This window comes from Lampetra fluviatilis, chromosome 35, assembly GCF_964198595.1.
Source record: "Lampetra fluviatilis chromosome 35, kcLamFluv1.1, whole genome shotgun sequence".
Classification (NCBI taxonomy): Eukaryota; Metazoa; Chordata; class Hyperoartia; order Petromyzontiformes; family Petromyzontidae; genus Lampetra; species Lampetra fluviatilis.
In genome coordinates, this window is record NC_136309.1 from 3,057,523 (window position 1) to 3,201,701 (window position 144,179).

The following is a 144,179-nucleotide window of genomic DNA, read 5'->3' on the forward strand; positions in this document are numbered from 1 at the left end:
GGTGGTGATGGTGGGTGGTGATGGTGGGTGGTGATGGTGGGTGGGTGTTGGTGGTGAGTGGTGATGGTGGGTGGTGATGGTGGGTGGTGATGGTGGGTGGGTGGTGGTGGTGGGTGGTGAAGGTGGGTGGTGAAGGTGGGTGGGTGGTGGTGGTGGGTGTTGGTGGTGGGTGGTGATGGTGGGTGGTGATGGTGGGTGGTGATGGTGGGTGGTGATGGTGGGTGGTGATAGTGGGTGGTGATGGTGGGTGGTGATGGTGGGTGGTGATGGTGGGTGGTGATGGTGGGTGGTGATGGTGGGTGGTGATGGTGGGTGGTGATGGTGGGTGGGTGTTGGTGGTGAGTGGTGATGGTGGGTGGTGAAGGTGGGTGGGTGGTGGTGGTGGGTGGTGATGGTGGGTGGTGATGGTGGGTGGTGATGGTGGGTGGTGATGGTGGGTGGTGATGGTGGGTGGGTGGTGGTGGTGGGTGGTGAAGGTGTGTGGTGAAGGTGGGTGGGTGGTGATGGTGGGTGGTGATGGTGGGTGGTGATGGTGGGTGGTGATGGTGGGTGGGTGGTGGTGGTGGGTGGTGATGGTGGGTGGTGATGGTGGGTGGGTGGTGGTGGTGGGTGTTGGTGGTGGGTGGTGATGGTGGGTGGTGATGGTGGTGGGTGGTGATGGTGGGTGGTGATGGTGGGTGGTGATGGTGGGTGGTGATGGTGGGTGGTGATGGTGGGTGGGTGATTGGGGTGGTGCTGCGGGTGGTGGTGTTCACGCGCTTCGAGGCAGCTCGCTAATTGCCTGTAACGATGATTGGAGGAACGCCGGTGATTGCTGCTCGGTAGCCATGGAAACCGGGTCACTCAGTCATCCCTCCTCCTACTCGAAGCGGCTTCCATCATCCGAGCCGTGAGGGTGGCAGCATTGAACAACAACAACAACGACAGCAGCCAGAGCAATAATAACAACAACAAACACAGCCAACAACAACGGCAGCGACAACAACAATAATGTGAACGGTGACAACGGCGATAGTGACAACAAGCAAAGCGATAGCACCAACAGCAGTAACCACGACAACAGCTACACAGTAACCATGGCAACAACAACGGCGATACAGCAACACGCATAACAGCAGCAGCAACAACAGAAATAACAACAACTCCACCACCAACAACAGCAGCAGCTACACCAGCACCAGCAATAACAAGTGGCACAACAACAGCAGGCGCAACAACCACCACCACTACCACCACGACCACCACCACCACCACGACCACCACCACGACCACCACCACCACCACTACCACCACCACTACGACCACCACCACCACAATCACCACCACCACCACCACGACCACCACCACGACCTCCCCCACGACCACCACCACAACCACCATCACCACCACCACGACCACCACCACCACGACCACCACCGCTACGACCACCACCACCACGACCACCACGACCACCACCACCACCACTACCACCACTACCACGGTCACCACCACGACCACCACCACTACCACCACGATCACCACCACGACCACCACCACCACTACCACGATCACCAACACGACCACCACCACCACCACCACTACCACCACTACCACCACCACGACCACCACCACCACCACTACCACCACCACCACCACGACCACCACTACCACCACGACCACCACCAGCACGACCACCACCACGACGACCACCACCACCACTACCACCATCAGCACCATCACCACTACCACCACCACCACCACCACGACCACCACCACCACGACCACCACTACCACGATCTCACCGAGTCAAGAGCAGAAGCGTCATCACACACCAACACCAATGGCCCAGTGATCCTCAGCACGACGTGCATGTCAGGGTGACAAAGATCCCCGTGTAGCCTGTAACAGACTGTAGGTGCCGAGTGCTGGGGCACGAAACAAAGGGAGGACCCAGCCATGGCAGTCACAGAGATGAGGATCTACACTATGGGAACCTCATTTGCCAGTATAAATATGATAATTGGTTTTTTACCCTTATGGTCCAACCCATGTGAGACTAGGCTATAAGGAAAGCTGTCTCGGGTGTGGACCAATCAACTTCAAGGACAGTGCACATTATCAGAGTTATGTCTTTTGTTTGTATTATGACTGCAGGTATTGCGGTCTATGCAAACATGACTCCTTGTAAAAAGGTGTCAGTTTTGTTGCCAATTATCATAGATGAGGATGTTGCGGGGGATGTTGGGCTTGACAAGGAAGGACACAGGCGGTGAGAAAGACTCGAGGTGGTAGAGGTCACAGAGGAGATGAGAGAGAGAGAGAAAAGGCTCTGGCGTGGTTCGGTCATGCTGAGAGACGACATGAACATTACGTGAGGCAGAAGAAAAGTGGAAGGAGAGAGATCAAGAGGAAGGCAGAAGAAGAGGTGGGAGGGAGGGGGGCGATGTGGTGTGAAAGAGAGATGGGACAGGGCAGCGTGGAGAAGGTTGTGTTGGTGGATGGGCGATTGGGTGGGTGGATGGGTGGGTGGGTGGATGGGTGGGTGAGTGCGTGAGCGGGTGAATAGGCGAGTGAATGAGTGAGTGGGTAATTGGGTGAGTGAGTGGGTGGCTGAGCGATTGATTTGGTGCGTGAGTGGCTGGGTTAGTGAGTGATTGGGTGAGTGTGAGTACTGAGTAGTGTGGTGCGTGAGACAGTTTGTGGAGTTTGAGACAGCTTAGATTATTTGGATCGTGAGACAGTTTGGATAGTTTGAGGCAGCTCGGATTGTTTAGATAATGAGACAGTTTTGGGAACAGTTTGGACATTGGACAGTTTGCTTGTGACTCGAACAGAAAATGACAAGAACGTCTCAAACACCATCTCGACATTTTGAGATTCAACAACTTGGATGAAAGATTCATGCCGCAACTCAGGGGGCAATGCCGGGAGAGAGGAGGCACGGGGAGAGAGAGGGAGATGGAGGACAGAGAAAGAGGGAGAGAGAGCGGTGGGGGGTGGGGGGTGGGGAGATAACGGAGTGAATTGCAAACGCCTGTTCGCGTCACTGAGTTGTCCGAATTATGAGATGCAACCAGAGAATGAGACGTACTTCCAATCTTGTGCCCGGTGTCAATAAAGTTTAAACAAATCTAGTCACACACGCAAATAATATAAAGATCCCCCGTGTAGCCTTAGCAGACTTTTTCGGGCAAGTGCTCTTAGTTAGCAGCACCTACGAAGGCCGGCACGGTACACGAGGGGGTGGGTAGCCGGCACCACGCCCGGCCGCCTTTGTCTTCCCAGTGGCAAAGTTTACACACCGCAACGGATACTCATTTGAGGCTGAGTCGATCTAGGGGAGGCCCAGGATCGGTTCAGATAATCGTCACTGGCGTTGGTTGGCCGTGAGCGGGAATCGAACATGGGTCACCGGGTTAAAAGTGCAGCGCGCTAATCGCTGCGCCACCGCTCCCGACACGTCACACGCACACGCTCTGCTACACATACCGGATGATTGTTTTTATTCATACTTTGAGATTGTTCGTTGCCCGCTTGTTTAGCCACGCAACATCCTCACTAAGTCTCGAGACTGCTTTTTGCAGGAAGGTGCTGCCCGGTTTATCGCAGTCAGAGTTGGGGTGACGACGATGATGACGACGACGATGATTAAACATTGTCATTTAACCTGTATCGTGCACGGTATTTGCCAGCTATTGTAGAGAGAGAGGGAGGGGAGAGGGGAGGAGGCAGCAGCTGCGGCCACGCCACGTCGCCCAAGCTCTGCGCTCCTCGATATATGAAGGCGTGATCGGTCAATTAATCCGTGTTTACGTGTGGGAGAAATCCGTAGCGTGCGAGGGGGAAACGCTCTATCCCATAATGGCCGAACAGGTGGAGTCCACATTGTTTGCTGTGTCGCCTTCTGTTAAACACGTCGGCTTTCTCGTGGTGAAGCCAAGGGCACGGCTCCTCTTCGACGTTCACGGGAAGGGAGTTTCGCAAGATCTGTGTGTGACCCACCAACCCCTCTCTGCTGCTGCTGTCGCCTCCACACGCAGTGCTGGATTGCAGGCAGCCACGTGCAGTATCAGCCACCGCTGCGCGTGTAATCCCAATTATTGTAATCCCAATAATCCACTCACGCACCTACCCACCCGCTCGCTCGCTCGCTCACTCACTCACTCATCCACTCACCCACCCACCCGCTCGCTCGCTCACTCACCCACTCATCAACTCACCCACCCACCCAACCGCTCGCTCGCTCACTCACCCACTCACCAACTCACCAACCCACCCGCTCGCTGACTCACCCACTCACTAACTCACCCACCCACCCGCTCGCTCGCTCACTTACCCACTCACCAACTCACCCACCCACCCGCTCGCTCGCTCACTCACCCACTCACCAACTCACCCACCCACCCGCTCGCTCACTTACCCACTCACCAACTCACCCACCCACCCGCTCGCTCGCTCACTCACCCACTCACCAACTCACCAACCCACCCGCTCGCTCACTCACCCACTCACCAACTCACCCACCCACCCGCTCGCTCGCTCACTTACCCACTCACCAACTCACCCACCCACCCGCTCGCTCGCTCACTCACCCACTCACCAACTCACCAACCCACCCGCTCGGTGACTCACCCACTCACCAACTCACCCACCCACCCGCTCGCTCGCTCACTTACCCACTCATCAACTCACCCACCCAACCGCTCGCTCGCTCGCTCACTCACCCACTCACCAACTCACCAACCCACCCGCTCGCTGACTCACCCACTCACCAACTCACCCACCCACCCGCTCGCTCGCTCACTCACCCACTCACCAACTCACCCACCCACCCGCTCGCTCGCTCACTTACCCACTCATCAACTCACCCACCCACCCGCCCGCTCGCTCGCTCACTCACCCACTCATCAACTCACTCACCCACCCAACCGCTCGCTCGCTCACTCACCCACTCACCAACTCACCAACCCACCCGCTCGCTGACTCACCCACTCACCAACTCACGCACCCACCCGCTCGCTCACTCACCCACCCACTCATTTTCTCACTCACTCACCCACACACCGACTCGCTCACTCATCCACCCCAACCACTCACTGACCCATACGAAAGAAGAAGAAGACCCACTCACCAACTCACCAACTCACCCACTCACCAACTCACCCACTCACCAACTCACCCACTCACCAACTCACTCACCCACTCGCTCCGAACCAGGGTCAAAAGCCGGAACTAGGCGGGAGGTAAGGGTCAGTTGAAAGAGGCGAGATTTCAAGACGGACTTAAATATAGCTCACAACTTTTATTGGCTTATTAGCAGAGCGTTAAACGTCGCTCGGGAGCTGCACTGTCAAAAGCCCGATCACTGACCCAATCGCTCACTCAATCACCTACTCACCCACAAGACAGACTTGGATAAGCTCTAACGATGCTCATTGCCTCATTAGCAAAGGCAACGCGTTGCTAAAGCTTGCGAGCTGCACAGTGGCCAACGCGCGCGCACAGAATAATCCCTACAATCGCCTATCACTCGCAGCGCACGCTGTAGTGAGGCTCTTACTCTGTGTGTGCGCGAGAAGTGATAACTGGGAGCTTTGACAGAGCCCCCCCCCTCCCCTTACAAACATTCTCAACACCCCCCCCCAACTACTACGACCAAACCGTGAACAAACAAGTGACTAAGTGCTTCGGAGGTTCATAATGACCGTGTCGCCACAGCTTAGAACAGCAGCAGCCACAACAACAAATGTCACATTCCTAACGGCTGCCCGTAGCGTAGCACGCACGCACGCGCACGCACGCACACACATGCACACACACGCACACACACACACACACTCACACGCACACACACGCACGCACACACGCACACACACGCACACACAAACACACACGCACACACGCACACACATGCACACGCACACACGCACACACACGCACACACACACACGCGCACACACACACGCACACACGCACACACACACACACGCGCACACACACGCACACACACGCACACACACGCACGCTCACACACGCACGCTCACACACGCGCACACACGCACACACACACGCGTACACACACACGCACACACACACGCACACACACATACGCACACACACACGCGCACACACGTCTGAGCGCAAACCTGTGGTTAAAATCCCGAGTGTGGCTTTCCAGTAAAATAAAAAACGTTGAGCTAACGTTGATCCAACGTTGGCCCAACGTTAATCTAACATCGGCCTAACGGGCATAATGAGGAGTTACCCAACAGGAGCAACTAAGTTTACAGATACAATCTTCAAAAATGATTACCATTTCGCAAGCAATTTTCTTACGGAATTTTCACGATAAAACATTGTCGGCACATTGCATGGTGTGCGCGCAGGTTTGTTATTGCCGAGACGAAGGCGCAAATACACCCGGCGATGCAATTCCTCGGGCGTAGTCAACGTCTCTGTGAAATTAATTTCACTCCCAAGAAGAAGAAGTAGTAGAATAATCATAATAATTAAACTCGGTTTTCCATGTGGCGATCCGCGCAAGGGACGTTTGTGATTAAGAGCTTTGTAGCTCATCGGATTGCACCGATGCAAATGAATATTCCGATTCTGACAGGGTCTCAAGCAAACTTGTTAAGTTATGGAGATGCCCGTTGTATAAAAAATTAACCCGTAAAAACAAAGTTTTTCACTATAAATCCTTTATATGCGTGGCATCGGTTTTATTTTATTATTCATTTCTGTTTTTCTTGAGTAAGAGTTTCATTTTTATCACATTGGTATTTTAAATGAAATATGAAATTTTTTTCTCCTAAAAGAGGAAAATTTTCGAAAAATTTTTCACGAAAATAAATTGTCACGCACAACGAGTCTGTGTGCAAAATGTCAGCTCGATTGGATCACGGGAAGTGGGTTAAAAAACGACCGAAAGATTTGCACGGTCGTAAGCGCGCAAGCAAGCAATTGAACTTAATATAAAGGATTTAAAAAATAAGAAAACTGGTGACTTTTAAGACGCGATTTAATGAAAGTGGAACCGACTCAGATTCACGAATGGACCTGGTGAACAGGAATTCACAATCGCAGAGCCTGCCGTCAACAAAAGCTCCATCTCGCATGGCCCAACACAGTCCGGCTCTTAGTGGAATCGTAATTAGAAGTAGACCCGAAACGGCGGCTCGAAGTTTGCAAAGCGGAGTATAAAACTTGACTTGGGCAGATGGGTGGCGATGACATTCAGGAGCCAACTCGTTCAAGGCCCTTTGCGCGTGAGAAGACGGCGACTCGTCATGTCGATTCTGGAACTGCCCTTACATTAGCCGCGCGGGACAGACAGGCAGACAGACAGACAGGCAGACATACAGACAGACAGGCAGGCGGGCAGACAGGCAGACAGACATACATACAGACAGGCAGACAAACATACAAACAGACACACAGGCAGACAGACAAACAGACAGCCAGGCAGACAGACAGGCAGACAGACAGACAGCCAGGCAGACAGACAGGCAGACAGACACACAGACAGACAGATAGACACACAGGCAGACAAACAGACAGACAGCCAGGCAGACAGACAGGCAGACAGACACACAGACAGACAGGCAGACAGACACACAGACAGACAGATAGACACACAGGCATACAGACAAACAGACAGACAGCCAGGCAGACAGACAGGCAGACAGACAGGCAGACAGACAGACAGGCAGGCAGGCAGACAGACAGACGCTTGACAAATAACTCATTCGCGAAACAGGTTGTTGGCATAGACCCCCGGGGTCGGTGAACTCAGGCCTCATGAGCCACGCGCGTCTCTTCAAGGGGACTGCTTCGGTGACGTTAAATTCTTGTTTTTAATTAAGGACCCACAGCGGTCTCGTTTCCACCATCGCCACGCGCTGCGCTGCGGCCTCTTGAAACATTGGGAGGGATTTGTAAAAAAGGTGTCAGTTTTGTTGCCAGATAAAAGGGTAAAAACACAATTATCATATTTTTTCTTCTGGCAAATGAGGTTCCAATGGTGTAAATGCTTACCCGAGCTCTCATACTCTGATGGTGCGTTGTCTTTGAGTTGTGCGCCTTTTGGCGTCATCTGGTCCAACACCATGTGAGACTAGGCTCTAAGAAAAGCTGTCTCGGGTGTGGACCAATCAACTTCAAGGACAGTGCATATCATTATCAGAGTTGTGTTTTTTTGTTTGCATTATGACTGCAGGTATTGTGCTCAATGCAAACATGACTCTTTGTAACAAAAGGTGTCAGTTTTGTTGCCAGACAAAAGGGTAAACAACCAATTATTATTTGTGTTGTTGTTGTTGTTATTCAAAGCGAATTCGAACAAAAGTGGTTGTTTCTTCTCGTTAGTTCACTTGCCGAACCCCCCCTCCTCCTGTTACAGACACGTACTTTTTTGGGGCCAAGTGCTGTTCGCGAGGAACGCCTATCGAGGCCTGCACGGCACACGAGAGAGAGGGGGGGGGGGCAACACCGTGCCGCCGTTCTCTGCCTTCGAAGCCCGCGCTGCCAATCATCGTCGGAGTATTGCTGCCGTGTGCGGAGGGCGCTAATCCAGCAGTGGATTGGCACAGCACGTGTGCTGCGGCTGGCTACGTACGCGTACTCACTCGCTGACTACCCGCGCCGATTTTAACACTCCGGTACAGCGGAGGCAGTTGCGAGGGATTGGTGGATCACGCGCAGATGGGTGTGAAACTGCCTCACCCGTGGGTAGGCGGTCGATGAGGGGCCGTACTCCCTGGCTCTGCACTGGAAACATACGGGTGTCGCACCTGTTCCGTCTGTACGGGATAGAGCGTTTCACCCTCGCACGCGTGGGTTTTTTTTTCTACAGGATTGTGGCATAAACAACGCAACCAAATTGGCCGATGCCATCTTAATATACAGAGGACAGGCAAAGCTTAGGGGGGTGGGGTGGGGGGAATGTGGCGCTGATATTCTTACAGCTTTCGCTTAACAGGCCTGGCTCGGCTGATGAGACAGAGACGGTCGAATCAGTCAACAGGAGGCCTATTTGTAATGCTGCTATGATGACGATGATGACGACGATTGTGACGATGACAGTGATAGCGACGACGACAATGGTGATTGTGACGATGACGATTGTGACGATGGTGAGTGTGACGATGGCAGTGATTTTGACAATGACGATTATTGTGACGATGATTGTGACGACAGTGATTGTGACGATGATTGTGATAACGACGATGGTGATTGTGACGATGACGAAGATGAATGTGACGACGATGGTGATTGTGACGATGACGACGATTGTGACGATGATGGTGATCCTGACAAGCACAGTGATTGTGACGATGATTGTGACGGTGATGGTGATTCTGATGACAACGGTGATTGCGACGATGATGACGACGTTGATCGTGACGACGGCGATGACGACGGGGATTGCGACGATCGCGACGAGGCGACGGGCCGTGCCGCCGCGTTCCCACCACCACCATCACCACCACCACCATCACCGCCACCACCGCCACCACCACCACCGCCACCACCACCACCACCACCACCATCACCACCACCACCATCACCACCACCACCGCCACCGCCGCCACCACCACCGCCACCACCACCACCACCACCGCCACCACCGCCATCACCACCGCCACCACCACCACTGCCGCCACCACCACCACCACCGCCACCACCACCACCACCGCCACCACCACCACCACCGCCACCACCACCACCGCCGGCGGCGGCGGCGATGGAAATCGGAGAATCAAAATGAAAAAACACGAAAAAAATTTCGATCACCGTTATTTTTCCCTCGAGCGAAATTCGTGCCCCCCCCCGCCCCCCCGCAGAAGGCTTTCATAAATCAGAGTCCCGCCTATTAAACCGTCCACGGCTCAAAACGCCTCCACAAGGCGGGCGTAATGAGGACGATCACTCACGGCCTCGTCCGCACGTTCGTCCACCGTTCGTCCACCGCCCGCGAGCGCCGTGATCATCGCGAGCCGTGCCGGGGACCCTCGCCCATGGAGAGAGGCCGCGTGTGTGCGGAGAGGCACGGGGGTGGTGGGGGTGGTGAGGGTGGTGAGGAGATGATGGCGAGTTGCCTTCTCTCTCTCGTCCGTTACGCGGGACGCATCCGTAGCAGTTACACACAGACACGCACACACACACACAGACACGGACACACAGACACACACACACAGACACACACACGTACACACAGACACACACACACAGACACACACACACACAGACACACACACAGACACACACACACACAAACACGCACACACACACACAGACACGCACACACACACAGACACGGACACATACGCAGGCGCACATACACACATGCACACACAGACACACACACACATACACACAGACACACACACACAGAAACACAGACACACACACAGATACACACACAAACACACAGACACACACACACACATAGACACACACATACACAGACACACACAGACACACACACACAGACACACACACAGATACACACACACAGACACACACACAGACACACACACGTACACACAGACACACACAGACAGACAGACACACACACAGACACACATAGATAGCTCGAGGGCACTAAACGACCGCTTACCCAATAGCTGCCATCTCTCTCTCTCTCGCACACAAAGATAAACATTCCCCCCCCTCTCCCCCTTGCTATAGCCTCAAGAGACTGTAGGGGCAAGTGCTGTTAGTGAGCACCTATGAAGGCCGACGCAGTACACGAGGGGGGGGGGGGGGGGGGTGGCCAGCACCACGTGGCCACATCAACCCGAATCCCTTTGTGAGTAATGGAGAAGGGTCATTACCTGAAATGTCGTCTAATAAATTGATTTTTTCCCTCTCTTTAAAGGCCCCACAAACGTTTGGTTAGACATGGCAGGGTATGAAGGGTTGACGATTTGAAGTGATCTTGCCAATGACCTGAACAACAATCATAATAATAAAGTCGACTTGTTAAGCACCGTATCTATTCCTCGCTCTCGTAGACAGAGAGAGAGGACCACTCCGAGAGAGACAGAGGATGACTTAGAGAGATGGGCCGAATCAGACAGAGAGAGGGGACGAATTAGAGAGAGAGAGGGCGACTCAGTGAGAGAGAAAGAGGACGACTCAGAGAGAGAGGACGACACAGAGAGAGACAGAGAATGACTTAGAGAGATGGGACGAATCAGAGAGAGAGGATGAATTAGAGAGATAGAGGACGACACAGAGAGACAGAGAGGATGACTTAGTGAGATGGGACGAATCAGAGAGAGAGGATGAATTAGAGAGAGAGAGGACGACTCAGAGAGATAGAGGACGACACAGGGGCGCGAGGAGGAACTACAGGTTGGGTACGTGCGGTGCGAAAGAAGTTCAGCAAACATACTTACGAAGCCAGCAGCGGCCATGCAGGCAATAAGCCGGTGCCAAATGCCTTCCCGAGCTCTGCTGCTTCTCTGTGTATTAAGGTGTTTCGCGGCCAATACTAAATGAGTGCGGGAGAAAACCGGAGAATCCGGAGATAAAAACCCACGAGACCACGGCTGGCACCGGCGCGCTTACAACACCATAGGGTACACGTCGAATCGGAGCGATCGCCCCGGGCCCCGCGCTTGGGGGGGGGGGAGAAGGGCGAGCTTCGAGGTCACGGTGTCAGATGTAATAGTTCCGGTTTAGTTTGACGGTGTCAGGGGGTCCACGCGGTGGGGTTTGTCTCGGGCCCCGCACCCCCCTGCTCCACCCCCAACGTGTACCAGAGGTCGCAAACGGGTTTTGATTCCTTACTGTTACCCGTACCCGGCCGCACCAGGGTCGCAAACGGGTACCCGTACCCTACCCGTACCCGGCGTAGGGTACAGGTACCCGATTGCGACCTCTGGGATGAAGCCATGTTGCATGCGCGGGTGGGTTGATTCTAGGAACTTGAATTGTGAGAAGAGACAAAACGTTGGGAAATGAGTGACAAACGGTGACTCACCAGTGACTCACGGTCTACCCGTACCCGTACCCCGGCCGCACCAGGGTCGCAAACGAGTACCCGTACCCGGCCGGGTACGGGTAGCCGGGTATCGGGTAGGGTACGGGTATCGGGTACCCGATTGCGACCTCTGACGTGTACGACAGTTCAAACTTGATTTGAAGCTTTCGTGACTGCGTGAATTACTCTTTGGTTCTTTCGGTAAAGTCACGTAGAAAGAAAATAAATTAAATAATAATAGAGTACAACGTTTCTATTGCAACACAAACAACCGTCATCAGGTAGAACTAAATTTGAGAGAGAGACGAAACACAGACACGGAGACACACAGACAGACACACAAGCAGAGAGAGACACACACAACATAGACACACAGTGACCCAATGCCTTTGTGTCGACGGCCATTCGATCTTCTTTCCCTCGATGCGGTGATGCGGCGGCTCTAACCTCGGCTATTAGTCCCGCCAGCTCACTGCGTGTTGCGTAGCAGTGCATTGTATCCAGCTACAGCCGCTATCTCTACATTATTTACGGGGGGGGAAATGTTTTTCGCTGGACGCGTTTTCCGCTTGGCGCCGCCACTTTTCAGGAACGCATCTACCGCGTTAAACGAGGACCTGCTGCGTACGCACCCACGATCATCGTCACTTTCACCTCCTGTTGAGACGCACGCGATTTTGTTTACCTTTGTTTACGGAGTGGAGGCGCGGGAGTTGTGTTTGTGTCTTCAACACTGGCTGCCGTGTTAGGTTTTGAGTCAAGGTCTCTCTCTCTCTCAATCTGTCAAGAGCCGTGTCTGCGTTTTCCCTCCTGCGATGCATTGCTCCGTTGGTTGTTCAACGGGATTGTTTGCCTGCGGTTGTTTTACTTGTCGAGAGCTTTTCTCGCTGCCGTTCTGTTCATTCTCGCGAGATTTTCAGGTTTGATTCTCGGTGTTTTCGGCACGTTTCCATCCCCCGAGCGGCGATGTAAATCTGTGTATTTTGTCAAGCGCTGTTCATTAAATACGCCACTGGGCAGTTGGGGAGGCAGACGCCCTCCAACAACAACAACAACAAACAACGGAGGGGGGAGGAGCGACGCTCACAACAACGAGCGGAGGCGCCGGGCGGTTAAAGCGCATCGAAGTTGATGTACAGCTGGTGCATCGGCCGGTCATCTCGACCAGTCAACCCGTGGCACCTGGTTCTGTCCCGTGACCCGTCAGGAGCGAGCCTTCCACACTTCACGTAGATGCAAAGTGCACCTAGCCTGGCACGAGCGCCGCTGTGAACCGGCACTTAGTGGCGATTGACGCCTGCTGTTGTGTACGCATGTCTATAATACCCGTACACATTGCGTATGCGTTACCGTGTGTACATACACTTCGATTGTGTTTATTTACAAAATATGAATCCCACTCAGAGCCTTCAATAGACTCTTGGGACAGGTGCTGTCAGCGAGCAGTGTATGTGAGTCTGTGTCTGTGTGTGTCTCTCTGCATATGTATAGGTGTGTGTGTGTGTCTGTGTGTGTGTCTGTGTGTCTCTCTGCGTGTGACTACGCCTAGCTTACATAACAAAAGTGTGAAAAAAGAAAAAACTAAACCTGGTAAAACAAAACGGGCTGTCTATCAATAACCTGTAATAGTTGTCTGTCAAATAAGATGGTCCAAATAAGTGTAGTTAAATGTTTTTTGCATGGTTAATCACATTTTTCCAATGATTACTCAGTTTGTAACCATCATCACGGTTGAAATTATGTCTGTGTTTGTATATTTGTATGGCTTCCATGTTTCTGTGTGTCTCAGTGTATGTGTTTCTGCATGTGTCTCTGTATGTGTCTCTGCAAGGTGCACATAACCTGGCACAAGCGTCGTGGTGACGTCTGCATGTGTCTCTGTCTCTCTCTCTGTAGATATATCAGTGTGTGTGTGTCTTCCATGTCCCTGTGTGTCTCCGTGTATGTGTCTCTGCATGTGTCTCTGTATGTGTCTCTGCAAGGTGCACAAAACCTGGCACAAGCGTCGTGGTGACGTCTGCATGTGTCTCTGTGTCTCTCTCTCTGTAGATATATCAGTGTGTGTGTGTCTTCCATGTCGCTGTGTGTCTCCGTGTATGGCACACGAGGGGGTGGGTGGCCGGAACAACGTCCGTCCGCCTTTGTCTCCCCAGTGTCGATGTTTACACCCCGAAGCAGATACTAATTTAAGGCTGCATCGACCTAGGAGGCGCCCAGTACCGGTTCAGATATTTTCGTCACCGATTCATAATATTTTGGGTCAGATCGCGTTATTCATAAATGTGTCGTGACCCTCCACCACCCGACACGGCCAAACAGTAAAAAATGTGTCACGTTTTCAAAGTGACACATTAATTGACTTCTTTAGCCCACCGGTGTGCTGAAGAGAGAAGCAACAGCATTTTATTTGAGTAGTACGACGTTTCGCTGATAATTACAATGAGCTTCATCGACCCGTGTCGGGTGGTGGAGGGTTACGACACATTTATAAAAAAACGCGATCTGACCCAAAAACCTATATTATGAATAATATTGGTCACCCATGTTGGCAGTGAGCAGGAATTGAACTCAAGTCGTGGGGTTCGTAGAGCAGTGCGCTCACCAATGCGCCACCGCTCATCAGATCTATTACGTAAGCACGCACGGGGCGGGGGGTGGTGCGGGGGGGGGGGTCGTTGTCTTTCCTGTGCACGGCCACTGGCGACTGTTGTAGTTAATTTCGAAGTCGCATTCCCACCGCGTGCTGGTGCGTGGGCGGGTGGCGGATCGTGTGCGCGGCTACATTATCGGCCCACAGGCCGTGCCTCCCCCCCACACACTACCACCTCCCCCCACCACCACCACGAGCCCCCCCACCACCACCACCACCACCACCCTCCACGCCTTCATCTTCACCAACCCCCCACCCAGCCACCAACCCCCCACCCACCCAGCCACCAACCCCCCACCCACCCACCCACACACCAACTCCCCACCCACCCACCCACCAACTCCACACCCACCCACCAACCAACCCCCCACCCACCCACCCACCCACCAACCCCCCACCCACCCACCCACCAACTCCCCACCCAGCCACCCACCAATCCCCCACCCAGCCACCAATCCCCCACCCACCCACCAACGCCCCACCCACCCACCAACCCCCTACCTACCCAACCAACCCCCCATCCACCCACCCACCCACCCACCAACCCCCCATCCACCCCCCCACCCACCAACCCCCCACCCACCAACCCCCCTCCCATAACCTCAGCCAACATCAGCACAGCGGAGCGACGCGTTTGAAGCCCAGATCTGGGAACACAAGGACGCATTTGCAGCTCGCACCGCGTTTCCCTCGATGCTGCATGCGACGCACCGCGTGTTCTGTGCAAGCTCGACGCCAATTTGCCGTGTGCTTATTTAGACACGTAAACTTAAAAGCTGTAGCTGCGTGTGTGGTGTGGGTGTGTGTGTGTGTTTTTCTCTTTCTTCTAAATCTGTGATTTTGTCTGCCGGCCGAGTCACTCTTGACAAAGAGCTTCTTAGAGCGAAATGGGCTTTAGTCAGTGGGGAAATAAACTCCAGATTATGACTGCCTTAGATCTGTCCGTCTCTCTGTAACGTGGGGGGGGGGGGGTGGTTGTGTCACGACGCCTTATCACACAGATGGCGTTTGTTTTGGCACCGATTTTAGTTTTGCTCGCTGTGCTGTTACTTATCGTGGTAGAAAACCGGCGACGTTCATCACAGGGTGGAACGCTAAAATGGAAACCCCTTTTTCGGCCAGGGTCGTAACGTTACACGCTACGCGCGGATTAGGCATCTCAACAGCGAAACACCGTGACAGCACGCGGGAAATCTCGCGTGCAACACATTGCAATGGAATAGAGTTAACGTAACAGGAATCGTCATAACGGGTGATCGGTGTTGCCCAATGCGAGCATTCCACGATTCACCACGGAACGATAAAAGAAGAAACGGCAAAATCGTCATCACAGCCAGTGACCATCGCTCAAACGCGAAACCGAACGAAAACGCGGAGTAGGAACTCAAATTTTAATCACAAATGAACGAAAAGAGAGATGAAACTACAACGGCAGCGAATAACGAGAATCCAAAGGGAACGTGAGAAAGAAAAAAAACACCCCACCAATGTGTTTAAAGACAATAATTACACAGCGTGAGAAACAATTGTAAGCTTTGACTGAGATCGCCAATTAGGAGTCAATTACTGCCGTGCAGGTAGCTGAGCAGTGGTGGTGGTGGTTGTGGTTGATGTGCACGTGGCCTGTGAAGCCAGCACTGTCGTCTCCGCGGTGGCGAGATGTTAACTGTCTCGCCTGGTGCGCAGGAGGTCGTGGGTCCGATCCCGACCCTGATGCCTGCTGCTGTATATTTGGAGTTTGCGTGTCTCTCTCTATCATCATCACGTTGGCTAGGAGATGTTAACTCCCTCGCCTGGTGCGCAGGAGGGCCTGTGTTCGATGCCGAGGCCTGGCGCCTGCTGCATATTTAGAGTTTGCGTGTTCTCCCCGTGGTCGCGTGGATTTTTCTCCGGGTCCTCCGGTTTTTTCACTCCACATTTAGAAAAAAACAACAACACGCGTTTAGAGAGTATTTGGCTGCTATAAATGTCCACGCGATAAGCCACTTCGTTGAGCTATCATTTGTGATAACCAGGTCGCTTCTGGGGAAAAAATACACCTAGATAGCTCAGTGGGCCTTAGCTGGTAAAATAAACCATTGTTTAGTTGAGTGTGGAGGCAGCGAGGGTTGGCGGATCACGCGCACGTGTCAATGCGAAACTCCCTCATCACCGTGGGTGTCGAGAAGGTGCCAAAGCCTTGCCTTGCTCTGCAAGGCACGGACTGTTCTCCATCTGTTCCAACTCGCTCCCCGCGGTTTGCCATGAGTAAAATTATTTATATTACATATACAGGTACCTCTCGCGTTATGCAAGTTCTGGTTTTTGCGATTTCGCGTTTATGCGGCGAACCTATTTCTACACAAAATTCGCGATATGCGGTTTGAATTCACTCAACATGCTGCTATGCGGTCGGACGGGGAACAACATCGTTTGTGTACTGTGCGTGTACTGGGAGATACATACAAAGATACATACACAAAGATACATACGCAGATATACATACACACAGGTACGTGTACAGAGATGCACACAGGGGTACAACACTGTGGGTGTACTGTGTGTGCGGACTGTGTGCGCTACTCGGCAGGCAGCTGTTTCGCGAGGTATCGATGTGTGCGCCCTTTTTCTGGAACGCATCTACCGCAAAAAGACAGGGGTGGGGAACGTCCGGCCCGCGGGCCGTATAAGGCCCACGACATCATTTGGGTCTGGCCCTGCCAAGGCAACCGCAGGCGGGACTCGAAATTCAATAAATCTAGGAGCAAACCTGGAAAAGCAGTTGCGAGTAGCAACATCATCAACACCAGCTAACATCACACGCCTCACCGAAGAGAAGCAGTTCCAGCCATCGCATTAGGGGTGCGTTAATTAAATGTTTGTCCAAATATAACGGGCTAATTTTTTAAGTTGATAATTTTGTATGGCCCGCGAATGATGTTATATAAATATCCAAATGGCCCTTGGCAGAAAAAAAGGTTGCCCACTTCTGGCATAAGGCGAGGTAAACCTGGGCAGGATGTGGATATGATTTCAGTGCCATGGACAGCAGCATCGTGGGCTGGCAGTACCGTGGACAACGCCAATGTTTGCGCTGCCAAAAATCATGAACTCAGAGGAGGTCAGAAAATATTACGATTTTACTTTTAATGCAAATCGTTGTTGATTTTAGTTTAAGGGTTCGGCAGTTACTCAATATCTGCTCGTAGGTAACTATTCAAATGCCAATGTAATTTTGAAAAAATATTAAAATGCAATTCTCATCAGGCCCCGTGGTGTGAAGTGCATTTTCTAACGTTTGCGAACCACTCTATCCCTCTGTACTATGTGTATGTTAAGGTTACGGTATTTTTGGCAAATGTATTGCAGTGTTGTTGTTGCTGATTTTGCTTGAGCACCACCAACCACAGGGGCATCAACAAATTAATTCTACTCGATGTGAGTTGTTCGAAGACATAAATGGACAACTGTTCTCATAATCGAATACCGGGTTGCACAAGTCAGGAATCGATAATGAATCGAGCTCAGTGCAACGTCGGCAATGAACGGACCCATTTGGTATGCGCGAGTCCACAAACGGCACAGCGGCCCAAGCCGCCCGCCACGTGGGAGATTTGCCCTTGTTTCTCACTTTAAATGAAACAACAAAATTACGTTCAAGTGTTTATTTGCCATCGGCAACGATGCATGCCGCAAACCACGAACCGGTTTTTTTTACCGGTTGTTTTTCGTCATCTCGACGAAAATCTTGATCGAAAGCGAATTTCTTTAGAACTGCTTTTTTTTGTGTTTAGTGTGTTGTCTTTCCCCGCACCACCGGTTAGCGCAGTTGGCTACGTACGGTGCGAAAGAAATTCGACATAATACGTCATGCGATGAACAGCAATGCAAAAAAACCCACGAAACTCATCCATATCAGTAACCGGTGATGTAACTTGCGAACAGCATCAGTGGCAAACGGTCACGGTATCTATTCTGAGCTCCCCGACCCTTAATAGGTGCTCGCTAACAGCACATTGCCATTACGGGCCTGTGAGACGATATATATAGAGAGAGAGGCACATACACACAGGAGTGCAGGCGTAGTCTAGAGAAGCAGTGGGATGTGGGATGAGCGAGATTCAAGCGAACAGAATTCCCAAGGAGCTCCCAGCTACGCGGATAACCGTGGTGGTAATTGGGTGTCTGCGGCCTGGCACGGACTTCCCTACAGGTCGACTGGGCCTAAAATAATGCAAGTAGTACATCAGCACCCGGCCTAGCAGATTGGCCAAAGCTGCCCCAGCCGGAATCTCGGGAGCAAAGTGCTCGCTAATTGCGCTTGACGGAGGAGCGGTGGCGCAGCGGTTAGCGCACTGCGGGATGAACGGCGGCAAAGACGCTTCGATTCCCGGCCAAGGGTCAACCGGCACCGGTTTCCGAGCAATATCTGAGCACAGACCGGGCACCCCTCCCGCCTACCCTCTGCCCAGATTCGGCACGAATATAGGGAGACAAAGACGGACCGAAGGCTCGTCAAGCCTTAGGGGGCTGTGACGGCCCTAATAGGTGCTCACTAACCCAACTTTCCCTAACAACATGTCTAGGGTGAGCGGGATTCATAGTTGGAGCGTGTTTGTGCGTGTGTGTGTGTGAATGTATGTATGTATAGTCTGGCAGTGTAGCGGTTAGCGCGCTGCGCTATGAACCTGGCGACCCGGGTTCGATTCCCGCTCACGGCCAACACCGGTGACGATTATCTGAACCGGTCCTGGGCCTCCCCTAGGTCGACTCAGCCTGGTGTGGTGTGTAAATATCAGCACTTGGGAGACAAAGGCGGCCGGGCGTGGTGCTGGTCACCCACCCACTCCTGTGTCGCCTTCACAGGAGCACGCTAACAGCACTTGCCCCAACAGTCTGTTCAGTCTATATGGGGGGTCTTTGTCTATGTTATAGTCTCGACAGCGGGGAGCGGAAGTGCAGCGGTGAGCGCGATGCGCTACGAATCCCGCGAACCGGGTTCGACCCCCCCCCCCCCCCACGGCCAACGACACCTGTGACGATTCCCTCTGCACCGGTCCTGAGCATCTCCCCTCGGCCGACTCAGCCTTAAATGAGCGTCCTGCCCTGTGCGGCGTGTGAACATTCAACGGCCGAGCAAACACTCCGTTGTCGCTCTCTGTAGGTGCGATTCGCAAACAACACTTGCCCCGACAGTCTTTGAGAGGCTATACGGGCGATCTTTGTCTTCGTCTGCCAAATAACTCCCCCCCCCCCCCCAACCCCCGCCGCCACCCCCCTCGTGGATGCTGTCAGATGCTGCAACCACTGCGCGTGTTGTGCGCAAATGCCATTGCGGGCAATGCTGTTGGGCTGACAGGCTGATGCTAATTAGCTCTTACCCTCGTGGCTAAGGCGATGGGGCTGGTAACCCTCCTCCACCTCTAAAATAATAACCTAGAGAACAAAAGACAAAGACAAAGATCCCCCGTGTAGCCTGTAACAGACTGTTGGGGCAAGTGCTGTTAGCTAGCACCTATGAAGGCCGGCACGGCTCACGAGAGGGTGGGTGGTCAACACCACGCCCGGCCGCCTTTGTCTGTCTCCCCAGTGGCGATGTTTACACATCGCACCAGGTACTCATTTGAGGCTGAGTCGACCTAGGGGAGGTCCGGTACCGGTTCAGATAATCGTCACCGGTGTTGGCCGTGATCGGGAATCGAACTCGGGTGGCCAGGTTCGTAGCGCAGCGCGCTAACCGCTTCACCACCGCTCCCCAAAAAACACACGAAGAAAATGTCAAATGAAGCCCTGCGCCATAGCGTCTTCTGCACAACAAGCCCTGTTCGGTGTTTATTTTGCCGTCCTTTCTTCCCCACCACCGATGAGCACGGTTGGCTACGTACGGTGCAAAAAAAGTTCAACGTACATGAGACTGACCATTCCACCAGCCCCTCCCCGACCCCACCTGGCCTCCCTCCCTCCCTTCGGCGTTCCTCCAGAAACAAGAGGCACCGTGGAATATCAGAACGCACGTGAGTTGTAGAAGAAAGGCTGCCAGCCATTCCTCTCTCTGACCTCTGTGGAATACAGGAGGTCAGTTGGAATGTCTCTGGCTCCAGGGCAGGACTCTGTCAAACGTCTGGGGTCGTGGAGATGAGGATTAGGAAGATGTGAGTCCCAGGCGACTCTGGGTTCACCTCCCCACGTCTGCTGCTGGTGGTGGCGGCTTACGCCCCTGCCGAAGGTGAACATCGTTCCGCAACCTCCTGTCCTAGGTGCTGGCTACAGGGGCCCCTCCTGATAGAGTCATCCTGCTGGGTGGCTTTAATGCCCGAATGGGTCATGGCGTGAACACTTGGGTAAATGCAATTGGAAGGCATGGGCCAGATCAGTTAAAAAAAACAACGGCAGGAGGCTTCTAGACGGCTGTGCAGCAACATTAGCTTGTAACCACGAACACGGTGTTCCTGCATCGGTGCATCCAACGCGGCATCGATGCACGGCATTGTCCGAGCAAGACCATCTGCTGAACTACGTTGTGACGAGACAGAGAACTTGGGCACATGCCATTGACATTGGGAACCTGCCGCGGAGCTGATCTGCTAAAAAACGATTTTATTTTTTATTTTACCAGGTAAAGCCCACTGAGCTATGTAGCTCTTTTTCAGAAGCGACCTGGCCACAAACGATTGCTCAACGAAGGGGCTTATCACGTGGACATTTATGGCAGTCAAATACTCTACAGCGCGTGGTGATGTTGTTTCTCGATGTGGAGGGAGAAGAACCCGGAGGAGCCGGAGAAAAATCCACGCGACCACAGGGAGAGAGAGAGAGAGAGACACGCAAACTCCAAATAATACAGCAACAGCAGGCGTCAGGGGTCGGGATCGAACCTACGATCTCCTGCACACCAGGCGAGGGAGTTAACATCTCATAACCACCGTGATGATGATGATGATGAGAGAGAGACACGCAAACTCCAAATAATACAGCAGCAGGCGTCAGGGGTCGGGATTGAACCCACGACCTCCTGTATACCAGGCGAGGTAGTTAACATCTCATAGCCACCGTGATGATGATGAGAGAAGGACACACAAACTCCAAATATACAGCAGCAGGCGTCAGGGGTCGGGATCGAACCCACGACCTCCTGCACACCAGGCGAGGGAGTTAACATCTCCTAGCCACCCGTGGGGTGATGGTGGTGGGCACACCACGTCCCGGAGCTCACCGCTTCGATTCGATCGCCCGGCGTGGCAGCTGAAACGATGGGCGCGAGTTTCATAAAATAAAATAAAAAAAACTCGGCGCGTTCGTTCCAAAAATTGCCACTGCGAACTGTTACCGGTCCTCGGCTTGCCGCGAACCGAAAACGGTCAACCGGGTTTAACCGGTAACCGATAAACAAACATTTTTGGCGGTGTGTTTGCTTTGGTGCGCTGCATAACTTTGGCGTCTTGTTCAGCGGGATCCCCCCCCCGCCTCCCCCCCCCCTCGCCCCCCTCGCCCCCCCCCCGGTCAGGGCTGACACCGGCGGGTTCCGACTGATCATCGAATCAATCCGTGGGGGGGCCTCGCTTCGGTCGACTCAGGCCCCCCTTTAAATGAGCCCCCCTGGCGCGTCGCGTGCACGTCAACGCCGCAGAGACAAAGGCGGACAGACGTGGGTTTCTGTGGCCACCACCACCACAACCACCAACCAACCACCACCACCAACCACCAACCAACCACCACCACCCTTCATTTTCCGCCTGGCCTCTAGCTGTATAATGCTCGCGGACAGCATTTGACCGCCCTCCTGCAACCGTACGTGCAGGCTATACGGGGGGGAGCTTTGTGTTTTGCAGCTGAACTCTTTATGTATGCATACGGTGCTGCTGTGGTCATCGGTCAGCGGAGTTTTAAAATAAATATTTAGACTGCAGGAGGAATCCGATGAGCTACAAAGATATTCTTCTTCTTTTCACGGAGGGCCAGGAGGGGCGCCGTCACGCGTGCTGTATTGCAGCAGCAGCAGCGGCACCAGCGGCACCCACCCACTCACCCACACACACACCCACTCACCCACCCACACACCCACTCACCCACTCACTCACCCACTCACCCACCCACTCACTCACCCACTCAGCTACCCGCTCACCCACCCACCTACCCACTCACTCACCCACCCACCCACTCACCCACCCACTCACCCATCCACTCACCCACTCACCCACCCACTCACCCACCCACTCACCCACCCACACACCCACTCACCCACTCACTCACCCACTCACTCACCCACTCACTCACTCACCCACTCACCCACCCACTCACTCACCCACTCAGCGACCCGCTCACCCACCCACCTACCCACTCACTCACCCACCCACCCACTCACCCACCCACTCACCCATCCACTCACCCACTCACTCACCCACTCACTCACCCACTCACCAAATCACCCAATCACCCACCCACCCACTCACTCACCCATCCACCCACTCACTCACTCACTCACCCACTCACTCACTCACCCACTCACCCACCCACTCATTCACCCACTCACCCACTCACCCACCCACTCACTCACTTACCCACTCACCCACCCACCCACTCACCCACCCACCCACTCACTCACCCATTCACCCACCCACTCACCCACCCACCTACTCACCCACTCGCCCACTCACTCACCCACTCACCCACCCACCCACCCACTCACCCATCCACTCACCCACCCACCTACTCACCCACCCACCCACTCACCCACCCACTCACCCACCCACTCACCCACTCACTCACTCACCCACCCACCCACTCACCCACTCACCCACTCACTCACTCACTCACTCACCCACCCACTCACTCACTCACTCACCCATCCACCCACTCACCCACCCACTCACCCACTCACTCACTCACCCACTCACCCACCCACCCACCCACTCACCCATCCACTCACCCACCCACCTACTCACCCACCCACCCACTCACCCACCCACTCACCCACCCACTCACCCACTCACTCACTCACTCACCCACCCACCCACTCACCCACTCACTCACTCACTCACCCACCCACTCACTCACTCACCCATCCACCCTCGCTCTATCTCTCGTTCTCTGTGTGTGTGTGGCTGAAGTGTCTCTGTGAGCCCCAGGGTAGGTAAGGAGTGGGAGGTGGGGGGCATGGAGAGGATAAGGGGTGCGGGGGGGGTGCAGAGGGGGGGTGGAGGGTGTGCCCCCCCCCCCCCATCCTCAGGACCCATCTGTTTTGCTGGGCCCCTCCCTAGGCGCCTTCTTAACTCGTTCGGGCGGAGAAAGGCAACCCAAGTAGCCCCCCCCAAACCCCACCCTGCCCACAACCCTACAAATACAAAGATCCCCCGTATAGCCTGTACACAGACTGTTGGGGCAAGTGTTGTTAGCGAGTGGCACCTATGAAGGCCGGTACAGCCACACGAAGGGGGGTGGGTGGCCAGCACCACGCCCGGCCGCCTTTGTCTCCGCAGTGGCGATATTTACACACCGCACCAGGTACTCATCCTAACCACTCCCCCATCCTCACCACCCCCCCCCCCACCCCCCCCCCCATCCTCACCTCTCCCCCATCCTCACCACTCTCCCATCCTCACCACTCCCCCATCCTCACCACTCCCCCATCCTCACCACTCCCCCATCCTCACCACCCCCCCCCCATCCTCACCTCTCCCCCATCCTCACCCCCCCCCCCATCCTCACCTCTCCCCCATCCTCACCACTCCCCCATCCTCACCACCCCCCCCCCATCCTCACCTCTCCCCCATCCTCACCACCCCCCCCCCCATCCTCACCTCTCCCCCATCCTCACCACCCCCCCCCCCCATCCTCACCTCTCCCCCATCCTCACCACTCTCCCATCCTCACCACTCCCCCATCCTCACCACCCCCCCCATCCTCACCACTCTCCCATCCTCACCACCCCCCCCCCCCCATCTTCACCACTCCCCCATCCTCACCACCCCCCCCCCCCATCTTCACCACTCCCCCATCCTCACCACCCCCCCCCCCATCCTCACCTCTCCCCCATCCTCACCACTCTCCCATCCTCACCACCCCCCCCCCCCCATCTTCACCACTCCCCCATCCTCACCACTCTCCCATCCTCACCACTCCCCCATCTTCACCACTCCTCCATCCTCACCACCCCCCCATCCTCACCACGCCCCCACCCTCACCACTCCCCCATCCTCACCACTCACCCATCCTCACCACCCCCCCCATCCTCACCACTCCCCCATCCTCACCACTCACCCATCCTCACCACTCCCCCATCCTCACCACTCACCCATCCTCACCACTCTCCCATCCTCACCACTCCCCCATCCTCACCACTCCCCCATCCTCACCACTCCCCCATCCTCACCACTCCCCCATCCTCACCACTACTTCATCCTCACCACCCCCCCCCCCATCCTCACCACTCCCCCATCCTCACAACTCATCCATCCTCACCACTCCCCCATCCTCACCACTCCCCCATCCTCACCACTCCCCCACCCTCACAACTCCCCCATCCTCACCACCCCCCCCCCATCCTCACCACTCCCCCATCCTCACCACTCCCCCATCCTCACCACTCCTCCATCCTCACCACTCCCCCATCCTCACCACTCCCCCACCCTCACCACTCCCCCACCCTCACCACTCCCCCATCCTCACCACCCCCCCATCCTCACCACTCCCCCATCCTCACCACTCCCCCACCCTCACCACTCACCCATCCTCACCACTCACCCATCCTCACCACCCCCCCATCCTCACCACTCACCCATCCTCACCACCCTCCCATCCTCACCTCTCCCCCATCCTCACCCCCCCCCCCATCCTCACCACTCCCCGATCCTCACCACTCCCCCATCCTCACCACTCCCCCATCCTCACCACTCACCCATCCTCACCACTCCCCCATCCTCACCACTCCCCCATCCACCCCACTCACCCATCCTCACCACTCCACCATCCTCACCACTCCCCCATCCTCACCACTCCCCCATCCTCACCACTCCCCCATCCTCACCACTCCCCCATCCTCACCACTCACCCATCCTCACCACTCCCCCATCCTCACCACTCCCCCATCCTCACCACGCCCCCACCCTCACCACTCCCCCATCCTCACCACTCACCCATCCTCACCACCCCCCCCCCCATCCTCACCCATCCTCACCACTCCCCCATCCTCACCACTCACCCATCCTCACCACTCTCCCATCCTCACCACTCCCCCATCCTCACCACTCCCCCATCCTCACCACTCCCCCATCCTCACCACTCCCCCATCCTCACCACTACTTCATCCTCACCACCCCCCCCCCCCATCCTCACCACTCCCCCATCCTCACCACTCACCCATCCTCACCACTCCCCCATCCTCACCACTCCCCCATCCTCACCACTCCCCCACCCTCACCACTCCCCCATCCTCACCACCCCCCCCCCCCATCCTCACCACTCCCCCATCCTCACCACTCCCCCATCCTCACCTCTCCCCCATCCTCACCACTCCCCCATCCTCACCACTCCCCCATCCTCACCACTCCCCCATCCTCACCACTCCCCCACCCTCACCACTCCCCCACCCTCACCACTCCCCCATCCTCACCACCCCCCATCCTCACCACTCCCCCATCCTCACCACTCCCCCACCCTCACCACTCACCCATCCTCACCACTCCCCCATCCTCACCACTCCCCCATCCTCACCACTCCCCCATCATCACCACTCACCCATCCTCACCACTCCCCCATCCTCACCACTACCCCATCCTCACCACTACCCTATCTTCACCACTCCCCCGTCCTCACCACTCTCCCATCCTCACCACTCTCCCATCCTCACCACTCCCCCATCCTCACCACTCCCCCATCCTCACCACTCACCCATCCTCACCACTCCCCCATCCTCACCACTCCCCCATCCTCACCACTCCCCCATCCTCACCACTCACCCATCCTCACCACTACCCTATCCTCACCGTTCTCCAATTCACGCCGTCCCCTCTATCCCTAATGTTCCCCCTCTCCCCACCAATCACCTCCCTCCCTCCCTCTCCCCCCATCCCTCTCCGTTATTCCCCTCTCCCCTCTCCCCCCTCTCCCCCCTCTCCCCCTCTCCCCTCTCTCTCCCCTCTCCCCCCTCTCCCCCCTCCCCCCTCTCTCCCCCCTCTCTCTCCCCCTTCTCCCCCCGCTCCCTCCCCCTGCTGTTCTCTCTCCCTCTCTGCTCTCCTCTCTCCCCCCTCTCCCCTCTCCCCCTTTTCTCTCTCCTCTCCCCCCCTCTCCCCCTCCCCCCTCTCCCCCTGCTGTTCTCTCTCCCTCTCTGCCCTCCTCTCTGGCCATTGCCGCTCCACTCTTCCACATTCGTCACCGAGAGACAATCGCGACTGCGGAGACGTGAGACGGGAGCGGCGCACGTGAGTGGGAACACACCCTGAGACACCCACACACACACACGGAGATATAGACCCACACACACACCCTGATACATACACACACACTGACACACACACACACCCTGAGACACACACACCCTGAGACACACACACACGGAGATATAGACACACACACACACCCTGATACATACACACACACACTGACACACACACACACCCTGAGACACACACACCCTGAGACACACACACACACGGAGATATAGACACACACACACACCCTGATACATACACACACACACTGACACACACACCCTGAGACACACACACCCTGATACACACACACACACGGAGATATAGACACACACACACACACACCCTGATACATACACACACACACTGACACACACACACACCCTGAGACACACACACCCTGAGACACACACACACGGAGATATAGACACACACACCCTGACGCACACACCATGAGACACACACACACTGACACACACACACACTAAGACACACACACTGAAACACACACTGACACACACACACTGACACACACACACTGACACACACACACACCCTGAGACACACACACACACTGAGACACACACTGACACACCCTGACACACGCACACACCCTGAGACACACACCCTGACACACACACACACTGAGACACACACACACTGAGACACACACACACACACTGAGACACACACACACTGACACACACACACTGACACACACACACCATGATACACACACTGACACACACACACACACACTGACACACACACACTGACACACACACACACGGAGATATAGACATACACACACACACTGACACACACACACACACCCTGAGACACACACACCATGATACACACACTGACACACATACAGACACACACACACCCTAACACACACACACACTGACACACATACACTGACACACACACACTGACACACACACCATGATACACACACACACACGGAGATATAGACACACACACAAACACTGACACACACACACACACACTGAGACACACACACCCTGATACACACACCCTGACACACACACACACTGGCACACACACACACACTGAGACACACACACCCTGAGACACACCCTGACACACACACACCCTAACACACACACACCCTGAGACACACACACTGACACACACACACACACTGAGACACACACCCTGAGACACACACACTGAGACACACACACACACCCTGACACACACACACACACTGACACACACACTGAGACACACACCCTGACACACACACACCCACACACCCTGACACACACACACTGACACGCACACACCCTGACACACACACACACCCTGAGACACACACACACCCTGAGACACACACACACTGAAACACACACACACATCCTGACACACACGGACACACACACTGAGACACAAACACACGGAGGTATAGACACACACACACCCTGATACATACACACACACGGACACACACACGGACACACACACACCCTGATACATACACACACATGGAGATATAGACACACACACTGAGACACACAAACACCCTGAGACATACACACACCCTGACACACACACCCTGACACACACACACACTGAGACATACACACACGGACAGGGTGAACAGACACATACACAACTACAAAGATCCCCGGTGTAGTCTTAACAGACTGTCGGGGCAAGTGCTGTTAGCGAGCATCTGTGAAGGCCGGCACGCCTTTGTCTCCCCAGTGGCGATGTTCATACATTGCACTAAGATACTCATTTGAGGCCGAGTCGACCGAGGGGAGGCCCAGGGCTGGTTTGAGAATCGAACTCGCGTCGCCGGGTTTCGTAGCGCAGCGCGCTGACCACCACGACACTGCCGCTCCCCGCACGCACATCCACACGCGGGGCGAGAGAGGCAGACGAGAGGGCAGACACGCAGATGGACATCCAGACAGACACAGAGAGAGAGAGAGAGACGCCGTGAGACAGACACAGAGACACAGAGAGGGACAACGCTGTCAGACAGACTGACAGACACAGAGAGACACCGCCAGACAGACAGACACAGAGAGAGAGAGAGAGACGCCGTGTGGCCAGACAGACAGACACAGAGAAAGAAAGAGACACCGTCAGACAGACAGACAGAGAGAGAGAGACGCCGTGAGACAGACAGACAGACACAGAGAGGGACAACGCTGTCAGACAGACTGACAGACACAGAGAGACACCGCCAGACAGACAGACACAGAGAGAGAGACGCCGTGAGACAGACACACACAGAGAGAGAGAGAGAGACAGACACAGAGAGACAGACACACGCCGTGAGACAGACAGACAGACACGGAGAGAGAGAGAGAGACGCCGTGAGACAGACAGACAGAGACGTGAGACGGACAGGGGGATTAATGCTGTAGACAGATGCACGCGCAACAAACACGACGCGAGGCGGACGCACGCGAAGGTGAGTGAGGACACGCGGAAAAACAAACAAACAAACAACACACAAAGACAAAGGTCCCCCGTATAGCCTTCATTGATCGTTGGTGGGGGGGGGGGGCAAGTGCAGTTAGCGAGCACCTCGGACACAAACAGAGAGGCGACTTGAGATCACACAGACAAGGGGACACGCGGCCTTTCGCGAGTACACGCAGACGCAGACAAACCCAAGATCACCCCGTATCGCACCTGTGAAAGACGGCACAGCGCACAGTGGCGATGTTTACTATACACCGCGCCAGGTACTCATGTGTGGCTGAGTCGACCTAGGCGAGGCCCAAGACCGGTTTAGATAATCGTCGTTGGTTGTTGGCCGTGAGCGGTTCGCAACGCAGCGCGCTAACCAATGCGCCACCGCTCCACACGCACACACACACATAAAGATCCCCCGTGTAGCCTTGAACAGACTGTTGGGGCAAGTGCTGTTCGCGAGCACCTGTGAAGGCCGGCACGGCGCACGAGGGGGTGGGTGGCCAGAAACAATAGCAACAGTCTCTGACTCACCCGTGCTAATGTTTACACACCTGAGCGGGCTCTATATTTAAGACTGAGTTGATCTAGGGGAATCCCATGACCGGTTCAAATATTCGTCTCCGACATGGAGCTGTGAGCGGCAATCGAACTCGGGTTTTTGCCGGGTCCGTGGCGCAGCGCGCTAACCACTACGCTACCGCTCCCCACACTCACACGGTCAGACACACGCGCACTCACACATGAGGACACATACGTGGATGCCCCAGTCTAGCCTTGTAGACTGTTGGGGAAAGCGCCAGCACCACACCCGGCCGCCTTTGTCTTCCTAGTGCCGATGTTTTTTACACACGGCACTAGGTACTAATTTCAGGCTGAATTGACCTAGGCGAAGCCCCGGGACCGATTCAGATATTGCGTCAGTGATGTTTGCCTTGAGACGGATTCGAACTGGGGTCGCTTTGGTTGGTAGTGCAATGTGCCAAGCCGCTCTAACCACTCACACTACCGCTCCTCACGACCAATACAAAGACAAACATCCCCCGTATAGGCTTAGCAGAATGTAGGGGCAAGTGCCGTTCGCGACCACCTATGAACCTTTCATGGCCAGCAGGGCAAAGGAGGCGCTTGAGGTGGCCAGCACCACGCCCGACCGCCTTTGTCTTCCCAGCGCTGTTGTGTTACAACACCGCACCGGGTTTTCGTTTTTGCTTGTTTGTTAAGGCTGAGTCGACCTAGGGGAGGCTTCGTCAAATATCCAACCACAGGTATCGGTCGTGATCGGTCATCGGCTGTCCGTGGAGGGTGGTTGTGGGGAAGGGGGTGGGGTGGGTGGCTGTTGTTCACAGCGCAGCGCGCTCATCACAGCGCCACCGCTCCCCGTACGAGTGGAACAAACACGCGTACGCACACAGGGAGAGACGCGGCGCGCTCATCACAGCGCCACCGCTCCCCGTACGAGTGGAACAAACACGCGCACACACACAGGGAGAGACGCGGCGCGCTCATCACAGCGCCACCGCTCCCCGTACGAGTGGAACAAACACGCGCACGCACACAGGGAGAGACGCGGCGCGCTCATCACAGCGCCACCGCTCCCCGTACGAGTGGAACAACACGCGCACGCACACAGGGAGAGACGCGGCGCGCTCATCACAGCGCCACCGCTCCCCGTACGAGTGGAACAACACGCGCACACACACAGGGAGAGACGCGGCGCGCTCATCACAGCGCCACCGCTCCCCGTACGAGTGGAACAACACGCGCACACACACAGGGAGAGACGCGGCGCGCTCATCACAGCGCCACCGCTCCCCGTACGAGTGGAACAACACGCGCACACACACAGGGAGAGACGCGGCGCTGATTCACGACGGCGGCTGCGTGCGCTGTGACATCCCCCACAGTTCAACGCCAGCGCCTCGCTCGAGTCGCGACTCAGCGCCGCCGCCTCCTCTTCCTCCTTGGTAATTACGCCGCGGTTACCCACCTGCCCGACGTGGTTACCCACCTGCCCGACGTGGTTACCCACCTGCCCGACGTGGTTACCCACCTGCCCGACGTGGTTACCCACCTGCCCGACGTGGTTACCCACCTGCCCGACGTGGTTACCCACCTGCCCGACGTGGTTACCCACCTGCCCGACGTGGTTACCCACCTGCCCGACGCGGTTACCCACCTGCCCGACGCGGTTACCCACCTGCCCGACGTGGTTACCCACCTACCCGACGTGGTTACCCACCTGCCCGACGTGGTTACCCACCGACCCACCGCGTTACCCACCGACCCACCGCGTTACCCACCGACCCACCGCGCAAGCTCGCCACTCCGTTGCTTGTGCTGCCAGCAGCAGCAGCAGCAGTGTCGCCTGCTGCTGCTGCTGCAGCTGCAGCAGCAGCAGCAGCTGTACAAGGTACCGGATTGGCTCTGTAACGATGCATGCGTTACGCCGAGTGTGTGTGTGTGTGCACGTGTGCGTGTGTGTGCGTGTGTGTGCACGTGTGTGCGTGCGTGTGCGTGCGTGTGCGTGCGTGTGCGTGTGTGTGCGTGTGTGTGTGCGTGTGTGCGTGTGTGCGTGTGTGCGTGTGTGCGTGTGTGTGTGCGTGCGTGTGCGTGCGTGTGCGTGCGTGTGCGTGCGTGTGCGTGTGTGCGTGTGTGTGCGCGCGTGCGTGCGCGTGTGCGTGCGTGTGTGGTGTGTGCGGTGTGTGTGTGTGCTATGTGTGTGGTGTCATATGCACGCGTGTCTGCGTGCGATGTGTGTTGCGTGAACGCGCTGTGCATGGATATGCGCCTGGGGTGTGTGCAGGAAATGCACGGCATGTGGTGGATTTGATGTGTGGCTGATGCGTGTGCGGTGCATCTTTAGGTCTCGATCTGCAGCTGATGTGGGGTGCACATGGGTGTCTTGAGTATGTGGTGCGTGCGGTGTTCATATTTGAGTTATATATGTGCGTGCATACAGTGTTATGGGATTTGTGAATATAGGTGGATGTGGGGCATATGGATGTGGTGTATATGTTGTGTGTGTGTGGGGGGTGTGTCTATGGACGTGGTGTCTACATATGTATGTGTGTCGTTTCTGTGTGTGGTTAAAGTGTGTGTGTGTTGTTGGGAGCGGTGGTGTAGCGGTTAGCGCGCTGCACTACGAACCTGGCGATCGGGGTTCGATTCCCGCTCACGGCCACAAACACCGGGTGACAATTATCAGCACCGGTCCTGGGACTCCCCTAGCTCGACTCAGCCTCAAATGAGTACCTGTTGCGGTAAGGGAGACAAATGCGGTCGGGCGTGGTTCTGGCCACCCCCATCCCCCAGTGTGTCGCTATGAGCACTTTCTCCAACAGTCTGTTGAGGCTATAAGGGGGATCTTTGTCTCTGTTGCGTAGAAGTGGTGTGTATGTAGGTTAGGGGTATCCGTGTGGTGTATATGTGTTGTGCATTTTGTTTAGCTGCGTGTGTTGTAGGTGGTGTGAATGCACGTTTTTGTATGCGGGTGGGGTATATGTGGAGAGTGAATGTGTGCAAAATTGATGCGTGTGATATATGTGCTGTGTATGTGTGTATAGTATACGGTTTCTCGTGTGTGTGTGATGCATGTGTATGTACGTTAGATGTATGTATGTGGTATTTGCAGCATGTGTAGTTGATGTGTGTGGTGCATTCGTTGTGTGCGACACGCGTGAGACTGTATGCATTTGATGTGCGCGCGTACCCGTGTGTTGTACGTGGGTGGAGTGCGTTCGATGTGTAAGTATGCATGAGTGCGTGTCGGGAGCGGTGGTGCAGCGGTTAGCGCGCTGCGCTACGAAGCCGTAGACCCGGGTTCCATTCACGCTCAAGGACAACGCCAGTGACGATTATCTGAACCGGTTCTGGGCCTCCCCTAGGTCGACTCAGCCTAAAAAGTGCGGTGTGCACACATCGCCGCCGGGGAGACAAAGGCGGCCGGGCGTAGCGCTGGTCGCCCACCCCCCCCCCCCCCCTAGTGTGCCGTGCCGGTCTTCATAGGTGCTCGCTAACAGCACTTGCCCCAACAGTCCGTTCAGGCTACACGGGGGATCTTTATACGTGGGTGTAGTGCATTTGCTGCGCACGTGTGCATGCACTCATGAGGGGTGTGTGCATTCGAAGTGTATGCACGCGTGTGTCGACGTGCGTGTGTGTGTGTGTGTATGTATATCATTGCCTGCACCACCATTTTACAAGTGGGGGGGCTAAGTGACGTCAGGACGCGGATAGGGGGGGGCTGAGTGTAGCTGTGGGGAGTAGCTGTAGCTGAGGGGACACAGGGAGGCTGAGTGTAGCTGTGTGGAGGGGCTGTAGCTGAGGGGACACGGGGAGGCTGAGTGTAGCTGTGTGGAGGGGCTGTAGCTGAGGGGACACGGGGAGGCTGAGTGTAGCTGTGTGGAGCAGCTGTAGCTGAGGGGACACGGGGAGGCTGAGTGTAGCTGTGTGGAGGGGCTGTAGCTGAGGGGACACGGGGAGGCTGAGTGTAGCTGTGTGGAGCAGCTGTAGCTGAGGGGACACGGGGAGGCTGAGTGTAGCTGTGTGGAGCAGCTGTAGCTGAGGGGACACGGGGAGGCTGAGTGTAGCTGTGTGGAGCAGCTGTAGCTGAGGGGACACGGGGAGGCTGAGTGTAGCTGTGTGGAGGAGCTGTAGCTGAGGGGACACGGGGGGGCTGAGTGTAGCTGTGTGGAGGAGCTGTAGCTGAGGGGACACGGGGAGGCTGAGTGTAGCTGTGTGGAGCAGCTGTAGCTGAGGGGACACAGGGAGGCTGAGTGTAGCTGTGTGGAGCAGCTGTAGCTGAGGGGACACAGGGAGGCTGAGTGTTGCTGTGTGGAGCAGCTGTAGCTGAGGGGACACGGGGGGGCTGAGTGTAGCTGTGTGGAGGAGCTGTAGCTGAGGGGACACGGGGAGGCTGAGTGTAGCTGTGTGGAGGGGCTGTAGCTGAGGGGACACGGGGAGGCTGAGTGTAGCTGTGTGGAGGGGCTGTAGCTGAGGGGACACGGGCAGGCTGAGTGTAGCTGTGTGGAGCAGCTGTAGCTGAGGGGACACGGGGAGGCTGAGTGTAGCTGTGTGGAGCAGCTGTAGCTGAGGGGACACGGGGAGGCTGAGTGTAGCTGTGTGGAGGGGCTGTAGCTGAGGGGACACGGGGAGGCTGAGTGTAGCTGTGTGGAGGGGCTGTAGCTGAGGGGACACGGGGAGGCTGAGTGTAGCTGTGTGGAGGGGCTGTAGCTGAGGGGACATGGGGAGGCTGAGTGTAGCTGTGTGGAGGGGCTGTAGCTGAGGGGACACGGGGGTGCTGAGTGTAGCTGTGTGGAGGGGCTGTAGCTGTAGCTGACACGGGGGGGCTGAGTGTAGCTGTGTGGAGTGGCTGTAGCTGAGGGGACACGGGGAGGCTTAGTGTAGCTGTGTGGAGTGGCTGTAGCTGAGGGGACACGGGCAGGCTGAGTGTAGCTGTGTGGAGCAGCTGTAGCTGAGGGGACACGGGGAGGCTGAGTGTAGCTGTGTGGAGCAGCTGTAGCTGAGGGGACACGGGGAGGCTGAGTGGAGCTGTGTGGAGCAGCTGTAGCTGAGGGGACACGGGGAGGCTGAGTGTAGCTGTGTGGAGCAGCTGTAGCTGAGGGGACACAGGGAGGCTGAGTGTAGCTGTGTGGAGGAGCTGTAGCTGTAGCTGACACGGGGAGGCTGAGTGTAGCTGTGTGGAGGGGCTGTAGCTGAGGGGACACGGGCAGGCTGAGTGTAGCTGTGTGGAGCAGCTGTAGCTGAGGGGACACGGGGAGGCTGAGTGTAGCTGTGTGGAGCAGCTGTAGCTGACACGGGGAGGCTGAGTGTAGCTGTGTGGAGCAGCTGTAGCTGACACGGGCAGGCTGAGTGTAGCTGTGTGGAGCAGCTGTAGCTGAGGGGACACGGGGGGCTGAGTGTAGCTGTGTGGAGTGGCTGTAGCTGAGGGGACACGGGGGGGCTGAGTGTAGCTGTGTGGAGCAGCTGTAGCTGAGGGGACACGGGGAGGCTGAGTGTAGCTGTGTGGAGCAGCTGTAGCTGACACGGGGAGGCTGAGTGTAGCTGTGTGGAGTAGCTGTAGCTGAGGGGACACGGGGAGGCTGAGTGTAGCTGTGTGGAGGAGCTGTAGCTGTAGCTGACACGGGGGGGCTGAGTGTAGCTGTGTGGAGCAGCTGTAGCTGAGGGACACGGGGGGGCTGAGTGTAGCTGTGTGGAGCAGCTGTAGCTGAGGGACACGGGGGGGCTGAGTGTAGCTGTGTGGAGCAGCTGTAGCTGAGGGACACGGGTGGGCTGAGTGTAGCTGTGTGGAGCAGCTGTAGCTGAGGGACACGGGGAAGCTGAGTGTAGCTGTGTGGAGGGGCTGTAGCTGAGGGGACACGGGGAGGCTGAGTGTAGCTGTGTGGAGTAGCTGTAGCTGAGGGGACACGGGGAGGCTGAGTGTAGCTGTGTGGAGTGGCTGTAGCTGAGGGGACACGGGGAGGCTGAGTGTAGCTGTGTGGAGGGGCTGTAGCTGAGGGGACACGGGGGTGCTGAGTGTAGCTGTGTGGAGCAGCTGTAGCTGAGGGGACACGGGCAGGCTGAGTGTAGCTGTGTGGAGCAGCTGTAGCTGAGGGGACACGGGGGGTCTGAGTGTAGCTGTGTGGAGCAGCTGTAGCTGAGGGGACACGGGGAGGCTGAGTGTAGCTGGCCACATCACCCCTTCGTGTGCTGTACCGACATTATTAATAGGTGCTCGCTAACAGCACTTGCCCCAACAGCATGTGAAGGCTGTACGGGGGATATTTGTCTCTGCATTTTGTGTGGGAGGCGGCAGTGTAGTGGTTAGCGTGCGGTGCTTCTAAATCGGCCAACATCAGTGACTTACGGGGTACTCTCTGAATCGGTCCTGGCCTTCTCCAAGGCCGACTCAGCCTCAAATGAGTACTGGAGAGACATGGGGCCTGTGTCTGAGCGTGTGAGTGCGGGGAGCGGTAGCGTAGTGGTTAGCGCGCTGCGCTACGAACCCGGCAAAAACCCGAGTTCGATTTGCCGCTCACAGCTCCGTGTCGGTGACGAATATTTGAACCGGTCCTGGGATTCCCATAGGTCAACTCAGCCCTTAAATATAGAGCCCGCTCAGGTGTGTAAACATTAGCACGGGTGAGTCACGGTGCTGCCCGGACGAGGTACTGGCCACCCACCCCCTCGTGTGCCGAGGAGGTATTCATAGGTAGGCGGTTCTCGTTAACAGCACTTGTCCTAAGTCTGTTGAAGGCGACACGGGGAGAGGAGGGGGGATATGGATCGTTGCCTCTCTAATGTACCCGTGGGTCAGAATACCTTTGACCAAATCACGTTTACGTTACTTTGGCAAATCCACACACTCGACTCAGTACTCGTCAGTAACGTTTCACAATTTGCCACATGCAGTTGGCAGCGGGTGGGGTGGTTGGTCGTCGGTGGGTAGGCATTGGGTAGTCGGTGGGTAAGTGGTGGGTAGGCGGTCGGTAGTCGAAGATGGGATGATGCTACTGCCGGAGTTGCAATGGTCAGCTCCCTGGACTCTGATCCAGAGATCGCTGGGCCGATCCGGGGTTCACACATATTTTAGTTTATTACTTAAACATTTACTTACGTATTCATAGCTTGGTTTCAGAGAGCTCGGATACAAGTGGAAATTGCGGATTGTTTTCACGTCGCTACAAAGGGCAGGTTATAATCGCGTTTGACATCAATTCGACGTTTTTCTTGTTTGTTACAGAGATTCCTGAGTGTTCATTTGGTGGTTACCGACACGCTCCGGAGTTGATCTCCGCCTGAGCCGAAGCGTGTCGGTGACCACCTATGAAAACGTAAATTCTAGGATCTAAGTTTTGTTTTTGTTAACGGAAATTTTGAATGAACCGCGGGGTATGATTCAAGACATCACCAAAGGGCTGCGAAGTTGGTGGGCGCTGGATACAATAATGGACAAAAGTGAAACTTCAAATGTGCAACAGGCTCGCTACGCGATTGAAATTGAAGGCATCTCTTGGACCAGGGATCGACAAGCTGCAGTCTCGGAGTGAGTAAGGAGCCGCTTCGTGACAGTGATTTTATTAAGGAGCACACCGCCGTGTCTCGCATTCGCCACCACTACCACCACAGCGCATTGCGGACCTCTTGAAATATTGAGTTATTTTTTTTAATACCGAACTCGAAAATGAACGTCTCTTCTTCTTGGTTCTTTCGGTAAAGTCACGTCGAAGGGAAATAATAAAGTAATAAAAATAAAACATAATAAAATACAATTCTCACGACGTTTCGGCCACAACGCAAGCAGCCGTCCTCAGGTGAAGAACAGGTCTGTCGGAAAGTTATTCACCTGAGGACGGCTGCTTGCGTTGTGGCCGAAACGTCGTGAGAATTGTATTTCATTATGTTTAATTTGCATTACTTTATTATTTCCCTTCTACGTGACTTTACCGAAAGAACCAAGAAGGTGAATTCCTGCAGTCACGAAAGCTTTACATCGAAATTGACCGTCTCTTGTTGTTATTTCGGTTGCCCACCTCTGCCGTGAACGGACGGACGGGAGCGTGTTTTAGAAAAACGAATCGGAGTATCATCTTTAAGGATAATCTTTCATACCGCCGGACGGCAAGCGGTGGCTACCCTGCTTCACGTGGCTAGCCTGCCATCCAGCGAGTGTGGAGGCAGCAGCGAAGGGGTTGGTGGATTACCACGCACCAATGTTCTGCATCTCCCTCCCACCTGAGTGGGCGTCGACACGGAGCCGTATGGCCGTGACAGGAGGAGGCGGAAAGGGCAAAACAAATGGGGACTCCCGCATCTTTGCCGTCTGTACGGGGATCGAGCGTTGCCCCGTCGCACGCGTGCTCCGGGTTGCATCCCGCACGCTAACACCACACTGCGAGCCGCGGCTCTCCGGCCCAACGACCTGGAACACGGCGACCCACATCGCCATCGCATCGGGATCCGTCGCCCCGAGTCTGAGCCCGTTTTGCAACAGACCATAAAACGGCGATGTTTCAGAGAGCCTCCTTTCAACGTGTGATCAACGCGCACTCTTTCGATTTAAAGCTTTCGTGACTGCAGGGATTCATCTTCTTGGTTCTTTCGGTAAAGTCACGTCGAAGGGAAATGCTAAAATAATAAAAATAAAATAAAATGAAATAAAATTCTGAGAATTTTAGTTTATTATGTTTTATTTTTATCATCATATTTTTATGTTATTATGTTAAAATTTTATTATTTTATTATTTCCCTTCTACGTGACTTTACCGAAAGGACCAAGAAGAAGAACAATGCGCACTCGTGATGGACTGGACTCATCATAGTGCGCAACAACAGTTGTTCTTACTTACTATTAGGCCGATAACACCTTCATATATAGAGGACCGCAGAGCTTGGGAGGGGTAGGGGTGGGCATTTTGCACCCGTTCACTTCGAGGCCGCTACTGCTGCTGCATTTCCTCTCGTCTGTGGTTCCTCCTCGAGGTGCCTCTGAGTCGTCATCTCTCTCTCTCTCTCTGTCGGTCTCTGCGCGCTTGCGGCGTGTTATGAGCTTCAACGAGTATTATAATTATATTGATATCAATTATAATTATTATAATTATAATAATTACGAGTTGTACTAACCCGGCTTCGCCCGGGACTTGGATTCACCACACCCGGCCGCTCTTGTTTCCCCACACCACGCCAGTTACTAGTTTGACGCTGAGTCGACCTAGCGGAGGCCCAGGACCGGTTCAAATAATCGTCACCGGTGGTGGCCTTGAGCGGGAATCGAATTCGGGTCGCCGGGTTCGTAGCGCAGCGCAGCGCTAAGCACTACACTACACTGCGTTACACGTCCACATGCGCGGGTCACGTGACAGATGTGACGTCACAGCTCATTTGCCGTGCTAAAACTAAATGCATTATTGAGCTCCTCCCCCCCCCCCAAAAAGTTAATTTTTATATTTTCTGCATGGTGTACAGTCTGGAAAGTACCCACATGGCAAATGTCAAGTTTGTTGCATGTCGAAAAGTACGCTAAACATTTTGAACAGACACACATTCACAACGTTGCCTTGTATAGATATGGAGATGTAGTTTATCGAGTCGTGTACGTCTCTGTCGGGTTTCTCGCCCTGGCAGCCACCAGAGGCGCTACTGAGGTCGCGCTCACACAAAGTGCCACAAACGAACCACACACAAGTTCAAGTTCATTTATTAGGTATATAGCCCTGTGAGCCATTCGGCTCTTGAATCGGGTGCAACCGCAACAAACAAAAAACAACAACATGAACAAAAAACATCTTAAAGTGAATATGTGACTGAGTGCAAACAGAAAATCCAAGAAAAGACAGCAAAATATTGCAGAAAAAGCACCGTACACCAACGCCGTGTGCAAAAATCCCAGCGGGATGCAAGTCAAACAACAACAACAACCACAAGACAACTTAGATTAAAGCCATCAGTCTAACTCTGTACTACAACAAACAAACTTGGCTCAACCAATACACAGCGCATTCCTGGCGGCACGGGAACAGGCGTCACGATGTCCAAACACCGGATAGAAACATTTCGCAAGGAACCCGGCTCTGCAGGGACGCACGCGCACTTGTGGTGAAACATCCAAACAAAACAAAAGACACGTGCTCTGGTAATGTGGAACCACAATGCGCCGCTGATGCGGTCAAGGGGCGTAAAACCATCGTCAAGACAACTCTGGTCATACTCGCAGCAGCAGCAGCAGCAGCAGCGGCCTTTGGCTCAAACATCGAACAGATGCGCTTCTGAGGCCGTCTGGAACGCTCTTCCCGTCCGCTATTAGGAAGCAACTGGGCGCTGTGGCACTTTGAAATCGTTTCTTCAGAACCGCCTTTTTGTGTGTTGAGTCTGTTGTCCTTCCCCCGCGCCTCCAATTGGCGCGGTTGGCTGCGTACGGCGCGAAAGAAGTTCAACACGCGCGCATAGTGTACCGCTCGCACGCACGTTCAATAATCCTGTTGCTGCGACGGGCATCTTCGCGGAGGAGAGAGAGAGAGACACGTGGGAGCCGTTTGCCATAATTAAGGAGGCTGTTGCCTCTCAAATGAGATTAAAATTACGAAACAATTAGAGGCGGCGTTGAAGCACCTGCTGGATGGAGGCCTCCTCCCCACGCGGCCCCAGCAAACGTGCCGGCAACGTAGCGCCAACGTTGCTGGCACGTCAGTTGTAAACGTTGGGCCCAACGTTTGTCCGACGTTCCGTGGGGTGCCGTCGGTCGTGAGATTTTTTATTTTCATTTTTTTGGGACCATACCTCACCACGCCGGTCAGTGCGGGTTAGTGAATTGGGGGGTAGATAGGCGGATGAAGGGGGGCGAGGGGGAGACGCGAGATTTTTGATTCGCCACGGATCTATGGGGCCGTGTTCAGGGGAATCGAACTTAGGTTGGCGCGGGTCTAGAGCGCAGCGCGCTAACCACTGCGCCACCGCTCCCGAGGTTGATGCACGCGCAGTCGATCGCCATCGAGGGTCAGAATCTCCGCCGTTGCCTCTGACCGCCAATTCACTTCAGAGTCGCGATTCTTTGCAACGGAGTTGTGGTCGCCTGGATACTCAGCGTTCAGAGGTTCGACGGTTCGATTCCATTCCCAGGTGCGTGAATAGAGACAATATGGGGCAAAGTGTCATAAATCACAACTCAATTCCTCTCCCCCCCCCCCCACCTGTGTCCACCGAGCAGTAAGTGTGTGAATGAGTTGATCGCAGATGGAAGTTCGGCAGGTTGCGAGTGGTGGGTTCAAGTGTGGGTCCTCCTGCCTCTTCTAAGACCTCTGGCCCGCTTGGAAGAGTAGGCCAAAAATTACCCTCCAGCCTCGCGGGATAATCTCTCTAGAGCTCCCCATAGCGGTGGCGTGAGCAGGCAATTGCAAACCGGTTGCGAGCAAATGCACGGCCTGGTTGCGTGCGATTAAACCGCTCACGCGTGGACCGGTTGCATGCAATGAGTTGCGCACTTTTTGGTCGCTTGCAACTGGATCCCTTATAGAGAGAGTACTGTTCGCGGGACGCATCTGCAATCGGTTGCTGCTCACGGTCGAGGTGGACTCGACTCGCAGGCGACGCCGCTCGTCAACACTTTGTGCGGCCGCTGCGATTGGCCGCTTCCATCCCCTAAATACCCTTGTGCTGATCGACTTACCCGCTCGGGCGATGACCACCAAAAAGCCGTCGTTTTTAAATCCTTTATATTAAGTTCGCATGCTTGCTTGCGTGCGTGCTTGCTTGCTTACGACCGTGCAAATATTTCGGTCGTTTTTTAACCCACTTCCCGTGATCCAATCGAGCTGACATTTTCCACACAGACTCGTTGTGCCAGACAATTAATGTTCGTGAAAAAAAAATTCCCAAAATTTTACACTTTTTAGGCAAAAAAAAATTATTTTACATATATTTAAATAGAACTCATTCATCGCTTTGGCTGAACGTCACAGTATAAGAGCCCAGAGCGTAATCCCTCTACAGGCCGTGGCGGAGTAGCGCAGTTGGTAGCGCCCTCGCTTCCCATGCCAAAGGTCGCGGGATCGATCCCCGCGTCCTCCACAGGCGAATATATTTTAAATCGTTCATATTAAGTTCGCTTGCTTGCTTAGGACCGTGCAAATATTTCGCTCGTTTTTTAACCCACTTCCCGTGATCCAATCGAGCTGACATTTTCCACACAGACTCGCTGTGCGTGACAATTTATTTTCGTAAATTTTTTTCCCAAAATTTTACACTGTCTAGGGAATTTTTTAAAAATATTTAATTACCAATTGTTTAATGGTGGCATGCAATCATCTGACCCATAGGTGGCAGCCATCTCAAGCCAGAGGACGAGAGGACTCTAGCCGCCACGCATATAAAGGATTTATAGTGAAAAACTTTGTTTTTACGGGTTAATTTTTTTTGGTTTTGTTTTGCAGGCGGCGATAGAGTTGCGCGATTTGTGTGTGAGTGTTTCGTGAGTGTGTGTGTGCGACTGATTCGCTCTGGGCGTGGACCCGGCTAATAGCAGATGGGCACAATGGCACGTTGCTAGACGAATTTTCCGGTGGAGTTATTTTGTAATAGTCTTAATTTGGCCTTCACGGCTATTGGACGTAATTAGTGGCGAGCAAGCACGTTTAAACAAAATTAAAAAAAACACACTCAACACATTTGTCACGACAAATTATGTGGGTGGCCTTTAAAAGAATAGAAAAAACCAACCCGTATATCATAGAGTCTTTGTTTCTTTCGGTAAAGTCACGTAGGTAGAAAAAAAAATAATAGATCACGACGTTTCGATCGTAACACAAGCAATCGTCATCAGGTGGTTAGCGCACTGCACTACGAACCGTGCGACCCGAGATCGAGTCCCACTCACGAGGAGCAACATCAGTGGCGAATATTTGAACCGGTTCTGGGCCTCTCCGAGGTCGACTCAGCCTTAATGGGGAGACAAAGGCGGCCGGGCGTGGCGTAGACTCACCCACCGCTTCGTGTGCTGTGCCGTCCTTCATAGGCGCCACGCTAAGCAGCACTTACCCCAACGTTCTATGAAAGGCTATAGGGGGATCTTTGTATTTGTGGCTACGAGTGTGCGCGTGTGTTTAAACAGCACGCACTCAATTGATTATGCACGTTCGTGTAATTTCTCTTTCTTTAAATATTTACGAATCAACACGCGTTTGCATTGAGTGGATTAATCTCGGCAAGGAATGCACGGGCACCCGCAATCATCCGCAATCCCTAAGTCCAGGACACGGACAACGTCTGTGACGTTCCTTGTAAAGTTGAAATCTGCGCGTTCGTTTTCATTGGCTGAGCACTGCACCCAATTACTCACCAAAGCGGCCAGCAACAATTAGCACTCCTTAAGGTTGCAACGGATCGGAGTTGATGCGTTTGTTGACTTGAGCAAGGTTGTTGTTATTGTTAGATCAGCAGAAAAGATGACTGGGATGGAATTCAAACGTGGAGAGAGAGAGAGAGAAAAGTGTTGTGCCCTGCAGTGTGGTGCGTGGGTGGGTGACTGTGTGAGTAGGTGGGTGAGCGAGTGAGTTTATGTGCGAGTGAGTGCGTGAATGTATTATTGTGTTGGGGAGCGGTAGTGTAGCGGTTAGCGCGCTGCGCTATAAACCCCGGCATCCCAACACCTGTGACGATTATCTGAATCGGTCCTGGGCCTCCCCCAGGTCGACTCAGCCTCAAATGAGTACCTGGTGCAGTGGGTAAAATCGTCGCCACTAGGGAGACAAAGGCGGTCGGGCGTGGTGCTGACCACCCACCCCCTCGTGTGCCGTGCCGGCTTGCATAGGTGCTCGCTAACAGCACTTGCCCCAACCGTCTGTTAAGGCTATACGGGGATCTTTGTCTTTGTTTCAGTGTGTTGTTGTGACCTGCAGTGTGGCGAGTGAGTGATGTGTGAGTAGGTGGGTGGTTGAGTTAATGTGTAAGTAGGTGAGTGAGTGAATATGCGTGTGTGAGTGAATGTGTGAGTAGGTGGGTGAGTGAATGTGCGTGTGTGAGTGAGTGTGTGAGTGTGCTGCTGTGACCTGCAGTATCGAGGTTGGACACAGTAATAGATGAGATGGAAGAATCCTTATCCCGACGAACACACCTTGGGTCGAGCAATCAAGGAGTGAAGTTCACGGGCAGATTAGCCGTGGTAGTAGCAGCAGCAGCAGTAGCAGCGATAGAAGAGTGACACGAAGTTGAATGGCTGTGGGTGAGCGAGTGACTGGAGCGAGTGACTGGAGCGAGTGACTGGAGCGAGTGACTGGAGCGAGTGACTGGAGCGAGTGACTGGAGCGAGTGACTGGAGCGAGTGACTGGAGCGAGTGACTGGAGCGAGTCGGTGCGCGCTGGATCATCAATCAACGGGCGATGGCTTTACATTATTAACGGCGCACAGGATCAGAATTAACGTATCACATTTGGCATTTTCAAAGTTGGATAATCCGAGTATGAGATTACTTTAATTTAATTAAGTTTAATCATTTACTCCCCCCCTCCCCCCCACGGGGTGCTGAAGCGTACCTCTCCATCCTGGTGAGTTCGGCTTGGTGAAGGCGATCGGTGTGGGGGAGGGGGGTGGTGGGGGTGGGGGTTAGGACCGATTTAGTTTAACACGTGCAGGCTTTCGCGACCAATATTATTCATAATAAACGTTTTTGGGTTAGATCGCGTTATTTATAAATGTGTCGTAACCCTCCACCACCCGACACGGCCAATCAGTAAAAAAAAGTGTCAAGTTGACAAAAGGCAAAAAGTTCACGACTTTAGCCTACCGGTGGAGGGTTACGACACATTTGTAAACAACGCGATCTAACCCAAAAACGTTTATTATGAATTATTATGAGGACCGATTTAGTTGTCACCCTTCAGCCACTCACGATGGCCATGGTCAGGGATCGAACTCAACTGGGTGGGTTTGGAGCGCGATGTGCTCACTCGCTCCAGCCGCAGATTTGCCTGGACATCTTGGTCACAGAGAGGCCACGTGCAGCCCTGCAAGTGCTCGATTGCAACACTGCTGGCAGAAGGACCTCCTCGAAAAACACTCTCTCTCTCTCTCAGGCACAACAACAGTTGACACAACAATAGACACAACAATGGACACAACAACAGTTGACACAACAATAGACACAACAATGGACACAACAATTGACACAACAGTGGACACAACAACAGTTGACACAACAACAGTTGGCACAACAATAGACACAACTACAGTTGACACAACAATAGACAACAATGGACACAACAACAGTTGACAATAGACACAACAACAATAGACACAACAACAGTGGAAACAACAACAGTGGACACAACAATGGACACAACAACAGTTGACACAACAATAGACACAACAACAGTTGACACAACACCTGAGCTACCCATTGTGCCCCCCCCACCCACCGCCCCCCTCGCTCCAACACCCCCCCCCCCATATTTCACCTCCCTGCCCCCCAATCCCCACTCAAGCTGTCTCCATGTTCTATCCGCAGCTACATGAGGCCCCGTCACAAAGCCTGACGGGAGGGAGACCCCGAGGTCGGGACGCTTTGCATGGAGCCGCGGCCATGGAGACCCCTCATCGTCTGCCACCGACTTCTCCCTCGCGACCATCGCCAGCAGCGCCTCCATCATCGCCATCGTCGTCACCGTCTTCATCATCTTCTTCTTCTCCATCATCGTCGTCATCAACGACAACAACAAGAACAACAACAACAAAAGCACCTCCATCATCATCAACATCATCATCATCGTCTCCATCAAAATCATCGTCTCCATCAAAATCATCGTCGTCATCATCACCATCGGTGCCGCCGTCGACATCATGGCAGTACACCTGCTCATCGTCAACAACAACAACATCAACATCATCAACAACATCGTCGTCATCACCCTTCCCGTCCACACCACCCCCGTCGGCCCTGCTGCTGCTGCTCGCCCTGCTCGCCGTGTGGGCTTTGCTGTCGTCCGCCGCCGACGAGGTCCAACCCAGGACCACGACGAGCCCCAAACGGCGGCACCACCACCCCGGCTTCGCCAACAGCCGTGGCCGTGCGCTGGCCACCACGTTTCCATCTCCTCCTCCTCCTCCTGCTGCTCGTCGTCACCCCCCAGGACCTCCTACTCCTCCTGCTCGCAACAACAACAACAACAACGACAACAAGAACAACCCAACCACTGGCCGACCCTCCCGCACATCGTCCTCCAGCCAGGAGGCGAACACCTGCCGCGGTTACTACGACGCGATGGATCAGTGGGACCCCCCATTCAGCTGCAACAACAGCGGCAGCTACAGATACTGCTGCGGCACTTGCAACGTGCGCTTCTGCTGCACGGACCCACAGCAGCGGCTCCATCAGGACGCGTGCGCCAACCACGTGACCCCCTCGCGGAGCCCCACGCCGATCGCGGAGGAGCCCACGGAGAGCAACGTGGACGTCTCCACGGGGGTCGTCGTCCCGGCCGTGTGCGGAGTCATCGCCGTGCTGCTGCTGAGCGGCGTGCTCGCCAAGATGGGGCTCGACAAGGCTGCGGACGCGGCCAGGAACATCAACTTGCCCATGTGAGTCAATGTGGGTAGAGGTTGGTGGTCGGATGGTGTGTGTGTGTGTAAAAACCAGAGGTGGGACAAAGTCATTGTTATGCAAGTCCAAGTCGAGTCGCAAGTCATCAAATTCATGACTCGAGTCTGACTCGAGTCCAAGTCACATGACTCGAGTCCACATCTCATAGGTGGGACAAAGTCATTGTTATGCAAGTCCAAGTCGAGTCGCAAGTCATCAAATTCATGACTCGAGTCTGACTCGAGTCCAAGTCACATGACTCGAGTCCACATCTCATAGGTGGGACAAAGTCATTGTTATGCAAGTCCAAGTCGAGTCGCAAGTCATCAAATTCATGACTCGAGTCTGACTCGAGTCCAAGTCACATGACTCGAGTCCACACCTCTGGTAAAAACACATTCCTGCGGAGGGAGCTGGTAGGAACGTTGGGTTGCTCGGTCAATGGCCAGGGTCAACGGCGGCGTGGTGTATTCCGCAAATGTGCCCGACTGTGAGGGCGAGCACAAGCCGGCGTGAGTAGGTTAAACGTTGAGTTTTATAAGGCCAGCACGCGGTGACCAGCCCCTCCCTCCCCACCCAGCCCCACCCCTCCCACCCCCCACCCAGCCCCACCCAGCCCCTCCCCACCCTCCCCACCCAGCCCCTCCCCACCCAGCCCCTCCCTGCACGACGGACACAATAATTCCCTGTGAGCTGGTGTAACTAGGATGTTCCTACCAGTATAAATGAATACTGCCACTACGGGTGAAGCAATGTAAAACTTGCAAGCTGCCAGGCCTGTCGGTTAAGTGAGCCTGCCACTGCGTCGGCCAGGAACATCAACTCGCCCGTGTGAATCAAGCAGAGAGGTCGTGGGGGGAGGGGGTGGGAGAGGAGAGTGCGGACTATAAGGGAGGTGGTATATGTGTATGTGTTAATTTCGCCGCCTGCTATAGATTACTGAGGGGTTGCGTGTTGCTTACCAGTTACTCGTAGTGTGGCTATTAATACGCTAACTAAAAAACTGGGTCAGATTTTTATTTTATTTTTAAACGCAATTCTCATCAGGCCCTGTGGTGTCAAAAAATGCATTCTCCAACTCTTCTTGTTATTACAATCACTCTCTCTGCCTCCGTAGCCTCTCTATACGCTGTGAAGAAAGAGCATTTTGCCGAGATGTCGTCTGTTGTATATTATTTATTTTTTATAAAGTCCACAGTGCTATTGACGAATGTGTCAGATATTAGGCGAAGCGTTCTTTTTCGGTGACGGGGTAGGGAGAGACCACCTGCTCAATCAATGGCAGCTGTCTGGATTCTATCTCAGAATCTCGGCTGCGGAAGCTCTCGGCTCTGACCCCTGACCTCTGCGCCATCCGGGCCGCGCCGTCACAGCCTCCACTTTTCGTTGATACCAAGTATCAAGGAACACGTGCCGAAGATAGGAAATATAGACGTAAATAAGGAAAAAAATATATACTGGTAGAAACCTCCTGGTTACACCAGCCTACGGGAGATTATTGTGTCCGTCGTGCAGGGAGGGGCTGGGTGGGGAGGGTGGGGAGGGGCTGGGTGGGGAGGGTGGGGCTGGTTGGGGGGGGGAGGGTGGGGAGGGGCTGGGTGGGGAGGGTGGGGGCTGGGTGGGGAGGGGCTGGGTGGGGAGGGTGGGGAGGGGCTGGGTGGGGAGGGTGGGGCTGGTTGGGGGGGGGGAGGGTGGGGAGGGGCTGGGTGGGGAGGGTGGGGGCTGGGTGGGGAGGGGCTGGGTGGGGAGGGTGGGGCTGGATGGGGGGTGGGAGGGGTGGGGCTGGGTGGGGAGGGGCTGGTCACCCCGTGGTGCCCTTATAAAACTCAACGTTTAACCTACTCACGCCGGCTTGTGCCTGCCCTCACAGTCGGCCATATTTGCGGAATACACCACGCCACCGTTGACCCTGGCCATTGACCGAGCAACCCAACGTTTCTACCAGCTCCCTCAGCAGGAATGTGTTACCCAATACAATTGTTACTTTATTTTTATTTTATTTTAAAGTTATTTGGCCTGGGCTCACGGACTATTTTGTAGACGATGATGTGGTGGTGGCCAGGAGATGTCAGTACAGCGTTGGGTTCAGCGCAGCTCTGAGTGGTACGCGTGGTGGGAGCTCTGAGTGGTACGCATGGTGGGAGTTTTCTCTCCCTGTTTTCTCCACTTTCCTCCTCTCGCACGGGAAGCCAAACTCTGCCCATTCGTGGCTTCAATCAACACCCCCAACGTGGCAGGACAGTCTTGAGAGCCTGCGAAGATTACCCGGATAAATACTCTTAGTTCTTTCGGTAAAGTCACGTAGGTAAAAAAATGAAATTAAAATTAATAAAAAAATAAAACAATAAAATCACGACGTTTCGGAGGCAACACAAGTCTCCGTCATCAGGTGGGACCGTCACAGCCAGATTTGCTGCATCAAAGCTTAAAATCTAGAATTACCCGGATAAACCCATGGCCTTACTTCCACCGCTCACATTCTTATTACCTGAAGAGCCTGAAGAGTCCTCGTATGGACACGATATTTTCTGGGCACAGCAAAAAGTAGTCGATGCAATGGGTGTCTATTTTTTGCATTTTTTTTTTACATCTTAACACCTCCCGTGTCATTGCCAGAAAGGCTGACGCCTATTTTTCTTCTTCTTCTTCTTTCATCATTTTGATACCGGAAAAAAAGGTCCCAGAGAAATAAGTTTTCGTCTTCCACTCGTCCTTAACGACTCACCGCGCCGCTCGTCACTAACGCCGAATGAAGGAGTCACGGCTACATTGGGACTGCAGTGGAGTGTGATCCGTCACTCACATCCACGGCGTGTTGTATCGAGTGGGGCTCTGTGTGTGTCTATGGGTCTCTGTGAGTCTGTGGGTCTTTGTGTGAGTCTGTGGGTCTCTGTGTGAGTCTATGGGCATCTGTATGAGTCTGTGGGTCTCTGTGGGAGTATGTGGGTCTATGTGTGAGTCTGTGGGTTTCTGTGCGGGTGTGTGGGTCGTTGTGTGAGTCTGTGGGTCTCTGGGTGAGTATGTGGGTCTCTGTGTGAGTCTGTGGGTCTCTGTGTGAGTATGTGGGCATCTGTATGAGTCTGTGGGTCTCTGTGTGAGTATGTGGGTCTATGTGTGAGTCTGTGGGTTTCTGTGCGGGTGTGTGGGTCGTTGTGTGAGTCTGGGGTCTCTGTGTGAGTCTGTGGGTCTCTGTGTGAGTATGTGGGCATCTGTATGAGTCTGTGGGTCTCTGTGTGAGTATGTGGGTCTGTGTGTGAGTCTATGGGTTTCTGTGCGGGTGTGTGGGTCACTGTGTGAGTATGGGGTCTCTGTGTGAGTATGTGGGTCTGTGGGTCTCTGTGCGAGTCTGTGGGTCGCTGTGTGAGTCTGTGGGTTTCTGTGCGAGTCTATGGACCTTTGTTTGAGTTTATGCGTTTGTGAGTCTATGGCACTCTGTATGAGGCTGTGGGTCTCTGTGGGTCTAATTGGCTGTGTCAGGTGGAGGTGAGTTTATGACACAATTACATTTACGTGATCTAACTCAAAAAAACTTCATCATGAGCAAGTCTGCCTCTTGCTAATGCCATCTTGGCGAAGTCGGTGATCAATGTTTGATGAGGCATTACTAGCGAAGCTCTAAAGAGCTGTGAAACCCGGGCGTCTAGGAGGCCAGTTAATTAAGCCAGCATTCATAATTAATGTGGGTGGCATTGCATTAATCATCACCACCACAACCGCGGCCGCTGTCATCATCATCATTATAAAAAAAATTCCACAAAGCAAATATGAGTCTGTGTCATCGTAGTGTCATCGCAGGTCATCAAGAAAAGAAGTGTCACCAAACGGCATTTAATTTCAAAACCCCGGCCGAGTTCGTTAAACTAAATTTTGGCTGCTGTAATTTTCGCAAGCGATGAGCCACTTCATTTGTCGATCATCTGTGATCGCCTTACCTGCTAAAATATTTGTAAAAAGTAAAAAAAAAATAAAGCATTTAAATGCGCAGACAGATTAGGTCGCGTAAAATGTGTGTCGTACAACCCTCCACCACACCCCACAGTCAATCACGTGAACGCAATTAGCCAAATAAATCTCCGTAACCCCCTGGGCCACCGTCCCCCCCACCCTACTGCCTACCCAACCCCACCCGTTTCGGTTGTGGTAAATGTTGGAAGAATTATTAGAAACTCGCCTTTTGCCCGTCCAAGGACGGGTTTATTGCAGCACATCTGAAACTTGCAAGCGAAAAGCAGACCGCCACGTGATATATTCATTGCATTAATTTGTGTGTAATTAGTAAGGCCGCGGTGACACAGACTTATTACATTTAAAGGTTATATAATCCCTTGTTCATCACGACGTCCTTTTTACTTCGATGTCTCAACAGCGTGACGGAGATCACGTGACGTGAGGGTTTTGCCTTTGTAGTGAGGGTTGTGAGTTGACGCCGAGGAGGGGGGAGGAGGCGCCTCGCCCCCCCCCATGTGGAGTGACGTCACCCGCTAATTATTATTCATGGAGGGGGGGTGTCCATTTGGAGGACGTCACCTGTTCATGATTATTAATGAGGGGGGGGGCTGTTCGATGTGGAGTGACGTCACCCGCTCATGATTATTAATGAGGGGGGCTGGTCGACGTGGAGTGACGTCACGCGCGGGACACACAGACATTCTTGGCTCATTATCGTGGTAAATAAAACCTCGGCACATTTGTCAATAACTGCGTGCGGCATTGCAAAAATAGAATAGGGCACGTGTCAGGTTTGGGCCTTTTCTTAATAGGAATTAAATAGAATGGCCAGAGAGACAGTGTGGATAGTAACACTCATTAATAATGAGTTGGAGACGACACGTGTTCATACCACGGAGCGTCATGAGAATTACATTTTTAAAATATGAAAATGTATCTTGACCGATTTTTTAATCGGTATGACAATAGTTGCCTAACGGTGGCTATCGAAGGGGTTGTTTGTTGTCTGTTACTCAATAGTCTATAACACTGGTCAACACACTTTTTCTAACATAAGGTATTCCAACGGTTGCAATGTAATTTTGGGGTGCTGATTCCAAATCTGGCATCAGTTTTTGTCTATCACATGTTTTTGAGATGTCAAATATTGCATTTTCAATAAAAACTGCAGAAGAAAAGTATTAAATAAATGTGGATATCTACATACAATGATATTATAAACACACTATCCTAAAAATACAGCACCATATTTTAACACTAAAGCAGTCACTGACTCGCAACAACTTGCAATCATAAGTGACAGAGTTAATTTCGGGTAAAATCAATGAAAATGAGGTATGCCGATAGCATAAAAATGAGATGTGATAGAGCAAATCTGAGATCAGTTTTGGAATCAACACCCTGAAATTAGTCTAAAACAGCTGCAAAAGTCCAGGCCAGAATTTTTTGTTGTTGTTGACCAGTGTAATTTTTGATGGCCCAGCTAACAATTACATAACTACACACGTGGCGTTTAAAAAACAACAACAACAACAACAGTTTATCAGGCCCCCATTGTGTATACGCCGGATGGATTGTTTGCATGGACCACGCTTGCCAAATGTGAACAACAGCAAACATCTACCAACAATTTGTCCAGGGCCTTTCCTGGGCAATGAGTCGCGAGACTCAACGAGGCTCTCCTGGGTTAGACGAACACAATCGTTATATTGATGATAATGATAATATAATAATGTTAATAATATAATAATAGTGATAACAGTGATATCATACTCTTACTTTTTTCGGTAAAGTCACGTAGGTAAAAAAAGAAATTAAAATTAATAAAAAAAAATAATAATAATGACATCATGGGATATCATGGGATAAAAAAACGCGGGGGGCAGCATGGTGAGGCCTTCATCATCCAGCAGTGGAGCCATGAAAGCTGACGACGACGATGACGGTGATCGCGATCGCACACAAACAAAAAAAATCACGACCGCGTTTGTCGCGAAAATCATTCGCCACCCCACCCTATCCCCCCCCCGCCTACGGGAACCTGAAATCGACATCTCGTGGTCGCAAAGCGCCGGCGAGACCGGCCGACCGCAGAGACACGCGCCCGATGACTTTGACAGGGCGCTCCAAGGCCACTCACGGCGTCGTCCACTTTGGCTTAGAAAAAATAGACCCAACACGATGTCACCGCGTTGAGTGCGGCGGCGGCGGTATTAAAAGGTATCGATCGGCCATGTCGGCGGTATTGAGACGGATCAGGGGGCAGTGCGTCTGCTGCTCTGCCGTGGTGCGGGTGACATCGGCGGCGGAGGTTTTGGCGCGCCGCGCTGCGAACCCGGCGACGCGACGGGTTCGATTCCCGCTCACGGCCAACACCGGTGACGATTTTCTGAACCCGTCCTGGGCCGCCCCTAGGTCGACTCGGCCTCAAATGAGTACCTGTTGCGGTGGGTAAACATCGCCGCTGGGGAGACAAAGGCGGCCGGGCGTGGTGCTGGACCACCCACCCCCTCGTGTGCCGTGCCGGCCTTCATAGGTGCTGCTTGCTAACAGCACTTGCCCCTACGGTCTGTTAAGGCTACACGGGGGATCTTTGTCTTTGGGGGAGGTGGTGGTAGGGATGGAGGGGAGTGCGGTGGTGGTGAAGTTCCACTCCTGTGATAATCCACAGATCGGCTGGCGCAACGCCTCCTACCCCCAACCCATTGCCAAAGTAACGTGGAATTTCCATCAATTTTTTTTAGGGTCAGAAGCTGAGATGAAGTATGGATGTCCTCATTGCTCCATGAGCAGAGAGAAATATAAAATATATATATATATCTACTTTCCTTGTTTTGTCTACAAAAAGTAATGACGATTGTGTTGTCTGGCTCTACTGAGCCTTAGGCATTAACACTGAACCCGAACAATCGTACACGGGTGATTGAGTCTGTCTCTCTGAGTCTTGGGCGTTAACGGTGATGGCAAAGGGTGGACGGCCATTAACCACCCCTGGACCGCCTTTGTCTCCCTTTGTCTCGCCGATAATTATCAGGGACGCCCTTTTTTGTTTGTGTTTCCGGGATTGTCCAACAAACTCATTCGGTGTTAATGTGTCCAAGCGTCCCAGTGTGGCAGAAGCGTCTTGAAAAAGCGTCTTCGAGACGGGGGGGGGGGGGGTTAGGTGACCTTCTGACCACGTGCCCATACTGGGCATCTGTGAAAAAGCGCTTTACAGCTCATCGGATTCCTCCACTGTATGAATAAATATTCTCGTTCTGGAGCGAATGGCTTGCGAGGCAGTGGCAGAGCTGTGATGTAATCTCGCTCCATTAACACGACATGCGCGTCAAAGGTAGAAGATGGAATCCAATTGTCCCGTTGCTAAGACAATTGTTGTGTTGGTAAAACAAGGAAATGAAACAAATCGATGCCGTCCTTAACCCCCCGGGGAACATGCCGCTGTGGACTGACGTGATGTGGACTGACGAGGCGAGTTGAGAACCCGAACAACTCGTAGGTTTGTTTCGGTAAAGTCACGTAGGAAAAAAAAGAAATAATAAATTATTGAGATAATCATAATAGAAATAAAATAATAAATCACGACGTTTCGGAGGCAACACAAGTCTCCGTTATCAGGTGGGACCGTCACAGCTAAATTTACCGTATCAAGTGCTAAATTTACTGTTATCAATTTACTGTGACGGTCCCACCTGATGACGGAGACGTGTGTTGCCTCCGAAACGTCGTGATTTATTATTTAATTTCTATTATTATTTAAATTATTTATGATTTTTTTTATTTCTTACCTACGTGACTTTGCCGAAAAAAACCTACGCGTATGAATCCTTGCAGTCACGAAAGCTTCAAATCTACAACCCTAACAACAACAACAAACGACAACAACAACAACAACACAAAGACAAAGGCGCGGCCCTGGAAGTTCCCTGCCGATGGCGCTGCAGGTGGTGCCCGCGAGGCAATGACCTCGTGCGACCCGGCCCCGGATCTCCGGCAGGCAGAGTTGGACCCCAGCTACCCGGCGGCTGATGTTGGGCAGCGGCGACGATTGTCCGACGCCGCGGTGCTGGGGCCTCCCTTCCCCTAGGTCGACTCGGCCTCGAACGAGCGGTGAAGGCCAAGGCGTTCGTGGCGTGGCGCAATCGCAGAGCTTCGCGGCTCGCGGGATTTCTTCCCGGCTGAATGTTCTGATGCTTAATCGGATCGGGGCCATTTCCATATTCTCATGGCATCATGGCATGGATCGTTCTCTATGGAATCAAACGAATCTTTTGCTCCCACACCGCGTGGGCAGTGAGAGGGAGGGGGGGTGCTAGAGGGAGGCAGTGGGGGGTGCTTGGGACTAACCCGATCAAAATGATTTTGTTATCTTAACTCCGTAATGTGTCCAAGTCGCAGCGAACGCGGGCTTTAAGAATATCACGAGTGCATCTTTGCATGCCTCGTTTTCTATAGCTCACAGGGAGGGGGACAAGACAGACAGAGAGAGAGAGAGGAGATTGCAAATCTCATCTCAAGCACTCCCGTCTCTCGCCTATTATCAAATAATAATAATAATGATGATAGAGTAATCCGAGGAAGTTCACACCTCCACCCGTCACCTATCACCATCGGTCGACGCCCATTAAACAAATTATGCGGCGATGCTGCTGCTGCTGCTGCGTTTGCAGTGGTTCACAAGCAACAATCAATAACAACAACAACAACACACTCAGCACGTTCGTAAACAAACAAAACAATCAACAACGGTCGACGACGTTTCGGGCAATGGCCCTTCTTACTCGGCACGCGCAATGATCGTCTTGTCACGGTCAATCCACCGCTGGACGAAGGATCTTCCGTTGTCGTGGGCCATCCCTCGCGGGTGATGGGACGTCGTGAGAGCGATGATGGCGATCCGCACGGCATCACCGCACGGGGCTGATCCCGACGCTCCATCTCCGTGCCGTCGGTGCTATTCAAGAACGAGAAAGTTCTCGGCCTCGTTGGGCAAAAAAAAAAATCCGTCCAAGTGTCGGGTTCTTTATTTACGTATTTACGGGCAGAGCTGTGTTAATCCGCTGCTAGATGAAGGTTTACACACGCCGCGATAGTCATTGTGTGTGTGGGGATGGGGGGGGGGCGGTGGCCATACTTCACCACGCTGGTCCGTGCGGGCTGATGAAAGGGTAGGAAGGCCCAGGACCAACAGCAGCAGCAATAACAGAGTCACAACAACAATATCTCTCTTATCACAGTTATTATTGTCACCATCAGCAGCAGCATCATCATCAGCAGCATTATCAACAGCAGCGCCATCATCAGTAGCAACGGAAGCAAGAAGAGCATTAGTGTCATCACAATTATCATCACCATCAACGGCATTATCTTCAGCGGCATTAATATGATCATCAACTCAGCAGCAGCAGCACGTTGTGTGGGAGCTGATGGCCTGTGTGTGGTGATGGTGAGTGGGAGCTGATGGCATGTGTGTGGTGATGGTGAGTGGGAGCTGATGGCCTGTGTGTGGTGATGGTGAGTGGGAGCTGATGGCGTGTGTGTGGTGATGGTGAGTGGGAGCTGATGGTCTGTGTGTGGTGATGGTGAGTGGGAGCTGATGGCCTGTGTGTGGTGATGGTGTGTGGGAGCTGATGGTCTGTGTGTGGTGATGGTGAGTGGGAGCTGATGGCCTGTGTGTGGTGATGGTGTGTGGGAGCTGATGGCCTGTGTGTGGTGATGGTGAGTGGGAGCTGATGGCATGTGTGTGGTGATGGTGTGTGGGAGCTGATGGCGTGTGTGTGGTGATGGTGAGTGGGAGCTGATGGCATGTGTGTGGTGATGGTGAGTGGGAGCTGATGGCATGTGTGTGGTGATGGTGAGTGGGAGCTGATGGTCTGTGTGTGGTGATGGTGAGTGGGAGCTGATGGCCTGTGTGTGGTGATGGTGTGTGGGAGCTGATGGTCTGTGTGTGGTGATGGTGAGTGGGAGCTGATGGCCTGTGTGTGGTGATGGTGTGTGGGAGCTGATGGCCTGTGTGTGGTGATGGTGAGTGGGAGCTGATGGCATGTGTGTGGTGATGGTGTGTGGGAGCTGATGGCCTGTGTGTGGTGAGTGGGAGCTGATGGTCTGTGTGTGGTGATGGTGTGTGGGAGCTGATGGCCTGTGTGGTGATGGTGTGTGGGAGCTGATGGCCTGTGTGGTGATGGTGAGTGGGAGGTGATGGCGTGTGTTTGGTGATGGCGCGTGGAAGGTGGTGGTGGTGAGTGGAAGGTGGTGGTGGTGGTGATGTGTGGGTGGTGATGGTGATGGCGTGGGGGGGGGGTGGTGTTCGAGGCAATGTGTCTGTGTGGGTCAGAAGGTTATGGTGTGTGTGCGTGTGTGTGCATGTGTGTGTGCGCGCGTGTGTGTGTACGTGTGTGTGCGTGTGTGTGTGCGTGGTGATGCTGTGCGTGTGTATTCGAAGCTGGCGTGTATGAGACCTGGTAGGTGATAATGATGTGCGTGTTTGTGCGTAGGGAGCTGATGGTGCGTGTGTGTGTGTGTCTGAGAGAAGGCACGTGTGGGGAGCGGTAGCGTAGGGGTTACGACCCCAACACCGGTGACGATTTTCTGCGTCGGTCTTGGTCCTCTCCCTAGGTCGACTCAGCCTCAAATAAGTACCTTGTGCGATGTGTATACATCGTCACTGGGGGAGACAAAGGCGGCCGGGCGTGGTGCTGGCCACCCACCCCCTCGTGTGCCGTGCCGGCCTTCATAGGCGCACACTAACAGCACTTGCCCCCAACAGTCTGTTACAGGCTATACGGGTGATCTTTGTCTTTGCGTATTAGAAGAGGCGTGCGTGTGTGTGTGTGTGTCGAAGCGAGGCCATTGGGTAACCCCGTTGCCCAAGTGCGATATGATTACGGGCGCTTGCGTGAGAGAGTGATTGTAAGGCCATGGGCCGGATGAGGCTGAGCGGCAACGGACGTGGGAAGGAGTCTGCGCTATTCCTCGTGCGGCTTGCCATCAGGCGCAGCTGTCCCCGTCACGACGTCTCACGCAGCATACCCGCGAGCACGCGAGCTCCGTAGGTAAATCAGGTGCGCGGATATTGCGAGTTTGCTGCGACGTCTTGAGTGACGGAGGGCGCCTTGGTGGAAACGACATCATGGGGGGCGAGATGGGAGCTCACAAGGCTGTCACTTAGCGGTGAAATGTTGTTGTTGCGCGCGCGTGCGTGTGTGTGCGTGCGTGTGTGCGCGTGCGTGTGTGTGTGTGTGTGTGCGTGTGTGTGTGTGCGTGTGTGTGTGTGTGCGTGTGTGTGCGCGTGCGTGCGCCTGCGTGCGTGTGTGTGTGTGAATGTGGGGAGCGGTGGCAAAGCGGTTAGCGCGCTGCGCTATGAACCTGGCGACCCGGGTTCGATTCCCGCTCACGGCCAACACCAGTGACGATTATCTGAACAGGTCCTGGGCCTCCCCTAGGTCGACTCAGCCTTAAATTAGTACCTGGTGCGGTGTGTAAACATCGCCACTGGGGAGACAAAGGCGGTAGGGCGCGGTGCTGGCCACCCACCCCCTCGTGTACCGTTCCGGCCTTCATAGGTGCTCGCTAGCAGCACTTGCCCCCTACAGTCTGTTAAGGCTATACGGGGGGATCTTTGTGAATGTATGGGGAGCGGTGGCGCAGTGGTTAGCACATTACGCTACGAACCCGGCGACCCGAGTTCGATTTCCCGCTCACGATAAATAGCAGTGACGAATTTTTGAACCCCTCCTGGGCCTCCCCCCTAGGTCGACTCGGCCTCAAATGAGTACCTGGTGCGGTGTGTAAACATCGCCACTGGGGAAACAAAGGCGGCCGGGCGTGGATTTCGAATCCCACGCTCACGGCCACCAACACGAGTCAGAATTATCTGAACCGGTCCTGGTGCCTCCCCCTAGGTCGACTCGGCCTCAAACGAGACAAAGGCGTCCGGGCGTTGTGTTCTGTTGCCGACCTTCATAGGTTTCTGCTCGATACACTTGCCCCCAAAAGGCTGCGAAGGCTACACGGGGGACCTTTGTCTTTGTGTGCGAATTCATAACCTGCCAGCACTTGGCCCTCGACCGTCTGTTCAAGGCGTGAGATTATTTATTGTTGTCGATATGCGTCTCTCTCAGCTCTCCGTCATGCTATACATACACATATACAAAGTGCTGCTGTGGAAATACGTATATTTTATTGGACGTACACGCAGCTCCTTAGCAGCAGCAGCAGCCTGCAACGTGCATCTTGATTCTTCTGCCAGATTCACGCTCCTCGATCAATCAGCCACTCAATTGAGCTGCCCAATGGTGACTCCCCCCCCCCCCTATCTCCCCCCCCCACCCACCACACCTCCCCACAGACTCAAGTCCCTCGTTTGAGCATAAATCCTCAATTGGAGGGGGTGATAGATGGACACGCGACAAAAATCCCCCGCGATGTCTTTATTTATTTAAAATAGCTTATGTATATTTAAACACACACACGCGCGTGAGCGTGCGTGTGTGTGTGCACTTGTGTGGGTGTGTGCGTGTGTGTGCGCATGCGTGTGTGTGTGTGCACGTGTGTGTGTGCGCGCGTGTGTGTGCATGTGCGTGCACGTGTGTGTGCACGTGTGTGTGCGAGTGTGTGTGCGTGTGTGTACGTGTGTGCACGCGTGTGTGCGCGTATGTGCGTGTGTGTGCACGTGTGTGCACGTGTGTGTGTGTGTGCACGTGTGTGTGCACGTGTGTGTGTGCACGTGTGTGTGCGTGTGTGTGCACGTGTGTGTGTGCGTGTGTGTGTGCGTGTGTGTGCACGTGTGTGCACGTGTGTGTGCGCGTGTGTGTGTGCACGTGTGTGTGTGTGTACACGTGTGTGTGTGCACGTGTGTGTGTGTGTGTACGTGCCCATTTAATCTGTCCCCGGCTGCCACTGACGAGGTTAGCTTGCTCGCTCGCCGCTGCTGCTGCGTCAGCTCGCGTTCTGAATGTCGCCCGAGACGGGGACGAGATTAAGTGGAGATGTATTTATATATATAATGATGTACACACACGTAATGCGGTGATGTGACACGCAAAGACAGATCCCCCCCCCCCCCACACAGCCCCTCCACCCCACCCAACGTGTCGTCTCTCACAGACTGTTGGGGCAGGTGCTGTTACCTATGTGGCACACGAGGGGGGTGGGTGGCCAGCGCCACGCCCGGCTGCCTTTGTCTCCCCAGTGGCGATGTTTACACACCGCATCAGGTACTCATTTGAGGCTGAGTTGACCTAGGGGAGGCCCAGGACCGGTTCAGATAGTCGTCACTGGTGTTGACCGCGAGCGGGAATCGAAACCGAATCGAACCCGGCTTGCCAGGTTAATAGCGCAGCGCGCTAACCGCTACACTAACGCTCCCACACACACTGACACACACACCTGACACACACACCTGACACACTGACACAAACACACTGACACACACACACTGACACACACACCGTCATTCACACACTCATTCACACACACGCACCCACGTATTCACTCACTCATACTCCACTCACACACTCATTCACTCACACTCATGCACACACTCATTCACACACACACACTCACCCACTTATTCACTCACTCATGCTCCACTCACACACTCATTCACGCACACTCATGCACACACTCATTCACACTCACACACTCACCCACGTATTCACTCACTCATGCTCCACTCACACACTCATTCACGCACACTCATGCACACACTCATTCACACTCACACACTCACCCACGTATTCACTCACTCATGCTCCACTCACACACTCATTCACGCACACTCATGCACACACTCATTCACACACACACACTCACCCACTTATTCACTCACTCATGCTCCACTCACACACTCATTCACTCACACTCATGCACACACTCATTCACACACACACACTCACCCACTTATTCACTCACTCATACTCCACTCACACACTCATTCACTCACACTCATGCACACACTCATTCACACACACACACTCACCCACGTATTCACTCACTCATGCTCCACTCACACACTCATTGACGCACTCTCGCACACACACAGTCATGCACAGAATTATTCAGCGTCTCTTTACGTATTGATAACCTCCTCCTCCCCCCCCCCACCTCGTTTATATTTTATGTAAATGTACTTTTCATCTCATGATTGTATGAATTAATAAACCTTTGAATTAATGAATGATTGTACTGACGAGTAAGCAAGTTGGTGAATGAACGCGGATCCGTCATAGTGAAGACTGCTGCTGTGCCTCTGTATGAGGTGTGCTCGCTAACAGCACTTGCCCCAAGAGTGTGCAGAGGCTATACGGGGGGGAGGGGCCTTTGCCTTTGCTTTGTATGCACGTGGAGGCTTTAATGGTGACACGTGTTCGCCGCTCTGCACTCGGGGTTTCGTGAATGTTTAAGATGATACCCAGCTTTAAAGCTTTCGTGACTGCAGGGATTCACATTCTTGGTTCTTTCGGTAACGTCACGTAGAAGGGAAATAATACAAGATTTTTTAAAAATCATTTTATAAAAAAAATATTTTATTTTATTATTTCCCTTCTACGTGACTTTACCGAAAGAACAAAGAATATGATACCCAGCGTCGAGAAGGATGAGGGGAGGGGAGGGAGATGGGAGAAGAGGCAGACTCGAGAATGAGACAATTGCAGAATGCGTTTAACCAATAAGTTGATTCCTCAGAGCCCATGAGCGAGAGGCTATACTGGATGTGGTGTCGTGGGTGTGGACATTCATTTAGCGGCTCGTTGTCCCAGACAGGAGCGGTTGATTTGTTTCCACGGTTCGTTGCGATGAAAGTGTATGCGTGTGTGCATGTGCCTCAAATGATTACCTGGTAACGGTGTGTAAAACATCGCCGCCGGGGAGACAAAGGTGGCCGGGCGTGGTGCTGGCCACCCACCACCTCGTGTGCCGTGCCGGTCTTCATAGCGGTTCGCTAACAGCACTTGCCCCGACAGTCTGTTCGTGGCGACACGGGGAAATCTTTGTTTCGTGTGCTCTGCTTATGGGTGAGACCGGTCACGGTGCTAAGGGTCATTGAGTGAAGGGTCACGAAGCCAGGGTCTCTCAGTATCTGTCTGTGGGACGAAGTGTCTAAACGCGTGTCTGTCTCCCTGTATATCTCACTGTCTCAGTGCTTGCAGTCTGTCTGTGTGTGTGTGTGTGTGTCTACCTGTCAACCCGATTAGCGCGCTGCACTTCTAACCCGGGAGACCCGAGTTCGGTTCCCGCTCACGGCAAACATCAGTGACGATTATCTGAACGGGCCCTGGGCCTCCCCTAGGTCGACTCAGCCTCAAATTGAGTACCTGGTGCGGTGCGTAAAAACATCGCCACTAAGGAGACAATGTTGGCTGGGCGTGGTGCTGGCCACCCACCCCCTCGTGTGACGTTCCAATCTTCATAGGTGCTCCTAACAGCACTTGCCCTAACAGTCTGTTCGAGGCTACACGGGGGATCTTCGTCTTTGTTTCGTCTCCCTGCCCGTGTATCTCATTGTCTGTACATGCGCCTATCTATTTAATGTGTGCAGTCTGTCTCTGTGTGTCTGCACGCACGTGTACGTGTGGTCTTGGTTCGATAGATATGGGGCATCTGTCGTGTCGCGCAGGGCAGGAATCGGCCTCCCAAACGATCTCCTCTTCAACGACCCAAGAACGTTGTTGTTGACCCCCCCCCCATCCTCCTCTTACCCACCCTTGGCCACGGCTAACAGCAGTGGCGAGTGATGTCTAAGCTAGACCCGTGCTCCACATTGGTTCAATGCAAGCGAACGCTGGTCCGGTTTCGACATGCAGCGTCTCATCAACAGAGTCATCGGACTTGCTGGAAGCAATGCGGATGAATTGCCAGATGTTTCTAGGACCCCTGTTTCAGACTCAGATTCACCCTGCCTCCATCTCTCTCTCTCTTCATCCATCTCTTCCCCTCTCTCCATCCCTCTTCACCCCTCTCTTCCCCCTCTCTCAATCTATCTCCATTCCTCTCCATCTCTCTCCATCTCTTCACCTCTCTCCATCCCTCTCTTTCCCTTCTCTCAATCTATCTCAATCCCTCTCCCCCCCCCCCTCCTTCCTCCCCACACACACAAGGAGGACCGCTCTCGTGGCCGCGTTGCCGAGGAGGGGAGGTACCCGAGAGGAGGAGGCGGAGAGCCACTCTCTGCGTGGAATCTCCCAGAGGGGCGGCTCGCTCCCGCGCTCCTTCAAGAACAACATCGGTGAGCCACGCGACGACGGTGGGGCCAGAGCATCGGGGGCAACGGGGCGATCGGGCATTCGATCATTGGCACATTGACACTTTGGAAGGCTGGGGCATATAACGTTTGGGCATTGGTTTCTTGGGGCAGTGGAGCATTGGGATTTTGGGGCATTGAGACACGGGGAGATGGAACATGGGGATTTTGGGACCCTGGGGAAATGGGATATGGGATATTGAGACCCTGGGGAAATGGTATATGGGGTATTGAGACCCTGGGGAAATGGGATATGGGATATTGAGACCCTGGGGAAATGGGATATGGGGTATTGAGACCCTGGGGAAATGGGATATGGTGTATTGAGACCCTGGGGAAATGGGATATGGGGTATTGAGACCCTGGGGAAATGGGATATGGGGTATTGAGACCCTGGGGAATTGGGATATGGGGTATTGAGACCCTGGGGAAATGGGATATGGGGTATTGAGACCCTGGGGAATTGGGATATGGGGTATTGAGACCCTGGGGAAATGGGATATGGGGTATTGAGACCCTGGGGAATTGGGATATGGGGTATTGAGACCCTGGGGAAATGGGATATGGGGTATTGAGACCCTGGGGAAATGGGATATGGGGTATTGAGACCCTGGGGGAATGGGATACGGGGCATTGAGACCCTGGGGAAATGGGATATGGGGTATTGAGACCCTGGGGGAATGGGATATGGGGTATTGAGACCCTGGGGGAATGGGATATGGGGTATTGGGACCCTGGAGAAATGTGACATGGAGCATTGAGACGCTGGGGCACTGAGAGAGTGGGTTAGCGAGTTTGTCCATGATACAAGCCAGCGCACGCGATGTTACTTGTCGTCTTGGGAGGGTTGTTGTTGTTGCGCGAGTCTGAGTTCACGTGCTATTGTTGTCGATGTGCAGCGCTCCGTTCAGTCGCGATTCCTAGTTCCGTCGGTGCCTCGGGACTCGTTTCGTACCTTTTGTGAGCCTCAAGATAACAAGCCGACGACGATGATGGTTGGGATATCGGAGCTTCGCATCGGATAGGGGCACGATGCGCATTGAGGAATTCGGTTAATAATTATAGAGGTTTTGTTGTTGTGACAGATCGCGTAAATATATGAATGTGTCGTTAAACCCGCCACCACCCGGCACAGCCAATTAGTGAGGTTTGTCACGTTTACAATAACGTGCCAATTCGTGTTGGAGAGTAAACCCACAACATTTACAATTCGAGTCCGACGTTTCGCCAGTAATCACAAGCAGCGTCATCAGGCGAAAGCCCACGTGTTCAACAGGAATTCGGTCGTCGTGAATTTGAGCTCCCACGTTGGCTGCGTGTGCACAAGCGGGGGACGGCTGCCACCTTGCTGCTGTGATGGGCACCACGCTGGGCTTGCGATCCGGAGGGGGATCGCCGGTTCGATTCCATCTCCTGGCGCGGCAACTGAGACAATAGTGCAGGTTTCTTAGCCCCCCCACCACCCCACCAGCTCCACTCACTGCCTTTGTCCTGTCCACACAAGCAGTGGAAGTGCTTAACACTACGGTGAGTAGCGGAAGGCGCGTGTGGTGGGGTACGTCGGGTCTGTTTGTTGAACTTCTTTCGCGCCGTACATAGCCAGCCACGCTAATCGGAGGTGCGGCGGGGGCGGGGTGAAGGTACAGCAAACTCGACACAAGAAGCAGCTCTACACACGTGCGTTTGTCGATCGAGATGCGTTCAAAGTGAACAGCTGCAGCGGCTTCCTAATATCAGAAGGAAAGAGCGTTCCAGACGGCCAGCAGATGCGCCGTATCTGAAAGCGCCGCGCGATGCGGTGACCCCCACCGTCTTGAGCCGAACGCCGTTTGGGTAGCTTCCACCCTTTAGCAAAGCGTCTCACCACCGTGGAAGAGTCGGTGAATGTAGCGTCCGTCTAGAGAGGGGGTCTGTCTCTCTCTCTCTCTCGATCAAGGTTACCGTTGTAATAGCAGCGACTCGTGGGGTTTTCAGGGCGAGCACATCAACTCCCTCTGGGTCAAACAACAACAACAATAAAGACATCAAATGTCAATCGCAAGGAAGCCTGCGGCAGGCCACTCGCGCGCGCGGGGGAGATGAGCGTGCAAAAGTCAAAAAGCGAACTGACGAACGCATCACCCAAACCACCACCGCCTCCACCATCACCACCCCCTCCATCCCCCCACCCACGAGCCCCGCCCCCTCCCCTGCCCCCCCCCCCCCCCGCTCATTCACCCACTCACTCAACCACTCGTTCATTCACTCACCCACTCGCTCGCTCACTCGCTCACCCACCGGTAGCTGTATTGCGTTCGACTTTACTCCAGTACGCTGCAATGCAACACAGCTGTGACGAGAGACATTCTACCAGCGCCGACTGACACATCCCGCTGCTATTTGGTCTGCAGTGGGGGGTGGGGGGGGGGAGGTTTCAGTTTAAGTTTTCATTGATTAGGAATAACCCTGTGAGCCGTGTGGCTCTTGACTCGGGTGCAACCGCCGCAACAAAAACATGAACAAGAAACATCTTAAAGTGTTCTAGATTTGAAGCTTTCGTGACTGCAAGGATTCATATACTCTTGGGTTTTTTTCGGTAAAGTCACGTAGGTATTATTTTATTTCTGTTATTATTCATATCATTTAATTATTAATTATTAATTATTTTTTTATTTTATTTTTACCTACGTGACGTTACCGAAACAAACCCAAGAATATCTTAAAGTGACTACACGCAACAGAAACATCCTGGAATAAACAGCAAAGTCATCCAGAAAAAACACCGAATATTTCAACTGCTGTGTGCAAAAATCCCAGTGGGATACAAGTCAAACAATAGCAACAATAAGACAATGTAGATTAAAGTTACCAGGCCAACTCTGTACTGCAACAAGGTGAGCGGCCCTGGGTCTGTGGCCAGAGCCCACGAGCGAGTTCAGCCACGGAGCGTCTCGTTCACGCGATGTGCACTGCGGGGCGCAACGGCTCGTGCCTAACCGCATCGTTACCTCGTTACCCGCTCGGAGATTTTGCTCGGCACAGATTGTGCCGTGACCTCCACCCCCCCCCTGCCACCCCCCCCCCCCCGGCCTTGCCACCCCCCCAACACCCCTAGTCTGATGAGCCGAGTTAAATCGGCCCGACGATCAAATCGTCGGGCAATGAGGTTGGCAACAAGACGCAACAGCAACGCGCAGAGCAACACAGTGGGGCGTGTAGTGAAGCAACGCGGGCGTTTGTGCAGTGTGCGGGAAAAATAATTTCGTGTGTTTCGTTTGTTGTCCTTCCCCCGCGCCTCCGATTAGCGCGGTTGGTTGGCTACGTACGGTGTGAAAGAAGTTCAACAAACGTGCATAGACTCACACAGAGACACATAGACTCACACAAAGACCCATAGACTCACAGAGAGACCCATAGACACACACAGAAACCCATAGACTCATGCAGAGACCCATAGACTCACACAGAGACATATAGACTCACACAGAGACCCATAGCCTCACACAGAGAGCCATAGATTCACACAGAGACCCATAGACTCACACAGAGACCCATAGACTCATACAGAGACCCATAGAGGCACACAGAGGCATATAGACTCACACAGAGACCCATAAATTCACACAGAGACACATAGACTCACACAGAGGTCCATAGACTCACACAGAGACCCATAGACTCACACAGAGACCCATAGACTCACACAGATACCCATAGACTCACACAGAGACCCATAGATTCAAACAGAGACCCATAGACTCACACAGAGACCCATAGACTCATACAGAGACCCATAGACTCACACAGAGACCCATAGACCCACACAGAGACCCATCGACTCACACAGAGACCCATAGACCCACACAGAGACCCATAGACTGACACAAAGACCCATAGACCCACACAGAGACCCATAGACTCACACAGAGACCCATAGACTCACTCAACTATACATACACACATCAGCAGTCGCTGAAAAACTGCAGTGTTGTTCGTGTCGTCTTAGCTCACCATCAATGACACATTCTTCTGCGAGGGGATGGAGTTTCCCCGTAATTCGCAGATTCCATGTCTGCGCCAATGTCAGCCCTCGGCGGGTATCGAACTCGGGTCCTGGGCCATCCCCCACCCCTTCCTCGCCCCCTCCCCCCCAGAGCGTTTCGTTGTGGCACCACAGCCTCACCCCCTCCTCCGCCAGAGATTTAAAGAAGGTCACGGGCGCCACGGGGGTGCTGCTGCCGCAAAGCCCGGGATGGGGTACACGGAGAGCGGAGTCGACGCTTCTGCTGCTGCTGCTTCTTCATCTTCGTCGCCGTTGTCGCAGTCACCAATAGACTCAGTAATGAGGAGGAGGAGTGGGGGGGGGAGGGATAGGGATGGAAGAGAGGCAGGGGAGATGAGAAGTGTCAGGGGAGGTGGAGGCATCAGTGGTTGCACGTGGTTTCTAGATTTGAAGCTTTCGTCACTGCAAGGATTCATACTCTTCGTTTTGTCGGTAAAGCCACGTAGGTAAAAAATGAAATTAAAATTAATTAAAATAAAAGAATAAAATTATTTTTTATTAATTTTAATTTAATCTTAATAATAAATTCATTTTATTTTTTATTAATTTTAATTTTATCTTTTTACCTACGTGACTTTACCGAAAAAAAATAAGAGTATGGACGTGGTTTGTCGGGATTTAGGCTGGGTGAGTGGCAGTGGTGTAGTAACTACATTATCAGTGACGTAGTGACTACATTATCAGTGGTGTAGTAACTACATTATCAGTGGTGTAGTAACTACATTATCAGTAGTGTAGTAACTACATTATCAGTGGTGTAGTAACTACATTATCAGTGGTGTAGTAACTACATTATCAGTGGTGCAGTAACTACATTATCAGTGGTGTAGTAACTACATTATCAGTGGTGTAGTAACTACATTATCAGTGGTGTAGTAACTACATTATCAGTGGCGTAGTAACTACATTATCAGTGGTGTAGTAACTACATTATCAGTGACGTAGTGACTACATTATCAGTGACGTAGTAACTACATTATCAGTGACTTAGTAACTACATTATCAGTGACTTAGTAACTACATTATCAGTGGTGTAGTAACTACATTATCAGTGGTGTAGTAACTACATTATCAGTGGTGTAGTAACTACATTATCAGTGGTGTAGTAACTACATTATCAGTGGTGTAGTAACTACATTATCAGTGGTGTAGTGACTACATTATCAGTGGCGTAGTAACTACATTATCAGTGGTGTAGTAACTACATTATCAGTGGCGTAGTAACCACATTATCAGTGACGTAGTAACTACATTATCAGTGGTGTAGTGACTACATTATCAGTGGTGTAGTAACTACATTATCAGTGATGTAGTAACTACATTATCAGTGGCGTAGTAACTACATTATCAGTGGTGTAGTGACTACATTATCAGTGGTGTAGTAACTACATTATCAGTGGCGTAGTAAATACATTACCAGTGGTGTAGTGACTACATTATCAGTGGTGTAGTAACTACATTATCAGTGGTGTAGTAACTACATTATCAGTGACGTAGTGACTACATTATCAGTGACGTAGTAACTACATTATCAGTGACTTAGTAACTACATTATCAGTGGTGTAGTAACTACATTATCAGTGGTGTAGTAACTACATTATCAGTGGTGTAGTAACTACATTATCAGTGGTGTAGTAACTACATTATCAGTGGTGTAGTAACTACATTATCAGTGGTGTAGTGACTACATTATCAGTGGCGTAGTAACTACATTATCAGTGGTGTAGTAACTACATTATCAGTGGCGTAGTAACCACATTATCAGTGACGTAGTAACTACATTATCAGTGGTGTAGTGACTACATTATCAGTGGTGTAGTAACTACATTATCAGTGGCGTAGTAACTACATTATCAGTGGTGTAGTGACTACATTATCAGTGGCGTAGTAACTACATTATCAGTGGTGTAGTAACTACATTATCAGTGGTGTAGTAACTACATTATCAGTGGTGTAGTAACTTCCAGAGGTGGGACAAAGTCATTGTTATGCAAGTCCAAGTCGAGTCGCAAGTCATCAAATTCATGACTCGAGTCTGACTCGAGTCCAAGTCACATGACTCGAGTCCACAGCTCATAGGTGGGACAAAGTCATTGTTATGCAAGTCCAAGTCGAGTCGCAAGTCATCAAATTCATGACTCGAGTCTGACTCGAGTCCAAGTCACATGACTCAAGTCCACACCTCTGGTAACTACATTATCAGTGGCGTAGTAACTACATTATCAGTGGCATAGTGACTACATTATCAGTGGTGTAGTAACTACATTATCAGTGGTGCAGTAACTACATTATCAGTGACGTAGTAACTACATTATCAGTGGTGTAGTAACTACATTATCAGTGACGTAGTAACTACATTATCAGTGGTGTAGTAACTACATTATCAGTGGCGTAGTAACTACATTATCAGTGGCGTAGTAACTACATTATCAGTGGCATAGTAACTACATTATCAGTGGCGTAGTAACTTCATTATCAGTGGTGTAGTAACTACATTATCAGTGGCGTAGTAACTACATTATCAGTGGCGTAGTAACTAAATTATCAGTGGCGTAGTGACTACATTATCAATGGCGTAGTAACTACATTATCAGTGGCGTAGTAACTACATTATCAGTGGTGTAGTGACTACATAATCAGTGGTGTAGTAACTACATTATCAGTGGCGTAGTAACTACATTATCAGTGGTGTAGTAACTACATTATCAGTGGTGTAGTAACTACATTATCAGTGGTGTAGTAACTACATTATCAGTGGTGTAGTGACTACATTATCAGTGGCGTAGTAACTACATTATCAGTGGCGTAGTAACTACATTATCAGTGGTGTAGTAACTACATTATCAGTGGTGTAGTGACTACATTATCAGTGGTGTAGTAACTACATTATCAGTGGTGTAGTAACTACATTATCAGTGGCGTAGTAACTACATTATCAGTGGTGTAGTAACTACATTATCAGTGGTGTAGTAACTACATTATCAGTGGTGTAGTGACTACATTATCAGTGGCGTAGTAACTACATTATCAGTGGTGTAGTAACTACATTATCAGTGGTGTAGTGACTACATTATCAGTGGTGTAGTAACTACATTATCAGTGGTGGTGTAACTACATTATCAGTGGCGTAGTAACTACATTATCAGTGGTGTAGTGACTACATTACCAGTGGTGTAGTGACTACATTATCAGTGGCGTAGTAACTACATTATCAGTGGTGTAGTAACTACATTATCAGTGATGTAGTAACTACATTATCAGTGGCGTAGTAACTACATTATCAGTGGTGTAGTGACTACATTATCAGTGGTGTAGTAACTACATTATCAATGGTGTAGTAACTACATTATCAGTGGCGTAGTAAATACATTACCAGTGGTGTAGTGACTACATTATCAGTGGTGTAGTAACTACATTATCAGTGGTGTAGTAACTACATTATCAGTGGCGTAGTAACTACATTACCAGTGGTGTAGTGACTACATTATCAGTGGCGTAGTAACTACATTATCAGTGGTGTAGTAACTACATTATCAGTGGTGTAGTAACTACATTATCAGTGGTGTAGTAACTTCCAGAGGTGGGACAAAGTCATTGTTATGCAAGTCCAAGTCGAGTCGCAAGTCATCAAATTCATGACTCGAGTCTGACTCGAGTCCAAGTCACATGACTCGAGTCCACAGCTCATAGGTGGGACAAAGTCATTGTTATGCAAGTCCAAGTCGAGTCGCAAGTCATCAAATTCATGACTCGAGTCTGACTCGAGTCCAAGTCACATGACTCAAGTCCACACCTCTGGTAACTACATTATCAGTGGCGTAGTAACTACATTATCAGTGGCATAGTGACTACATTATCAGTGGTGTAGTAACTACATTATCAGTGGTGCAGTAACTACATTATCAGTGACGTAGTAACTACATTATCAGTGGTGTAGTAACTACATTATCAGTGACGTAGTAACTACATTATCAGTGGTGTAGTAACTACATTATCAGTGGCGTAGTAACTACATTATCAGTGGCGTAGTAACTACATTATCAGTGGCATAGTAACTACATTATCAGTGGCGTAGTAACTTCATTATCAGTGGTGTAGTAACTACATTATCAGTGGCGTAGTAACTACATTATCAGTGGCGTAGTAACTACATTATCAGTGGCGTAGTGACTACATTATCAATGGCGTAGTAACTACATTATCAGTGGCGTAGTAACTACATTATCAGTGGTGTAGTGACTACATAATCAGTGGTGTAGTAACTACATTATCAGTGGCGTAGTAACTACATTATCAGTGGTGTAGTAACTACATTATCAGTGGTGTAGTAACTACATTATCAGTGGTGTAGTAACTACATTATCAGTGGTGTAGTGACTACATTATCAGTGGCGTAGTAACTACATTATCAGTGGCGTAGTAACTACATTATCAGTGGTGTAGTAACTACATTATCAGTGGTGTAGTGACTACATTATCAGTGGTGTAGTAACTACATTATCAGTGGTGTAGTAACTACATTATCAGTGGCGTAGTAACTACATTATCAGTGGTGTAGTAACTACATTATCAGTGGTGTAGTAACTACATTATCAGTGGTGTAGTGACTACATTATCAGTGGCGTAGTAACTACATTATCAGTGGTGTAGTAACTACATTATCAGTGGTGTAGTGACTACATTATCAGTGGTGTAGTAACTACATTATCAGTGGTGGTGTAACTACATTATCAGTGGCGTAGTAACTACATTATCAGTGGTGTAGTGACTACATTACCAGTGGTGTAGTGACTACATTATCAGTGGCGTAGTAACTACATTATCAGTGGTGTAGTAACTACATTATCAGTGATGTAGTAACTACATTATCAGTGGCGTAGTAACTACATTATCAGTGGTGTAGTGACTACATTATCAGTGGTGTAGTAACTACATTATCAATGGTGTAGTAACTACATTATCAGTGGCGTAGTAAATACATTACCAGTGGTGTAGTGACTACATTATCAGTGGTGTAGTAACTACATTATCAGTGGTGTAGTAACTACATTATCAGTGGCGTAGTAACTACATTACCAGTGGTGTAGTGACTACATTATCAGTGGCGTAGTAACTACATTATCAGTGGTGTAGTGACTACATTATCAGTGGCGTAGTAAATACATTATCAGTGGTGTAGTAACTACATTATCAGTGGCGTAGTAACTACATTACCAGTGGTGTAGTGACTATATTGAGTGGTCTAGTAACACCATTATGAGTGCTTCCTTCTACACACAATGCAGCCACTCCAGCTCTGTAGTGGTACCCTCTCTGCAATATAATTGACGCGTATCTAGTGAATTAAATATCCCAGAAACATATTTCTATGTCCAATGTTATTTCACTCAAGTCACTGTCATTCAAAGCAAATAACGCTTCGTTACGTTACATTGCGTAAAAAAACCCGATATTACTTCAAATACCAAACTGCTGATGGGTGTCAAAGGGGCCCAAACTCGATTTAAAGCTTTCGTGACTGCAGGGTTTTTTTCTTGTTTCTTTCGGTAAAGTCACGTAGAAGGGAAGTAATAAAATAATTAAAATAAAACATAATAAAATAATTCTCACGACGTTTCGGCTACAACGCAAGCAGCCGTCTTCAGGTGAAGAATGAGACACTGCCAAGCTCGGAGCTTATATATAAGCTGAGTTGGGGGTGTAAGAAGAGCGCCTTAAAAAACCAAGAAGATGGGCCCCAACTCGTTGCTTTTGCCACTGGGGGGGGGGGGGGGTGTAGGTGGGGGGGGGTGCAAGACCCCCACGCTCGTTACGCTGCTGGGCGAGCGGTGATTGGAGGAGCGTAGCGGGTGGCAAGATCAAGCAGGGCCGTCAGTCCGCCACCCCCCTCCTCGTTTGTGGACGATGTCGGTGACGCCCCCACCCCAGCACCTTTGGGAGTCGCGTGACGGGGACGTCAAGGCACAGGTGCTGGGGCCTCAGAAGAAAGACGCACGGACGGGAGGAGGAGGGGGGGGGAGAAGGGGGTGGGGGGGAGGAGGGGGAGAAGGGGGTGGGGGGGTAGGAGGAGGGGGGGAGAAGGGGGTGGGGGGGGAGGAGGAGGGGGAAGAGGAGGGGGGAGAAGGGGGTGGGGGGGTAGGAGGGGGGGGGGGAGAGGAGGAGGGGGGGGGAAAGGGGGGGGAGGAGAAGGGGGAGGGGGGGGAGAAGGAGGGGGTGACCAAGAGGAGGAGGTTCGGTACATCGGCTGCGTGGAATTCGTAACCTTTTCAGCCCCCCCAACCCTCACCCCCCCCCCCCCCCCAAAAAAAAAAAAACGACAGCAAACTCCTCGCTCCACGCGGCGTGTGGAGGTGACACGGCGACTGAAGAAGCCCTCTCGGGGAGTCCAGGGGTGGACTTCCACCGTCGTCATCAGCCGTGACCAATCAGCAGCTGGATGAAGGCCGCGGAGGATGAGGGCCGACTCCTCCTCGGGTCCCTGCTGTGGAGCGATCTACTGATCGCCCGCGCCGCGAGCCGATTGGGACGCTCCGTCTCTCCGCGGGCCGTCTGTGTTATTCGTTTTTGTTTTGCCCGTTCCATTTTTTGGCTGCCACTCTATGAGAGGTGGGGGGGGGGCGGAGGGGGCTGAATTCAGCAGTGGATAGATCAAGGCTGCCGATGAAGGGATGCACCGGTCAATTGTCGCCATCATGAGACTCGGGGTGTTCTTCCAATACATGCAAATAACATACTAATGCACATCATATGTATGTGGTCACTGGTGCGTGTGTGTATGGTGGGGAGCGGTAGTGTAGAGGTTAGCTGACTGCGCTACGAACCTGGCGACCCGGGTTCGGTTCCCGCTCACGGTCAGCACCAGTGACGATTATCTGAACCAGTCCTGTGGCTGCCCTAGGTCGACTCAGCCTCAAATTAGTACCCGGTGTGATGTGTAAACATCGCTACTGGGGGAGACAAAGGCGGCCGGGCGTGGTGTTGGCCACCCATCACCTCGTGTGCCGTGCCGGCCTTTATAGGTGCTACTCGCTAACAGCACTTGCCCCTACAGCCTGTTAAGGCTATACGGGGGATCTTTGCCTTTGTGTGCGTCTATTAAAATTGGTAATTTCGTGGGGTTGTCCTCTAAATGTCCCATCATCCTCTCCTCTGCGGGTTCCGTGGGCAATTCATAAGCGTTCGATAAGAGGCTTACGGGGTTTGTAATTCTCAAAATCGGTGTCCATCACCCGTTTGGGAAGAGATAAACGCGTGACTAATGTGCGCTGTGGCCGGCTTTTGTGGACGATGAAGAGGAATCGGTGTCGGTCACATAAAAAAGATTAACAATTACACGGACAAAACGTACCAAACGTTTATTTATTTATTTTCGTCCCAGGGTGCGGCAGAGCTACAACTGAGATTTTTCGTAGAAAGTTTAGAAAATGCCAATGAGAATAAGAGACGATAAATGCGCTTCTCCCACCCAATCACTCCACCACCCACCCAACCACCAACCTACAAAACCGCCTGCCAAACATCAAACTATTCACCCACCCAATCAACGACCTGCTCACTCACATACCCATCCACCCTTCCAAATTACCGCTCACCCGCTCAATCAATTACCCACTCACTCACTCACCCACCTATCCACCCCTCTAACTAACCGATCACCAACCGACCCAATAAATCAATTACCTACTCACTCACCCATATACCCATCCACCCCTCCATCTCACCGCACTCCAACCCACCCACCCAATCAATTACCTACTCACTCACATACCCATCCATCCCTCCAAATAACCGCTCACCCACTCAATCAATTACCCGCTCACTCACCCACCTATCCACCCCTCCATCTAACCGCTCACCAACCCACCCACCCAATCAATTACCTGCTCACTCACCCATCTACCCATCCACCCCTCCATCTCACCGCTCACCAACCCACCCACCCAATCAATTACCTACTCACTCACTCACTCACCCATCCACCCCTCCATCTCACCGCTCACCAACCCACCCACCCAATCAATTACCTACTCACTCACTCACTCACCCATCCACCCCTCCATCTCACCGCTCACCAACCCACCCACCCAATCAATTACCTACTCACTCACTCACTCACCCATCCACCCCTCCATCTCACCGCTCACCAACCCACCCACCAAATCAATTACCTACTCACTCATTCACTCACCCACCTATCCACCCCTCCATCTAACCGCTCACCAACCCACCCACCCAATCAATTACCTGCTCACTCACCCATCTACCCATCCACCCCTCCATCTCACCGCTCACCAACCCACCCACCCAATCAATTACCTACTCACTCACTCACTCACCCATCCACCCCTCCATCTCACCGCTCACCAACCCACCCACCCAATCAATTACCTACTCACTCACTCACTCACCCATCCACCCCTCCATCTCACCGCTCACCAACCCACCCACCCAATCAATTACCTACTCACTCACTCACTCACCCATCCACCCCTCCATCTCACCGCTCACCAACCCACCCACCAAATCAATTACCTACTCACTCATTCACTCACCCACCTATCCACCCCTCCATCTAACCGCTCACCAACCCACCCACCCAATCAATTACCTGCTCACTCACCCATCTACCCATCCACCCCTCCATCTCACCGCTCACCAACCCACCCACCCAATCAATTACCTACTCACTCACCCATCTACCCATCCACCCCTCCATCTCACCGCTCACCAACCCACCCACCCAATCAATTACCTACTCACTCACTCACTCACCCACCCATCCACCCCTTCGACCAACTGCTCATCCAATCATTTACCTCCTCAAGTATTCTTCATTGCAAAGCCCGCGGGTCACTGGCAGCCCTTGATGGCCTTCAAAGCGGCCCTCATGTGCGGTCCCCCAACAATTCACAAATGTGAAAACACCCCATCATTATCGTGCTGTCAAACCCCAATGGTTTCAAACGTGTGGCAGCCCTCACACTGATGCTGTCGTTTCGGTGAAAGTGCCAGCTCCCCCCCCCCTCCCCACCACTCCCTCTGAATGTGAGTGAAGAACGTTGACCTATTCACTCACTCACCCATCCACCCCTCCAACTAAGCGCTCACTCACCCACCCAATCAATTAACTACCCACTCACCTATCCACCCCTCCGACCAAACGCTCACCAACCCACCCAACCAGCAACCTCACCATTTACTGTCTCACTCCCCTTCGATTTTACTGCATCAATGACCCATGGCGATCCCACATTAAGTGGATTTGACTGCCGGGGAATGCAGTGGCTATATCAGCACTAGCCACACATCACGCGAGACTTAGGGGCCGGTAGCTGTGGGATTAGTGGTGGGTGTAGCAAGAGCTAGGGTCAAGTTAGGGCCGGTGTTAAGACAGGGACATCGTGTGGCTTTTTTGTTAGGGCTGGTGTTAGGGGTGTAGTGTTAGGGTTGTGGTGTTAGGGGTATAAGGTTAGGTCTTGTGTTCCGGTGAGGGCTACAGTTGGGGTTAATAGTTGCGTTTTTGCTTAGAATTGTGGCGAGCGAAGGATAGGGCTCTACTGACGGCTAGTGTTAGGGTTCAGGCTGTGTATACGGGTAGGGTTAGCAATAGGGATATCATTAGTGTCAATATATATCAATAGGGATATCATTAGTGTGAAGGGCTGCTGTAGTTGGAGTTGAAAGCACAAGTACGAGACCGCAAAGAGACAGAACACGTACCGATTTTTTTTGGAAGCTATCTTTGAACAGACCTCGACAATATGTATTCCTCCGATCCATTTCCCAGTGAACGTCTCCCGTTCGAAGGAAAACACGCGCGTTTGGAAACAGATAATTGAGAGAGAGGAGACGAGGCAGACAGCGAGAGAGAGAGCGAGAGCGAGACAGAGAGAGTTAAAGTGTGAGAGGAGAGATGGCGATATGCTGAAGAGGAGGAAGGGGGAGGGAGGAGGGGGGGTGGTGGGGGGGGGGGGGATGGGGGATGGGGGAAGTGGAGGTGGGAGGAGAAGGGACCTTTATGGGGCGAGAGCGAGAGCTGGAGAGAGATCGGAAAGCGACTTGCATCACCTGGGTAATGGCGCGTCGTTGTTTGCGAATGCCTCATTAGGCCGCCCTAAATATGGGAGATGTATCAACTCGGGAAAAAGCCGCGTAAACCCTCGGGGGGTACGAACGCCTATTAGGGCCTGCAGCCACGGCACCTGGAGGCCGCCTTTGTCTCCCCACCCAGCGCAGAAGTTGGTGGAGAGATCTTCTTGGTTCTTTCGGTAAAGTCACGTAGAATGGAAATAATAAAATATTAAAAATAAAACATAATAAAATAATTATAACGACGTTTCGGCCACAACGCAAGCAGCCGTCCTCAGGTGAAGACTCTGTCTTCTCGACAAACCTGTTCTTCACCTGAGGACGGCTGCTTGCGTTGTGGCCGAAACGTCGTGAGAATTATTTTAATGTTTTATTTTTATATTTTATTATTTCCATTCTACGTGACTTTACCGAAAGAACCAAGAAGATGAATCCCTGCAGTCACGAAAGCTTTAAAACAGTGGAGAGATGTTAACTCCCTCGCCTGGTGTACAGGAGGTCGGGGATTCGATCCCGACCCTGACGCCTGCTGTGTATTTGGATTCGAAGCTTTCGTGACTGCAGGAATCCATACTCTTTGGTTCACAGTGATTTATTTTATTTCTAACTTGTACGTGACTTTACCGAAAGAACCAAAGAGTATGTATATTTGTTCTCCCCGTGGTCGCGTGGATGTTTTTCTTTTATACCCGGGTCCTCCGGGTTTTTCTCTTACACATTTAGAATCGTGCATTGAGATTATTTAGATGATTTTGCTGCGATAAATGTCCAAATGGTAAGCCACTTTTGTTGAGCTATCATTTGTGGCCTATAACGCGTTTGAAAAAAGAAAGTGAATACCTCAGTGGGCTTTGCCTGGTAGGAAACCGAATATAATTTATAATCTGAATCGTTGATCGGGCCCTGAATTCAGCACCACGGACAGCGCCTATCCGTGAGGGAAATCCTCAAGCGAGTGGTGGTGAGTGATTGGGTGGGTTGGTGAGCGGTGAGATGGTGGTGGTGATGATGATGTTTCGATTTAAAGCTTTCGTGACTGCAGGGATTGATCTTCTTGGTTCTTTCGGTAAAGTCACGTAGAAGGGAAATAATAAAATAAAATAAACATAATAAAATAAAAATAAAATAATTTTTTAAAAATATTTTATTATGTTTTATTATCATTATTTCTCTTCTACGTGACTTTACCGAAAGAACCAAGAAGAAGATGATGATGTTGTTAGCGATGGTCGTTACACTGACACAAACATTCCCAGGATCCATCACTTGTTATAGACATATACGTATATGTTTGCTGGCCTGGGCCTCCCATAGGTTCACTCAGCCTAAAACGTAAGAACGTTACGGCATTGAGAGTGTGCGAGATGTCTTGGTGGGAACAGTGGGGGGGGGGGGGGAGATGGAACTAAGGGGTTTGAAGGTTGACGGGAGACACGGGGAGAGGGGGGGGGGTTGACGAGGGGGGAGGGGGAGTCATGCTGAACACAATAGGTGCTCGGTTATTGCTTTTGACAACTGTCTAACCAGCCTAACGGGATCATCCTGGTCTCTCAGTTCCCCCCACGAGAATGACGGGAAATTGAATTGAACTCTCTTCATGGCGCCATCAGGCAAGTGCTGTGGGCTGCCTGTCGTCAGATTCAAGTCTCCGTCTCTCTCCCTGTGTCTGCGCGCGATGTCAACTTGACATTCAGAGCCACGCCGAGACACCCTTTCTTGGCGTGAATCGTTGATTCCTCATCGCGTAGTTACACGCTGGCGCGCGCCTCGGGCTATCCCGGCACGAGTCGGCAGCTTCGTTAACGAGACGAGGATGAGTTCATGACGAGTTCCGCACGTGCCTCCGAAGCGCTTTAGGGGTCGGCGACCTCTGGGTGTCACTCCGATGTCGGTGACCCGGCCTCCAACTCGTCCTCGACCCTGCGCCCACACCACGTGTCCCCCCCATCACTGCCTCCTCCCTCCTCCTGCTCTTAGCCTCCACGTTGCTTGCCCTATCCCCATCATCCACACAGGGTCGGATTACAATTTTGTGGGCCCCTAGGCTATAGGTACTGTGAGACCCCGTGTAATATTTTCAAAAGGAAAACAAATTTAAAGAAAAAAAAATGTATTTTCTTACAAGGCTAACAACAAATAAAATTCAGCATTCACAAAGTGAAACAACTTTTCACTTCAATCTCTGGAGGCCTTCCAGCTGGCGAAGGCCCCCTAAAGCCCCCACGCCTTAATCCGGCCCTGCCTCCACCCTGCGCCCACACCACGTGTCCCACCCATCACTGCCTCCTCCTCCTCCCTCCTCCCCCCTCCTCCTCCTGCCCCCTCCTCCTCCTCCCTCCTCCTCCCTCCTGCTCCCATTCTTAACCTCCAAGTCGCTTGCCCTATCAATGCCGTGCAATTCAGAGCCGCTTCCTCATACAGGGAAACCTCCTTAAAGATGCAAAGGTTGAGGTTGAGGGGAGGAGGGGGAGGGAAGGAAGGGGGGGGGGTATGGTGGGAGAAGGAGGTGGGGTGGTGGGGGGGAGTAGGGGGAGGAAGGATGAGGAGGGAGGGGGGTGAGGGGGGGTTGGTGAGGGGAGGGGTAGAAATAGGAGGATATTGGGAGGAGGGGGGGAGAGGGAGTTGTGCGTGGGAGTGAAACTACGATGTGAGGGGTGCTGTAGGGAGCGCCCACAGGGGACGAGGGTGGGGGTAGATGGAGTTGAGGGGGGAGGGGTCATCAAAGGCGGCGGCGAGGGAGGAGGAGGGGGGCGTTGAGTGGGGTAATTGGACGGTGCGCAGTGCGCATGCGTGGAAGGCCGCGCGCGCGCGCTCGCTTCGCGGTGAAGGGTTCGTTGCCGCGACTGGGATCGCCGTGCGATCTCTGTGCAATCCCCGTGCAATCTCCGTGCAATCTCCGTGCAATCTCCGTGCAATCTCTGTGCAATCTCCGTGCAATCTCCGTGCAATCTCCGTGCAATCTCCGTGCGATCTCTGTGCAATCTCTGTGCAATCTCCGTGCGATCTCTGCAATCTCCGTGCAATCTCCGTGCAATCTCCGTGCAATCGCCGTGCGATCTCCGTGCAATCTCGAGATGCGCACCGCAGAGTCCGCAAACGCCGATCGCTTTAACGCGTCGTCGTCGTCGTTGTTGTTGCGGTCGTGTTTGGAGTTCGTCAGGATATTCGGAGGGACCGCCTCGTCGCGTTGTTATTGTTGTTATTGTTGTTGTTTACGTTTTTATAATGCGCAGCAGACCCAACGAGGGCCTCCAGATCGCCACGGTGGCTACGAGATGTTAACTACCTCGCCTGGTACGCAGGAGATCGTGGGTTCGACCCCGACCCTGACGCCTGCTGCTGCTGTATATTTGGAGTTTGCGTGTCTCTCTCATCATCGTCATCACGGTGGCTAGGAGATGTTAGCTACCTCGCCTGGTACGCAGGAAGTCGTGGGTTCGACCCCGACGCCTGCTGCTGCTGTATATTTGGAGTTTGCGTGTCTCTCTCATAATCATCATCACGGTGGCTAGGAGATGTTAACTACCTCGCCTGGTATACAGGAATTCGTGGGTTCGACCCCGACCCTGACGCCTGCTGCTGCTGTATTTTTGGAGTTTGCGTGTCTCTCTCTCTCTCTGCTCGTGGTCGCGTGGATTTTCCCCCCGGGTCCTCCGATTTTTCCCTCCGCATTGAGAATCAACGTCAGGCGTTTAGACTATTTGGCTGCTAGCAATGTCCACGTGACCAGCCACTAACGTTAGACTATCATTTGTTGCCAGGTCCCTTCTGAAAAAGAGTCAAATAGCTCAGTGGTGCTATGAGACCTCCTTTACCAGTGGCAAAATATAGTAGTAGGTTTTTACCCTTTAAACTGGTACAAAACTGACACCTTTATACAATGCATCATGTTTGCAATAACCGCAACACAAGCAGTCAAAATGCAAACAAAAAGAAACAACTCTGATAATGGTAATGATATACACTGTCCTTTTGTACCAGTTTAAAGGGTAAACACTTACTCTAATAGCTCAGTGGTGCTTTACCTGATTTTTTTTCACATCTTATAACATGAAATAAAACATATCTCTAGTTAATCTAACATGTCACGGGAAATAAGTAATTTTTCGTATTGTTTTTTCCCCCCTTCTAAATGCGAGAATATCAGTGGCCAGGTGAGGTTGTCAGTCAAAGAGCGCTCTAAATTTGAGGGCCAAAATTTACGAAAATGCCCGAGATCTGAAACGTCTTTTGCCCAAAGTGTGGTTGACAGAGCGGCATGGTCGCGGTGTGAGCACATCAAACTCTTAGAACTATTAAACATGATGCCAGTACCGTACCTATCGATGTATGTCCGTTATAAAGTATTATTACATGGCAGCCAGCCATGTTATTGGTCGTGAGCGGGAATCGAACCTGGGTCGCCGGGTTCGTAGCGTAATGTGCTAACCGCTGAGCCACCGCTCCACCCCCACCCCACACACACACAAAGATCCCCCGTGTAGCCTTAATATACTGTTGGGGCAAGTGCTGTTAGCGAGCACCTATGAAGGCCGGCACGGCACACGAGGGGGTGAGTGGCCAGCACCACGCCCGGCCGCCTTTGTATCCCTAGTGGCGATGTTTACATATCGCACCAGGTACTCATTTGAGGCCGAGTCGACCTAGGGGAGGCCCAGGAGGGGTTCAAAATTTAGTCACTGCTATTTATCGTGAGCGGGAATCGAACTCGGGTCGCCGGGTTCGTGGCGTAATGTGCTAACCGCTGCGCCACCGCTCCCCACATACACACACACACATCCACACACACACGCACCCATACGCAAACGCACGCACTTTTAGGCTACACAAAGCAGACAGACCTTTGAATCACTTGGTTATACAGCGATTACATTTTCGTGTTCCGGCTGAAGGCGTCTGTTATTTTTACACACATTTAAAAAATTCCGACCACGTTGATCGGAAAGTTGAAAATGAAATGATAGTAATTTAAGTGACAAAAAGAGAGCTTGTTACGCGAGGGCATTCCAACTTAAAAGCTGCTGCACAAAGCTAATGTGAAACGAGCTGACAAGACCCCCCCCAAAAAAAGAGTAATTTAAAATCATAATGGAGGTGGCTAAGTGGCACAGAGGGTTCATAATGGGCATGTCAGAGGCACTGAACCAACACTGCTGAGAACCTGGGTTCAAGCCCTGGGTCTGGGTGTCTCTTAAAGGGGGTTCATGATGGCCGTGTCATTGACAATGAGTCAGCACTGCTGAGAATCTGGGTTCAAGTCCTGGGTCTGGGTGTCTCTTAAGGGGGTTCATGATGGCCGTGTCAGTGACAATGAACCAGCAATGCTGAGATCCTGAGTTCAAGCCCTGGGTCTGGGTGTCTCTTTAGGGGGTTCATGATGGCCGTGTCAGTGACAATGAACCAACAATGCTGAGATCCTAAGTTCAAGTCCTGAGTCTGGGTGTCTCTTTAGGGGGTTCATGATGGCCGTGTCAGTGACAATGAACCAACAATGCTGAGACGCTGGGTTCAAGCCCTGGGTCTGGGTGTCTCTTTAGGGGGTTCATGATGGCCTTGTCATTGACAATGAGTCAGCACTGCTCAGTTGCAGGGCTTGAAGCGGTGGGTTGAGCTAATTTGCATACGATTTCCATAACAGTGCATACATCTATTTTTACACGTACGAGTTGATTACATATATTACCAAATTTAATCAATATTAATGCACGAATTGATGTATCCTGACACCCCGGAAGCGCGCTCAATACACACTCATACAAGCAGCTGACACAAAGGTGAAGACTTAAGGAAGCCAAATATTGAACAACATAAATCATCAATTTGCTGCGTTCGCACTAACCGCTACACTATCGTTTCCCGCTGCGGACACACGCACTGACATATACTCACACTCACACACACACACAACAACAACAACAACCGCCATTGGCCACTAAGTGGCGGTGACGTCACCACCGCGACTGTGCCAGGCCAGGTGCACGCTGAGGCCACGTGAAGTGTTGAAACCTCGCTGCTGACAGGAGGTCACGGGACAGACCCATCAGGTGCCACGGGTTGGCTGACTGAGACGACTGGCAGATGCACCAGCTGTTGCCCCTTACATTACAAAGACAAAGATCCCCCGTATAGCCTTAACATACTGTTGGCGATATTTACGCATCGCACCAGATACTCATTTGAATCGGAGTCGAGCGCTGTTATTGTTCGTGAGCGGAAATCGAACTCGGGTCGCCGGGTTCGTAGCGTGATGTGCTAATTACTGTGCCACCGCTCTTCTTGCATACGCACTCACACGCACACAGACCGCTCGACACACGCTCCCGCAGAGACCGTTAGACGCTGACACACACACACGCAAATGCATCATTCCGACAAACATTTCGCTGTCAACGTTTGAATCTTATTAAAAAAAAACGGCGCATAGTTGATACCCTAACCTTTACAAAGAGACGCTAATAAGCCCTTTAAAAAGCAACGGAATTTAATAACATTAACAATCATTTCACAAAAATCCTGACCGACCGCGATGCTCTGTGCGGCATCATCAATTGGAGCTGTCATTCGCTCTCCTCCCCTGACCGATTTACCCCTCTGTGAAGAATGCCCCTTCCCCCTCCCCGCCCCCGCATTCGTGTTGTTTAAGCCGGGCGGGGGTCGGCGAATTGATTAGCCACGAAAGAGAATCCTTACCGAGTCTCAAGACTGCTTCTCGGGAGGATCCTTCCACGGCGAGAGGCGATGTTCCTCCGCGGGGTTCCATTCCTAAGTTCGATTCGGACTTCCGTGTGGGCCGGAAGAGCCCGGAGAATTCACGGCTCGCATTCGAGGTGGGGGCGGGCGGGCAGGGGAGGGGCACTAGGGAGTTATGGGAACGTTTCAGTTTCATTTATTAGGTGTAACCCTGTGAGCCATGCGGCTCTTGACTCGAGTGCAACAAAAACAAAAACATGAACAAGAAAACATCTTAAAGTGACAACACGCAACAGAAGAGATCCTGGAAAAAACAGCAAAGTTTTCAGAAAAAACACCGCATTTCAACTGCTGTGTGCAAAAATCCCAGTGGCATGCAAGTCAAACAAAAACAACATTCAGACAATGTAGATTAAAGTTATCAGGCCAACTCTGTACTACAACAAACAAACATTGCCAGATGAAACCGTCCTCAAAATCACCAAAATAAAGCCACAAAAGCAATGTGACAGTCATCATAGGAACATCATACAAACAAAAAGGACAAAGATTCCCCGTATAGCCTTCAACAGACTTTGTTGGGGCAAGTGCTGTTAGTGAGAACGAAGGCCGTCACGACAGACGGACGGTGCTGAGTGGACAGCATCACGCCCGACCTTAGGCTGAGTCGACCTAGGGGAGGCCCGGAACCGGTTTCGGACATTGAACGCACGTACTGAAATGTTGTCTTTTCATTTCGCTTAGCAAATTCCCACTCTGAGATGTTGCTGAGATGTTGTTTAATTAACATGCGTGCAAGAGTGTGCACAGGGGATTTATTATAATTCTTCTTCTAACGCTTGCGTACCCAGGAAGGGTTGAATGAGCGAAATTGTTTTGGAATGAATGAATGAATGAGTTGACGAATGAGTGTACACGTTGATGAATACGTGGATCGAATGACGATTACAGCACCACTGGTGATTTCGCGACCCCGAAAAAGTGGTTCCACGTTTCACCCCGCACTCACCCAGCCACCCTCCAACCCCTCCCCTCCCCACCCCCCTGCATCTTCGCCACCATCAGCAGCGATTTCGGCTTGGTTTGAAGCGTCCCGAAGTGATGAAAATCAATGGATTTTTGCCTCTCGCTATTCAACAACCGCGGATTCTATTCGAGAACTTTCCTCTTCTCTGCGGGCTCGTGCACTCTGTGTGTGTACTCTGTGTGTACACTCTGTGTACACTGTGTGTGCACCCTTTGTGTGTACTCTGTGTGTGCACTGTGTGTACACTCTGTGTACACTCTGTGTGTACACTGTGTGCACCCTGTGTGTACTCTGTGTGTACACTCTCTGTACACTTTGTGTGTACTCTGTGTGTACACTCTGTGTGTACACTCTGTGTACACTCTGTGTGTACTCTGTGTGTACACGCTGTGTGTACTCTGTGTGTAGACTCTGTGTACACTTTGTGTGTGCACTGTGTGTACACTCTGTGTGTACTCTGTGTGTGCACTGTGTGTGCACTGTGTGTACACTCTGTGTGTACTCTGTGTGTACACTCTGTGTACACTTTGTGTGTGCACTGTGTGTACACTCTGTGTGTACTCTGTGTGTACACTCTGTGTACACTCTGTGTGTACTCTGTGTGTGCACTGTGTGTGCACTGTGTGTACACTCTGTGTACACTTTGTGTGTGCACTGTGTGTACACTCTGTGTGTACTCTGTGTGTACACTCTGTGTACACTCTGTGTACACTCTGTGTGTGCACTGTGTGTGCACTCTGTGTGTACACTCTGTGTACACTCTGTGTGTACTCTGTGTGTACACTCTGTGTGTACACTCTGTGTACACTCTGTGTGTACTCTGTGTGTACACTCTGTGTGTACACTCTGTGTACACTCTGTGTGTACTCTGTGTGTGCACTGTGTGCGCACTGTGTGTACACTCTGTGTGTACTCTGTGTGTACACTCTGTGTACACTCTGTGTGTACTCTGTGTGTACACTCTGTGTGTACTCTGTGTGTACACTCTGTGTACCCTTTGTGTGTGCACTGTGTGTACACTCTGTGTGTACTCTGTGTGTGCACTGTGTGCGCACTGTGTGTACACTCTGTGTGTACTCTGTGTGTACACTCTGTGTACACTTTGTGTGTGCACTGTGTGTACACTCTGTGTGTACTCTGTGTGTACACTCTGTGTACACTCTGTGTGTACTCTGTGTGTGCACTGTGTGTGCACTGTGTGTACACTCTGTGTACACTTTGTGTGTGCACTCTGTGTACACTTTGTGTGCGCACTGTGTGTACACTCTGTGTGTACTCTGTGTGTACACTCTGTGTACACTTTGTGTGTGCACTCTGTGTACACTTTGTGTGCGCACTGTGTGTACACTCTGTGTGTACTCTGTGTGTACACTCTGTGTACACTTTGTGTGTGCACTCTGTGTACACTTTGTGTGCGCACTGTGTGTACACTCTGTGTGTACTCTGTGTGTGCACTCTGTGTGTGTACTCTGTGTGTGCACTGTGTGTACACTCTGTGTGTACTCTGTGTGTGCACTGTGTGTACACTCTGTGTGTACTCTGTGTGTACACTCTGTGTGTACACTCTGTGTACACTCTGTGTGTGCACTGTGTGCGCACTGTGTGTACACTCTGTGTGTACACTCTGTGTGTACTCTGTGTACACTTTGTGTGTGCACTGTGTGTACACTCTGTGTGTACTCTGTGTGTGCACTGTGTGTACACTCTGTGTGTACTCTGTGTGTACACTCTGTGTGTACACTCTGTGTACACTCTGTGTGTGCACTGTGTGTACTCTGTGTGTACACTCTGTGTGTACTCTGTGTGTGCACTCTGTGTACACTTTGTGTGCGCACTGTGTGTACACTCTGTGTGTACTCTGTGTGTGCACTCTGTGTGTGGTCTCCTTCATATTTGCCCCCCACCCCGTCTTCCTTCTCCTTGGATACAGACGCGTACTTCCTGGTGGTGTAGTAACTACATTGTACTGGTAGGAACCTCCTGGTTACACCAGCCCACAGGGGATTATTGTATCCATCCGTTCGTCTGTCCTGCATCCAAAAATGGGGGGGGGGGGTGGGGCTGGGTGTAGAGGGGAGGGAGGGGCTGGGTAGGGAGGGTGGGGAGGGGCTGGGTGGGGAGGGGCTGGGTGGGGAGGGTCGGGCTGGGTGGGGGTGGGAGGGGTGGGGCTGGGTGGGGAGGGGTTGGTCACCCCGTGGTGCCCTTATAAAACTCAACGTTTAACCTCCTCACGCCGGCTTGTGCCCGCCCTCACTGTCGGGCATATTTGCGGAATACACCACGCCGCCGTTGACCCTGGCCATTGACCGAGCAACCCAACGTTCCTACCAGCTCCCTCCGCAGGAATGTGTTCAGTGGCGTAGTAACTACATTATCAGTGGCGTAGTAACTACATTATCAGTGGCGTAGTAACTACATTATCAGTGGCGTAGTAACTATGATATCAGTTCAGGTGGGGTCCCCAATATTTGAGTCGTTTCGCACGGTCGCACCTAGAGGCCATTGTAGATCGCGTCTCCTCTTGCCTAACCACATCGTCGTTACGCTCACGGTCTCAGACATTTAACGCTGCAGGGGCGCGCTCCGTCTACGCAGAATGCAGCCACTCCAGCTCTGTAGTGGTACCCTCTCTGCAATACAATTGACGCGTGTCTAGTGGATCAAACGGAGTTCTATGCCCAATGCTATTTTACTCAAAGTCACTGCCATTCAAAGCAAATTACGTTTCGTTTCGTAACATTGCATTGAAACAAAACGGTGTTAAATTTCGATTTAAAGCTTTCGTGATTGCAGGGATTCGCCCCTCCATCCCAGCTTAAATAGTCGCTCCAAGCCTGGGGCTTGTCATTCAGACTCTGTCCCCTCGACAGACCTGTTCTCCACCTGAGTACGGCTACTTGCGTTGTGGCCGAAACGTCGTGAGAATTATTTTATGATGTTTTATTTTTATTATTTTATTATTTCCATTCTACGTGACTTTACCGAAATAACCAAGAAGAAAAAAACGGTGTTACTTCCAGTATTAAACTGCTGAAAACACATCTTGTGATCGGTGTCAAGTGGGGCCCCAAGCTCGTCGCTTTGGCCACCGTGGGGGAGGGAAGGTGGCAAGGCACCCCCTGCCTGCCTGCCCCCCACGCCAGCCTCACTCCCTGCCTGCCCCCCACTCCAGACTCACCCTCTGCCTGCCCCCCGCGCCAGCCTCACCCAATGCCTGCCCCCCACTCCAGGCACGCGACTGCGAGTCCCAACCCAACGCCGCTTGCCGGCAGAAGGGCCACGCAGCTCGGGCGAGCGCGCGATTCCGTTTCACCGTGGAACGTGGTGGGAACGTGGTGGGGGCGTGGTGGGAACGTGGTGGGAACGTGGTGGGGACGTGATGGGGACGTGATGGGAACGTGGTGGGAACGTGGTGGGGACGTGGTGGGAACGTGGTGGGGACGTGGTGGGGGCGTGGTGGGAACGTGGTGGGAACGTGGTGGGGACGTGGTGGGAACGTGGTGGAGAAGTGGTGGGGACGTGGTGGAGAAGTGGTGGGAACGTGGTGGGAACGTGGTGGGAACGTGGTGGAGAAGTGGTGGGGACGTGGTGGGAATGTGGTGGGAACGTGGTGGGAACGTGGTGGAGAAGTGGTGGGGACGTGGTGGGAACGTGGTGGGAACGTGGTGGGGGCGTGGTGGGAACGTGGTGGGGGCGTGGTGGGAACGTGGTGGGAACGTGGTGGAGAAGTGGTGGGGACGTGGTGGGAACGTGGTGGGAACGTGGTGGGGGCGTGGTGGGAACGTGGTGGGGGCGTGGTGGGAACGTGGTGGGAACGTGGTGGGGACGTGGTGGGAACGTGGTGGGAACGTGGTGGGGACGTGGTGGGAACGTGGTGGGGACGTGGTGGGGACGTGGTGGGAACGTGGTGGGGACGTGGTGGGAACGTGGTGGGAACGTGGTGGGAACGTGGTGGGGACGTGGTGGGAACGTGGTGGGGTCGTGGTGGGAACGTGGTGGGAACGTGGTGGGGGCGTGGTGGGAACGTGGTGGGAACGTGGTGGGGACGTGGTGGGAACGTGGTGGGAACGTGATGGGGACGTGGTGGGGACGTGGTGGGGACGTGGTGGGGGCGTGGTGGGAACGTGGTGGGGACGTGGTGGGAACGTGGTGGGAACGTGGTGGGGACGTGATGGGGACGTGGTGGGGACGTGGTGGGAACGTGGTGGGGACGTGGTGGGGACGTGGTGGGGACGTAGTGGGGGCGTGGTGGGAACGTGGTGGGGACGTGGTGGGAACGTGATGGGGACGTGGTGGGGACGTGGTGGGGACGTGGTGGGGGCGTGGTGGGAACGTGGTGGGAACGTGGTGGGGGCGTGGTGGGAACGTGATGGGGACGTGGTGGGAACGTGGTGGGGACGTAGTGGGGGCGTGGTGGGAACGTGATGGGGACGTGGTGGGGACGTGGTGGGGACGTGGTGGGGGCGTGGTGGGAACGTGGTGGGAACGTGGTGGGGACGTGGTGGGGACGTAGTGGGGACGTGGTGGGGACGTGGTGGGGACGTGGTGGGGACGTGGTGGGGACGTGGTGGGAACGTGGTGGGGACGTGATGGGGACGTGGTGGGGACGTGGTGGGGACGTGGTGGGGGCGTGGTGGGAACGTGGTGGGAACGTGGTGGGGACGTGGTGGGGACGTGGTGGGGACGTGGTGGGAACGTGGTGGGGACGTGGTGGGGGCGTGGTGGGGGCGTGGTGGGAACGTGGTGGGGACGTGGTGGGGGCGTGGTGGGGACGTGGTGGGAACGTGGTGGGGACGTGGTGGGGACGTGGTGGGGGCGTGGTGGGAACGTGGTGGGGACGTGGTGGGGGCGTGGTGGGGACGTGGTGGGAACGTGGTGGGGACGTGGTGGGGACGTGGTGGGAACGTGGTGGGGACGTGGTGGGGACGTGGTGGGGGCGTGGTGGGAACGTGGTGGGGACGTGGTGGGGGCGTGGTGGGAACGTGGTGGGAACGTGGTGGGGACGTGGTGGGGACGTAGTGGGGACGTGGTGGGGACGTGGTGGGGACGTGGTGGGGACGTGGTGGGAACGTGGTGGGGACGTGATGGGGACGTGGTGGGGACGTGGTGGGGACGTGGTGGGGGCGTGGTGGGGACGTGGTGGGGACGTGGTGGGGACGTGGTGGGGACGTGGTGGGGACGTGGTGGGGACGTGGTGGGAACGTGGTGGGGACGTGATGGGGACGTGATGGGGACGTGGTGGGGACGTGGTGGGGACGTGGTGGGGACGTGGTGGGAACGTGGTGGGGGCGTGGTGGGGGCGTGGTGGGACCGTGGTGGGAACGTGGTGGGGACGTGGTGGGGACGTGGTGGGGGCGTGGTGGGAACGTGATGGGGACGTGGTGGGGACGTGGTGGGGACGTGGTGGGGACGTGGTGGGGGCGTGGTGGGAACGTGGTGGGGACGTGATGGGGACGTGATGGGGACGTGGTGGGGACGTGGTGGGAACGTGGTGGGGACGTGGTGGGGGCGTGGTGGGAACGTGATGGGGACGTGGTGGGGACGTGGTGGGGACGTGGTGGGGACGTGGTGGGGACGTGATGGGGACGTGATGGGGACGTGGTGGGGACGTGGTGGGAACGTGGTGGGGACGTGGTGGGGGCGTGGTGGGAACGTGATGGGGACGTGGTGGGGACGTGGTGGGAACGTGGTGGGGACGTGATGGGGACGTGGTGGGGACGTGGTGGGGACGTGATGGGGACGTGATGGGGACGTGGTGGGGACGTGGTGGGGGCGTGGTGGGAACGTGATGGGGACGTGGTGGGGACGTGGTGGGAACGTGGTGGGGACGTGATGGGGACGTGGTGGGAACGTGGTGGGGACGTGATGGGGACGTGATGGGGACGTGGTGGGGACGTGGTGGGAACGTGGTGGGGACGTGGTGGGGGCGTGGTGGGAACGTGATGGGGACGTGGTGGGGACGTGGTGGGGACGTGGTGGGGACGTGGTGGGAACGTGGTGGGGACGTGGTGGGGACGTGGTGGGGACGTGGTGGGGACGTGATGGGGACGTGGTGGGGACGTGGTGGGGACGTGGTGGGGACGTGGTGGGAACGTGGTGGGGGCGTGGTGGGGGCGTGGTGGGGACGTGGTGGGGACGTGGTGGGGACGTGGTGGGGACGTGGTGGGGACGTGGTGGGAACGTGGTGGGGGCGTGGTGGGGACGTGGTGGGGACGTGGTGGGGACGTGGTGGGGACGTGGTGGGAACGTGGTGGGGGCGTGGTGGGAACGTGGTGGGGGCGTGGTGGGAACGTGGTGGGGACGTGGTGGGGACGTGGTGGGGACGTGGTGGGAACGTGGTGGGGGCGTGGTGGGAACGTGGTGGGGGCGTGGTGGGAACGTGGTGGGGGCGTGGTGGGAACGTGGTGGGGGCGTGGTGGGGACGTGGTGGGGACGTGGTGGGGACGTGGTGGGAACGTGGTGGGGGCGTGGTGGGAACGTGGTGGGGGCGTGGTGGGAACGTGGTGGGAACGTTGTGGGAACGTTGTGGGAACGTTGGGGGAACGTGCAAAGACAAAGATGCCCCGTGTAGCCTTAAACAAGTGCTGTTAGCGAGCGGCACCTATGAAGGCCGACACGGCACACGAGGGGGTGGGTGGCCAGCACCACGCCCCACCGCCTTTGTCTCCCCTCCAGCGGCGATGTTTACACACCGCATCAGATATTCATTTGAGGCTGAGTCCACCTCGGGGAGGCCCAGAACCGGTTCAGACAATCGCCACCGGTGTTAGTCCGTGAGCGGGAATCGAACTCGGGTCACCGCTTCACCACGGCTCCCCAGGCCATACGGGTGGGGGGGGGGTCTTCGTCTCTTGTGCACCCACGCACACCCCACACACCACACACACACCACACACACCACACACACACCACACACACACACCACACACACCACACACACACACCACACACACCACACACACCCCACACACACCACACACACCACACACACCACACACACCCCACACACACCACACACACCACACACACACCACACACACCACACACACACACCCCACACACACCACACACACACCACACACACCACACACACACCACACGCACCACACACACACACACACACACCACACACACCACAAACACACCACACACACCACACACAAACCACACACACACCACACACACCACACACCCCACACACACCACACACACACCACACACACCCCACACACACCACACACACCACACACACACCACACACACCACACACACACACACACCCCACACACACCACACACACACCACACACCACACACACACCACACGCACCACACACACACACACACCACACACACCACAAACACACCACACACACCACAAACACACCACACACACACCACACACACCACACACCCCACACACACCACACAACTCACACACACCACACACACACCACACACACACCCCACACGCTAACACACCATGCATTTACATGCCACGAGCACACACCTACACGCGCACGCACTTCGATGGGGGTGAGAGCAGGCTGGAGGGGCAATGTAATTCTACTCGGGGTTAGACCCACCAAGGAGTCCTGATCGGCGGTCGTCCACAAATAGCTCGCGCTCCCACACAGCGCAATCCCGACGGTTTATTTACAACACACCCACGCACGAGGAGCGGTGGTGCAACGGTTAGCGCAGCGCTAACCGTTTGATTCCCGCTCACGGCCAACACCGGTGACGATTACCTGAAGCGGTCCTGGGCCTCGCCTAGGTCGACTCAGCCTCAAATGAGCACCTGGTGCGATCTGCAGTAAACATCGTCGCGGGAGAGACAAAGGCGGCCGGGCGTGGTGGTGGCCACCTACCCCCTCGTGTGCCGTGCCGGCCTTCATAGGTGCCACTCGCTAACAGCACTTGCCCCTACAGTCTGTTACAGGCTATACGGGGGATCTTTGTGTACGTCTGTTAAAGGCGACATGGAGATGTCTGGGTCTTGTATTTATTCGCCATCGTCGTCGTCAGAATTGTGAGTGATGATGATGATGATCACAACAAAAGCCAAGGCTCTATGTTGCGAGAGAGAGGAAAATAAAAGGCAGAACGCGGGATGTTGATTCGTTTAATTTATGCGGCATGAGGCTCCGGCGGTTACGGCGTGAAATTCGTTTTCACGAAATCTTGCCGTGTTCTTTAATTCATTTCGCGCCGTGACGGGGGCCCTGCCATGTAACGAGTGGTGGAGAATGGGGGGGGGGGGATGGAGGGGGCTGGGTTCTGTCACCGTTAACATCTGGCGTTTGCTGCTTACAGTAAAAGCCTGACACTACTGATGACACCCAGAAGATGAAATCCGTTTCGGGAAAACGCGCGCCTTGATTAGGCGACGAATCTCCAGCAGTGTCGGGCTCTGCGCTGCCACGCGCAGCAGCTAAACGAAGGCCGTCACACTTCAAGAGGTGGTGGAGTGACAGCGGAAAGCAGGATGAGTCGGTAGGAGGATGACTAGGTAGGAGGATGACTCGACAGGAGGATGACTCGGTAGGATGACTCAGAAGGAGGATGAGTCGGTAGGAGGATGACTCGGTAGGAGGATGACTCGACAGGAGGATGACTCGACAGGAGGATGACTCGGTAGGAGGATGACTCGACTGGAGGATGACTCGGCAGGAGGATGACTCGACAGGAGGATGACTCGACAGGAGGATGACTCGGTAGGAGGATGACTCGACTGGAGGATGACTCGGCAGGAGGATGACTCGACAGGAGGATGACTCGGTAGGAGGTTGACTCGGTAGGAGGATGACTCGACAGGAGGATGACTCGGTAGGAGGATGACTCATCAGGAGGATGACTCGGCAGGAGGATGACTCGGTAGGAGGTTGACTCGGTAGGAGGATGACTCGGCAGGAGGATGACTCGGTAGGAGGATGACTCGACAGGAGGATGACTCGGTAGGAGGATGACTCGACAGGAGGATGACTCGGTAGGAGGATGACTCGGTAGGAGGATGACTCGACAGGAGGATGACTCGACTGGAGGATGACTCGGCAGGAGGATGACTCATCAGGAGGATGACTCGACAGGAGGATGACTCGGTAGGAGGATGACTCATCAGGAGGATGACTCGGTAGGAGGTTGACTCGACTGGAGGATGACTCGGCAGGAGGATGACTCGACAGGAGGATGACTCGGTAGGAGGATGACTCATCAGGAGGATGACTCAGGAGGAGGATGACTCGACAGGAGGATGACTCGGTAGGAGGTTGACTCATCAGGAGGATGACTCGGTAGGAGGATGACTCGACAGGAGGATGACTCGGTAGGAGGATGACTCATCAGGAGGATGACTCGGTAGGAGGATGACTCGACTGGAGGATGACTCATCAGGAGGATGACTCGACAGGAGGATGACTCGGTAGGAGGATGACTCATCAGGAGGATGACTCAGGAGGAGGATGAGTCGGTAGGAGGATGACTTGGTAGGAGGTTGACTCGGTAGGAGGATGACTCGACAGGAGGATGACTCGGTAGGAGGATGACTCATCAGGAGGATGACTCAGGAGGAGGATGAGTCGGTAGGAGGATGACTTGGTAGGAGGTTGACTCGGTAGGAGGATGACTCATCAGGAGGATGACTCGGTAGGAGGATGACTCGACAGGAGGATGACTCGGTAGGAGGATGACTCATCAGGAGGATGACTCAGGAGGAGGATGAGTCGGTAGGAGGATGACTCGGTAGGAGGTTGACTCATCAGGAGGATGACTCTGTAGGAGGATGACTCGACTGGAGGATGACTCGGCAGGAGGATGACTCACCAGGAGGATGACTCGACAGGAGGATGACTCGGTAGGAGGATGACTCAGTAGGAGGATGACTCGGTAGGAGGATGACTCGACAGGAGGATGACTCGGTAGGAGGATGACTCGACAGGAGGATGACTCGACAGGAGGATGACTCGGTAGGAGGATGACTCAGTAGGAGGATGACTCGGTAGGAGGATGACTCGACAGGAGGATGACTCGGTAGGAGGATGACTTGGTAGGAGGTTGACTCGGTAGGAGGATGACTCGGTAGGAGGATGACTCGACAGGAGGATGACTCGGTAGGAGGATGACTCGGTAGGAGGATGACTCGACAGGAGGATGACTCGGTAGGAGGATGACTCGGTAGGAGGATGACTTGGTAGGAGGTTGACTCGGTAGGAGGATGACTCGGTAGGAGGGTGACTTGGTAGGAGGATGACTCGACTGGAGGATGACTTGGTAGGAGGATGACTCGGTAGGAGGATGACTCGGTAGGAGGGTGACTTGGTAGGAGGGTGACTCGACAGGAGGATGACTCGGTAGGAGGGTGACTTGGTAGGAGGGTGACTCGACAGGAGGATGACTCGACTGGAGGATGACTTGGTAGGAGGTTGACTCGGTAGGAGGATGACTCGGTAGGAGGATGACTCGGTAGGAGGATGACTTGGTAGGAAGGTGACTCGACAGGAGGATGACTCGGTAGGAGGATGACTTGGTAGGAGGTTGACTCGGTAGGAGGATGACTCGGTAGGAGGATGACTCGACAGGAGGATGACTTGGTAGGAGGATGACTCGACTGGAGGATGACTCGGCAGGAGGATGACTCATCAGGAGGATGACTCGGTAGGAGGATGACTCGGTAGGAGGATGACTCGGTAGGAGGATGACTCAGTAGGAGGATGACTCGGTAGGAGGATGACTCGACAGGAGGATGACTCGGTAGGAGGATGACTCAGTAGGAGGATGACTCGGTAGGAGGATGACTCGACAGGAGGATGACTCGGTAGGAGGATGACTCAGTAGGAGGATGACTCGGTAGGAGGATGACTCGACAGGAGGATGACTCGGTAGGAGGATGACTTGGTAGGAGGTTGACTCGGTAGGAGGATGACTCGGTAGGAGGATGACTCGACAGGAGGATGACTTGGTAGGAGGATGACTCGACTGGAGGATGACTCGGCAGGAGGATGACTCATCAGGAGGATGACTCGACAGGAGGATGACTCGGTAGGAGGATGACTCGGTAGGAGGATGACTCGGCAGGAGGATGACTCGGCAGGAGGGTGACTCGGCAGGAGGGTGACTCGGTAGGAGGATGACTCGGTAGGAGGATGACTCGGTAGGAGGATGACTCGGTAGGAGGATGACTCGGCAGGAGGTTGACTCGGTAGGAGGATGACTCGACAGGAGGATGACTCGACAGGAGGATGACTCGGTAGGAGGATGACTCAGTAGGAGGATGACTCGGTAGGAGGATGACTCGACAGGAGGATGACTCGGTAGGAGGATGACTCAGTAGGAGGATGACTCGGTAGGAGGATGACTCGACAGGAGGATGACTCGGTAGGAGGATGACTTGGTAGGAGGTTGACTCGGTAGGAGGATGACTCGGTAGGAGGATGACTCGACAGGAGGATGACTTGGTAGGAGGATGACTCGACTGGAGGATGACTCGGCAGGAGGATGACTCATCAGGAGGATGACTCGACAGGAGGATGACTCGGTAGGAGGATGACTCGGTAGGAGGATGACTCGGCAGGAGGATGACTCGGCAGGAGGGTGACTCGGCAGGAGGGTGACTCGGTAGGAGGATGACTCGGTAGGAGGATGACTCGGTAGGAGGATGACTCGGCAGGAGGTTGACTCGGTAGGAGGATGACTCGACAGGAGGATGACTCGACAGGAGGATGACTCGACAGGAGGATGACTCGGTAGGAGGGTGACTCGGCAGGAGGGTGACTCGACAGGAGAATGACTCGACAGGAGGATGACTCGGTAGGAGGATGACTCGACAGGAGGGTGACTCGGTAGGAGGATGACTCGGTAGGAGGATGACTCGGCAGGAGGATGACTCGGCAGGAGGATGACTCGGTAGGAGGATGACTCAGAAGGAGGATGACTCGGTAGGAGGATGACTCGGCAGGAGGGTGACTCGGCAGGAGGGTGACTCGGTAGGAGGATGACTCGGTAGGAGGATGACTCGGTAGGAGGGTGACTCGACAGGAGGGTGACTCGGTAGGAGGTTGACTCGGTAGGAGGATGACTCGGTAGGAGGATGACTCGATAACGAACTGGCTTCATCACGAGTGGTAGAACCCAGTGTGACCACACAGGATTCCAGGAGTGAGGGAGGCGTTCGTCGTTCCTGACCCCTGAGCCCACCCCAGCCCACGTCATCTTGCTGCTTTCCATTTGACCTTTCGGTGACCTCTGGGCCTATGCACAGCAAAGTTGTTAAAGCGCAAAACGCAGCGATCCCTCGCTAAACGCGGCAGTCAATGCGTTCCGTACCGCGTTCAGCGAGACGCGCGTCAAGTGAGGAATGTCACTGCTGCTGAATCACGTTTTCACGACGAAATAATCGGCCTGCAGGTCTTGCCATGGTTGGCGCAATGAGCTGAGATGAGAGTACGTGCCGTATCGCTCCGCGCGTACACCCAGAATTCCCGCACCGCTCAGCTGCGCTGATCAAGAAAGTGGTTTGTTGCCGACAGCGCAGAAACCGCGTTATAACGGGCACTAGTCGCGTTATAACGGGCACCGGTGGCGTTATAGCGGTGCGCGTTTCTCGTCGTGGTCCTTAACAGATGAGCCGTGTTGTAGTGGAAACGCGTTGTAGCGGAAACGCGTTAAGCGAGGACTTACCTTTCGTAATGGCACGCAGGCAAGCGAGCTTACGATCCGCAAAGCGGTCCCGTCACTCTCTGGCAGTGCGATGTTCGGTTGATCAGTTCCGATGGGCTATTTTAGTTTTTTTAACGCTGCTTTTTTTAATGCACTGGTGAAGGCCCTTAGATGCCAAGCCCCCCCCCTCACCACCAGCGTAAGTTAAACACGTTACAGGGGAGGCACACAAAAAGAATGGTACCTACGCGCGTGTTACGTAACGCGCTTTCCACAACGCGCGGCTGTCGATGGGAGTGTTTAATTAGCGGTAACCGAAGTCGACAGGGAAGCTGTCAGGCTAAACACGTTTTGCATAATCACGACGGCGAACTCTCGCGGGACACAAAAACGCGCGCGTGTGTGTATGTGTGTGTGTATGTGTGTATGTGTGTGTATGTGTGTGTATGTGTGTATGTGTGTGTATGTGTGTGTATGTGTGTGTATGTGTGTTTATGCGTGTGTATGTGTATGTGTGTATGTGTGTGTGTGTATGTGTGTGTGTATGTATGTGTATGTGTGTGTGTATGTATGTGTGTGTATATGTGTGTGTATGTGTGTGTATGTGTGTGTGTGTGTATGTATGTGTGTGTATATGTGTGTGTATGTGTGTGTATGTGTGTATGTATGTGTGTGTATGTGTGTGTATGTATGTGTGTGTGTATGTGTGTATGTGTGTGTATGTGTGTGTGTATGTGTGTGTATGTGTATGTATGTGTGTGCGCGCGTGTCGATTCAGCGTCAAATGAGTACCTGGTGCGGTGTGTAAACATCGCCACCGGGGAGACAAAGGCGGCCGGGCGTGGTGCTGGCCACGCACCCCCTCGTGTACCTTGCCGGCCTTCGCAGGTGCTCGCTAACAGCACTTGCCCCCACGAGTGTCTTGAGGCTATACGGGGCATCTTTGTCTTTGTGTGCGGCGAGGCGTGGCGCAGCGATCCGGTAAATCCGAGTTCGATTCCCGCTCACGGCAACCGACACCCGTCCTGGGCCTCCCCTAGGTCGACTCAGCCTCAAACGTGTACCTGCGGTGCGATGTGTAAATGTCGCCGGGTCGTTTGGTGGGGGGGGGGGGATCTTTGTCTTTTTGTTTACTGTTGTTGTTGCTGTTGTTGTTGTTGCTGTTGTTGTTGCTGTTGTTGTTGTTGCTGTTGTTGTTGCTGTTGTTGTTGTTGCTGTTGTTGTTGTTGTTGCTGTTGTTGTTGTTCGTGTGGACGTGACGTCGCGGCGTTACCCCCACGGGAGGGTAGCAGACGGCTCGGAGCTCGTTAGAGAGGAACGGGGGGGGGGGGGGTCTCCCCAACAACAACAACAACAAACAACAACAACAACAAACAACAACGACAACAAACGACCACACAAATTGCGTTCTAAGCGATCGCCGCGGTCGACTGAAAGCCAATTGCGCGTCTGTTTACCATTTTTGTTCAAATGTATTCACCACTTAATAACGTTTATTTAAAGCAAAACGAAAAAAATTGCGAACGCCGCTGTAATGTGATTGAGAGACATTAATTGGGGGGGACGGGGCGCCGAGTTGGGGGCGGGGGTGGGTGGGGGGGATGATGGAACGTGGGGGGGGGGGGGGTTGAGGTGTTCCCACCGCGTTTGTTCATTGATGTTTTGAATTAGCAGGGAAGCAATCGAAGCGAATTTTTTTTATTTGGCCGGGGTAAGGCCTCGCTAGATCTACCGCAGCGCTCTGTGGCTTATCGCGTGGAGGGCGAAACCGTAGGACCCGGGGAGAAATCCACGCGGCCACGGGGAGATCGACACGCAAACGCCAAATATACAGCAGCAGCAGCAGCAGGTGCCATGGTCCGGATCGAACCTGCGACCTCCTGTATACCAGGCGAGGTAGTTAACAGCTCACCACCGTGGCGCCCTAGGAACGCCTCACTGAGTCTCAACGCGTCTTTCTCAGGAGGGTCCTGCCAAGGTTTTTGCACCAGCGGGAGCGATGTTGCTGCTGCTGTATTCCCCAATTTAAGCAAATGTGCAGGTAAATTTTTTTCACATTGGGATGTTTTTTTGGCCGATACCCGTTCACATTGAATGGAGCGTGACAGGGAGCGGTGGTGTAGTGGTTAGCGCTTCGCTGCGCTACGAACCCGGCGACCCGAGTTCGATTCCCGCTCGAGGAATCAACACCAGTGACGATTATTTGAATCGGTCCTGGGTCTCCCCGAGGTCGTCTCAGCCTTAAAATGAGCACTTGGTTGCGATTTGTAAACATCGCCACGGGGGAGACAAAGGCGGCCGGGCGTGGTGCCGAGAATCCACTCTCTCGTGTATCGTGCCGGCCTTCATAGGTGCTAGCTGCACTTGCCCCGACAGTCTGTTAAAGCTATACGGAGGAGTTTTGTCTTTGGTTAGCCATTGGTGAGAACGCGCAGAATCCCAGAGGTAACCCATGCAGGACAATCGTAAGAACATTCAAACTCCACACACACGTGCTTTGTTGCAGGCGTTCGCGGTTCGAACCCGGGGGCCGTCCTGATTAATACTGCGGTGTGCGTCAACAACAATTACAAAATAATAGTCAACGCGCGATCCGCATCACTGACAGTGGACGTTAAAGATACTTACTCTTGGTTCTTTCGGTAAAGTCACGTGGGTAAAGAAAAGAATAAATACAAATAAAAGATAAAAATAAATTACATTAAATCACGACGTTTCGATTGCAACACAGGCAATCATCATCAGACGTTAAAGACCCCCCCCCCCCAGATAAAAATTATCTTCTGTACATAGCGCATCCCAATTAATTCTACACGAGAGCCAAATCCATACTCGCAGGAGTGGGGCAATTGTGAGCGGGCGTCAGGGTCCCACATCACGCAAGATAAGCAGAATTTAATCCTGTTTAGCTCACTCATTTTCACTGCCGCCGATAAGACATCATGAGTGCGAGGACAGCCACACATTTGAAACCATTGGGGGGGGGGTGGGGGGTTTGACAGCATCACGACGATAATGATGGTGGGGGAGGTTGTCACTCTTTGTGTAATTCTCTGGGGGGGGGGCGCATTGAAGGCCACCAGGGGCCTCCAGCGCCAAAGACACGTATCCCCCGTGTAGCATAAACAGACTGTTGGGGCAAGTGCTGTTAGCGAGCACCTGTGAAGGCCGGCACGGCGCACGAGGGGGTGGGTGGGCCAGCACCACGCACGGCCGCCTTTGTCTCCCCAGTGACGATGTTTACACACCGCACCAGGTGCTCATTTGAGGCTGAGTCGACCTAGGGGAGGCCCAGGACCCGTTTAAATAATCGTCACCGGTGTTGGCCGTGAGTGGGAATCGATCCCGGGTCGCGCGCTAACCACTACACTACCGCTCCCCACCAACATACACACAACAACCGCCATTCGCCACTAAGTGGCGGTGACGTCACCATGACGCTTGTGCCAGGCCATGTGCACCTTGAGGGCCACGTGAAGTGTCGAACGCCCGCTGGCAGGAGGTCACGGGGCAGACCCAGCAGGTGCCACGGGTCGACCACCACAACCACCACAAGCACCACCACAAGCAGGGCTTGCCAGGTGTTGTGTGTGTGGAGTCGCGGTGGGGGGGTGGGGCAGGAGACGGTCGTGCTGAGTTGTCTCCTCTTGGCACGCGGCGGTGCTTCGAGTCTTCTCCGAGCTCTCCAGCTCCTTCCCAGACGAAGGCCGACATCTCTCATCGTTGGGACTCATGGCCAGACATCCTCAATGCAGCAGAACCCCTCCCTGTTTAGAGGGAGTCTTGAGACTCGGTGGAAACTGCCTGTACACATGAATAATTATAATCGGCACTGTTTATTATATATATAATATATAAATACATATATATATTTCTTACATTACGGTGCAGGCCATCTCTGCCCCAGGTTGGACCTTCAGAGACTCATCAGCATCGCGTCGCATGAGCAACAGAAACCAGTTGCCGCAGAGTCGGATGCTGTTTGGAGATCCGGGTATCGGTTGAAGCGGTCGCTCAGATTTCCCTCTGAGCGCCCGCGCGCACAGAACATTGGCGCAGTAGACTCGCCGGCCAAATGCACCCGCAGATTATCTCTCTTGCGAGGCCCGTATCGTAGATTAGTTTTGCTGTTCCATTACCCGCATCCATGCCAAGGAGTTGGCTGGTGGTGGGGGGGGGAGTGGTGGCGCAGCGGTGGCGAAGCGACGCACGAAGCATCACGCAACCTGATGTGTTAGCCGTAGCTAACACACGGTCGTCGAGTGAAATATAAATCGGTCTTGCATTCATTCTATCCGCCCAACTATCCCATACACTCCCACCCTTGACCCCCCCTCCACCCAAGTGCCCTCCCCCCTCCATCCCCCACCACTTTCATCAACTCGCACTCACCGGCGCGGACGAAATAACTCCAAACAATCTCTCCCACTATTGACAAAAGACCGTAAATTATTCATCGTATTATTATTATATAACCTGCCGAGTAGCCAGACTGCCATCATTTTGTTCGACCGTCATCATCGTCTTCATCATTGTCGTCATTATATATGAATAATTGTCCTTGTGAACTCAGTTGATTGTGGGTGGCTGTCATCTCCGTCCACCGTTGTCCGATTATTCTTCCTCTTAAACCGATGGCGTCTTAAACCTGCCAATGGCTACGCCGGTTTGTGCCCTGCCAGATTTTTCCCACGCACAAAAAATAGACAAAGAACCCCAGAAGGCACCAGCAGACTTTTGGGGCAAGTGCTGTTAGCGAGTAGCTCCTATGAAGGCCGATACGCGACACACGACAGGGTAGTTGGCCAGCACCACGCCCGGGCCGCCTTTATCTCCCCCCAGTAGCGATGTTTACACAGCGCAACCAGGTTACTCATTTGAGGCCGAGTCGACCTAGCGGAGGTCCAGGGCCGCTTCAGATATAATCGCCACTGGTGTTGATGGCCGTGAGTGAGAATGGAACTCGGGTCACCGGGTTCGTAGCGCAGCGTGCTAACCACTGCGCCACCGCTCCCACCACAGACACAAAGACAAGATTAAAAAAAAACCACCCTCCTAGCCTTCACATCATTTTGGGGCAAGCGCTGTTAGCGAGCACCACACACACGCAAACGCACTCACCTCTGAAATATACTATTACTAACTCTACCACTATCTTATTCTGTCTTCAAAGCCCGCGCAGCTCTGTGGGAGAAAACATATTTGATATAAAAAAACAACAAAATCAAACATAAAATCGCGCGCGCGCTGATGATCAAGGTGCCGTGATGCCTTCGGGGGCTGGGGAGAAGACGCGAATCTTTTGGTAAAAAAAAAAATTAGTTCCATCTCGGTCTCGTTCTCTCTCTCCGCCGCATCATCATCATCAAAAAAAAACCCCAACAGTGATCGATTCACGAGGCTCATGAGAGAAGTCTCAGTGTGGCCGTGTCTCGCACAAGCCGGCCCGAGATCACACCCTTTGCTATTATCTTACCCCCCCTCCCCCCCTCCCCCCGTGGTTCCGGATCCTGGATTTCAGGCGACGAACCGCGGAATGCAATCGGATCCTCCAGTCGGAACGATTGAGTGACGGTGATGGTCGCAGCCCGGATTCTAATGAGAGCAAATTACAAAGGAAAATCAGAATTGAAGGTGGATTTTTCCACGTTCAATTCGGTGCGTCCCAGTATAGTGGAAATATAAATGCATTGCTACAGAGAGGATGCTGCTGCTGCATCGAAGCTGCGCCTACAGAGTAAGATAAAAAGATTTAAAGCTTTCGTGACAGCGGGGATTCATATTCTTGGTTCTTTCGGTAAAGTCACGTAGAAGGGCTTTACCGAAAGAACTAAGAATATAAGATTTAAAAAAAGGTTGCACTTTGAAGAAGACGACCCGTTGATGCACGCAGTGATGGGAAGGAAACTATTTGGACACGTGCGTAAGATGGACTACAACAGGAAAATGTTGTTGTTGTTGTTGTTCGGAAAAAAATTTAAGGAGCCGTAAAGAGAGGAAGACCTCACAGAGAACGTCTTGAAGACGACATCGTAAGAGATTGGTGCCACAAAAGATGCGGGAACTACTTGAGCGTATCGCTACGAGGCCGAGCAAAGTGGAAACGAATGAGGAAAAGTGCAGTGGACACCCACGGGCTATTTGCCCATGGATCGTGGTGGTGGTGATGATGATGATCATGGGTACATTATTCATGCCGATATCTAAGAGCAGGGAAATCAAAGCAGGCGACTCTGGGAGCCCCACCGATCGCAGAACCCACGGCGAGAGTCGTTTACCCACGACGCTCTTTCACTCCTTCACCCAATTCATCGCTCACTCACTCGCCCGTCCACCAACTCGCTCGCTCATTTACTCACTCGTTCACCCACTTTATCGCTCACTCACTCGCCCGCGCACCAACTCGCTCGCTCACTCACTCACTCACTCGTTCACTCACTCGCCCGCCCACCAACTCGCTCGCTCACTCACTCACTCACTCCTCCACCCACTTTATCGCTCACTCACTCGCCCGCCCACCAACTCGCTCGCTCACTCACTCGTTCACTCACTCGCCCGCCCACTCGCCCGCCCACCAACTCGCTCGCTCGCTCACTCACTCGTTCACCCACTTTATCGCTCACTCACTCGCCCGCCCACCAACTCGCTCGCTCGCTCACTCACTCCTCCACCCACTTCATCGCGCACTCACTCGCCCGCCCACCAACTCGCTCGCTCACTCACTTGTTCGGTCACTCGTTCGGTCGTTTACTCACTCGGTCATCAACTCTCTCGCTCCCTTGCTCGTTTACTCACTCGCTCGCTCACTCGCTGCCTCGCTCGACCACTCACTCGCTCGCTCAATTACTCGCTCGCTCAATCACTCGCTCGCTCACTCGCTGCCTTGCTCGTCCACTCGCTAACTCGCTCACTCACTCGCTCAATCACTCGCTGCCTCACTCGACCACTCACTCGCTCGCTCAATTACTCGTCCAATTACTCGCTCGCTCACTCGCTCACTCACTCGCTCAATCACTCGCTGCCTCGCTCGACCACTCACTCGCTCGTTCACTCACTCGTTCACTCACTCGCTCGCTCAATTACTCGCTCGCTCACTCGCTGCCTTGCTCGTCCACTCGCTAACTCGCTCACTCACTCGCTCGCTCAATCACTCGCTCGCTCACTCGCTGCCTCGCTCGGCCACTCACTCGCTCGTTCACTCGCGTGTTCGCTAACTCGCTCGCTCGCTCACATGCGGCGCAGCTGTTCCCGATTTCACCTCATTACTCCCGTCGGCTCGTCCCTGCGGGTGGAAAGCACACCGCCTAAATATTTCATTTCGTTTCGTATTTCCATCGACATTTTTTTTATTCTCACCGCACCGGGCGGTGCGCGCCGCGCGGTGGTGCGGGGAGGGTGTAAGGGTCGTTCGGCACCCGAGTTCGATACCCGGCGGGGGCTGACTCACATCGGCGCAGGAATCGAATCTGTAAATGACGGGGGAAACCATATCCCGTCGCAGCAGAATGTGTTCTTCATGGTGACCCAAGACCATAGAACACCACAACGCAGTAGTTCAGGGACTGCTGGTGTATGCGTGTGTGTGTGGGGAGCGGTGGTGTAGCGGTTAGCGCGCTGCGCTATGAACCTGACGACCCGGGTTCGATTCCCGCTCACGGTCAACACCAATGACGATTATCTGAACCAGTCCTGGGCCTCCCCTAGGTCGACTCAGCCTCAAAGGAGTACCTGGTGCGGTGTGTAACCATCGCCACTGGGGAGACAAAGGCGGTCGGGCGTGGTGCTGGCCACCCACCCCCTTGTGTACCCTTCCAGCCTTCATAGGTGCTCGCTAACAGCACTTGCCCCCACAGTCTGTTAAGGCTATACGGGGGATCTTTGTCTTGTGTTGAACTTCTTTCACACCGCACGTAGCCAACCAACTGCGCCAACCAACTGCGCTAATCGGAGGCGCGGGGGAAGGACAACAAACTAAACACACGATATGATTATATTCCCGCACACTGCGCAAACGTGCCGCGTCGCTTCACTACACGCCCCTCCGTGTTGCTCTGCGCGTTGCTGTTGCGTCTTGTTGCGATTTGAAGCTTTCGTGACTGCAAGGATTCATATTCTTAGGGTTTTTTCGGTAAAGTCACGTAGGTAAACATTTTTTTATTCATAATAAAGAATTTTTTTTAAAATTGTTATTTTTTTTTATTTTACTTTCATTAATTTTCTTTTTTTTTTACCTACGTGACTTTACCGAAAAAACCTAAGACGATTTGATCGCCTGTCCGATTCAACTCGGCTGGAGATGGAACGGCAGCGGTGGGGGGGGGGGGTGAGGAAGAGCCTCGGCCTCTGGCTCTCACGTGTGCCGCTGGACGGGTGGTGACGGGCATGGGTGCGGTGACGTCATCAGCATCATCAGCCGCGTCACGTCGGGCGTGGCTCGACAGCGGAGGGGGTTTCTTGACTTCGGGGGCGGGGTGTCGGGGGGGTGACCTGCGTTTTTATTTTTTACGGGAGGGGGGGGACAGATAGGGTGGGAGGGTGCTGAGAATTGGACTCATTCGTTGCATCCGTCCCAAATCGACGCGTCAGTTTCATTCCTTCCATTCGCTCATTCGCGATTGACCGAAATCCACTCATCCATTCCATTCGGCCCATCCTGTCCATTCGCGAAAGAACGGAATGGAACGGATGAAGGAACAAACGAGCGAGCGACCGTGTCCGTGGTGCTGCACGCAGAGAATCCGCGCATGGACAACATCCACGTGACCAAATCGACCCATCCGGTTGCATTCAACCCACCTGGTTCCATTCGACCCATTGCTTCCATTCGGCCGATCGGCTTCAATTCGACCCATCCAGTCCATTCGACCCATCTGGTTCCATTCGACCCATCCCTTCCATTCAACCCATCCAGTCCATTCGCAAACAAACGGAATTGGTGACGAACGAACGAACGAGCGAGCGAGCTGAACTCGTGAGCGTGTCCGTGGTGCCGCCCGCAGAGAAGCCGCGCCTGGACAACATGCACGTGACGGCCGCCCTCATGACGCCGCTGGCGCCCTCACACTCGCACCCCCACCTCCTGTACCTCTCCGAAGCCTACGGCGTCGCTCCGGGCTCCAAGCCGCACGTGGCGCAGTTCAACTCGCTCAAGCGCCTCGGTGGGTCTCCCACGCCGGGGGCGCGCTCACCAGTGGAAAAAGACACAACCGTGCCGTGACGTGCCGTACAGGCCTCCAGCGTGCGTTGCTGGTACGGGGCAGGCAACGTGGTATTCATATCAGTTGAAACACGCCAGGCTTTGCGCCACCAATATTGTTATCTGTGATAATATTCTCAGATTAATATAATCTCGATTTAAAGCTTTCGTGACTGCAGGGATTCGTCTTCTTGGTTCTTTCGGTAAAGTCACGTAGAAGGGAAATAATAAAATAATAAAAATAATAAAAACAAAACATAATAAAATAAAATAAGAATATAATATAGTAATATAAATATAATAATTTTATTATGTTACATTTTTATTATTTTTTTATTTCCCTTCTACGTGACTTTACCGAAAGAACCAAGAAGATTAATATAATCTATTGGAATTTACATGACTACATTAACCCCACCCTCCCCCTCTTCCTCTGTTCTTCGCACCCGGTAGGCTTCCAGTGATGGCATCACCTTTGCTCGATTTAATACCGTAACAGGAAGACTTCTTCACACTTGTGGCGCTGTTCGTAATCTCCGGCGAAACGTCGTACTCAAGTTTGAGATGTGGGTTTAGTCTCCCAACACAGCGGTGTGCTGGAAGCAGTAACTAATTGACACGTTTTGGTTACGTGACAAACCCTCACGAATTGTCTGCGTCGAGTGGTGATGGTTTAACGACACGTTTATATCTACGTGATCTAACCCAAAAAAACCCTCTATTGTGATACTTACATACCAGTCAGGTGCACGCATAGCATCGGCACGTGTCGGGCACCAGCAGACGATGAGTGGTTGCAAGTAGGCACGGTAGGCACCATGCCATGTGGTGCCAGCAGACAGACACGGGGATACTAACACATGGCACCAATAAACGCGTGTGGCACCAGCGGACAGCTATCACCATGCCATGTGGTGCCAGCAGACAGACACGGGGATACTAACACGTGACCCTAGCAGATTCGCGTGTGGCACCAGCGGACAGCTATCACCATGCCATGTGGTGCCAGCAGACAGACACGGATACACTAACACGTGACCCCAGTAAACGCGTGTGGCACCAGCGGACAGCTATCACCATGCCATGTGGTGCCAGCAGACAGACACGGATACACTAACACGTGACCCCAGTAAACGCGTGTGGCACCAGCGGACAGCTATCACCATGCCGTGTGGTGCCCAGCAGGCAGACACGGGGATACTAACACGTGACCACAGCAGATTCGCGTGTGGCACCAGCAGACAGCTATCACCATGCCGTGTGGTGCCAGCAGACAGACACGGGATACTAACACGTGACCACAGCAGATTCGCGTGTGGCACCAGCGGACCGCTATCACCATGCCATGTGGTGGCCAGCAGGCAGGCAGACACACACACACGTGGGTCTTTAACGTGCGGGTAAGACTGGCAGATTCACCCGGGACAGCAGCTGGCAGCCTCCCTCGGCCCAAGACGACGACAACTGGGCCAGGTGGTGACGACCCGAAGCGGAGTTCTGCAGATTACATTTAAAAAGCTCCCTCCGCGCCCTTGCGCGGCCAACTGCGATTATTATTAATAATGATGATGGCATATTCTATGGGTCTTTCGGTAAAGCCACGTAGACAGAAAAATAATAAAAAATTATCACGACGTTTCGATCGCAACACAAACAACCTCCTCTACCACCTCCTCTACCACCTCCACTACCACCTCCTCTACCACCTCCACTACCACCTCCTCTACCAACTCCACTACCACCGCCACTACCACCTCCTCTACCACCTCCACTACCACCGCCTCTACCACCTCCACTACCACCTCCACTACCACCTCCTCTACCACCTCCACTACCACCTCCACTACCACCTCCTCTACCAACTCCACTACCACCGCCACTACCACCTCCACTGCCACCTCCTCTACCACCTCCACTACCACCTCCTCTACCACCTCCTCTACCACCTCCTCTACCACCTCCACTACCACCTCCTCTACCAACTCCACTACCACCGCCACTACCAACTCCACTACCACCGCCACTACCACCTCCACTGCCACCTCCTCTACTACCTCCTCTACCACCTCCACTACCACCTCCACTACCACCTCCACTGCCACCTCCTCTACCAACTCCACTCCCACCTCCTCTACCACCTCCTTTACCACCTCCCCGATCATCTCCTCTACCACCTCGACAACCTCCCTCACCACCCGCGTCTCACCACTTCTAATTCAACTCCTCCACCTCCTCCACTGCGCTCTCTCAACCTCCCCCCCCCCTTCCCTCCACCCCCCTGCCCCCCCGTAGCCGAGAAGGAGATGAGCGACTACTACTCGCGCAAGCGGCACCTGGCCGAGCTGGCGAGCGGCACGCTGCCCCTGCATCTCGCCCTCACTCCGCCGCTGCCCGGCTCCGCGCCCTCCTCCGGCGGCGGCGTCGGCGGCATCGGCGGCGTGGTCGTCGTGGGCCCCGCGGCGGGGGGGGCGGTGTCCTCGCTGTCCCGCCGGCCGAGCCCCGAGCCCGGGACGCGCTCCGTGGCCGACGAGTGGGCGCGAGTCTGGAAGCGCAACGCGGCGGCCGCGGCGGCGGCGTCTTCGGCGGCGGCGCTGGCGGAGCGCGACGCGAGGGGCGAGCGCCACCGCTGCTTCCGCGCCTACGGATCGACGCCGGTGCTCGACGAGTCGGCGTACGGCGGCGGCGGCGGCGAGGTGACGCTCTCCGTGTCGGCGGCCCTCGTTGACTCCGACGAGGGCGAGCGCGGCGTGGTGATGGTGGTGGGCGGCGGCGGTGGCGGCGGTGGGATGGGGGGAGCGTTGCCGGCGCCGTCCGTCGCATCGAGCGTCTCGACGGGCGCGACGCCGCAGTCGTTCCGGCACCGGCACCACCAGCAGCACACGTGGAGGAGCGGCTCCGAGAAGGTTCGCATGCGTGCGCGTGTTGTGTTGGCTCAGCCTGAAATGAGTAACTTGCGCGGTGTGTAAACATCGCCACGAGGGAGACAAAGGCGGCCGGGCGTGGTGCTGGCCAACCAACCCCTCGTGTGCCCTGTTGGCCTTCATAGGTGCTCGTTAACAGCACTTGCCCCAACAGTCTGTGCAGGAGGGATCTTTGTCTGTGTGTGTTATATGTGTGGAGGAGGCTCGTGAAGGGCACTGCTGCTTCTGGTCAGTAAGAGCGAGGCGAATAACCAAATAATTCCTGGGCCGCCGCCTTAGGTCGACTCAGCCTCAAATTAATACCTGGCGCGGCACATAAACATCAGCATTGGCCGTCGAGTGCCGTGCCGGCCTTAATAGGTGCTCGCGAACAGCACTTGCCCCAACAACCTTTGAAGGAAATTTCGATTTAAAGCTTTCGTGACTGCAGGGATTCATCTTCTTGGTTCTTTCGGTAAAGTCACGTAGAAGGGAAATACTAAAATTATAAAAATAAAACATTATAAAATACAGACGCTGTCTTTCCGACAGACCTGTTCTTCACCTGAGGACGGCTGCTTGCGTTGTGGCCGAAACGTCGTGAGAATTATTGTATTATTTTATTATGTTTTATTATTTTATTATTTCCCTTCTACGTGACTTTACCGAAAGAACCAAGAAGATGAACCTTTGAAGGCTATACGGGCGGGGGCTCCTTAGAGCATTCGTTCTGCTGCCGATCTTCGACCTAATTATCCAGTTCCGTGCTCGCCGTGCTGCGTTGACTTCCGGTTGCCGAACGATTTCGCCACAAGGCCGCACTCATTACACGCTAGGTGCTGGCTACAAATGAACCGCAGGTACCTCGCTGATCTCGGCTGCAACGAGCAAAGACCACCAGCACGCGAACTCCGACTCAGCCATCGGACAGAGACGGTGGTCACAGCGTCGCGTGCGTTCAGATGCGGCGCTTCTGCGGCCGTCTGGAACGCTCTTCCCTTCCGATGACGAGGAAGCCGGAATCGAGATCGAACAGGAATTTCTTTAGAACTGCCGTTTTATTTTGATTTAAAGCTTTCGTGACTGCAGGAATTCATATTCTTGGTTCTTTCGGTAAAGTCACGTAGAAGGGAAATACTAAAATAATGTAAATATAAAACAATAAAAATTCTCACGACGTTTCGACTGCAACACAAGCAATCATCATCAGGTGTGAAATCCACAGCAAGAAAATGTTAACATTTTGTTTAGTCTGTTGGCTACGTGCGGTGCGAATGAGGTTCAACCAGTGCCGGATGAAACTAGTGCGGTGCCTGTAGCATTTGTTATAAAGGGGCCCTAAATAAATAAATAAACACGTAAATATTAAAACACACATTTTTTACTTGCACGGTAAAGTCATTGTATTTTTTATTTGTTATACAGCCAGATCATACGACAAATTGCTAACCTTAAACGCCCGGTCTTCATAAAATTTGAAGGCGGTATAGTACTATAGTAATAGAGCAAGTGCAGAATCACTGGACCCGAATTGATAGCTTGAAAGCATTTCACGTGGGGCCCTTGAAAGTGCGGGGCCCATATCATATGTAGCTACTTGTGTTACCGGGATAATCCGGCACTGGGTTGAACACTGACGCATCAAAGCCACCAACGGCGCTCCGGTGCCAGAACTGGTGACAGAATTGGCCCTTTTCTCTCTCGATCCCTCTCGATCTTTTCCCCGCAAAAAGCTTTGATCGTGGTCGAGCCCAATCTGACCGATGCCTCATGATGACGACTCCTGCTCATCATCAACGATTGACGTGACGCAATGTGGTGACGCTTGATATGGGGGGGGGGGGGTGGCCCCCGGGGGGAGAGCGGTGACCTCAGATCAGTCGCCGTCACAAACGAACTCTCTCGAGCACCCACCGAGTTCGATCAAATCAACTTGAGCCTCACAAACCACTTTGGCACGTGACTCCACGCCCCCCCCCCCCCGTCCTCCCCCCCCCCCCCCCCCCAGGACCGCTCGGGGGTGTTCGGCTCCACTCCGTCGCTGACCCGCGAGTCGCGCACCCTCTCACAGCGGCTGCCCAACTTCCCGAGCGATGAGGCGCCGAGCCGCTACCACTCGGCGCGCCGCCTGCACCACGTCTCGGCGCGGCACGCGCCGCACGAGCGCCCCGCCGGCGCCGCGCACTACGCCGGCGGCTCCCTGCTGGGGGCGCCGGGCTGCGGCGGCGGCGGTGGCAGCGACCGCGAGCGTCGCGCCGGACGCATGTCCCTCCGCTACCCCGGCGAGACCTACGGCTCGACGCCGGCGCTCGACCGCGGGCGGTTTCCCCCGCGGTCGGCGAGCGGCGGCGGCGGCAACGGCGGCGGATTCTCGTTCGGGACGCTCGGCCGGTCGGCGTCGTCGGCTCTGCACCATCAGCAGATGGCTGACGACGAGCCGATGGCGCCGGCGTCTTCGTCGCACCACAGCGACCAGCCGACGGGCGACTCGTCGGACGACCACGACGGCCCCGTGGCGCAGCACGGCAAACACCGGGCCCAGCCGCCCCCGCCGCCGCACCACCATCACCAGCAGCAGCAACAGCAGCAGCAGACATCGGCGGCGTCGTCGCAATCCAAGTCGGGCAAACAGCGGCGCGGTTTCCTGGCGCGGCTCTCATTGGACGAGGAGGCAGAGTCCGAGCCGGGCTCGTCAGGGGCCGGACCGCCGCCGCCGCCGCTCCCGCCGCGTTTGCCGGCGCGCTCCGGTTCGGGCTCGGGCCGGCCGGGCGGCACCATGACGCCGGACCGCGTGATGGCGCGGGCGCGGAGGGCCGAGGCTCACCTGGGGTCCACGCCGTCGCTGCACAAGGGCTGGGCCGAGCGAGGTGGCGAACGCGGCGAACGCGGCGGCGGGTTCGAGCGTGCGGGCGGCGCCGGTGGGGGTGCCAGCACCACGGGGCGCGTGATGAGGATGCAGAGCGTGCGGGAGGTCGCGCGCGGTGACAACTACCGCACGTGGAGCCTCTCGAACACGGCGGCCAAGCGGCAGGCGTTTGCCGGTCGTCGGCACATGACGCTGGAACACCTCAACTACGTCGGCCCGCACGCCGCCGTGACCCCCTCCTCGTCACAGCTGCAGCAGCTGCAGCAGCAGCAGCATCATCATCAGCACCAGCAGCAACAGCAGCAGCCGCAGCAGCATCAGACGATGTATGGGCTGAGCAATGAGGTTACAGTGTGACAATGACGATGGTTGTTGTGGTGGTTGTGTTGACGGAGTACGATTGCAGGGTGGGGGTTGGGGGGGGAATTTTTGAACACGCAATTTTACACTCCACAGGCATGGAAATGTCAAGTGGAGAAAATTAAACGAGAGAGAGTGAAAGAGCCATGCGGAAATCAACAACAACAACAACCAACTTGGAGCATGAACTGTGCCAATTTGGGTAACTGTGTCAGGCTTTTCGATGTTTACCTGTGACGTGTGCGCGTCCGCGCGTGTGGTTTTAGGGTGGGCGCGACAAGGACTGATCACGCGGTGCGAGAAAGCCCCCCTCTCTGTACCTCTGTACCAATGAGGAGCCCCAGTCCCCGTACAGGCCATCACCAATGCCATCGCATGTTGATGCCCCCGAGCAGAGCCCGAGTCAAGGTTCCCCGGCCGGCGATCTGACCGCTAAACCCATTCTAAGGTGACCTCGGGGGACGATACTCATGAACGTCGAGCTGGCCACACAGAAGCAGTACCTTACTGTCGCCCCCCCCCCGCCTCTCTCCCACTACAAGAGAGAAAATACCTGCCTGGGTAATTTGGATTACCGTCTAACTCCGCACCCCCCCCCCACACCGACTCCACTGTCATCATTTTACGAGCGCCATGGCGGCTAGGAGATGTTAACTACCTCGCCTGGTATACAGGAGGTTGTGGATTCGATCCCGACGCTGTATATTTGGAGTTTGCGTGTCGCTCTCCCCGTGGTCGCGTGGAGTTGTTTTTCCTTCCACGTTTACAATCAACACCCACTGCGTTCAGAGTATTCGGCTGCTGGAAATGTCCACGCGATGGGGCCCACTTCGTCGAGCTGTCATCTGTGTGGCCAGGTCACTTCTGAAAAAGAGCCACACATTGCTTACGTGGTAAAAAAAAAACACGCACACACACACACAAGTGTTTCGTTTTAGTTTAGTTTAAATACAATGACGGTTGTGGAGAGGATGGAATAGTTCCCGTACCTCGGCAGGGTGCTCATCGACCATCTCCCCGGGCTTTGGTGGCAGAGGTCTCACTTTCACGTCGGTCAAGCGGCATTGTCGTTCTCATCGGCTGCGTCAACGCTGCGTTGGAAATTGTCCCGCCCGTTTGCCCCACGCGAATCTCCCCCGGTCTTGTGGACCACAGGCGCGCCCCTCCTTGCTCGATGCTCGCAATATTTGGAGCTCCGTTACAGGAAGACTGAGCAATGCAAACCAGTTTAGAATGTAGGGTAGACACATTCACCTGGATACAATGGCATCTCCAGATGCTGCACTGGGGTTTCACATTTCAGGCTGGCCCTGCCTACGATCCATCCTGGATTTAACCAGACTTGGATTGTGCGAGGAGCTAACGGATCCTTGAAAGATCTGGACACAGACCCAGTGGTGAACTCCTCCGGCAGGCGAGGATGCATTGGCTGGGTCGTGTAGCCCCCATGCCCAGCCACCGCATGCCCAAGCAGCTGCTGTTTGGCCGCATAGAGGGGGCTAAACGGGCGCGGCACAGGCTAGAGAAGAGATGGAGTGATGTGGTAGGGGAGGATTTGGGGCTGAGTGCACTTGCCGATGACTGGTGCCAGCGGTGTCAGGATCGGCCTCTGTGCAGGAGGCTCATGAAGGACGCTACTGGGCAGTTCAAGGCATGATCCTCGCTACAACGAGCAGAGAAAGGTGATTAAAACGCAGCGTGTTGGGACGGGTAGTTAATCTGCGAGTGGCCTCAACAAGTTCTCTCATCACATGTGTCTAGCGTACAACCTCCTGCCAGCGAGCCTTCGCGACTTCACATTACCCCAAAGTGCACCTAGCCTGGCACAGAGGCTACAGCGATGTCACACCACTTGGTCGTGATGTGTGTGTGTGTGTTTGCGTGTACTGTATACACACACACACAGTAATCATCCAATGAATGTGTGTACGTGTGTGTGTTGATGTATACAGCAACATTGGTGGTGACAATGCACTACGATCCTAGTTTGATTTCCAGATAGCATTCACAACAGCTGCATGAATTTGAATGCGGTGTGCATGTGTATATTGCATATTGGCGTGTGTGTTGGTGTATGGTGCGTGTGTGATGCTTGCTGTGTGTGTGATGTTTGCTGTGTGTGTATGCTGCGTGTGACGTGTGTGATGTATGCTGTGTGTGTATGCTGCGTGTGTGATGTTTGCTGTGTGTATGCTGCGTGTGGCGTGCGTGTGATGTTTGCTGTATGTGTGTGCTGCGTGGTGGCGTGTGTGTGATGTTTGCTGTGTGTGTATGCTGCGTGTGTGATGTTTGCTGTGTGTGTATGCTGCGTGTGACGTGTGTGATGTCTGCTGTGTGTGTATGCTACGTGTGTGATGTTTGCTGTGTGTGTATGCTGCGTGTGGCGTGCGTGTGATGTTTGCTGTGTGTATGCTGTGTGTGATGTTTTCTATGTGTGTATGCTGCGTGTGACGTGTGTGATGTCTGCTGTGTGTATGCTGCGTGTGGCGTGCGTGTGTGTGTGATGTTTTCTTTGTGAGTATGCAGCTTGTGGCATGTGAAGTATGGTGTGTGTGTGTGCTTATGTGGCAGTGTGTATTTGTTTGATGTTTGCTGTGTGTGTATGCTTTGTGGTAGTGTGTGTGTAATGCCTGGCGTGGGTTTTCCACACATTTCTCTGGGTGTTTTTCACATCCAGACTTTTCCGTCAACTCACAAACAAGAGGATGTCTGGCGCACGAAACGTGACAGTTGACCTTTCCCTCAATGGAGTTTTATTCTCCTTAGAATTCGGCACAATATATCATCATGACATTTGGAAAACGTCCTCTGCTGGTAACTTTCAAACAAACATTATTAACCCTTTCGTAGCCATTTCTCTCCCTACCATGACCCTCTCGAGCTCCCCCCCCTCTAGCGAAGGAGCCTTCTGCAAGCAGTTGCCGTGAGCGAGCAATTGCAGGGCTGAACCTGCTTAGCTTTAACCAATTCCTTTCAAAATGAGGCCCACGAAACGTTTGATCACCCCCCACCCCCCTCTACGAACTACACGTGCAACTGAAAGTCACGTGACCACGCTGAGAGTAAGCAGGTGCCGTATTCTGAACACACAAACTCACAAAGGACACACGCACGCACAACACACATCGCGCCCCTAATGTTTAATCGCATCAGCGACGATTATAAAGGACGTCAGATTATTATTATAATTTTTAAAGGACAACTTCAGATGTTATTTCGGATTTTCGGGTCATTTTGCGATGACAGAGCCGCGCCTTCTTGCTAACGAACGTGGCGTCGCCCGGAAGTGACGTCGCGTCACTTGACGTCATATTTTCGGACCAATCCGAATCAAAATAAATCATCTGAAATGTCCGCTCCCGGCTACATTTTGGGGTTTATTCTAGAATCGGAAACATCAATCCTGAGTGTATACTGCTACTACGCAGTACACTTTTGCATGTAATAATTCATTCAGAAAGGCCTGTTTGGTGAATTCAAATCGCCGTTAAATGTCTTTTGTTCTTTCGGTGCGCGGGAGTTCAACAAGCTTCAAGGCACGGCACATGCAGAAATTGGCTACCTCACACTTCAATTGCTTTCGCCAGACATGTTTCAGCAGATGTTCAACACAGCAACGGTTCAGCTTTCATCAGGGCACAATACCAGACATTCGTGTTGATCTCACACACTGCCTATGAAGGCATCCGTAGTCAATCACAGTGACCTAACATTGCCTATAGAGGCATCAGTAGCCAATCACAGTGCTAACACTGCATATGAAGGCATCAGTAGCCAATCGCAGTGATCTAACACTGACTAGAAGCATCAGTAGTCAATTACAGTAATCTGACACTGCCTATAGAGGCATTGGTAGCCAATAATGTAGGTCTCACACACTGGTTATGGAGGCTTCAATAGCCAATCACAGTGACCTAACACTGCATATAGAGGCATCAGTAGCCAATCACAGTGACCTAACACTGTCTATAGAGGCCTCAGTAGCCAATCACAGTGACCTAACACTACCTATAGAGGCATCAGTAGCCAATCACGTTGGTCTCACACACAGGCTATGGAGGCTTCAATAGCCAATCACAGTGACCTACCACTGCCTATAGAGGCATCAGTAGCCAATCACAGTGACCTAACACTGCCTATAGAGGCATCAGTAGCCAATCACAGTGCCCTAACACTGCCTATAGAGGCATCAGTAGCCAATCACGTTGGTCTCACACACTGGTTATGAAGGCTTCAATAGCCAATCACAGTGACCTAACATTGCCTATAGAGGCATCAGTAGCCAATTACAGTGATCTAATACTGCCTATAGAGGCATAAATAGCTAATCACGTAGGTCTCACACACAGGCTATGGAGGCTTCAATAGCCAATCACAGTAATATAACACTGCCTATAAAGGCACCAGTAGTCAATCACACGCTGGCTATGCACGCATCAGTAGCCAATCACAGCGATGTAACGCTGCCTTTAGAGAAAACTGTGCTATCGACGTCACGAGATGACATATCCATTCGTGTTGGCCCACAGAAGTGAGTAACACAGAACTACCTCTGAGAGCCCTTCAAGTGACCTCTGGTTTCACGTGGTAGAGAACAAGCACTTTCTCACACGCTTTGCCTATGAGAGTAATATGTTTCGCATGACAGTCAAACAGATACTTACGTTTGTATGTTGAGGTGCGAGGGATGGCAACAACAGAGCTGGAACCTAGAGCCTATTTCTGTGCAGAACCGAATTTTATTTCGCAATTATTCCATGCACTCATTGGTGACCGGGCTACGACCATCAAACTCGCTACACTTGATGCGCCGGTTTCATCAAAGGCAGCGGCTGAAACTTGGATTCGAACCTGGGTTCTCAGCCATGCTGGATCAACGTTTCTGACCTTTGAGCCACCCGGCCACCTCCGTGCTTTTAGGGGGAGAGCGGGGGAACCGCCAACACATTAGTCAATAACACCGTGGCCTTTAAAGGGAAAGCATATAGTGGACGACGTTTCGGGCAAGAGCCCTTTATTCACGGCACATAAGTAGAGAGGGCCTGAGAGGTAGGAGATATTGCAGTTCGAGAGCAGTAAATGAGACAGAGACAGAAACAATCTCCATAATAGAGTTTTTTTGGGTTAGATAGCGTAAATATAAAAATGTGTCGTTATACCCGCCACCACCCAACACAGCCAATTAGTAAGGTTTGTCACGTAAACAGAAGATGCCAATTCGTTACTAATTCAGCACACCGGTATGTTGGAGAGCAAAGCCACACTATTTACAATCTGATTTACAGAATATTTACAAAATATTGGTTGCTAAAGCCTACGTGTTAAAGGCACAATCTCACCTCTTCGGAACCCCCGGGGTCTGATGGGAGCGGTCTTCGTCCAGCGAGGAGTTGTCTTCGAAATTAAATCAAATCATCAACTGGTGCTGCTGCTGCGTTGGCAGTGGTGCACAAGCACACATCCACAAACAAAAAAAACTAAACACATTCGTCAAATGACACCGCTGTGTGTGTGGCCTTAAAAGGGAAATTATATACTAGGTGACTTTTCGGGCAGTGGCCCTCATTCATAGCACAAACAAACTTTGATTGTTTAAATAAAATAAAATGTGTCCACCCTGAACATGTCGCATACCCACGCCGTAAAAGAACACACGTGTTGACAGTGTCACACGGGGTGGTGCTGCTCATCTCCGCTGATGATCCACAGCCATTCCACATTCCTATTGCCGGGGCCTATTTGACCAAAAGGGAACAAACCATCCCGAATCGGTGCGTTTGACATCAACCCTTACATTGAGTCAACACACTTCTTGAAAATTCAGCTTAAAAGACAAGACACAAACCCGCATTACAAACGCGTCGTACGTACGAATATATACGACTGAGCTTTGGGTGGACGTGTCCGGTGGTAGTGGAAACTCCACATTCCCTTGGCGGGGGTGTGGCAGTCTTCTCAACGAACACGACAATGTACTTTGTAAACTTTGTATGGATAATGGTGTGAACTGCGCTACTCTATATATATATCACTCGCGTTGATTATTTTACTTGACTGTGAATTCGCACCCTTAGGCGTGTTTACAGGATCGGTGGAAATTGTATAGTGTACATTCGCAACCTAAAATGTGAAGACTTGCAGCGCTTTATAACCAATAACGGGCGCTTGCGGCTCGCTGTCTTATTACCGTAGTCTCCAGATTATAATGCGTTCCGGAAAGCAAAGGCGAGTTGTGGTTTCTGAGGTTAACAAATAATAGCGGCCCAGTGGCCCGGTGACGTCACCAGGCTAGGCGCACCTTGAGGCCACGTGGCGCGAGGTGTCGACGGCTCGCTGCTGGGGCAGGAGGAGGTCACGTGACAGAACCCATGTTGTTATGGGTCAACTGATGCACCGACTGCGCTTCACGCTGTGCCAAAGTTACGTGGCATTATAGTTGTCATCGAAGGAGAAGATTAGTGACGGAATTGAAAGGCTCCTTCCCGTTTGGTTCAAGCAAGCCTGACTCCGCGCTGACGAGAGGCTGAACGTCAAAACCGGAGCCGAGTCGTTGCTTGTGTTGCTGATAAGATGCACTCCCAGAAGGCCGTGCTGCCGATGGGATATTCTTTACGTGGAGAGACAAACGTGGGATGGAGGCGTTATGTACCGGATTATAAAACGCACCCCCTTGCGCCCTGTAATGCGGAGGGTACGGCAAATGACACGAGTCACTGAGCATATGTTTACACCCCTGCACCCGTGACGTTGGAGAGTGACGCGTTACCGTAATCAGATTACCAAAGGCGGCTTAGCGGTAATCCATGTGTCGTTCGCCTGTAACTGGATTTCACTCTACTGCCGTTGCTTTGTTGGCATGTCCCAGTGGATTACTTTGATTGGATTACTAACAGCGCTTTCATGGATATTATTTAGTTTGTACGTAAACTTGATCAGTTGTGAGCCCATGTAAACGTGGATTCGTTAGGTCTAGCGTTGGGCCAACGTTGGGCCAACGTTGGTCCAATCACATGTTTACTGGGAGCAGCCACTGCATAATACAGCCGAGTCGCAGCCGAGGTGCTGATTATATATATATTTAGCTTATCTCAACCCAATATATGTTAGTTTTAAGAAGGTGTATGGACTTATGTTCCATGTGTAATCAGTAATCATGTGCATACACATGCTATAGTGTTTCATAGGTGGCAATGATGAAACAATTGACGAAGATTCGTAGGGTTCAGTGTTAATGCCCAAGGGTCACTGAGCCCTACTCAGACGCCTCGAGGCGTCTTAGGGTTCTGTGTTAATGCGCAAGGCTCACAGAGCCAGACTAAGGAAGCATTCGGATTCTTAGGGCTCAATCTCAATGCCCAATGCTCACAGAGCCAGACTAAGACACCTTTAGGATTCTCATGGTTCAGTGTTAATGCCCAAGGCTCACTGAACCAGACTCAAAAGTGTTTCGATTCGCATTCGTTTTTATGTAAATTGATTCACGTGACCCACGCAGCCACTAGAGGTCGCTACATTCAAGCACAGTGTTTTAAATAAAGACAATTTATTATTGAGTTATAATCATGCCCTCCCCACCGCCGAATCAACACGATTAATGGACTGGGAGTGCCGATATTTCACGGAATACTTTTTGGAGGGATGATTACTATTTACACCGCTGATCAAGAGTCGAACGAGTTGGGGGTCCTGAACCAGTGGTGGAAAATCCACATTGCTATGGCCGGGGGAGGGGGGAGGGCAAAATGCATATAAACAAGTCATACGTGTGAGTCTGTGAGTACTGTTAATATCCTGTTTACAAACAAAAATACTTTTTGACAGTCGTATCTCAAACGAATAATAAGTGCCATATATTATATATAAACTTTAAATATATATTACAGTATTGTAATGTGAAGGTAGTTTGTTAAAATGTTACATTTGTACGTGCATACTATTACAGTACTTTTAATGGTCATAGGATTCAAGTTTTACTGTGTCATTCTGCTGTAATTCGGTAGCAGCGAGCATCTGCTTCCACTGCTCTGAGCAAGTGGCGGAAATTCTACATTCCTATGACGGGAGCGGGGGGAGAGGGAGGTTTCGAAGAACTTCAAAAGAATGACCGCTGGTTTTTTTTTGTCTTCATTTCCACAAAGAGGTACCTGTTGTGTTAAGGGGCCGTACATAAATGACGTCACGCACCTAGGGGGGGGGGGGGAAGGGTCGGACATTTGTGACGATGTGTGACGAGGGGGGGGGGGTGAGAAATGTGACGTCACATCAAAATGCGCAACTTGAAATACATATAGACAACACGTTCTACTTAATTAAATAGACTTTTTAATGAATGTTTTCTCCTACAACATCAGAGTACAGCGCCACATTAAATACGCACTACAATGACAATATTTTAAAAGCGATTTGAAGCATGTTTTATTTCTGGGGGGCAGAGCTTAATAACGTCATATTTGAGGGGGGGGCCTCTGACTTTTTGTGACGCCGTGTGACAAAGGGGGGGGGGGGGGGTAAAAAATCGTCCAGAATTGCGTGACGTCATTTATGGACGGCCCCTAAACACTCCCCATAGCGATGATATTCGACTGGGAGGGTATCAGGGACATGCATCGCTCGGCACAATGATCTGACCTCGGTAATGAATTGACGATGGGAATATTAAAGAATCCTTCACAGCAACAGTGCAAGACATTTCATCAGCTTCTGAACACACGCACACACCGAATACACGCGCAGTACTATCATTTATACAAAGATCCCCGTCTAGCCTCAACAGACTGTTGGGGCAAGTGCTGTTAGCGAGTAGCAACCTCTTATTGGTTCTTTCGGTAAAGTCACGTAGAAGGGAAATAATAAAATAATAATAATAATAAAATTACGTGGTGGTTCAGTTGCTGCAGCTCCATACTATTAACATTCCTTCCCTTTATTAATGCTAACCCTACTCCCTCCCTTTGATGCTGCTAATCCTGCATAATGCACGGGCATAATATGACTTTGAAACCCCCCGCCCACCTCCTACGCATTCCACAAGAAGTGACTAATCCCATATCTGCATTTCCCATAAATATGCTAAATTCCTCTTGATATGCAAATTTCTTTGTAAAGGCGCTCTTCCCCCTCCAACCCAGCTTAAATATACGCTGCCAAGCCTGGTGGTGTTCATTCAGACGCTGTCTTTCCGACAGACCTGTTCTTCACCTGAGGACGGCTGCTTGCGTTGTGGCCAAAATGTCGTGAGAATTATTTTATTATGTTTTATTTTTATTATTTTATTATTTCCCTTCTACGTGACTTTACCGAAAGAACCAAGAAGATGAATCCCTGCAGTCACGAAAGCTTTAAATCGAAAGAGTAGCAACCTATGAAGACCGGAATGGCACACGAGGGGATGCGTGGCCAGACCCACGCCCGGCCGCCTTTGTCTCTCCAAGTGGCAGATATATCGTCACCGGTCGTGCCTGGGAATCGAACTCGGGTTGCCTGGTCCGTAGCGAAGCGCGCTAACCCCTACACTACCGCTCCCCATATTTCGGTGAATAACAAAGACAAAGATCCCCCCCCCCCGTATATATAGCCTTAATAGACTGTTGGGGCAAGTGCTGTTAGCGAATGGCAACCTATGAAGGCCGGAACGGCATTTGGTTTGGAGCTGATGGACCCACGTTGACCCAATGTTGGAATGTGGGGGGGGGGGGGGGGGGTGGCGGTGCAGTTGGTATATTTTTGGAGGAAAAAAAACCCCGTTGAAAAGAAATCATTCAATAAATAATTAATTTTCAAAGACCCTTCCATTATTCACAACGGCGCCTAAATACTGCATAAGCGGAACTAAAGTGCACCCGTTACTTGGCACCCAGAGGCACAACCTACCTGTTCGTGCGTGGCCTTATGGATTAAGAACCCCACTACAACACTTCACATTCAGAACACAAAATTCTTAACACCCCCCCGCCCCATTCAATAAAATGGAATATCCCGTATCACGTCTGCGAGTTGTGGGGGAATAACACGGCAGCGATTTGGGGCCGTCCATAAATGACGTCACGCACATAGGGGGGGGGGGGGGGGTCAGACATTTGTGACGATGTGTGACGAGGGGGGGGGGGTGAGAAATGTGACGTCACATCAAAATGCGCAATTTTAAATAAATATCGAACCTACGACCTCCTGAATTTCAGGCGATGGAGATAACATCTCCGCGCCGACCGCGATTAGGGGCCGTCCATAAATGACGTCACGCACATAGGAGGGGGGAGGGGGGTTCAGACATTTGTGACGATGTGTGACGAGGGGGGGGGGGGTTGAGAAATGTGACGTCACGTAAAAATGCGAAACTTAAATAAATATAGACAACACGTTCTACTTAATTAAATAGACTTTTTAATAAAAGTTTTCTCCTACAACATCAGAGTGCAGCGCCACATTAAATACGCACTACAATGACAATAATTGAAAGCGATTTGAAGCTTTGTGACGTCATACTTGAGGGGGGGGTGGGGTCTGACTTTTTGTGACGCCGTGTGACGAAGGGTGGGGGGGGGGTTAAAAAAATCGTCCAAAGTCGCGTGACGTCATTTATGGACGGCCCCTTAGGGGACCTCAGTCTCCCCCGATCAGGATGATTTTAACTCGGCTACTTCCGATGAACCTAAACCGCATCGCCATCTAGTGGGACGGTGTATATGTCTTCAATAACATCCACGCGTTGTCTACACGTGGTCACCCAATCACCTGGGCACGGCGCCACGACCAAGTCCACGTGGATTTCTGCGTCTCGATAGCTAAGCGGGCTCTTAGCCTGGTAAGCGCTTCCATGTTCGACCAGCGTGCGCCGAACAGGTGTTATAGGCTGCGGCTCTACGTTGTCTGCAGAGGGCAGTGGTGTAGCAAGGGTCAATTGTTGTGCTGTACATGACCGTCCTTCTATGGACCCCCCCCCCCCCACGCTCCTTCCACGTCTCTGGATGCCTGCCTCATTACTCCACTCACTCGCAGTGACGAACGTTCTGGTGAAATAACATCGACAGCGATTCCCTTGAAAGTGGATTGAAATTCGTTGCCTCTTTTTGCTATAGCCGACGTCTGCCCTGCTGATCGGTTTTACGTGAACACAGTATATTTAATTACGCGTGTGAAGTTCCAGCATCACTTGTCGCCACAACATATACTGTAATATAGTCATGCATACGTTCTTGTCAGTTGTATATTTTAAAGTATATATATATATTTACACGGATTTACTTTAGTGTCATTGATTACTCTACCGTTGGAACAAAACAAAACAAAAATGTTTTGCAAAAATCTCCAGCTTAAAATGTCCTATGGGGGGGGGGTTATTTTTTGTTTTTTTGTTTCTTTTCTTAAAACGGTGTCAAAATAAAATAAATAAAAATCCCTTACCGCGGTGTTGACGGTCAGCGCAGCGGTTGAAACATCGGTTCCGGTATCGTCAATCTACCCCCCCCCCCACTACCCACCGCTTCTGTCCCACCCCAGCAAGTACGAACGGGTTACTCCGCAGTCGTTCGGCAGGCAGGTCGCTTGCGGCGTGAAGGGGGTCAAAGAGTGGCTCCTCCCAACTCTTTCCAAGACGTCTTGGCCGCCGGCGTTGGCGCAACGTTGGTTGGCACGTGGTTTGGAACTGATGGACTGACGTTGGCTCAACGTTGCATGTGGTGTAAACCGTCGGACGAACGGTGGCCCAACGTTGCCATGTGGTTTGGAACTGATGGACCCACGAATGAAAGATGAGGGCCAAACAATTATCTAGAAGGCATCGTCAACAAGGAATTTCAAGGTATCCACCTTTTTGACATTTGGTGTACTCAGGAATTATGGGTAATTGATTAAGTAGTTATAGACCGTTTGCACGACGACTGTGGTGAACCTTCCCAATTATTTCGGACTTCCAAAATGTTCTGCTCAAACGATAATTGAGACTTTCGATTTAAAGCTTTCGTGACTGCAGGGATTCATCTTCTTGGTTCTTTCGGTAAAGTCACGTAGAAGGGAAATAATAAAATAATAAAAAAAACATAATAAAATAATAAAGTCACGTAGAATCGATATAATAAAATAATAAAAAGAAAACATAATAAAATAATTCTCACGACGTTTCGGCCACAACGCAAGCAGCCGTCCTCAGGTGAAGAACAGGTCTGTCGAGAAGACAGAGTCTGAATGACACACCCCAGGCTTTGAGCATCTATTTAAGCTGGGATGGAGGGGGAAGAGCGCCTTCACAAGTAGTACTAATCGCATATCTGCATTTCCCATAAATATGCTAAATTCCTCTTGAAATGCAAATTATTTTGTCAAGGCGCTCTTCTCCCTCCATCCCAGCCTAAATAGACGCTCCAAGCCTGGGGTGTGTCATTCAGACTCTGTATTCTCGACAGACCTGTTCTTCACCTGAGGACGGCTGCTTGCGTTGTGGCCGAAACGTCGTGAGAATTATTTTATTACGTAAAAAAAAAATTATTTTATTATTTTCGTTCTACGTGACTTTACCGAAAGAACCAAGAAGATGATTGAGACATTGGTGCTCATCCACTGTTTACAGCCCTGAGCCATTGCTGGCAATTCAAAATTGCTTTGGCGGGGGGCTACTCCATCAACATTATTGGCCGCTGTTGATTGCCCCCACTGAAGCGTCATTTTAAGCTGGAACTTTTAGAGGATGAAGGATGGGAGTGTAAAAATACTGCAGTAGGAACCACGTTTAAGTGGCAGGTGACGATGTTCGGATTTTATGGATAGTCGTTCGGGCGGATCTGTCTCAATAACGCCTTGGCCGTGCCAAATACTGTAGCTTCCTTGACGACAACGTCAACATGTGTAAGTTTTATGTCCCCTAATCGGCTCCAGGTGAATATATATGATCGTGGTTCAAGGTTAAGATGTACCTGTTTGTCCGAGGCAATTTCTGTAAGTCCATCGCCTGAAACTTAACTCCGTGTTCAATCTGCCCTCTTGCTACTGGTATGCATTTGTCTTATCGGTGTCGTAATGCCTTAATGCCAGCAGCGAAGAAATTATTTCGCAGTTCCAGGGCAATCTGCTTTTACATTCGCGTAACATTTTTATTTATTTAACCAAACACCGCGTCTATAGAAAAAAAAAAACTTTTGCGTGACTCAAACAGACCTTGTCGACATTAACATCGAACTGAGCACAGCCGTTTTGACATTACGATTATTTAAGTTTTTGCCAGAAGCCAACTTCGTTAAACAACGCCGCTGAGTCACACAGCACACGCCACGAGGTTTCTGCCGCTACCGCCGCCATTTTGTAAATACCCAGGCCGCTTTATGTTGTTTTGTTGTTGCCTGAGCTGCGTGACGTCACAAAGGGCGTCCGCTGACAGACCGCCTGTCGTTCAGAAGCGATCCGCCATTCCTTTGCGACGACGCAGAGTGAACAAAAACAAAAAGTTACAGGTTAACCTTGAACCGCCCTCGCATAATTTCTATATAATCATATCGACATAATCGTAGTTTTTTTGTGTAATACGTATTGGTTTTAATGGAAACATTTAATTACGTACTCATTCATAAATGCGCGCATCTTGTGCATTGTACTTTTTGGAAACCTTTTTTCGATGAACGATGCCAGTTTTTTTTTGCAAAGGCGCTTCATTTGCTTTCTTTCCTTTAGAGAGAATGGTGATGAGGTCCGTGCCCACTCGTCATTAGCAGACACACTTATCCAGAAAGCACTGACATTCATAATGACCAGCTCCTGAGCCCTGAGAGTGCGTGTGTGTGTCTGTGTGTACAGCGATACCCCGATTTACGTCTCCCCCCTTTTAACGTCGTTCCGCAAATACGTCATCGCTTGATTAACACGACCACGTGATTTGCGTCGCCTCCACCCCACACTTACGCCGCTGACAGCATCGTCCGTCCATTCTCGTTATCCGTCGCCACTCAGCCTTCGCCTGCTAACCCCTACCCCGTAAGTTGCTTTGAATTGCATCTATTTCGATATTCGTCGTCGCACCTTTCACGTACACATCCCAGACGTAAACCGGGGTATTGCTGTATTTAGATCCAGTAGTGAGCGGTAGTGTGGTGGTTAGCGCGCTGCGCTACGAACCCGGCGACCCGAGTTCGATTACCGCTCACACCCATCAACACCAGTGACGATTATCTGAACCACAGGTCGGCTCAGCCTCAATGGAGTGTCTGGTGCGGTGTGTAAACATCGCCAATGGGGAGACAAAGGCGTCCGGGCGTGGTGCTGGCCACCCACCTCCTCGTGTGCCGTGCCGGCCTTCATAGCCGCTACTCGCTAACAGCACTTGCCCCAACAGTCTGGTAAAACTATAAGGTGTCTTCGATGCGTAATAATTATGTCAATGTTGATTTACAGTAATTTTGTCAATCCACTGCTGGATGGGTATTGATCGACCATACTTCACCACTCTGATCAGTGCTGGTGGGTCACAGGGCGACCAGGACCGGTTTACAAATATCACTCGCCACTGGTTGTTAGCCGTGGCCCGGTAATCAACACTCGGATCTTTACCAGTTTCACAAGTGCAGTGCGCTAACCGATGCGCCACCGCTCCCCTCAATCCCCGCCGCCCCCCCCTCCCCTCCAACCTGACTCAAGTGGGAATTTAAACGCGTGTATGTTTCCAAATGCGTTGCTGGCAGATCCTGGTATAAACTAATCTGGGAATTCAACACATTTATATTGCGCGTACAAATCTTGGATATTTCTCCCTTTAACATTACCCCGGGCTCCCATTACAAAAATAATCTTCAGTCTCAATGGGCCGTTGCCTGGTTATAAACAAATTCACTGGCATAGGCATGCCATTAAACTTGGCAATTATGTAAGAATATAACAACAATTCTAATACGCAGGCCCTTTGACAAGCAACTGCTGCGACCACGCCGTGTTGGTTATTGGGGGAGCGGGGCGGGAGGGGGGGGGTCAGGGTCGGTTGTTGACCATACTTCACCACGCTGGTCACTGCGTGTTGGTGAAGCGGTGTAGTCGTTTCAGATAGTCGTCACTGGCGTTTTGCGCGCGACTTTGGGGGATTATAGCTTGGGAGGGCGGGATTAGTGACCCGGTCGACACCACCATCATCACCATCGCACCATCCAACTCGTACAGGACGCGAGCTCACAACTGCCGTTCGTTGCTCGAAAGCGGCACTTAAACGAAGCTTTTTGTATCTAGATTTTAAGTTTTAGTGACTGAAATTATCATACTCTTTAGTTCTTTCGGTAAAGTTATGTAGGTATAAAATAAAAAATAAAAAATAAAAAACAGAATCTAAATAAATCAAATCACGACGTTTCGGAAGCAACACAAGCCTCCGTCATCAGGTAGGACAGCCACAGCGAGACACTATTTCTTGCTGTGTTGCTTCCGAAACGTCGTGATTTGATTTATTTTGATTCTGTTTTTTATTTTAATTGATTTATTTTCTATTTATTTTTATATAAATTTATGTAAATGTAATTTATTTTTTATTTATTTACGGGTATTAATTTTTATTTTGTTCCCATTTATGCTGTATTTATTTATTTTTTATTTATTTTTATTTCTGTATTTTTATTTAAATAGATTTATTTTTACATTTATTTTAATTTGATACCCACGTGACTTTACCGAAAGAACTAAAAGAGTATGAAACGTTTTGTTTCATTTGACCAGGTAATGACCCAATGGGCTACGTAGCTTTTGGTTCAGAAGCGACCTCGTCACGAGTGATAACTCAACGAAGTGGACTGCTTGTGTTGTGGTTATTGCAAACATGATGCCTTGTATAAAGGTGTCAGTTTTGTACCAGTTGAAAGGGTAAAAACCTAACAGACATCATCTGTCGCGACGCACCAGCTCGTTGGTAGTGGTGCACCACATCACATCGGCCACCGCTGATGCCCTCCACGCGGTCCGCTGATGCTCACCGATGGCCTCACTCGCCGTGGCTCTGTAGGTCCGGGTCCAGTTGGATGGACTTCAACCCTATTTGGTTACGACGTCAACTGACGACGTCATATTCGAACGACGTCACAGGCAACATTACATCACGTGTGACGTTTGGTCCAACTGTGGGAGGCGTGATGAGGGCACGTGGCAGCCAGGTCAAGATTGAGCGCTGCGTTTTGTCCAAGATTTTCCCCGCGTGTTATCTGGTTACGTTACTCCCGATTAAAGCAGATGGTTCCTCCAATTTTCTCCCCAGGCTCCTGCGCACGTATCCTCACGTTTGTTCTGAATTATTGGATTACCTTTTGCAAATGTATCTCACAAACTCAGTTTAGTTCAGATTCGCCCGGCTGTTATTTTATTTTGTTCAGTTAACTCATGCAACCAAGAACAACGCAGGCTATTATTGACACGACAGGGCCCTCCCCGCGTTTTCGGTATCACGATGATCCAGCAAATCTGGGACGTTTGGCCAATTCCACTCAACTTCCTTGAAGAATTGACATCTCTAAATGCCACTACGGCATTCGGTCAAATCTTTCTTGTAACTTTATTTTAGTATTTTTTGTCAACTCGACGAGATGGCCACACTTGCCACCACTGGCGCCGCGCCTCGTGTGTCAGACCGGAGACTTTGCGATCGCCTTTCTTTAAACGCCACCACCTACAAGTGCTTTTGCCGACAGCCATTTTGGTGTTTTCATGTTGTGTGAATAAAAAAAACATGAAGAGAAAATGAAAAGGTTTTTTTTCCTTTCTCAACGATGCCCGAGTTTTTTTTCTTCTATTAGATATAAGCAACACATGGAAAGTTCACGGTCGTAAGGGAATTATCTGACCACGTGCTTCTCTGGCGTATTTCGTGCCGGTCTTCATAGGTGCTCGCGACACTGAACTTGCCCCAAAAGTACCTGAAGGCTATACGGGGGATCTTTGTATTTGTCGTTGTTTCGTAGGTTGTGGTGAGCGGTGGCGCAGTGGTTAGCGTGCTGGGACTACGAACGAGGTGTCCCCAACTCGATTCCCACTCACGACTAATAACTGGAGAATATTTATTCGAACCGATCCTGCGTCTCCCCTAGGTCGACTCAGCCCGTAAATGAGTGGCTGATGCCTTGTTTAAACATCGACGCTGGGGAGACAAAGGCGACCAGGAATGGCGCTAGCCAAATCACGTGCTCTTGCGCCTTAATAGGCACTCCCAAACAGCACTCGCTATCAAACTCTGTTGCAGGCTACACGGGGGATGTCTTTGTGTATCTCACCATCACAACCACCATTACCACCACCACCACAAGCACCATCAAAGATAAAGATCCCCCGTGTAGCCTTAACCGACTGTTGAGGCAAGTGCTGTTAGCCCGCACCTACGAAGGCCGGCACGGCACACGAGAGGCTGAGTGTCCAGCACTACGGCCGGCCGCCTTTGTCTCTCCAGTGGCGATGTTTACTAGACACCGCACCAGGTACTCAATTTTGAGGCTGAGTCGACCCAGGAGAGGCCCAGAGCCGATTCATATAATCGTCACCGGCGCTCACCGTGAGCGGGAATTTAACCCGGGCCGCCGGGTTCGTAGCGCAGCGCGCTGACGGCTGCATGACCGCAGGCCACAGCAATCATCACCACCACCACCAATGGCTGCTCGTCTTCGTCTGAGTTAACCTAGAGGAGAGCTCCACAGCAGGTTCAGATCCCACGTTGCACCGCCGTCATCCACGGACGTGGATTCTCACGCGAGCGAGCTCCCCGTTCACTTCGCACGCAAAGACGCAGATCGGCCGCGTCTTTTTTTAAAATTTCAGTGAATTTATTATGTACATAGGCCCTTTGAGCCATTCGCCTCTTGACTCGGGTGCAACCGCAACAATTCAAAAAACATGAACAAGAAAACATCTTAAAGTGGCAGCAGCCTTCTAGCAGGCAATCGGTGAGTGGTGGGACGGAGGTTGGCACGAGAGCCGTGAGCAGCGCGCGCCCATCGCAAGACTCGAACCGCGCGCACGAGAGGGCGATTTCGGCCAGCACCACGACCCCCGGACCGCCTTCGTCTCCGCCCCCCCCCCCGGCGCCGATGCATTCGCACAGCGGCGCTTCGCGACTTTCTCGCCAGGCACCCCGAGGGTGGGACACATCGGAGGGTGGCGCAGAGTGGCCGTGCCGGGCCCTGGTGGGCGAGGGGGGGGGGGGTCCGAGCCGTGGGTCTCCACGTGTTCACGCGACGTTCCCTGGGCTGGCGGCGCGCAGAGACAGAAGGTCTTCATTTTAATCCGAGTAGTCCACGGGGGGAGGGGAGAGTGGGGGGGGGGGCGACAGGCGCTGGCTGAAATAAAACCGTGATGCACGCCGGCAATTTTGGGGCAATTGTCGCACGCGTTTGTCACCGGAGATAGTTGCAACGTCGCTTTGTGGAATCGCGAACCGCACAAAAACTACGACGCCTGCGTAGGCGGTCGCGATTGTGCTGGACGGCCCTTGTGTGTCCGTGTGTGTGTGTCTGTGTGTCAGTGTCAGTGTGTGTGTCTGTGTGTCAGTGTCAGTGTGTGTGTCAGTGTCAGTGTGTGTGTCTGGGGAGCGGTAGTGTAGCGGTTAGCGCGCTGCGCTATGAACCTGGCGACCCGGGTTCGATTCCCGCTCACGGCTAACACCAGTGACGATTATCTGAACCGGTCCTGGGCCTCCCCTAGGTCGACTCAGCCTTAAATGAGTACCTGGTGCGGTGTGTAAACATCGCCACTGGGGAGACAAAGGCGGTCGGGCGTGGTGCTGGCCACCCACCCCCTCGTGTACCGTTCTGGCCTTCATAGGTGCTCGCTAACAGCACTTGCCCCTACAGTCTGTTAAGGCTATACGGGGGATCTTTGTGTGTCAGTGTCACTACACCCAAAGACAAAGACGTCTACACACACACACGTGTACACACACACACGTGTACACACACACACACACGTGTACACACACACACACGTCCGCTTGACGTACGAACGGCCTGCATTCCCCACGTTGTGTACTCGGTGCAACGTTGAATCTCCCGAAGACTCGATATCTTTTAACAAACATTGTTACGACTCGCGTTTTAATATTCATGAAAGACATTAATTTAAAGCTCGTGCGTTGCATTAAATGTCTGATAAGTCTCTAAACGTTTGATAACTTATCTCTTGCGGTCAAGTCACATAAAAATAAAAGTGTCTCTCTCCGCCTCTCTCTCTCTCTCTCCACTGCACATCTCCACTAGCGAGCGCTGAACCGGCGGTGGAAATTCCACATTCCCATGGCGGGTTGTCAATCCATGCTGCATGCGAGAGACGACGGCTGTTGAGACCCCACAAATGTCACGTGATCATTCATTTTAATAACCGTTTGCCCAGTGGCGCGCATTCCACGTTCCGATGACGGGTATCAGTCACTTTCTATAGCGTATGACCGCTGTTGAGGTCCCACAAAATGATACTTATTTTATCCACCACGCAGATACGATGATAATGATGGGCAGAGTCGAGCCCCGATCAGGGATAAAAGTGGGGCTTAGGCAGAGCACGTGGCTAGAAGGGATAATTAAGTAAACCAATCTCACTAAACTATATTTTTTATTTGACCAGGTAAGGCCCAATGAGCTGTATAGCTATTTCTAGCTATTTGAAGCTTTCGTGACTGCAAGGATTCATACTCTAAGGTTTTTTTCGGTAAAGTCACGTAGGTAAAAATAATAATAATACAATTAAAATTAATAAAAGTAATAATAAAAATTAAAATAATAAATCACGACGTTTCGGAGGCAACACAAGTCTCCGTCATCAGGTGGGACCGTCACAGCCAGATTTGCTGTATCAAGTGGAGGGGGATTTACGACACGTGAGCCTCACTTGATACAGCTATCGTGCTGTGACGGTCCCACCTGATGACGGAGACGTGTGTTGCCTCCGAAACGTCGTGATTTATTACTTCATTTTTATTATTACTTTTATTAATTTGAATTTAATTTAATTTTTTACCTACGTGACTTTACCGAAAAAACCTAAGAGTATGTACAGCTCTTTTTCAGAAGCGACCTGGCCACAAATGAAAGCTCAACTAAAGTGGCTTATCACGTGGAAATGTACAGCAGCCAAATACTCATAAACGCGTGTTTCCAAACCCGGAAGGAAAAACCGGAGGACCCAGAGAAAAATACCCGCAAACTACATGCATACAGGAGGCGTCAGGGTCGAGCTTGAACCCACGCGGTCCTGTGTACCAGGCGAGAGAGGACATCCCAGTGGAAGACGGAGCGATGGAGTCAACTCGTGTGCAGCAGGTGGCTAGGTGGGTCATATCTATCGCAAGGACAGTGGCCGGGGGAGGTCTTCATCCAGCAAATGGATTCATCAAAACTGACGCTGATGGTGTTGACCTCTGCGAGCCATTCATCAGCAAAGTGTGGCCTCTGAAGTCGAACGCTAATGAGGGGAGCGGGGGGGGTCCTAAGTGTAGCTGGAGGCAAAATCCTTCGGCGAACACGGTGAACCCCAGCGGTGTATGCCCGCAACATTTGGTACACAATCCAAACGGTGGTCCCACAAACTCTGGCGTGCACCGCCACCGCCTGCCTCGACTCTGTAAGTGTCATGCGCTGGAGAGAGACGTGAATCTGCGACTCACCATTGGAGCCTCATTTGCCAGTAAAAAATATGATAATTGCTTTTTTACCCTTTTATCTGGCAACAAAACTGACACCTTTTTTTACAAGGAGTCATGTTTGCATAAACCACAATACCTGCAGTCATAATGCAAACAAAAACATAACTCTGATAATGTATGCACTGTCCTTGAAGTTGATTGGTCCACACCCGAGACAGCTTTCCTTAGAGCCTAGTCTCACATTGTGTCGGACCATGTTTGCATGACTGCAGGTATTGTGGTCTATGCAAACATGACTCCTTATAAAAAAAAGGTGTCAGTTTTGTTGCCAGATAAAAGGGTAAAAAACAATTATCAATCTGCGACTCGTTTCAACACGTGCCAAAGAACAAAAACCACGCCGTTGTTTTGAAATTCCGGTAACCGAATATATATTTGTATTTTTAAAAGGATACGGTTTGTCGCGCGTTATACAAATGTCTAGCAATAGATGCTTAGGCCGCCGTGCGGTTTGTCCGGCTCGTTCAGGACTGCTTCGTCGCGATATTGGTGAAGGACCACCGTGCATTGAGATTGCTGCAATATTGTGGGCGGTTGGGGTGTGGTGGGGGTTTATTTGTTTTTGTTTTCATTCTGAATTCGTGGATTGTTATTGACTTCGGGTGGCAGCGGCGTTGGAGGGGATTTACGACACGAATCTAGGACAGATCATTGCGCGGCCTGGGCCAACAAAATGAATCACGAATCATAACACTGGCGGTGAAACATTACCACGAGTTATTCTCCTGCTGCTGCTGCTGTTGTTGAAATATTGACGTGGTTATTTTTTGATTTACCGAATTCGGAAGAAAAAATTTGTCTTCTTCTTTTGGTTGTCCGATGCCTGAGTTCGATTATTGCTCCACGTGGCGGCGTGGGGGACCGTGCAGTCCACGTGACCCGCCCCCCCCTCGCCGCCCCCCCCTCCCCCCTCTGTGTTTAGCTTCAAAGGATCCATCCCACAATTAAAATCTCGATTGCCTTAGGAGTTGTGGGAGGTTTACATGGGAACGTTACTCGCTGATGAGCGTGTGTGTGGGTTAGGGGTACACTATGAGTGTGTGTGGGTTAGTGAGTTTGTGTGTGTGGGTTAGTGAGTGTGTGTGTGGGTTAGCGGTACACTGTGTGTGTGTGTGGGTTAGTGAGTGTGTTAGTACGTGTGGGGAGCGATAGTGCAGCGGTTAGCGCGCTGCGTTATGAACCCGGCGTCACGAGATCGATTCCTGCTCACGGCCAACACCAGTGACGATTATCTGAACCGGTCCCGGGCCTCCCCTAGGTCGACTCAGCCTCAAATGAGTACCTGGTGCGGTGTGTAAACATTGCCACTAGGGAGACAAAGGCGGTCGGGCGTGGTGCTGGCCACCCACCCCCTCGTGTACCGTTCCGGCCTTCATAGGTGCTCGCTAACAGCACTTGCCTCTACAGTCAGTTAAGGCTACACGGGGGATCTGTGTCTTTGCCTTTCGGGTCGTGAACGGACCTTGTAGTCTCTCTCTCTCTCGGTGTGTGTCCGCTCCAGCTGAGGTCGTTAGGAAATCCCATGCGTGGCATTGCAACACCATCATCATCGTCTTCTTATTCTTTGATTCTTTCGGTAAAGTCACGTAGATAGAACAAATAAAAAAATAAATCGAACACAAATATCACGACTTTTATTGTTTCTTTTTTTTTTACCGAAAGAACCAAAGAATATGAAATCGCCGCGGTCACGAAAGTTTTAAGTCAAAGTTGCATCGTCTTCGTCTTCCTTTAGCCGGGGGGTGGCGATGGCGGTCTGGCGGAGAACATCACGCGCCTCTTCATCCAGCACCGCATGGTGGCAACTGACGAGTAGGGGTCAATGCACGGCTCCCCGCACAATGCGCGCCGCGCGGCAGGGAGTTGGGAGACGGCCTGCCCGCTGGACCAGGAGCTTGCCACATCAGCCCCACTAGAACGTAAACACAATCCACCATCTAGTCAAGCTGAAAGTAAAATATTGCTGATTCGAAGCTTTCGTGGACGCAGGAATTGCCCTTTGGTTCTTTCGGTAAAGTCACGTAGAGAGAAAATAAATGTAATAATAGAATGCGACGTTTCGATTGCAACACAAGCAACCGTCGTCAGGTAGAAAACAAACCTAGTGAACTTAGAAATGCAATACGATACAACACAGAGAGTCGGCTAACACAGCAGTCAACACCCTACCTTGTTGATTACGTTCTTCCAAAGATTGTTCAATTTGAGAGCTAACCGTGCTGCGTGCGTGAATGTTGCCCAGCCTGTCGTTCTACACGAAGCTCTGAGCTGTTCGTGGCCACAATCGTGCGCTCTCTTTGCTACGCTTGCAGAACGTGAACCCCTCTACGGGAGACGCTTAGGTTGCCTTGAAACATTCAGGATGGCCCTGCCGACGACCAATTCTGGTTATAAACAGACTGGATTACGGATCCTTAAAAGATCTCGATACGGCCCCATCAGTGAACTCCTCCGACAGGCGAGGCTGAGTTGGCTGGGACATGTGGCCCGCTTGCCCAGCCACCGCATGCCCAGGCAGCTTCTGTTTGACCGGATAGAAGGGGCTAAACGGGCGTGGCACGGGCTCGCAAAGAGATGGAGCTGATGCGTTATACAGGAGGACGTGGAGCTGAGTGGACTTGTCAATGACTGATACCAGCGGTGTCAGCATCAGCTCCTGCGGAGGAGGCTGTTCATGAAGGACGCTACTGGACAGTCGAGCGTGGTGCTAGCCACCCAACCCCTCGTGTGCCCTGCCGGCCTTCATAGGTGCTCGTTAACAGCACTTGCCCCAAACAGTTTGTGCAGGCTATACGGAGGATCTTTGTCTTTGTGTGTTATATGTGTAGAGGAGGCTCGTGAAGGACGCTGCTTCTGGTCAGTTGCATGCAGTCAGTCGCCCTCCAGCAACAACGGAGGGCGGAGGAGCGACGCTCACAACAACGAGCGGAGCACCGGGCGACTAAAACGCAGAGAGTTGGAACAGAAGGGTGGGGGGGGGGCACAGGCGGTACATCTGCCAATCATCTCGGTCAGACAACTTCTAAAATCTGAGCAGCGAGCCCTCGACGCTTCACCTTGACGTCCACCGAGCAGCCCGTGTTGCTGTTCCATCTATTGTCGGTTCGTACCGCGAGTGTGTTCTATTTTTATTCCCCTCCCCCCCAACGTGATGTCCGACGTTTCGCTGCACGTGCCGGGGAGCTTCCTCTGCCGAACAACACACGCGACACAATTTTGGAGAAGCGCATCGGATGTTGCAACGGTACCGCGAATGCCGACACATGTAGTGGTGCACCTAGCCTGGCACGCACGCCGCGGTGACATCACGACTCCGTGACGAATGGGTGTTAAACGCAAACCCGGCCACTTATTGCACCCGTAAGTATTATTTGATTATATATATATTATTGTTATTATTGTTATACGGGTGCTTGGTAGATAATTACATCGCATGGACGTTAGAGGTGACGGCGGCTTGGGGAGGCCTCCATCCAGCAGTGGATTGACCATGGCGGCTGCTGCAGCTGCTGCTGCGGATGATGATGATGGCATGTAGATGCGTGCGCGCTGCGGGGTTCAATGCACGTGTGTGGTCGATTGCGCACACACACAGGCACACACACACGCACATGCGCGCGCACAGGCACACACACACGCGCACACACACGCGAACACACAGGCGCACACACACACGCACACACACATGCGCGCACACACACACACGCGCACACGCACACACACACGCGCACACACACAGGCGCGCACACAGGCACACACAGGCACACACACACAAGCACACACAGGCACGCACACACACACACGCGCACACACAGGCACACACACACAGGCACCCCCCCCCCCCCCAGCCTCTTTTCACACTCCGCGTGGGATCTTCTGCTAAGCTTCCTTTCTCCAGCCCACCCGTCTTTTAAAGACACCACAACCACCACCACCACAACCACAACCCCCACCCATCCCCTCCTTTCTCACCCACCCACCACAGCCCACGCGTACACCCAAACCCACCCAAACCCACCGCCCGCCTCGCTCTCCATCCGGCACAGAAGGCAAAGCGGGTGGTGGTGGTGGGGGTCTTAGGGGGGTGATAATCTATGTTAAGGGGTCAGCAAATGAGGGGGACAGAAGAGAAAGAATGTAAAAACACACGAGACGGATTGACAGGCGAGGTACAATGAAATCCCCCCCCCCCAAAAGCGACCCCTCCCCCTCTCCCCCACTCCCACCCCCTCACCCCCCCAGCCGTTATTGTCACACTGACAACCTCACACACACACACACGCACTGTGTGTATGTGTGTGCGTCTGAGGATGTATGCAGGCGTGTGTGTTGGACTTCTTTCGTACCGTACATAGGCAAGCGTGCTCATCGGATGTGCACACGTCGAGTGTAGCGGTGCAGCAGCTATGAACCCCGGCGATCCGGGTTCGATTCTCGCTCACGTCCTGGGCCTCCCCTAGGTCGACTCAGCCTCAAATGAGTACCCGGTGCGGTGTGTAAAAAACATGGGCCACTGGGGAGACAAAGGCGGCCGGGGGTGGTGATGGTCACCCACACCCTCGCGTGCCGTGCCGGGCCTTGACAGGTGCTCGCTAACAGCACTTGCCCCAACAGTCTGTTGAGGCTATGCGGGGAATATTTGTCTTTGTGTTGTACGAGGGGAGCGGTGGCGCAGTGGTTAGCGCACGACTATGATGCGCTACGACCCCGCTGGCCCGAGTTCGATTCACACTCGTGATCAATAACAATGGCGAATATTTGAACTGGTCCCCAATCCCCCCCCCCACTGGTCGACCCAACAGCCTTCAATGAGTGCCTGGCGCGGTGTGCAAGCATCACCACTGGGGAGACAAAGGCGGCCGGGCGTGGTGCCAGACACACCACACCCCCATACGCGCCGCGATGGTCTTAATCCTACTTGAGCGGCACGGGCTAGAGAGGAGATGGAGTGATGCGGTACAGGAGGACGTTGAGCTAGAGAAGAGATGGAGTGATGTGGTACAGGATGACGTGGAGCGGAGTGGACTTGCCGATGACTGGTACCAGTGGTGTCAAGATCGGCCTTTGTGGAGGAGGCTCGTGAGAGACGCTACTGGGCAGTTGGAGGCAGTCGCCCTCCAACAACAACGGAGGGCGGAGGAGCGACGCTCACAACAACGAGCGGAGCGCCGGGTGGCTAAATCGCAGCAAGTTGGCACAGTAGGAGGCACAGGTGGTGCATCAGCCACTCATCTCAGTCAGTCGATCTGTGGCACCTGGGTCTGCCCCGTGACCTCCTGCCAGCGGGCGTTCGACACCTCACGTGGCCTCAATGTGCACCTAGCCTGGCACAAGCGCCGTGGTGACGTAACCGCCGCTTAGTGGCGAATGGCGGTTGTTGTTGTTGTTGGTTATTGGCTTGTATGTCTGTGTGTGCGTGAGCTTGTGTCCGCAAATGGGGAGCGGTAGTGTAGTGTTTAGCGCGCTGCGCTACGAACCCGCCTACCCGGGTTTCACTCACGACTCCTGGGCTTCCCCTAGGTCGACTCAGCCTCAAATGAGTACCTGTTGCGGTGTGTGAACATCGCCACTGCCTGGCCACCCCCGTGCTCCGTGCCCGCTCTCAACGGGTGCTGCTCGCCAACAGCACTTGCCCCAAGCGTCTGTTGAGGCTATACGGGGCATCTTTGTCCTTGTTTATGTCTGTATGCTTGTCACACCTCCCTAAGAATCCCTTTCTCCCGAGCCGACTGCATTCATCCCCCCCCCCGTCTCTACCGCTCCCTTCTCCACCCTCGTTCTGCGGGCGAGTGGGTGACGACGCGACTGGCGGGCGTGCGGGATGACTGAGTGACTGCCGCATGTGTGACTTTGTAGCTGAGCGTGGAGGTGGCTGCGTGGGTGACTGGGGGGGCGACGTGGATGGTCGAGTGGCTGAGTGGGTGAGCGAGTGTGTGAGTTGGTGGGGTGGGTGAGCGAGTGAGCGAGTGACAGTGTGTCTGATCAGGTCGATGGGTGACTTGTGAGTGGGTGACTATGTTATTTGGTGTGTGTATGTGACCGAGTGAGTGACTGTACGGTTACTCGAGTGGCAATCTGGTTTATTTCGTGAGTGAGTGCATGAGTTGCTGGGTGAGCGATTGAGTAAGTGAAGGGGTGAGTGTGTGGGTGAGTGTATGGCTGAGTGAGTGGGTGAATGGATGGGTGAGCGATTGAGTAAGTGAACGGGTGAGAGGGTGAATGAGTGGATGGCTGAGTGAGTGGGTGAGTGGATGGGTGAGTGAGCGAGTAAGTGAATGGGTGAGTGTGTGAGTGAGTGAATAGCTGAGTGAGTAGGTGAGTGAATGGGTGAGTAATCGAGTAAGTGAATGAGTGAGTGTGTGAGTGAGTGAATGGCTGAGTGAGTGCGCGTGTGGCTGGGTGAGTGATTGAGTAATTGGATGAGTGAGTGTGCGAGTGGGGCATGTGGGTAATTCACCGGGATGGTGAACACACTGTGAGCACACTGTGGGGGGCCCCCCCTGCTCTTCAATAGGGAGTTAGACGGGGGGGGGGAGGACGCACCCCCACCTCATCCTCCACAGGATCACCACGCACGTGACAGTAGCCAGCTAGCTGTGTGTGGAAGCTGAGCGCGTGGGTCGCATGTGCGCAAAGCTGGTTGTGTTCTTGACGGCTGAGCGAGTGGCAGAATGAATACGCAGGCGCATTGGTGGATGGGTTGTTGAGTGACTGGCTGGTTTGGCGAGTGAGACGGCTGCTCTCTGGCTGGCTGTCTTTGTATCTAAGCGCGGCAGGTGGCTTGACTGGGTGAGAGAGTCAATGACTGACCCGTCACCAGTGGGAGTGACTGTCATTACTGGCTGTACGGTTATGCGTGTTTCTACAAATACGTCTCACGTGTCGGTGAGCGAGCGAGCGAGTGAGTCAGCGAATGAGCGACTGCTTCGCTTGGCTGTGTCGATCGCAGGAGTGATGACGGTTGTTCGAGTGACGAGTGGGCGATCGGATGAAGCGGACCGGTTGTGTTAGCGTTGCCCTGTGGAGCCGTGTTGTTGGTGAGTGTGGGTGGGTGGGCAGGGATTGTCGGCATTGGTGGGAGGGATGTGTTAAGCCCCCCCCCCTCCCACCGAGTCGTCCTTATCCCCCAACTCCACAACTGCCCCCCCCCCCACGTCTCCCTCCATACCCCCTCTGCCCGCTCTCTGGCCCAAGTCCCATGTCTCGCATCCCTCGGGAAAGGGATTCAGTGAGGTCTGTTGATTGACTCGTGGTTGAGTGCGTGGGTGAAGGAGTGAGGGGTGGGTGACTGAGTGCGTGGGTGAGGAAGTGAGGGGTGGGTGACTTAGTGGGTGACTGAATGGACGAGTGGGCGTCGGAGTGACTGACGGGCGAGGGAGTGTCTGGTGAGTGACTAAGTGGATAGGTGACTGGGTGGGTGGGTGGGTGATCGAGTGACTGGCCGGTTGGATGTGTGGCTGTACCGTTCATTGGTAGGTGGCTGAGCGAGCGAGTTTATCGGTGTGCCTTCGAGCGGCTGACTTGCGGGGGTGACTGAATGAATGACTGAGTGAGCAAGTAGCTGACTGCCCTACTACTGCAGTCCGTGCTTGCTTGCCTGAGCCGGTCGAGTGGGTGGTGGGTGGGTGGTTGAATTTGCCCTGTGCCTGAGCGACTGCGTTGGTGGTAGCACGGTGGTTGGATGGGCAACGTATTGTCTGCACTGGTGGGAGGCATGTATTCCCTCCACCCCCCCACCCCATCACAGTATGACCTCCTCCCCCCCCCACCACCACCTCCTCTCTCTACCAGCACCACCACCACCCACGCCCCGTCTCCCCTCTCTCCCCATGTCATCCCCGTCTGCACGTGGAAACGCCACAAGCAGCCGCTCGTCGCGGGGGGCACACGAAGCGAGTCGGCGAAGCCACCCAGTGTAAGTCATTCTCTCTCTCTCTCGCCCCCCAGAGCTCCGTGTGATGTCGCCCCGCGCTGCAAGCACGGCGCGTCTTTCTTTCTCTCTCTCTCGCTTCCTATTTTTTTCCATCCGTCTCGCATGCTTCTTTCTTTCTTTCACTTAACTTTACTTCCAGCACGATTATCATTTGAACCTTTATACAGTTCTTTAATGCTTTGTGAGCGCGGGTCTCTGGGTGTGTGTGTTTGCGCGTGGCTGTGGGCAAGAGTTGATGCTGTTTTGAGCGTGTGTGCGTGGGGGGAGCGGTGGTGCAGCGGTTAGCGCGCTGCGCTACGAACCTGGCGGCCCAAGTTCGTTTCCCGCTCACGGCCAACACCGGTGACAATTTGCCGAACCGGTCCTGGGCCTTCTCCCCTAGGTCTACTCAGCCTCAAATGAGTACCTGGTGCGGTGCGTAAAAACATCGCCGTGGTCCTGGCCACCCACCCCCTCGTGTATCGTGCCGGCCTTCACAGGTGCTACTCGCTAACAGCACTTGCCCCAACAGTCGGTTAAGTCTACACGGGGTATTGTTTTGTCTTTGTGTTCAATAGTTGAGCTGTTGTTTTGGGTGTGTGTGTCACTGCGCTACGAACCCGCCGACCCGAGTTCCATTCCCGGTTATGAATGGGCATCCTCCCCTACCATGGTCGAATCGACTCCTGCGCAAGTTTGCGCAAACATCAGCGCTGGGAAGACAAAGGTGGCCGGGCGTGGTATTGGCCACGCATCCTCGCTGCGTGTGCCGTACCGGCCTTCATAGTTGCTCGTTAACAGCACTTGCCCCAACGGTGTTAGAAAGCTACCCGGGGCTTCTTTGTCTTTGCATGTAATTTAGTTCGTGCTATAAGTACATGTAAAAGTGTACGTGTGTGTGTGTGTGTGTACACAGTTTCATGTACACATACGCAGTAAATGTGCGTGCATGTACACGTGCAGCATAAGCTCGTGCGAATGCATTGTGTGTCTCTACACGTGGCTGGTGTGTAATATGTCACGATTCGGTTCCTTTTGACCTAAAACTTTCGTGACTACAGGATTTCATATTCTTGGTTCTTTCGGTAAAGTCACGTGGAGAGAAAAAGTGTTGCGATCGAAACGTCGTGGGTTTTTTTTTTGCTGTTATTATTTAAAAATATTTTTTTTAAATGTATTTATTTTTATTTTATTTTTTTTCTACGTGACTTTACCGAAAGAACCAATAATATTTGGTTCCTAGCCCTCCCCTAGGTCGACTCAGCCTCAAATGAGTACCTGAAGTAATGTGTAAACATCGCCACTGGGGAGACAAAGGCGGCCGCGCCCGTTGCCGGCCACCCACCCACCCCCTCGTGTGCCGTGCGGGCATCGGGACGGGGGGGATCTTTGTCTTTGTCCAAACGTGAGGGGAGCGGTGGCGCAGCGGTTAGCGCGCTGCGCCACGGGCGAACCCCATCCCGCCAACGACGAGTTCGATTCCCGTGGCGAGTGCGATCTTAAGTTGCCCGCCCGCCCCCACGCCGCTCACCGGTCTTCGAGACACCTCCCACGCTCACCGGCGTGGGGAAGTATGGCCAAACGACAACACCCTCGACAACCGAGCGGCCGTGGGAAGTCGGAGGCATTCGCCAAGTGTGCAAGCATCACCACTGGGGAGACAAAGGCGGCCGGGCGTGGTGCCAGACACACCACACCCCCATACGCGCCGCGATGGTCTTAATCCTACTTGAGCGGCACGGGCTAGAGAAGAGATGGAGTGATGTGGTACAGGAGGACGTGGAGCTGAGTGGACTTGCTGACGACTGGTACCAGCGGTGTCAAGATCGGCCTCTGTGGAGGAGGCTCGTGAAGGACGCTACTGGGCAGTCACGGGACATCGTCCAGGCCGTTGTTGTCGAATGTCAACAATGGCAGTAAGCCAAGCTGGACGATGCTCTCCTTTCGAACATCCGTACGGCCCCGAGATTGTCCGCACGATAAAATGTTGCGTACAACTACGGACCCACGCCACCCATAGCGTACCAGGGGTTAGCGTCTGCGAGAAGATGTTGGAACCCTTTCTGGCAATATACACATCTGGTCGTTCTCCAGTAATGATTCGGTGTGCACTTTCGCGTTGTGCACAGAAACAAGATTGTACTTAACCTCGACTGAAATTATTTGTTCAACTATGTTTTTGTTTTCATTTTACCATTCTCGATTTGAAGCTTTCGTGACTGCAAGGATTCATAATCTTGGGTTTTTTCGGTAAAGTCACGTAGGTAAAAAATAATAATAATACAATAAAATCATAATAATTGAAAATAACTCAATTAAATCACGACGTTTCGGAGGCAACACAAGTCTCCGTCTTCAGGTGTTTAAGATCTTGTCTCTTGAATTGCTCTTCACTTGATACAGTAAATTTAGCTGTGACGGTCCCACCTGAAGACGGAGACTTGTGTTGCCTCCGAAACGTCGTGATTTAATTGAGTTATTTTCATTTTTTTTTATTATTCATTTTTACCAGTTGTAAGATCCCACTGAGCCTAACACGGCGCACTTATAACGAACGAGATGGCTTATCCCGTGGAAATGTATAGCAGCCAGACACGCTCTCAACGATAGGCATGGCTAATATACATTCGTGAGTGCCGGATTGATGTATCAGAAAGAAAACGAACTGAAGATGTTTTTATTTAGTACCGGCGGGATCCGATGAGCTATGAAGCTATTTTTGCACGGATGTCCTGCAACATTCTAACGACGTTCTCGACGGCATAGAGAGCTGACATTTGACACTGATATAGTTGACTCTATGCTTATTACAACAACAAAACATCCTAAGTAGATTGCATTTTTTTTAATGTACGCCCCACCCCCCCCCAATAACACAACCGCGACGAGTGACGTTTGTCCTGCAACACATTCCTGCGGAGGGAGCTGGTAGGAACGTTTGGTTGCTCGGTCAATGGCCAGGGTCAACGGCGGCGTGGTGTATTCCGCAAATATGCCCGACTGTGAGGGCGGGCACAAGCCGGCGTGAGTAGGTTAAACGTTGAGTTTTATAAGGGCACCACGGGGTGACCAGCCCCT

General features: G+C 52.7%; 1 protein-coding gene across 1 annotated transcript; it reads left to right on the plus strand.

Moving 5' to 3' along the window:
• Positions 1–26,948: 26,948 nt before the first annotated feature.
• Positions 26,949–120,739, plus strand: LOC144944517 (uncharacterized). Its single transcript, XM_078872727.1, has 6 exons — positions 26,949–27,016; positions 45,478–46,547; positions 62,595–62,722; positions 106,238–106,396; positions 108,727–109,337; positions 111,343–120,739. The coding sequence occupies exons 2-6, from the start codon at positions 45,553–45,555 to the stop codon at positions 112,555–112,557; spliced, it is 3,108 nt and encodes a 1,035-aa protein (XP_078728853.1). The 5' UTR covers positions 26,949–27,016; positions 45,478–45,552; the 3' UTR covers positions 112,558–120,739.
• The last annotated feature ends 23,440 nt before the right edge of the window (positions 120,740–144,179 follow it).

Bases quoted from the DNA above. Each gene is read 5' to 3' on its own strand.
- LOC144944517 (XM_078872727.1), top strand. From the start codon at position 45,553: ATGGAGACCCCTCATCGTCTGCCACCGACTTCTCCCTCGCGACCATCG. The intron at 46,548-62,594 runs GTGAGTCAATGT...CACACACACAAG, and splicing joins AGGAACATCAACTTGCCCAT to GAGGACCGCTCTCGTGGCCG. The intron at 62,723-106,237 runs GTGAGCCACGCG...TGCCGCCCGCAG, and splicing joins CTCCTTCAAGAACAACATCG to AGAAGCCGCGCCTGGACAAC.